The sequence below is a fragment of the Convolutriloba macropyga genome, chromosome 15 (assembly GCF_964194025.1).
Source record: "Convolutriloba macropyga chromosome 15, txConMacr16.3, whole genome shotgun sequence".
NCBI classification, from domain to species: Eukaryota; Metazoa; Xenacoelomorpha; order Acoela; family Convolutidae; genus Convolutriloba; species Convolutriloba macropyga.
The window spans coordinates 3,537,931-3,682,109 of record NC_134482.1 but is presented as its reverse complement, the minus strand read 5'-3'; the positions used below and the strand labels follow the sequence as shown (position 1 = coordinate 3,682,109).

At 35.1% G+C, this 144,179-nt stretch overlaps 3 protein-coding genes across 3 annotated transcripts; all 3 read right to left on the bottom strand.

Annotated features, from left to right (window-relative positions):
• Positions 1-2,673: 2,673 nt before the first annotated feature.
• Positions 2,674-30,450, bottom strand: LOC142353923 (sortilin-like). The gene is made up of 10 exons (XM_075406155.1): positions 29,447-30,450; positions 25,477-25,649; positions 21,602-21,811; positions 20,556-20,764; positions 14,672-14,837; positions 12,420-12,699; positions 9,670-9,982; positions 9,040-9,298; positions 4,353-4,553; positions 2,674-3,284 (listed from the first exon to the last, which is right to left on the bottom strand). Exons 1-10 carry the CDS (start codon positions 29,748-29,750, stop codon positions 2,778-2,780), a joined length of 2,622 nt encoding a protein of 873 aa, XP_075262270.1. The 5' UTR covers positions 29,751-30,450; the 3' UTR covers positions 2,674-2,777.
• Positions 30,451-63,879: 33,429 nt separating this feature from the next.
• LOC142354296 (uncharacterized) lies at positions 63,880-110,950 on the bottom strand. Its single transcript, XM_075406559.1, has 8 exons — positions 110,826-110,950; positions 96,561-96,873; positions 95,427-95,603; positions 88,549-88,770; positions 87,521-87,612; positions 65,411-65,577; positions 64,531-64,589; positions 63,880-64,089 (listed from the first exon to the last, which is right to left on the bottom strand). The coding sequence occupies exons 2-8, from the start codon at positions 96,824-96,826 to the stop codon at positions 63,987-63,989; spliced, it is 1,086 nt and encodes a 361-aa protein (XP_075262674.1). The 5' UTR covers positions 96,827-96,873; positions 110,826-110,950; the 3' UTR covers positions 63,880-63,986.
• A 6,933-nt stretch (positions 110,951-117,883) lies between these two features.
• Positions 117,884-120,676, bottom strand: LOC142354554 (uncharacterized). Its single transcript, XM_075406877.1, has one exon. The coding sequence runs from the start codon at positions 120,674-120,676 to the stop codon at positions 117,884-117,886; it is 2,793 nt and encodes a 930-aa protein (XP_075262992.1).
• Positions 120,677-144,179: the final 23,503 nt, after the last annotated feature.

Sequence of the window (144,179 nt, the reverse complement as noted above, 5' to 3'; positions counted from 1 at the left end):
CAATTGCATTGATATAAAATTAATGGATTAAAACTTAAATTTGTTGAAGAACAACCAGAAATAGACGGAGCGACTGATTGGAGCATGGTCATTCTAGTCAGTTTCAGTATCGATAAGTTTCACGTGCTCAAGTTCTCATATCAAAGGCCAGATTATTAATGCTTGAGTTTTACGACTGCGGTACTGTTATTAGGAACTTGGAAGTAAACTGAGACACGTTGTTATTTTTTATCTGAAAAGCTTTATGGAAGAAATATTGTGACAACAAAGTTTGACAAAAACTTAAGAAATTGAACAATTGAGATGAGCAACCCTTCCTTCCTCAATGATATCTGTCAAAAGTAAATTAGGGCAATTCTATATCTGTCCAAGAGTGTTTTATGCGTCAAGGTTTTAGCGCCCATTTTCAAACTATAGGGAGGCTTCAAAGTTATGCTTAAAATGGACTGTTAGGCAGGCATACGTGAAAACCAATGAATACACAGAAAGGATATTATTAGCTTACTGTTCTTTACCAAGTAATCATCTTATAATTATCTGTTACCTGGTTAATTTTAACAAAATCGTGAGAGGATTGATTACTATAATTGCCACAGATCTTTGGACAAGGTCATCGGAACATTCTTGAGCAAGAACAAATGATAAGATGTTTATAGTAGCGAACTAAACGCGTAGAAATATATCGTAAGAAAACTACGTTGTTTGAGTATCACCTTACAATATTTTTGGGGGCGTTGCTACTCGCCGTAAAAGCATTCCTCGTTATTCAAAAGCAAATTTTGAAGGTTGCTCGTAATCCGAAGCTAAGAATATTTTTTTAAATTTAGAGATGGCAGCCTTCAGAATAAGGTGTATTTAAAATACTTTTTTTCAGTTTTTCTTTTTAATAATAATTCAACTTTTTACTAATTTTCAAATTTACATCAGTTCGGGGCAAGTGTATAAAAAGAACTTAGATGTTAACCAAGTATTAGCCGACGTCTATTCGATGCATGCAGTTTGATTCTCAATTTAACTAAGATTATGCAAAAACAACTGTAAATTTTTCCGCTGAAATTTTCGAGTCCCAAATTTAAAAAGTGACAAAATCACTGTTTTAAATCAGTATAAAAATTTAATTGGTAATAAACTTGGTTAGCATAACGGTGATTATCAATACAACAGATCAACAGTTTATGAACCTCATTTCATCAGCGCTTTTCTCCACATGTAAAATGTTTGTTTTTATTCTCACCACTTCGGTCAGGTAAGAATAAAAAACAGTTAAATGCATATTAAAAAGGATCCCGTTTGCTGCAAGCGTTTAGATGGCTTATAAAAGAAACAATCTGGACTCTTCTTATTCTGAACTCGTAAATAAATCTGGTTGAAACGAGCGAGCCAAAATCATTGATGCAGACCCCTTGATCACAACTGTCGACAATGATTGCAACAAAAATGGATCGAGCAATCTCCCCTGCGATCGAGCGAGCACCCAAAATGCAAAATAGTCAAACAGGGAGTCCTTGGCAACAACATTGCCGCTGATCCCCTATTAGCGGTGATTGACAAGGGTTGCAAGAGTTTGCAGAAAGCTACAGGCAACCTCTGCGCAACGGTTGTCACTTAACACAGCCAAACGCTTGAGTGTTTTTTCGAAAGTTGCCGATTTTCCGCTAAGGACTTTGATTGCAAGGGAAACAATTATTAGAATTACTTGCCGACTTGGTCTGTACTGATTCATTATGGATCGGTTTCATCAGCAGATGTCTTTGGTCAGAACTTCTATGTGTAATAAACAACCAATGTACCGCCAACAACAATTATCTCAAATTTTTGGGGTTAAGAGGATTCGAACCAACTATCTCCAGAAAATCGGTTTAGTTTTTTAACCTTTACAGCACAACACTAGCAATTTGGCTATTCTGTTGGACTTATATACCAGTTGATCGTTAGCTATTTGCCAAATTTACACCGAGCAAGCTGCGTTCATTCAGGCCTGCGGCTGAAACGGTCTGGACAGCTTTCACACATAGTTAGAGATCATTGTGTAAAAGAGCTTTATATCATTGTCATTAAATACAGTCGTAATTATCTTCTTCATACTCTTCATTGTTGTCGGCATCAGTCATACTTTTTATCACAGAAAATTGAAATGCGATACTTAATCTCACATAATAGGATTTTCTTAGATCGTTTTGTCGAATTAAATAATTCTGATCTAATTGTGATACGGCCAAGATAACCACCACTAAAAACCAAACAACACTAGATTCTAATTGGAGCCTTTTCGGTCTGTGATATTGCCATCTGAGGTTATTTTGGTCTCAGACCTCGACATGTCGATATCTTTTTTCTACCTGAAGATTAAATTCACCTAGTTAATCAATATCAATAATGGTTTGATTTAAGTCCATTATTTGATCATTCATTTTAACATCATTTCTCAATTGACCTATTCAAGAATATTTTGATAGCCCAATACCTCAATTTCTCCAATAGCTCATATAATAACTGAACTACCCCGTCATTGGGTGAGTTTTTAACAATTGGGTAGGTGTTGTTAAAGGTTTGTCAAAGACTTTTTCTCTGTTTTTATGCTACAAATATAAAGGTTTTTGCTTTTACCTATTCGTGCACCTTTCTGTATATACTCGGAAACTTTGGAATAAATCTGCTAGTTAGTCAGTCAAAAGAATTAATCAAAAATAAACTCGAGGTTTGCGTATCATTTCATCTAAATACAAACGCGTACAAATAACAGGTGTAATAGACTAGTTAGTACAACAGATATGAACTTAAACTATTTCGTTTTGGAACTTTGAGAAGCTGAAATTGGAACGCAATGAATCGAAGGAGGGGATCTGGAAAGCGGGCAATCGATACTTTTTCACCTTGACCAGGTAAATCACAGCCAGAGCACAACACAAAATAAACACGATTAGGAAAAGAATGCCAAAAACTGTACCAAATCTGGAGCCCCCATCGTTGTCTGGACGACCGTACCTCATTTCCTGCCTCGAAGTTTTGTAATCTTCAGTTGTGCACAAAACTTGGAACGAGTGGACCTCTTTGGAGCTGAAATAAATTTGTTTTCCCCCGTGGCAACTGTCCCCAGCGACCTTTCGGTAACCGGTCGTGTTAAAGAACTTATCATGTTGTTCGTACAGTTTGTGGTAACAGACTGATGTGAGATTCATTCTCTCAGATTTGAAAGGGTTGCAAACTAGGCCATCTTGGACACTTTCGTCACGCTCAAACCCGAAGTCGCATTCGAAGTCTGCCACGTCACAAACGCAAGAGTCCTATAACATCCAACACTTTTAAAGTTAACCTAAGATACAGAGTCTAACCAAATTAACCCTCATCAAGGACTGCAGAAATTTTACCAATTTTTTCTATTAAACTATTTACAAAAAATAAAAGTTGAGTTATTTTTCTAAAAAGTTATTTTTACTTTTGGTTTAACACTAAAATCGTACAGGTAATTCATATTACTTGTTTCAGGTGTTGAAAAATTTAGGCCACTAAAAAATTTCACAAACAAGTTTACGCAATCAGTACTTAGACGGGACAACGAGTCTCTGCGACATGAGCCTCGAGGTAAAATTACTTAATAATTTGTAAATCAGAGTTTTGAAAACATATACCCGCCAATAGTTCTAATTTACGCCCGAATGATCTTGAAAATCAGTGGCACGGGATGATCCCAAAAATTATTCGCATTAAACATATAAAACATCATATAAAACATATTTAAAAGATGTAATGTATACGGTTTCTTGGATGTCTTAAGACCATGAAAAAATGCATGCGAACTCAAACGAGATCTTGTATATAAAAAACTAACGCTTATAACTGACAAAATTACATTTGGCGACGATAATTTTTAAATTAAAGATAAGAGTTTTTTCTATGGTTTCTTAGGAGCCATATCCAAGACCATAATATTCATGGCTAATAGAAGACCGTTACATTTCGCTTGACGTTTGGATGTTTTTTTTGGATTAAACATCCAAAATCAGCAATTGTACCATTAATACCTCCTTACATACCATATTGTATATCATATATAGTTTCTTGCATATCAAACCTCTATAAGCTTTATTTTGCTACCATATCTAAGACCATGCAAGGTTTGTTCGCGTTCTTCTTCGGTAAGTTCACTCCATACACAGTCATTTTTGCAAATTTTTGCCATGGAAAGGCCTACAATCTTGACCAAGTTGAAATCATTTCCAAACAACAAGCAGTTAGTCCAAGACAGCAAATTTAAGCAAAAAAGTCTCACGCTCTTCGACAGAAGTTGCTTTGCTTTGTAAATAAAGAATGGAAGATTAACATTAACCAATATTTTAAAAAATTTCGCTTACATGTTTGGGTTCTGTCTCTGTGTCATGTAATCTGCATGTCTCTGCGCCCTCTTTCGGTCGTTTGAATGTATAGCTCTTGCCTAGCACACACTCTCTGTCTGTCTCAATGTGAGTGCTGTCATCTGTACACGTGGACACCTTCTCGGCCAGCTGTCTCATGTTGATGATGTAACTCTTCACTCGCAGTTTCCGAACGGGGATCTGAAAAAACCGTAACCAGATTTAAAAAACCTTTCTCGTTATTCATTTACAAACCCTGGGGTTGTTTTGCATAGTTCCTATGTAAAAGGACTTAACTATATATATTTTTTCAATTTAATTTTCAATTATCCTTCAGAACAAACCCGTTTGCGATCCTATTTCCGGCAATAACCAGTTAATTAATTACTTTTTATCACACGCAACACGATCAAGAGACCTAAATTTGTTTTCGCCAGTTACTAATATCTGTTCTAATTTTTTCAGTTTTCCTTGTTTTTTTTATTACAAGCCAGCGCCCCACCCAATAGACTTTAATTACCATTTTGCCGATATTTGAGTATTTGAGACCAGTGCATCTTAAAGTATAATGCTAATTAAAATGTTTGGTTATTGTTTAATTTGCTATTATCCAATAGTATATTCCATTGAGTGCAATCGCAATCGTTCTTTTGTCGCTAAACTCCAAACCGGGAGGTCCTTTTTGCATGATAAAGATACGTTCTGGGGAAAAGGAGACCAAACCAAAAAAAAATCTTCATTTCCTGTAATAAACATAAAGTATGATGCAAGTGGTAAGAGGCAATGTGCAGTTAGGAATTTATTTTAATCTAAAATTTAAAACGCATCTTAAATTATTTGTTTCAAGAACTTGACCTTAAACTAGTGAAAGCGAGCTTTAAATTTTATGCACACGTTTCTAGGTACCACGTGATAGGTAGCCAATTCGTGATTTCTATTAAATTGGTGGTGTGTTCGTCAAAACCTAGATATTGAAATCTCCGAGAAAGTATTTTGTGGTTTTTAAAATCAAAAACCTTTTGAAAGATGTTTTTTGCTAAAGTCAACGTCATATTTGCATTGTAGATGATTTTAAGATAGCATCAATTGTCGAAATCTATGACGAAATTCGATGATAGACAGTAACTGCTCCCTTTCTAAGAAATCTGATAACTGCAAGCTAATGTACAGGGAAAAAAATTGCAGCAATTTTAGGAAGAATGATTATTGTTATTTGCAAGCCAATACAAGCATCTAGAGTTGAAAATCTGTAATTTAGAGGATTTGAAAATTCCGTAGAATTTGATGGTTTTGTTATCTCGTTGGTTTCTCTTAAACTTGGTTTCTCGTTTGAAAGTTCTTTATTGCAAAGATTTTGAATGGAGTTCTATCTAGTTTCTCCATGATTCAATTCAAGAAAACCGGAGAAAATTTGTTTTTCTTTCTGATAAAGCAGATCATTTTAGTTTCATTATTGCAAACTCTTGAAATTTGATCTGTCTTTCTTTCGTTGAGTAGCCAAAATTTTGGTATGTCTTTTCTAACAAAGCAATTTTCAATTTCAGCGTCTTGCAACCAGGCTCTTTCAATTTTTTTGAAATTCTAATAACATCATATCATTTGTCACTTTGCAGTAAATAATATCTCCAGTCTGAATTGTTCAAAAAATTGGGAGCCTTCGACTGACAAGTTCTTAATTGAAAACTTTTTTGTTGGGCCACTTTATCTGCTAGGGGGCTTTAACAAATTTCGCGCCAAGTTGGAGATCTTGAATGGAGTTCTATCTAGTTTCTTCATTATTGAATTCAAGAAAACCGGAAAAAAATTGTTTTTCTTTCTGAAAAAGCAGATCATTTTAGTTTCATTATTGCAAACTCTTGAAATTTGACCTGTCTTTCTTTCCTTGAACTAATAACATCATATCTTTTGTTACTTTGCCGTAAAAATATCTCCATTCTGAAATGTTCAGGAAATCGGGAACCTTCGACTGACAAGTTTTTCACTGAAAATTTGTTTTTTTTGTTGGGACACTTTGTCTGCTAGGGGGATTGAACGACTTTCGCGCCAAATTGGAGATCTTGAAAAAAGTTCTATCTAGTCTCTTCATTATTTAATTCAAGAAAACCGGAGAAAAATTGTTTTTCTGATAAAGCAGATCGTTTTAATTTCATTACTGCAAACTTTTGAAAATTGATCTGTCTTTTTTTCCTTGAGTAGCCAAAATGTTTGTTTGTCTTTTCAAACATAGCAGTTTTCAATTTCAGCGTCTTGTACTCAAGCGCTTTCAAAACCTTTGAAATTCTAATAGCATCATATTTTTTGTCAGTTTGCCGTAAAAATATCTCCAGTCTGAATTGTTCAGAAAATTGGGAACTTTCGACTGACACGTTTTTCATTGAAAATTTGTTTCTTTGTTGGGCCACTTTATCTGCTAGGTGGCTGAAACGACTTTCGCGCCAAATTGGAGATCGCACCAAAAAACCAAAAAACATCTACAATATATTCAAGTGGTTTCAAAAAGTCAGCGTTAGTAGATTGTTTAGCAAAATCTCTGATGCGTTAGCAATTCCATGATCGTGTTTAGAATTCAAATGTCGTCACAACTATTTTCCAAATTTTTCCGCAAGAGTTTTCTTGAGGATGACAGTCAACTCAAAAAACAAACGTGACACAAAAAATACCTTATTGCTTTCTCGGTTATTTTCACAACAAATTTTGAATTCAACAAAGAACTTTTGATACAGGTCGAACTATCGCTATAAAATAATGCTAGCAGTGCATTTTAAATTATTTTAATTGCTAAGTCAATTGAATTTTAGTTTGATCTTTTCATTGTTGATTGCCAGAAACACCAAAAAACAACACCAAGAAGAAATTTTCTATTTACAGGCCAGGAAATGATTTCGTCAAGGCATCTGTTTTTGTAGGGCCCAATTTTTGACCTCTTTTGTTCTGCGTTTTGGTTATTAGATATGCATATGAATTTGGAAAAGTAATTGCGCTGATTTTGGGACCACAAATAAAACTAACAAAGAAGAGGCATTGAAACTTTCAGCAGACAGAACCGAAAAATATACTTTAACCAAAACGAAAGCTTGTGCTTCACTATATGTGATGTTTCTGAATTGTGTTAGGGTAATTCAATTCCCTTTGTCTTAGCAGTTAAATGTTTCGAGTCTCTGCTGACTCTGTCCATCTCTCTCACATCGAAATAGATCAACTGTTCGTATAAGAAAGACCCTTTTGTTGCTTGCGATCCAGTAATGATGACACTTATGCTATGCGATCTGGTTCATAAAAACTATTACAATTTTTATCCGATTCTGTTTTAAAAAGTGAGTTGTAGGGACTAAGAGTATGCTGTTTAACAATGTGATCAAGTTCTTCAGCAAAAGTCAGCCCAGAAATCGAGAACAGTTTTGTATTAACAATCGTACAAACTCTAACTAGGCTATATTTAGAAAGAAGTAAGAATTTATCCAGACAACTACTTTGTTGTACTATATAGTTATCTCGAAATATCATACTAAAAAATGTTAAAAAGTTCATGTTCTTGCGCAAACTCTATTTCATTTGTACTAATAAATGGTAAGAGTTCCTAAAAATATTTAATTCAGTTGAATATTTTTGTTTCCAGACACCTACTAATTTTAATCTGATCCTAGTAATGTAATTTGGCTCCAAGTATTGTAAAGATATGCGGTCATTAACAGTCATGTATTCAACTGAAGAATAGAAAACAACTTAGTTTACAATACCAGGTTCAGGTGAACGCTGAACGTTTTGCAGCTAAAATTTCAAAAACTGTAAAGTAAATGTAACATCTTTCTGTGTAAATAGTTTCTATCGTACTTTAAATTAATTTCTCCGACGAACTGCATTCCCCTGATTTGAGAAATTGTACTTTATTCAAATGGCGACAAACTTTTTTAAGCAATTTTTTTCTTAGGTCGTTGTTTTGTGTTTTTGCCATGAAGATGTTGTTTCCTAGCAAAGCATGGAGAAAGCGGGGTCTTCGTGGTTGCCAAGCTCCTGTGATAAAAACGGTGCTCCATCAATTACATGCAATTTTCCCACTCCCATTTCTGTGATCATACTTAATCTTATTAATTAATTTGAGGTCATTCTGATTGTTGCAATTTTAAGAGGAACCGTACAAGCTAACGCGATATCGTACTAATTTGGTAAAAACAAACTGTTAACTTCTGAGTTGTTGTAATTTTGTTACTTCGCTTAATTTCACTAGCTCTTGCTAGAGTTAGCGCGAAGCAGACCTGAAGCAATGAAATCTTACTAAATAATTATAAGAACTTTCAAGTGAAATATCTGATTGCATAAACTCTGTATTAAATCTGTAAGAACTTGTATGTTTTCTTTCTAAGGATACAGAATCTTGCAAGATCACTTTGTGCGAGACTGTGCGATATTAGAACATAGCTATTCTCAAATGTCTGTGGCAGAAGCATCACGTCGCCTTCAATTTTGAGCAAATTTGAACTAGTTTTTATTGCTGTTACTGTTGTCCGCGAAAGCCTATAAAGCCCTATCTTAAAACATGGGAGAGTGGACAATGCTTACTTAAGCAGGCAAATTTGCTTGCTCAAAATGCAGGATTCGCGCCGTAATGCTCTATTTTTCCCTGTGGTTCCATGATTTTAGGTACTTATTGGCATATAGCATTTTTAGATGTAAGTGAAACTACACTCACAACTGCTTTCCAGCTATTCTGTCCTATGGTGACGTAGTCATTCAACCCTACAAACTCCAGAAGTTCCACTGAGTTGTGTTTGGAATTGAGAGCATTCGTGGCCAACACCAATCTCTCACTCTGTTGAGGTCCAGTGTTCTCTGAGAAGAGAGAGTAGTTGTACCAACAGTGACCTCTGTCGAATGAGAGAGAGAATGACGTCATGCGACCTCCCCCGTAGTCCACGAGAACATCTCCAGAGTTTAGGAAGGCAAAGTGTCTGAGAAAAATTAAAGGTGATTAATAATAAGTGCCTAACAACTATTAAAAAAATCGGTATGACTCGCACTATTATAAAATGTACGATGAAGGTTTATGTAGTTTGCAGACAATAGTGCATATCTTACTTCAAGGTGTCCATTATTAACCGAAAATATCAATATTTAGATCTTTTCCGTTTGCGCCCCCCAGGACCTTATGCGCCCCCCCCCCCCCCTCTGGTTACAGAGCACGTGTCATTACACAGTAAATCATTATATGAAAATATGGCACGAGCTTCTGGGGGTGCAAATAATATGTGCCCACTAAGCTGGGGGGGGGGGGAGGGAGGGGGGCACCAACGGAAAAATTTTTCTGTCAATTAAAACTAACTGTGAGTTTCTGACTGGAATCGGAAAGAAACTCTTCCCACCATCCAGGGTTGCAAATGGAAAAGCCCGGTGCTGTTTCATCTGTTCAATGTAGGACAGTGCGAAACCAGGAACAAAGTCACTGGACAGCATAGTTCCCACGTGGTAAAAGGAATCACGACTGTTGTCGCCCGAGCTGTCTTCGTAATCGTGCACAGTCGTCTCTGACCAGTAGTCGAAAGTGGCAGGGTCGTTGGAGTTGGAACCTGGCCTGACTCTTGACAAGCATGTACTACAAGTGTCGTTACTGACGTTTGCAAGCTTCCAAGTGCCACCTGGAAAAATACTTCCGAGTGAAATGAAAATTGGATTTCTTTGACAAGTCAATGTGGATTGAGTAAGAGGTTCTGTATAATGAACCAATGTAATTGACGATTAATCATGGAAGAAATTCAGTAAAAATAGTAAATGCAACCATCCAACGAATCATTCCAAAAAGATGAGTTTTGCCAGAGTCCGTGCGCCGCAAAAACTTTCCTCAAGGATAGCCTTTAGAAGAAATGGGCTGTAAATTAGCACTCTATTATGAATAATTCTGAAATCAGATATTACCAGTGAAAGATTACTGATTCGATAAATTACAAGGAGGCTCAGAGATGGGATGCTACTCTTCAAGCAAAACAAACACTAAACTACTGTCAGTCTAATCCATCAATCATTAGACTGCTTATCTCTAAATGCATATCAATGCCCATTTTAAACATTTTGAGCAAGAGTGGGCCAGGGAAGGGGTTGCTGGAGCGGAGTGGAGTGGAATGGGGGTCTCAAGGGGGCAGTTTAGGGATGATCAATGAATTTACTTACTCTTACCTCTAAGCAGTTGCGGTGAAATCTACACCTAAGGACCAGCAGAGCTCTAAAAGGTGTGATTTAATGCCCTCAGGGTTTTACCTGTTTATCCCGTTATTGGGGACGAAAAGCCATAATAGTTGGACGAAAACTCAAAGATGCTAAAAATGCCATCAAAAAATGACCGCATGACTAATATAATTGCTATGAATTTTGTTTGGGAAGAATTAACAACGATGAACTTGGAAGACAGAGACGGTCTTTTTAAAAACATAACTGCATAAAAACAACTTCGAAATTGGGTACAAATTAATCTCTAATATTTCAAAAGAAAATGAAAATTACTTATTCGAACTGTCAGCGAGAAAACGTAGAATTGCACCTACTTATTCGTCAGAAGCGAGTAAGTAAACGCGTAAAAAACATCGTATAATTTTTAATATATATAATATAAATTTGCACAAAGTTATAAAATATTTTTTTAAAAACAAGATTTTTTAAAATCTTGAAATTATACCCAAAGTTAGACAGTCGCTTAGAAAATTTTGGATTCAGTTTTTATAGGGAAACAAAATTTGAAACAAAGCTGACAAAAATTTAAAAATTATCTTCACTGAATAAAAACGGTTAACGCCCAAGTCAAAATAGCTGAAAGCTCCAAACGGCTAAAAAAAGGAAAAGATAATTTTACACAGCAGTGAAAGTTCAAACAAACGCCCTCTCATTCTAACGAGTTAAGTCAGTTTACTCATGCAGCTATTGAGGATATCTCGAGGTAAATATATCAAAAGTTTTTCGGGAATTCAACTTACGCCTCACTTTTAAATGACACATCTCTAATCATTTTCAAAGTGTGTTAAAACTACTGAAAACAAGCTTGCATATATATCCGCATTTTCTTCGAGTTGGGAAAATTAATTTTCGAAAGCCAAGTTTAAGTAACCACATCATATGTACAAATATACATTTCACACAAACCCAGGTCGAGGGTCACCGCCATTCAACGCATAAAATATGCAAGACAAGCGGAAAACTTTGCAAGATAAGCGGTGGATGCTGTTAAATTACATGAATTAGGCGATGAATGCGGTGAAAAAAATTGTCGCCTAGTAGCGGTGAAATTACATAATTTCACCACTGAATTTAGCGGTGAAATTACATAAATTCACCGCTTGAAAAAGTGTGCAAATTATATGAGATGGGAGGTGAACGCGGTGAAATTACATCGTTCGTCTCTCGCACGTCTTTCGCGTTCTCTCACTCTGTCACCTTTTTTTAGTTTACTTATATGTTTTATCTGATGTTATAAGTTTTTGTTGATTTCAGAAACTTCGAATGAGTTTTTTTTTAAAGTCTTAGCTGTTTAAAGGTTCACTTTATTCTTAATATTGGTAGGCAAATTCTATGAATGTTGCTCACATTAGCAAAAAAGGCTATTGGTGAACGCGGTGAAAAAATTTAATTCGCCGCATTTCACTGCAATTCTTTCAAAAATTCACCGCGAAATTCATCGCATTTCTTACAAAAACTCGCCGCATTTGTTTTCCAACGTTTTTTGAGTTTGCTTAAAATTCACAAGAAATATCACAGAAGTACGTGACAGATGGCGAAGTGGAAGAAGATGAAGTAGGTAGACAAGAAGTAGGTGAGATGTTCGAACCGTTGTCAGGCAGTTTGTTTTTTGTAAGAATTCTATTGAATGCGGTGAAAAAAAATACTTCAGCGCATTTCACCGCAAAATTATGTACAATATTTGCGGTGAAAAAAAAACAACTTTTTTAACGCTTATCTTACATATTTTTCCAAATTTTCCTCGACCCGGGAATGTTTTCTAATTAGAGCATTGTTAAATGATAGACTCTCAGAATTTCGTGCCGGAACAGCGGATGCATTTTGAAGAGATCTTTATAACTGGAAACTCACCATTGTTGAGACTGACGTACATGGCGGGGTTATCGGCACCCGGGTCCATTTTGTTCACTACAAATGCACTCGGCAAATTGCCCAATCTTTCCACCCCCACCCTGCCCCCAATCCCCCTCTCCTGGTAGAGACACTTCATACTGAGAGAGTAAGACACGTGTTGGGAATCAGAGACATACAGGTCATAGCAGACTTCCTGTTCGTTCAGGAGAGTGAGAAAAGAGAGGGATTCTGACATGAGATAGACGTATGGTTTATGATGTTGTTGAAAGGACGCTACCTGCAACACAGCTGTGGATGAAAGACCAACAGTCAACATTTGAAAATTTCCAGAGATTACGAGCTGGGTTCATACTGAGGATCTATTCTGTTTCGGTGTTCGAAAGTTATTTCTCGTTTAACTTTTACGCCTTCTCAAGCGCCTGTGTTGTTTTCACATACCATATGCAACCATATGGGCTAGGTACGCAAAAGTGCATTTCTTAAAAAAAGGAAAAACTACTCATTGGCTTCTGACATGGATTTCGATGGGATTTCGGGATAATAATGCTTCCAAAAATTGATAATTATCTATTGCTTTGTTTTATCAACGTCTAAATCAAAATCAGAATTGATTTTATAATCCTGATCCGCTATGCGTAAATCTTCTGTGCGCATGGAAGTAGATATCATTGTTCGGAGTAGGGGGTTGAAAGACCTGAATGATGTTTGAAAAATGATTGTTGTCAATGATGGCAAATGGTCTAATCATCACAGACCATACATGCATATGATGGTATGGGACAACACTTCGAGCGCAATTTAGTCTCCCGGGTTGACCAAACTTACCAACCATAAAAAAAGTTCCATAATGGTCCCATAAAGTTCCATAAAAAATTTCTTTCCATGAACTTGCTATGGTTTGTAAGTTTCCATAATGGTCCATTTTATGGTTTGTAAGTTTCAATAAAAATAATGATGGTCGTGTTATGGTTGGCAATATATAATTATGGAACTCTATGGTTGTCAAGTTACCATTATGGAACTTCCTATGGTTTGTAAGTTTACCGTTATGGAACTTCCTATGGTTTGTAAGTTTACCATCATGGAACTTCCTATGGTTTGTAAGTTTACCATTATGGAACTTTCTATGGTTTGTAAGTTTACCATTATGGAAATTTCTATGGTTTGTAAGTTTACCATTATGGAACTTTCTATGGTTTGTAAGTTTACCATTATGGAACTTCCTATGGTTTGTACGTTTACCATTATGGAACTTTCTATGGTTTCTAAGTTTACCATTACGAAAATTTCTATGGTTTGTAAGTTTACCATTATGGAAATTTCTATGGTTTGTAAGTTTACCATTATAGAACATTCTATGGTTGATAAGTTACCATCATGGGACATTCTATGGTTGATAAGTTACCATCATTGGACATTCTATGGTTGATAAGTTACCATCATGGGACATTCTATGGTTGATAAGTTACCATCATGGGACATTCTATGGTTGATAAGTTACCATTACCTAAACACCTAGAGTTGACGTGTGGCTTTGATCTAAAGCTTAGTTCTAAAATGAATAACCGTGCACCGTAAATCTAACCATTTGTCTTCTCAATAGGGGAACAAAAATAACTAAGACGCAAAATTTTTTATGGCGTTTTATGGTAAGTACGGTACCATAAAAGTGGATTTCTTGTTTTTTGACGTTTAGTGAATCTGAGACTGGTCTTTCGATTTTATTTGGAAGATAACCTCAAAAAAATGTGAATTTTATAATACAGAATTTTTAATGGAAAATTTGAAACCATAAAATGGTCCATAAAAATTTTTTTTTCTGGCGTTTTATGGTAAGTACGGTACCATAAAAATAAAGTTCAGAATTTTGAAATTTTATGCACAGAAACGTTGTTTGGAACTGCATGTAGCTCTTTGGACTGTTTCTCAGCCAAACTCAAAAATTTTTATGATCGTTGTATGCTTAGTAAGTTTCCATAAAATCCATATATGGCGTTTTATGATTAGTAAGTTTCTTTTATGGTGGTCAACCCAGGTGCACAATGGTCCGGAACTCGTCTGAGCAGAGGTCATTTCGGTCTGGAACTCATCTGATCAGAGGCGGCTTCGAGCGCACTTCGAGCGCAGACTAGTCTGATCAGAGGTCACACTTGTCTGGGACGGTCTGATCAGAGGCAGTTTCGAGCGCGACCTCAACCTGTGTAGGCTTGGGGGGGGGGTCTCAAATTTCCAAAGATAACTAACTCTACCTGTGCCCTGTGCCATATGGTTCCGAGATCAGTGCTTGTGTATAGAGACCTGTTATCCTGTCTGTCCATGTCATGGTAGATACTGGCCACTATCACATTCCCTCTCACCACAAAGTTCTTTATGTCATGCAACAACATCTCACACGCGTGCTTCACTACGTCACACCTAGCCAACACACATCCAAATGGGACGCATTACAACATTTTAACAGATTCATTTGTCTTGACACAGGAGAGGAGATGGGAGTGTTTCGTTTATAGGAAACGCAAAAAGATGAAGGGAAAGTTCGGTTATGATTTTGTAAAGAATTTTATGCATTGAGTTGAACTTCTATATTCTGTTAATCGTTCCTGATCATTCAGTTAATTTCATGAATTAAGCTCTCCAAAGGCCTCCGGTCGACCACAAATGTCAGTTAACAGAAAATATTAAAAAACCAGAAGAGGTCACCAGTATATTTTTGCTGCAAACAGAAAAAAAAATCAAATCAAGAAAATTGTTTGGAAAAGAGGGAAATGAAACTTTTCCTCTAGTAATTTGCGCAAATTGATGCTAAAGATTCTAACCCCTCTTCCTCTTTCTAACAAATCATCATTTTAGTTGTTAACATGACATAAAGCAAAATAAATACATCTTCAAATGACATTCAACTCTTTAAAAACACAAAAAAAAGAAAGACAACACCTTGAAGAACTAACGAAAATGTTTTCTTTTTCATCCCCATCATTTCAGAAATTAATTTGGCTGGTGCTATTCAAAAGGTCTTTTTCTCATCAGCAGTCTAAATTCTATAAAAGTCTTTTATGTGTTTTTATTTCAAAAAATAAGAACAGGTAGAGTGGAAATTTTTTTCTAAATTGCCGCCAAATAGAAGCTAACAAAAAGTCTATGAGTTATTCCAGTGTTTTATATGTCCTTGATTAGACGAATTAATTACATTCGGACAATTTGTAACAACGAGATAAGAGAGAAGAGTCAGTTGAGAACAAAAAAATCTTCGCAGTTGAAACACTGGTAAAGTCAGTTTTTTAACTCAAAAATTGTTTTTTTTTTAAAAAAAAAAAATCTTTTTTCAACAACTAAAAAAATTTTCATTGGTTTGTCAATATCAAAACTTCCTTTGTTTTCTGGATTTAAATTTTTGAAATTTGGTAGTCTCCGAATACAAGACAAATAATTGAAAAAACATAGCAGGACAAGTCCTGAAATACAATCCAAAGAATTGAATGGAAAAACTGAGAACTATTGTATCTGACCAGCCGATCAATCGAACAATCCCAGCCCAAAAGACCATCTCAAAAGTTGAGAAAAAAATATAATTGCTATAACTCTGACGCTTTTACCATGAAGGGAAATTATAATAGGATTCAATATACTCAATAAATCTCGCACCAGCCTTGAAAGAGATTCATTATCCACTAAAGGCAGATAAACTCAAGAAATATGGCAAACACTTCAAAAAACTTTTAAAAAATCTCAAAGTGCAAAAATTAAAGAAAGTTTCTCAATTTCTCAAAAAATAAAATCATTCATTCGTCTCTGAAATTCTTCAATGTAACTCATCCACAAGACTTGCAAAAGTTTTGTTGGCCAGTAAAGATCGTTAAACTCAGAAAATGACAAACGAAAAAAAAATTGAAAATAATTGCAAATTTTTACAAAATTATGAAAAAAAAATACAATATTAATATCTTCAGAAGCATTCCTATTGTCTCCAGAGACTATATAGTATCACCATTTCAAGCTTTATATAGTTTCATTGGCTCACAATCTCGATACATTCGGAACATGATAATATTCAGAAAATTTGAAAAAAATTTAAATTTGATCAACAAATTGCTAAAACTATAGTTATCAAAATATTGATAAGCAATCCATTACCTCTAGCTACTATGCAGTAACTTTTTATCAAACCCAAGAGGCCGTTCCTGAGCCCTTGGCGCCGAAAAACTCGATGTTGAAATATTTTCAAAAAAACTTTTAAAAAAATTCAATTTTCATTTGAAAAAAAACTGCTAAAATGGTTTAAATTAAAAATTGAAAATTCTTTTATTGCCACTAGAAACTGTAACCCCTAATCAAATCTTGGGGAGGTTCCGTGGCCCTTGAGGCTGGTCAAGCCTAAAAGTGACAAATTTTTAAAAAAAATAGCAAATTTTATCAAAAAATTGCTTAAACTAGTGACATTAAAATTTCGGAAACAATCACATGGACAAGAAAAATTTTTCAGTAACCAATTATCCTGTCCTTTAGGAGGTTTCATGGCACCTGGGGCTGGAAAAACTTAAAAATGACAGTAAATATTAAAAAATGCAAGAAATAAAATGTTTAAAAAAATGCAAGTTTTTATTAAAAAATTGCTAAAATTCGTGATGTTAAAAGACTGAAAACCAACCTAATAACTCTAGAAATTATGCAGTAACCTATTATCAAACCCTAGAGGAGGTTCCTTGACACCTACGTCTGGAAAAACTCAAAAATTGACAAAAATTTTCATTAAACTTGAAAAAAAATGTAAAAATTAGTATACATTTGCGTGTGTTTGTTCTTAGTACCAAAACACATAGCCCTTAAAATGGCCAAAGAAATTAAGTCTTGCAAAATACAGTTATCAACTTTTACAAACCTCAATCTTAGACTGTTTTAACAAAAAATTCGAAAAATGACGAAAGAACGCGAAAAATTGCAACATTTTGGGCTCGAAAACTCATAAAATTGACATTTAACCTTGAATTAGGGCATTCCCAGTAGCTTCACCACATCACGCTTTTAAAGGACTACAAAACGCTGCTAAGGGTCTCTAATGAAACTTGATGCCCGTTGAGCTTTACCTGTTTATCCCGTTTTCAAAGCTCAAAGTCATGAAAAAAGGTGTGAAAACATCTTACAAAAATTAAAAAACATAGCAGGACAAGTACTGAAATACAATCCAAAGAATTGAATGAAATACGGAGAACTAATGAGTACCTGACCAGCAGATCAATTGAACAATCCCAGCAAAAACACAATCTCAAAGTTGAGAAATTAAAATAATCAAACAAATTAAATAAGAAAATAATCATGTATAAAACTCTTGAAGCTTTTACCATAAAGGCCAAATACGATACAATTCAATATACTCATTTACGCACAAAAAATGAAAGAGACTCCACTAAAGGTAATTAAACTCAAGAAATTTGACGAACGCTTCAAAAAAACTGACAAGTACAAAATTTAAAGAAAGTTTCTAAATTTTGCGGCAATAATATGTTCAAAATCATTTTGTGGTCTGTGGTGTTCTGCCATATAACCCACCTGCAAGACCTAAAAAATTTTGTCGGCCAGTAAAGATAGTTACACTCAGAAATGGCAAAAATTTTTGAATTAAGAAACAATTAAAAATTTTAACAAAATAATGCTACAATTCGTGATATTAACATCTTCAGAACTGTTTCATTTTCTCCAGAAGCTATAAAGTATTTTTAATTCAAACCTTAAATAGTTTCACTGGATCATAAAAGTCAATAAACTTGGAACATAACAATTTTCGGAAATATTGAAAATAAACAATTAATTTTTATCAAAATATTACAAAAACTCATGTTATAAAAAAATTGATAACCAATCCATTACCTCTAAGAAAATGTGCATTTACTTATTCATTGCCACTGAAAACTATGCAGTAACCTATTATTAAACCGTAGAGGAAATTCCGTGGCCTTTGATGATTGAGAAACCTAAAAAATGACAAAAAATTTCAAAAAGCTTGCAAGTTTTATCAAAAAATTGCAAAAACTTGTGATGTTAAAATATTCAAAAACCATTCCATTCCATTAACACTAGAAACCATGCAGTAACCTATTATCAAACCCTGAAGCAGGTTTTTTGAAACCTAGGGCTGAAAAAGCCCAAAAAATGACAAAAAATTTTTAAAAAACTTATTAAAACTTTTTAAATTGTAAAAATTAGTATAAAATTGCGTTTTTATATTTGGAGTACCAAAACATATAGATCTTAATACGGTCTTAGAAAATAATTATGCCTTGGAAAAGACCTTTATGAACGTTTACAAACCTCAATTTTAGACTGGTCCTACAAAAAATTCGAAAAATGGCGAAAAAATGCAAAAAATTGGAACATTTTGGGCTCGAAAACTCCTAAAAATGACCTTTTAACCTTAAATTACGGCCTTCCCAGTAGCTTCGCCACTCTAAGCAATTGAAAGACTATTAAACTTTTCTAAGGGCCTCTAATGAAAGTTGATGCCCGCTTAGCTTTACCTGTTTATCCCGTTCTGAGAGCTCAAAGTCATGAAAAGTGTGAAAACATCTTACAAAAATAAAAAAAAAAGACAGAGCACCAATACAATCCAATTCTTGGATTGTAAAAAAGACAGAGCACCAATACAATCCAATTCTTGGATTGTAAAAAAGAATTGAAACACAGTTCTTGTCAAAAGGATAAAACAAAACATAATGCACAACTCTGAGAAGCTGTTTTATTTTGTAAAAAAAAATTGAAAAGGCATTTGGATCAATACATGTTGAAATTATTTCACCTTTTTCAATTTTTATATTAGAAAGTTGAGAGAGAACAACCTAATGCAAATTATGCATAAGATAAGAATGACATAGATTAACAATAAGCTCTAGCTGTTCAACGTATTCTTGGCTAAAGAAATGAAGGCTTGAGGAACAAGAAAAAAATGTGAGAATGGGTTGTAAGAGATGCCCAAGTTCGAGAGCTTAAGTCCAGTTGGTGTAAATGGGTAGCAAACTATGCTTGCAATTAAAAGATGCTGGTTCGAGTCCAGTATTGTTCCATTTTTACAGCAGTTGCACCTGCATTGAGGCCCTAACATTTCACGTTACAGAAAGCTGCAATCAATGTTGCCGCAAAAAGTTCCTTCAAATTTAGCTTTGCAAAGCTGGAAGTCAAAGAAAGGTTTCTTCTCTAAACATAGATATTTTAACAAACTTGAGGCGTATGTTTGAGACGCATAAGCGGTCTTGTTGAAAGAGTGCAGTTTACTAAATTTTCTAGATTTTGCAGTTTACTAAAATACTAGATTCAGTATTAGGCCATAGTGGAACTTTTTAGGCTGTTTACTTGTCCTACCCATTTTGCAGAAAGTTTGATTTCAGTTGCATTTTCTCCTTTTATTATACTTGGTACGTGCTTGGTACTTACTTGTTACCAGAGAAATTGCTATCATTTTTTATTGCAACGTGGTAAATACTTTTCAATGGCACAAAATTCAGTGGCAATCCCGTACCTAACTCCAAGTGCGTTTCAGTACTGGGCCAGTATAAATGCGATTCCGCATCAATACTGAATCATAGACTGATTCATATCTTTTTTCACTTGTCAGACGTACGGTCATCCTGATTTTGTAATGGTCAGAATAGTGCGCTATATCAATATTTTAACTCATTTCACTAACTCAGCCAGCCCGTAATAAAAAAGGAGGAGGGAAGAACCACACAGATCATACTGGAAAATCTCAATGTCGATCGATTTTCTTACTCGACTAGAGAACATTTTCCGACAGTTCTTGCATAATCTTATTAATTCTTGTTTTCAAATCCCTAAAACTTGACAAATCTTGCTAAGATTTTGAATATTCTTTCTGGTTTACTTTATCAAGATCTTATTTCTTGAATTTCTTATTTGAAAACATCTTGAATGTCCGTACATATCTTGACGTTTTCTTAACTTACGAACATCTTATCAATATTTGTCAAGTTTTAATTAGCTTCTTGTCAGGGTGTTTCATGTTTAATTTCACTTACCCGGTGATGTAGAAAACTTACGAAACATATAAGAACGATTTTGTTTATAAAACTATCCAATTTTTCATTCATTATATTTATAAGTCTTTGGGTTCAAGGAATATTTATTTACCTATGGAGTGATATTCCCCATGATGCATATGTGGATGCGAGTATGGTGGTGTCGTTGATCCAGATGGCCTTGTGTGGCTTCTCCTGGTATGCAGGGAAGTATTCCCTGCTGAATATCTCCCTCCAAGTGTCTCCCCCGTTTATACTCACATACATGTTGAGAGACAAGAGACGCTGCATAGACGAGGGACTCGGCTGGATCAGGTCAGACTAACAGAAACAAAAGAAGAACATAATAAATAGAAACATAACTCTTAATAAACTATTTCTCTGCAATCACAAGACAGCTTTAACGAGATTCGCCCACACAACAGAACACTATACTCTTCTAATATTTTTTATAATAAGTTTCTAATTTTTTAATTGATATGTAAAGACTTTAGAAGTCTAGTTTCCTTATAAAGTCCAGCATCGTCTTTTCATTAGCCGATTTCTAGACTTGAAAATATAAAAGTACAAAGAAAAAATAAAAAATTTTGGATTAAAATTGTAAAATTTTTACCATGCATGATAAAAACGCTATACGTTTGTCATAAAAGTTAAGGTTGCACATTAGCAGATGAATAGAAAAGATTCTCTCGCGTATTCAACTCAATTAGTTGAAATAATGAAGGGCAACCTTAGCATTTTTGTCACTATTTTTTTAAATCGTGCACGACATGATTTTTCTCCTACAACAAAATGTAAATCAAAACGGCGACACAATTGAATTATACGAAATTTTGTTCGTGAATTTTTGTTTGCGGAAATTGAATAAACTTCCTAGAGCTCTAAGAAAGGAAATATCAAAGAAAAAATTCAAGAACAAGTTAAAAGAAGAGATGCAAAAAAATACACGAACGGATTCCAGAGGACAAAAATTGAAGGCTTTAAAAGTTTATTTTATTAAAATAATTCACGAAAGCCCAAAACGGAAAGTTATTATTTAGTTAATCAGAGGACAGATGTGGTTTTTTTTATTTAAATCATGTAACTCGTGGTTATTCTAATTTACATGCTTGAGATTTTAAAAAATATATTGGGTGGGAATGAATTTGATGAATGTACCCGTCTGTATGTACTGGAGTAGACCTTCACTTTCTCCCATATGTACATGGGGAGTCTCCTTCTGGTGAATGTCTTTCCTGCATCTTGTGTGAATGAGATGTAGAGACTCTTGTCAAGCGGATCTTCAACCAGGAATAGAAGACTCTTCTGATCTGCCTCGTCTGACAGTCGGATTGTCTTCGCAATGTAGTGGCTGTAATCTTCCAGAACCTGGTTGAGAAAGAAAACGCCCTCATTTTAACATAATTTCAAATCAGCATGATTATTTATATGATCCTAAACTTTGAAGAGTTTTGTTGGAATCTTACAATATTCTTGGTTGAACTTGTTACAATTTTCTGAATTTTTAAGGGAAGTAGTTGGTATGAAACAACTTAAACTGTTTCGGGATAGACTGGGTTCATAATGGCAGACTTGGAATCGGCAATAAACAATTGCTCGGTGAAATTTGCTCTATTTTCGTTCAGTATTGCTTACAAAATTAGGTAAAACTCAAGATAACATTTTTCTAAAACCCTATAATAACACCTCGCTTTTTGAATTTTGACTATTTATTTAAAGTAAAGTAAATTTTGGCTCTTAGAAAACTTTTTCTGGGGACAAAAAATGTCAAAAAATTACAGAAATAACGAACTACTACACTTGGGTTAAATTCTAGCAGAAAGGGCAGCTTTTTATCAATCTGTGGCGCTGGGAAAGAGGCGTTAATTTTTTTCAAAGTGCAAAACTTACCCGTGTTGACCACATAAAAGAAAAAATATGGACATTTACTAAGCATACTCATGCTCAAAAAATTACTTTAACTTAAAGTGGGCTGCAAATTTTTACAGGGCTGTTAATGGGCACAAAAAATCAACGGGCGGCTTTCTCTTTTTTTCACATAAGAGAAAGAAAGTGAAAATCTAGCGAACAAAAGAACTTAAATAAAAAACAAAATTTAAATATTAGTTCACGCCGTACCAATTGCAAAAACAACTCAATCTATTTTTTTCCTTAAGCTATCCTTCAAATAGTGATACATAATAGAGAGTTCGAGAAAAACTCATAGAGGTGAAGTTCTATGTAGGCATATATAACGATTAAGAAAAATCAAAACTAAATTGGTTTTTGAAGTTCTAGTTTTAGTTCAAACAACTCAATTTCCATTGTAACAACTTGAAATGCAAAGTAAAAACAATCAAATTCAACTCAATTGTGTGGAAAAAGACACTCACTAATGCAAAATCACGCAAGAGAGAGGACAATTGCAACAAACAATGAATTCAAATTGATCTAAATTTTCTCTGACGTTCTCTACTACAAAGATTAGGCCGTGTAAATTGAGAATTATATGAATGATATACAATTATTGACAATTATTGTTGAAAAAAATGTCTTGATGTCCAACTAAATAGCGACAGAAAATTCAAATTTGAAAACTTTAGTGAAAAGATATAGCCACCTCAATTTGTTTTATTATCATAATTGATTGATGTCTGACGGCAAATATTTACGTTTGGAGACATCTTTGACTACAGAATAGGTTAAAATGTTTAGAGATTTCCTTGGTCAAAAGAAGCGCAACCATAGAAATTTGGTAAATTGAAACTGGAATGGAAATTCAATTGAAATGGAAATTTAAAAAATTGAAACTTTTCTTGATTTTTTTTTCCTTTCTGGAAATCTAAACAAATTAGAGGCACCCTTTCAGTTTCTTTATAGTTTTAAAATGTCACTGTTTGGCTTTACAAGCATCAGCCAACAACTTGACAGATGTTTTAATAAAATCGACCATTTAATTACTTGCCCCAAAACGTCTGTCGAGAACTAAACAATGAAATAGTGTTCGAAACTAAAAAATTAGTTAATGGTTATTAACATATGTGATTAAAATGTAACTTTTTTAACTAGACGTAATATAAAAAAAGAGAAAAGACACCCTCTCATTTTTTACGTGAATGGAGTTGAAAAAATAAAACAACTTAATTTTTGCAAAATATGTATTCTAATATTTAGGCTCGAAAATTTTTTTCTCAATGCCAGAGCTCGCTCAGAACTGAGAGAACTTCTAGCAAAATACATAGCCCAAAACCTTTTAAAAGCGGAACTTTTTCAGCAATTTTGTTCAATTCCTGCATTCCTTTTAGGAGTGAAATTTGAAAACGTCCACTACACTTAAAAAACAACCAAAAGATCTCAGCTTCTTTTAAGCAGATCGTCAATTGTGTTAATCGATAGATTGCAATTTTCGACACAAGCGCATTACCACAATTGTTACTATTCTTGTTATTTTTGATCCCCTTCAATCGGCTTTTCGCAACACAGCTGAAGCAAAGACGTTGGAGAGTCCTAATCATAAGATATAAAAACAAGAAAAAAATACGGGAGAAAGCTGTTGATGGATATGTTAATCTTGTTGATTTATGTTGAGGTCATAGAATTGCTAACTGAGTTGTCAACTCAGCATAAAAATAAAAGATTTTTACTAGCAATAAAACTTTTAGTTTGAGAAATGAGATTGGCCGATCAAATGACAGTTCAATTTAAAAAGCAGCGGTTTTCCCTTGATGAAAACAGAAGGAGCATGAAAAGAAGAAAAGTTTTACAGATTATAGGCAAATTTACACCAAAAAAGTTGTTTAAACTAGAATTAATCTGATTAAAGCTGAGCAAAAATGGGAAAAAAGCGATAACTACAAGTAATTGCGCTATTTAAAGCAAAAGGCTTTTTCGTATCATTTTTTTATCAACAAAACTGTGATAAACTCTCTTGTTGATCATTAGAGGAAGAATAAAATGAAAAATTGGTAAGGACAGGACCTTTAAAATAAAATCTTTACAAATTCTCTAATCAGTTTAAGAAGCGCAATCTTTCACATCGTTTGCGACAAAACAATGCTACGACAACTGGTCTGATTGTCAAGTCTGATCGTCATGTCTTAAATAGCACTGATTTAGTGAAATTGCAAGTCTTGGATCAAATATTGTGCACAGATTTATTCTTGGTTTTCTTTCCTTTGCCAAAAAAAAGAAGAAGGCAACCACCTCCAGAGGCCTGCCGAAAAAACTCTCCAACGTGAAAAAAGAATCACAAGACATCACGTGCCCTTCTATAAAGTTCACTTGAACGAGAATGAAAAATTCTGATATCGCACAGTCATGTTTAATTTTTTTGCCATTTGAAAAAAGAAATTGGTTTCGGGGTAAATATATGTGACATTTAAAGTTGGTATATGCTCAATTCAGAAAAAGCTTGGTCAGACTAGCAAATCCTTCTTAAAAATGCTTACTAATTTTTGCTATATTCGAAATGCATTAATTATAAATATTTTTTTTTAAAACTCCACTTTGCGTAGCTGTGCAATAATGAAGACTTAACTTAGACTTGACAAGTCTTGAGCAATTCTTGACATGTCTTCGCAAGTTTTAAGGCTTGAAACAAGCCGTGGTCAGTACTGATGTTTCAATTCAAAACGTGTATTTCACTAGAGAAGTACAGACCAAGACTTGAAACTCGTTCCGGGAAGTGAAACAGACAAACAAACCGTTGTTGTGCCAGAAGTTAAATGTGCCACAAAATCATGATTAGTTCTCTTTGCTTCTTTGGTTATTTGCAAACTAGTGATCACATTTAAGCACGAAATTTCTCAAAGGTTTCATAATTTTTGTTACAGTCAAAAAGATAACATATTAAGGGAAAACATATTTTGAGAACATATAATTATTGAGGATATAAGTTTATCATTACGTCTAACAACTGTAGCAGTTCAATATCCGCTTATTGCTAAGATTTTGCTACGATTGAGAATTATGAGGGCTTCAATAAACTTTAATCAGATTTTTCGTCTTCAATAAATATAAAGTGGAAACATTTTCTCACAGGTTAACTTGCTAACCAGATCAGTGGCTGATGCATTAAACTGCTGGCTATCCATTTCTCTCCACAGAATCCGGTTGGCCCTGGCTGTCTCACTAGACCCAGGTGCTCTGAAGTGGAAATGTCTGGACCCCACTATCACAATAATCATTGAGGGACTCGGCCCAAGGTAGTAATAGCTCATTCCCGCTGCTAAAACAACAGGGCTTCACATTCAGAGTAAAGCACCCTATCAGAAAGGTTGACGTCACAGATTGAAGTGACCTCTGATCAAACGCCATAGCCACATTATTGTCCACACTTGCTTGCCTTTTGACGACAGTCCAGATACTGTGAGTTCAAGGATAGTCTGATTGAGAGTTAAAACCAGTCTAAGTCCTCAATGTATGTTTGCTATTGTTGTGATAAAAAGTTACATGTCACATCAAGAGTTTTGGAATACTTGGTTCCACCAGGAGTAAAAAGTGGCATTTACTTATATTCCACTTAGTAATATTAATTTTTAATAGTTTCTGACTTAAAAATCAGTAGAAGAGTAGAATAGAATATCTTTTTTCAAATTCAAGACCGAAATTTACCCAAAAAAAGATAGAAAATAGAGACAATAGATCAATTGGAGAAAATAGAGAGGTTTACTGAAACAAAATATCTGTCTATTCAATACATTCAAAATTTGTTGTTGAAAACCACGAGGTGCTAGACCGCGCGCCATGAGAGTCTCGGATGTTTATACAGAACTTTCACTTCAACAAAGTAAAGTAAAATTCTTCTAAAGATCTAATCATCATACCCAATCACGAGATTTATGTTTTACCTGACTAACGTGGTGAGAATAGTTTGGAAAAATGAAATGCACTGATGAAAATTGATTCATTAAACTGTTGATCTGCTAAACATAGTCATGTTAACCAAGTTAATTGTCAATTCAATTGATCAGATTTTTCTTTAAAAATGTTCAAAATAGTAACACAATGTTTCCCTGAATTCCCTATTTCTTTTGTTATTTTTGATTATTGGGATTCAACGAAAATCAAGGGACTACTAATACGCCCCTAGTCGATAATAGATGGTTATCTATTAGGAATCTGACATAATGTGGCAGATTCTTACAACACGATGATTCTTCTGGTCGAAACTTCAGCCAGATTCATCCTAGATGACCAAATGTCTGCCAAATTCCTACAAAATAACAATTTCCGCTCAGATTTCCACAATAAAACAATTTTGCATACTAGTGATCACATTTAAGTACGAAATGTTGTAAAAATTATTTCTCAAAGGTTTCATAATTTTTGTTACAGTCAAAAAGATAACATATTAAGGGAAAACATATTTTGAGAACATATAATTATTGAGGATACAAGTTTATTCATTAAGTCTAACAACTGTAGCAGTTCAATATGCGCTTATTGCTAAGAGTTTGCTACGATTGAGCATTATGAGGGCTTCAATAAACTTCCTAAAAAAAGATTTATTGTTTGGCAAAATTTTCGAAGCGGGTTCTTCTATGGGAGATGTGTTGTGCAATATTTTTGTGCCGATTATTAAGTTTACTACATTGTAACGCTAATTAGGCCTGTAAAATATTCTCGCGATAATCAAATGAACTATCTCTTCAAATTTATAAAAAAAATGGATGCAAAAAAAAAGAAACAAAAAACAGTGAACATTAAACTATTCGAAGTGCTTTTTGAGCCATAATAAGTTCGCGTCTCGGTTGGTTTCAAAAAAAGCAATTTTAGTAATAAGTAGGTGTGCGATCTACCCTATGCGCAATATAAACAAATACAATACTTTGAAAAAATAAATTGTTAACCGTCATATCAAGGAACTTTGTTTATGCACTGCTTAATAGTTCTCATATACTTTTGGGCTTTTTATTCAATCAAAAAGGCAACTGTACAGCAAATAGTTTGCTGAAAAAAAGATAATATCAACTAATTTAAATGCATATCAACCAGAACAAACTGGTTTATTTTGACCAAAATCTTTTAAGATTACCACTTTTCTGCCAACAATTACACGATGGTCAATCTTCGGGCAGATTCTATATAATAAACCATTTCCTGCTAAGATCTCGCTTGATTATCAATTTTGCCAGATTTTTGAATGTAATCATTTATCTAACAGAATCTGACATATTTGTGCAAGACAACCATTTGGTCTTGACTAGGGTCTCTTCCGGAAAAAAAACGTCCTCTGAATTTTTTTCTAGTCGAATTTGTTGTCTCTCCCAAAATTTTTGTATTTTTTATCAAAAACTGCTTCGAGTCCTATTTTTTTTCTTTTTTTACCCAGAAATTTGAAGATAACTTGGCGCCCAATTTTCTTTTTTTTGTCAAAACCATTTCAGTCACAGAGTTAAAACAGAAAAATCATTTTAAATTATGTAGGTCGTTTTTTTTTATTTTGGGTTATCTGATTTGTCGATTCTGCTCTCATATCTTACACAAGTAAAAAAGAGCTTCTTTTTTCCATAATTAAAATTAAGGACAAGTTTTGTATCTCATTCAATTTTCGTTCCCGTGTAGAGATGGTGAGTAAATATCAATACAAATCAGCGTTTTTGTATCATTAGTTTTTGAAAATTCGTTCTCCGTCGTTTAAAATAAAGATTCTGATTTATATCTACCCTAGTCGAGAACAGATGGTTATCTTTAAAAATCTTGCAAGAATCTTGTTCATTGAGGTTACCTTTTATTTACTATCGAGCAAGACAAAAGCTAATCTTTTGAGAATACAAGATCTTGCAAGACTGAAGGCTAGTTTCCAAAATTTTTGCAAGTTCAATGTTGTTCCGATTGCTTCAATTTTAGCACCTATTCGCTCATTTTTGGTCGAAACTTTTCAGTACTGTTATCTACAACTCAGTATACCATTTTATGCCTTTTCCTAAACATCCGGTTGCCCAATTTGTATCGTTTTTACTATATTATTCAGGAAAAAAACCTGAAATGATTTGTTTTACTAGTTTTTTTTAAACCAAAAAATTTAGGATCTGGATTAATTTTTGGTGTTTTTGATCATTTTTTTGTTTTAATTCTTGTTTGTTTTATAGTACTATTTGGTACAGTTTTTCAGTGTCCAGTTTTCAGTCAAAAATATTTTTCCACTCAAAAAGTAAATAAGCCCATTATAGATATCATATGCTAATAGTGTTCAAACGCCTTCGATTCTGTACCATAGTTTGCATATTGTGAAGAAAAATTTTAATCTGCAAAATCTTGCAAGAGAAACTTTTTCTCGACTAAGGTGCTCATGAGGGTTCTAATAGCACATAATAGGGGGCAATATATATGCTTTCAGCAATCCCGATGCTCAGCTTTTCATTTAAAACATGGGTTACCTTACAGCATCCATAATAAAAAATACAGTATCCATTAGTAATCATGCTCCTTGCAAGGGATGCGAGATTATTGACACAAATGAAACACGATCCAATATTTGAACCTTTATCCCACCAGCTAAGAGTATCCCAATTGAAAAACCGATTGTGTGGGTTTTATTATTCCACCTGAAAACCCGATTGTGTGGGTTTTGATTCACATAATAAATCATCATCAGAGTGACGAGGGGTCATTAATCAGAGTGTTGCTCTGATTCCATGCTTGGGTTATGACATTAAACTGATAACTAATGTCATGTCCTCAGTTAATTCGACTAAGATACCAAGCTATATGTTAAATGAATTTGTTCATCTTGTAAAGAAAAATAAAAATTTGGAGACCTATTTAGTGACGAAACCATTAAAACCCTTTCGACTTCTTTTTTAAGGTTTCTTAATCGCTCAAATTGTGTTTTATCTATATTTACACTGCAGTTCATTTAGAATTTTAGACTTTGAAAAGTGTATTCGGTCTATTTAAAGAGATATCGGTGGGTTCAAATTTCTGTCACGAATATTGCCCAATATGAGCGGAGTTTTTTGTACAGAGAGATGCAAATTTGCTCATCAAATTTTGTTCCAACCGATTAAAAAATAGAATTACTTTTAATATCGACGTCAGGTGCTGTATCCCTGTAATTGTAGGAGAAGCCATAATCATAGTCAGAAGTGTTCAGACCACTCTCAGTAGCTGCCTGTGGGTAATTGAATGGCTTCAGATCCGTAACTGTCGGAGTGGTCATGAAATCCTCTATCAACTGCTGATGAGCCCGTTTGATTCCATCATTGAACTGACAGTAGGTGTGAACAGGTAATATGACGTCATAACAAGTGATGATTAACAATATCAGAACTGATTGGATTTTATAGATTGGTGGTAAAATAATTTTAGTTGAACGGATAGCCATAGTAGTAATTCAAATACTTTGCTCACGTTTTTTACTTTGAATACTTGAAAGATTTTGAATCGTTTTGTTTTCTTTGTTCAAAAGTGGGCAAAATGATATTACCCGATCACATGCAGTTGACCATGACTAACTCGATAAAGGTCACTGAATGAATAAAACTGGGAAAAAATGAACTCCAAGAAAGTAAAATAATGTGGAATAATAAATTTGTCGATGCAAATGTTATAATCACGTTGCGAATAGTGCTGGAGAAGAGAGAGTGTTTTTAGTAAGGTTGGGCTGCCCTTCGGTAAAAGTTGAACCCTATAACCCTTAGGAACTGTGGAAACCCTTTACGAGAACAATTGGTTAACTAACACAAGCTGACCACTATATATCGAGAGGTAACAGCATAAAACGGGGAGTTGCAATAATCGCCTTTTATGTTATTGAAAAGAATTACTAGTTATTACCAGTGGTTAATTGCTAGATATCTTGAGGACGTTCGTGTGATTTTAGTTGGATCAACTGACGTAGGCTTTCAATATTGTTTCTCAGCTTTTCTTATCATTTGTAAAGAAGTTCTTTAATTATAATCAAATTTACTCAAACAATCACAAATTTGTATCAACACGTACGCAAAAGTACAAATGTAGAAAATCTTTGTATGTTGTGTTTGATTTGATTGTCTTTCTTTGTCTCTCTCTTTCTCAAATCCCCAATATTTGAAAAGTTGCTTCTATCTCTTCTTCAACAATATGGCCACAAACAGAGAAATTAGCCTAAGCAACTATTTGCTTTCTGTCACCACCAACTTCTTAAGTGACTTCTGCTGCTTATAAGTGTCTGCATTTTGTCTCATCACGTCCATTAAATACAGTCGAAACTTTGTCCATTTCAAAGCATCAAATTATTCGCGTTGGAACTCAGGGAAATTGGTAAATTGGGAAATTGTTGACTGAAAATTCTCAATGGCTCTCTGTTTGTTTGTATGATAGTGTTGAGTCACTGTGTGGGTGGCGGGGGGGGGGGGGGGGGGGGGTGGTGACTCTTCAAAAGTATGCGCAAAAATCGATCTTTTATTACACTCTTCTAAGAGAATAATATTAGACTCAACTCAAAGCAATGGCACCTGCTAAGTTAAAAAAAGTTAAATAGTTTTGTAGCAAAGACAGTTAAAGGAACATCCAATTTGAATTCAAGTCAGTGATAAAAAAAAATTATCAAAAGTAAAAACAAATTTGAATTGCGCATTCCTTTTTAATTTTATTTTGACTTAACTAAATAATGGGGTGCTTTATTTGACGAAAAGGTTATTAGTTCCTAAAACAGGGGCGCTTATTTTTGTAACTTTTGCATTGTTGCGGTTTATGAATATAATTGGTTGTCTTTCGGATTAACTTAATAAATTGAAATTTGCAATATTAGAATAATGTCTCGGGTTGTTATAAAAATTATTAACTAATGCTCTGCTGGAAATGATTAAGAATTGGTAATAAGATAATATTGCTTTTGTTCGTTCAATTCTAATCGTGTGTAATGGTGCGTTTGTTCAAATAGCTTGAAACCCTAGTTTCTGATCTGATAGATAATAAACAGCTTGAGTAAATAATTTCCAGCAAAGTGGCTAGACACGGCTGTGCAAAACACAAAATTTGATTCCGACCATTTGTGAACCCAATTTTGTTCAAAAGATACTACTACAGTAAGTTATGAATGTTCACTTTGTAGCAATGAATTTCATGTTCATATTCAAGGGGCATATAGTCATAGGGCGTGGGCTATTTTAACAAAAGATTAAGGATTTCCTAATCACTAATAAAATGCGTGTACGTGCGACTGAAATTACTTAATATATACAATGATTTAGTATGCTTGAAATATTTCCTATTATTATAATACATAGTTAGTTGCCTATGCTCCAACTCGTCAACCAGAATACCAGTACTTATATGCGTTAAAATTGACAGCAAATTAATAATTAATAAATTTACCCCAAATTTCAAAAAATGCAACCTTTAATTATTTTTAATTAAAAAAACAATGACAAAAAGGTATGATAACACATTGAACAATGTTCTGTTTATGGGCATTAGTACACTAAATAAACTCTTACAAATTTTCCACAACTTATCTCCGTTAAAGTAAAGTTTATCGAATCGGGTATGTAGAACTATTCACTAATAATAGAATTATCAACAAGTCACTTATGCACAGTGAGTTTGCAGGTCCAGAAAACGGCCAAACTGGACCTCAAAACTAGGACTATGAAAATGTACAAATTAGAACGGGAAACTTTGAGGGTTTCTTACAGTGCTTATGAATTACAGATATTTTTTAACAAAAAATTCAACAAGGAGGCTTCAAAATGTGAACACAATTTTTTTGACCCTGCTCATCCACTTTGTCATTCAAATGTCTACAAAATCGGGAAGAGAAAGACAAAATCGGGAACATTCAAATATTCACTTAATGATCGAGAAACAATTGGAGTATAAACATCGTTATAAACTCAAACCACTGAATTATTTAAGTAAAGCTAGGTATGAGGTCCGATGAGACCTGCCATTGATTAAGATACGGGACAAGGCAAACATCAAAATAAAACCACAAAAACACTTATTACGGGGTAAAATATGTCACTACTTAAGAAAAAACACTGAGTAGCAAAGTCAAAATATCATCTGACAAATCCCAACTTAACAAACAAAATGCACTTCACTACAAAACAGATGGAAACTAGCCAACAACTCGACTAAAAGAAGAATAAAGAGAAGGCAAAGTTCAATAATATCCCGTGAAATATTTGCAACCAATTCACTTCAAAATTCATAGCAGCCATCAGTTTTTGACCAAAAAATGCTAGGTAGAATGACAGATATCTCTTTAGTTGGGCAATGGGACCTGATATTAGTTATAACATGGAACCTGTCATCAGTAATGCTAAGTCATAATATAACAACAAACAAAAACAACATTCAAAAATGCGCAGAGAGTTTAGGAAAACTAATAGTGCTGAAAACACAAACGCCGTTAGCTGTAATTGAAAAAAAATCACCTATGTTTGATTGGGTATGGCCATTTTTTTACTGGTGCAATGAGAAAAAAACAAATACAAAACATAAAGATCGACAAAAAAGCCCATTAGCTAAAACCAACAAAACTTCTTATGAGAACTCATAATGTCGAATTCGTAAAAGCGTTGGTTAAAACAGATAATTTGTAGAAATCAACGTTTTCTTCAAAAAGGTAGATGAAACCTGTAATAAAAGAAGCTAGTTTTGAATTTGGCGAACAGAAGAATAAAAAGGTTCAAAAATATAATGACGTTTTTCAAAACCGTAAGTTTCAAAGACGATAAAACTTTTATCTGTCAGCTGAAGTTATTAGATAAGTTTATTAAGGTCTTCATAGGAGTGCAGTGAGACCTTTCATTAATCAGAATGTTACATTACTTTAAAAAAACAAATATAAAACAACAATGGAAACTCATTCAAAAGGTCTCGGAGCCATTAAAACAAAATCATCCTTTTTATGTGTGGGCTTCAATCGAATGCGATTGAACATGCATATCTGCCGCAGCTTTCATAAAAAAAATGGATTGTCAGATATTCAGCCAAAAGACTTTCAAAAAGCCTCCAATCTTCAATGTAAAACGATTGACAATTTGGATGTACAATTTTAACGAAAGTGAAAAATTTGACCAGAAATTACTGTGAAAGTAATCAAGATCATCGGAAATCAGCTGAATGTTAACAACCGTTTAAATATCAGGGAGTTCTTCAAAAAAAATTCATGAATGCTATGTTCTGACAATAGACGAAAGGACCACAACTACAGACAAGTTTTAAAAAACAATGAAATCGATTCAAAGACTCGGAGAATCAAATTGGTAAAACTATATGAAACATCAAACAACAGATTTTTTTATTCAATTCAACGAGGATGGTATCTGTTATTAATGTTACCAAGCTACCAATCGAACATTATTAAAGTTAAAATAATGAAGAATTTCAAAAATAACTGTTTTTTGAACGGCGGTATTCAAAACCATAAAAGGCAATTATTGTTAACTTGAAGTACTAGATAGTTTCTTTAATGCTACTTCAGTTAGCTCAAGCCATGAGACTATATGGATAACAACAAAAGCTGGCGAAACTCAATGTTTCTGTAAAAGTTTAATGTAACCTTGTTTGAGCCAAGAAACCACTGGTTGTTCGCTTAAAGCATAATAACGGTTGTCTGGGCCTCTATTGAAAGTCTCATTGGTAGTCATTTGGGTCTCATTTTCGACCACCAAAATGCAAACGAACCTGTCTGTAAATGACACAAAAACGGAAATGCAAACAGATTTTATAAAAACCTGCTTCCCATAAAATCAGAATTCTCGTAGATTTTAAAAAGTACAGAGAGATCAAAACAGGACATGCCATCACAGCGCTTCTATTGAGAAAACGTATTTGTGCGTTATACTTTGTTCAATTGTTCTAAAATATAATAAAGTAATTCATAAAATAATCAACTGACTAAATACTGAACTAAATTAGCCAGCGAAGTTTTAAATGTAATACACCTTCATTGACTCCGAAAGTAATGCTTTTTTCATCTGAAATCATGGTGATTGTGTCAGCAGTTATAAGATATTTGTTTGAGATAAACTTGGCTAAATAGGCATAATTGTTGCTCTTTTTTGAGAACGTGACAGAATTTCAAATATTTAGCCCAAAACAATAGCCCGGAAAATTGGATCAAACAGTTTGAAGAAGCATGCACTATCTTTTATTGCAAAACTAATAGCACTCTTGTTTCTCAATTTTAAGATATTTTAGTAAAATGAAGAAAAATTAGAGCATTTTGTTTGTCAGAAGCAAGACGGAAGTCAGTCAAATCTGTCGGAGAAAAACGAAATTCAATTTTTTTTTATTTCGATACTTTTTTGGCGTGAAAAGATTTTTGCTGATACCACTCACAACTCAGTACAATGAATATATCCATCAGCTGAAAATGATTTAACCAAAAACACAAAAACCAGCTGAGAAGATAGTTCGTTCCCCATTAAGGTGCGTCGGAACAATTACGTGGGTAAAAAAATTATCCGTGTCATTCATAATTATATCAGTTAATATGAGATAAATGTTTGTTTTTATTTGCGGAGTCAAAATGTTACAGAGTAAAGAAGCGAATTCTAGCCAATTCGAATCGCTTTTTTCTAATCTTTAAAATAAGAATTAAATACGTTCAACATACGTAAAAATTTCCGAAAAATTTCATTTAACCTAATTTTAATTAAATAATACCATGATATGTATTAAATAAAGTGGATTTCGGCTTAATATTTTTAGGTTCTCTCGACATTTGTTGACTGATTTTGAATCAATTTCTATGTCAATAACATCGAACAAAAATTTGTAAAAGAGCATAAAAAATCAAAAAAAACCTTGCCGTCTAAGTTTCACGTGTTGTCTTGATCGTAATATTGCTTACATATTGTTGATATCACGTTGCTTGCTATAATGAATTAAAATACTGAACTACAGTTTCGAGAAAAACTAAGTTATATGAAGCCTCTCCCGGTTTACGAACTGTGTTGGCCTAACTGTTGTAATTAACTTAATAAAAAGATTGTAACGATTATGAAAAGAGACTTCAAAAACTACCAAATAGAAGCAATAGCCAGACTTCATTTCAACAAAAGGACAGTTCATAGCTCAAACAATTACATCTCGTGACGACAATATGCACGCGGTTGAGTTGCAGTATGAGAGCAAGAGCAATCTGGCTTCGATGCCTCTCAAGTCTCGCAAAACCACCACGAGACACTTTTGCGATGTGCGAAGCTAATGACAAGGGCACAAAGTGTGAGGAGAAATCTGCGCATGTCTGGTAGATGACTACGTCAGATACCTCAAGAAACTCAGTCTGTGGCCCCAAAGAAATCAATGATACTGGCAAGAAACATGTAACAGATGATAGTAAATTTAATTGGAGTGCTTATATTCCGCTACCTTCATCTGGTGACAGCAGGCATGCTGAGGCTCACAGGTCAAAAAAGAGAAGAAAAACTGTAAGACGGAACCTTCAACTTTTCATTTTTCCTACTGCGACTTATCTTTTTGATTTAGACGCTAGAAACCCAACCTCCGAAGAAAGTTTAAAATTACGAAGGATATTTCAATAGTTTTTCCGGAAATACTGGAAAAAAACGTTTAATGTAGCATATTTTGAGACAAGAAAAAACATGATATTGGAATTTTTTGGCGAAATTGTTTAAAACACAAAAAATTGATCACACGAATTTGTATATCAAAACGAATTTGGAAAAGAACGTTATACTGAATTGTTCAATTTTGAAATTTTTGGTCAATTTGGAAAAGCACTGGATATTAATTAGCCGTATTAGTTTATTAGATTGACATTCTGTATTCAAGAATTTTTTAGGAAATTTTACCAGAAATATTAAAAAAAATGGAACAAAAGTATAAGTTTTCGACGATCTTGTCAAGATATCAATTTTCTAACTAGAAGTTTTGTCAATTGAGTGAAACTCAATACATACAAAAAGTTGTGTGAAACATCACAACCTCCGACATACAGTAAAAGTTATCACATTCCCATAATTTTTCTCGTTGCTCGTTTTTGTATCGTTTTATCCGCGCCTCTTTTGTCCTTTAACTCTTCAAGTTTCCGTGTTCCGTTTTTCTCAACAACGTGGCTCTCGCAAAACTTCGCTTTTCGTTTGTCGTTTTCTTCGTCTACAATTCCGTAGTTTTTCTATGTAGTATGTCATATCTGATGACGTATGTTTTTGTTTTTCTTTCAGTATGTTGATGATGCTAGTGTGCTGGTTTGTTGTTTACAAAATCTACAAATACAATATTTAATTTTATATAATTTTCGCTGTTTGTTCTGGAGTTACGGCTAGTAAATTATTTGACCTTTCCATCATGTTAGTATATTACTGGATTGCCGTAAAATACTCTGTCATTGGTAGATTAAGGCCCATAAAGAATTCAACTAGCTTCTCTTGCAGTATCTTCTCTCCTTCTTCCTAGAGTGTTACTATAGTTTGTTCTGGAGTTACGGCTAATTTCTTGAGTTGAGTCTGATGCTGCTGTCGGCTAACATAGTTCTTCTCGGCCTCTGCGCTCGTTTTCCGCCCGTTCTTTCCCAGCCATTCCATTTCTGTTCCTTTGCGCGTTTTGCGCACTGCTTGCTCAACTTCTCGTTTTGTTTTTTTTTCTTTTCGTTTGCGTTGCGCGTTCTTGCTCGACTCCCCGTCCGTCAAGTTTCCGTTGCGTCTCGCGTCATTCGCTCGATTTCCCGTGTTTCCTTCTTTTCCCGTCTTGTTGAAACGCATAGCGTTCAGCGCTCCTGGTCTGATGTCGGGCATATTTTGTGTGCTCAACGGTTTTTCTGCTGCTCTATGGCGCTTTGTTTTACAGACTGCAAAGTGTGCTGTTTTTGAGTGTCTTTTGCTTTGGTTTGTTTTGCGTGAAAATGGCTAGTTTGGACTCTGCTTACATTATATAACTGTGTGCAATTGTAGTTCTGCTGGTTTATCGAATTAAAAACATCGTGATGTCGGATTGCCTTGATCATAAAGTCCAAAAGCTGTACGCCGTCAGATCAAGGCGTGCATCTGAGTTGCATATTATAGATGAAGATATCTCTCATTGTAAAATAGTCAATGTAGGTACAAAAATGAGAATTTGATTGCATGTGCTGGAAAACTGAGGCTCCAAGCGCACTTTTTCCCTGTTAGAGTAATAATTGGAGGCAATGACAACTAAGAACGACAAGATCCTCACTTCAGATTGAAATTACATCATTTCTGCTGATGATAATATGAGTGACCTTAGAGAACCGAGGGCTTCCTTTCCGTCTAGAGTTTCCTGACTAAAGGCGTCGACAAAAACTTTGAGTCACCGTAAACATAATTACGTTTTTGCCAAAATGAAGCGCGAGGAAATTGAAAAAAAGAATGAAGCAGCCATTCGCCTCGTTAAACAGAAGAAGCGAGTGGAATTAGATAGAGTGGAGGAAAACAACAGGAAACGGTTTGGAGACGCAACTCTGCACGAGTTTGAATTGCTTGACGCCGCTTGTAAATGTAGCCACTGTGAAATAACAGCAAGTGCTAGGAGGTTGATGAGAAGTTACAAATTTGTCAAGGACTGGATCAACACCTCACTTGCTTTAGGTTTTATCAATGAGAAAACTACTAAACCGGAGGTAACGACTGAGCCCCCACAAAACCCTGGCCACAACAACGGCCAAAAAGTGGAAGACCAGAAAACTGAAATTTCAAAACATTCTATTCAAAACAATATTCGGTTGAATATATTTTAAGCAAAGATACATTGCAGCAATTGGTCCTTTACTATACTCCACCTGAAGCTAACTCACAGGCGTTGTACCAGGCGCAGCCAGTGATGCAAATGAATCAAACAAGCCAACATGCCATGGCACTTCCAAGCACAACTAACCAAGGAAACGCAGATTGTCACCCTCCTTCTGCACCCGCCCTGTTTAATTCCACTTAAACTAATTTGAGGTAAATAATACCATGAGCTGTATTAATTAAAGTGGTTATTGGCTTAATATTTTTACATTTTCTAGATATTTGTTGAATGATTATGAAAAAATCAGTAAAAGAGCATAAAAACCTTGCCCTCTAAGTTTCACTTGTTCTCTTGATCGTATTATTGCTAACATGTTGTTGATATCACGTTGCTTGCTATAATGAATTCAAACATCAAACAAAAATTTCCAAAAAATACTAAGTTATGTTTATCCTCTCCCAGTTTGCGAACTGTGTTAGCCTAACTGTTGTAACTGACTTATTAAGCTTTTTAAAAAGATAGTAATGATTATGAAAAGAGAATTCGAAAACTACTATTAGAAGCACTAGCTAGACTCCATTCGAACGAAAGTTTAGTTCATCGCATAAACAATTATATCTTGTGACGGCAATACGAGGTTGAGTTGCAGTATGAGAGCAAGAGCAATCTGGCTTCGATGCCTCTCTAGTCTCGCAAAACCACCACGAGACACGTTTGCGATGTGTGAAGCTTATGACAAGTGCACAAAGTGTGCGGAGAAATCTGCGCATGTCTGTTAGATGACTACGTCAGATACCTCAAGAAACTCAGTCTGTGGCCCCAAAGAAATCAATGGTACTGGCAAGAAACAGGCAACAGACGATAGTAAATTTAATTGGAGTGTTTATAATCCGCTACCTTCATCTGGTGACAGCAGGCATGCTGATGATCAGAGGTCAAAAAGAGAAGAAAAACCGCAAAACAGAACCTTCAAGTTTTCATTTTTCCTACGGCGACTTAGTTGTTTGATTTGGACGTAAAAACCCAACCCCGATGAAAGATTAAATTTACGAAGGATATTCCATAGTTTTTTCGGTAAAACTAAAAAAAAAAGTTTAATGGAGCTTTTTTTTGAGACACGAAAAAAAAACTGTGAAAATTTTGGTTGAACATGCCGAAGACCAAAAATTGATCAGTTTAAATTGACCGGTTTGTATATTAAAATACCTCTTTTATTGAAAAAATTTAGGAAAAAACGTTTTAATAAATTTTTCAACTTTGAAAATTTTTGGTCAATTTTAATGCAAAACAAATTATTTAGAAAATCGGTACTGGATACTAATTAGCCGTATTTCCAAACAAAAAACCGTCCATTTTCCTGGATTGTCGCTCCATATTCAAGAATTTGCAGGAAAATTGATCAAAAATAGAAAAAAATTGATCAAAGTATAAATGTTTGTCAATTTTGTCAAAAAATTATTTTTCCAACTAAAAGTTTTGTCAATTGAGTAAAACTCAATACATACAAAAAGTTGTGAAAAAAAATCACCACCTCTTACATAAAGAAAAATGTTATCGATTTCCCATAATTTTTCTCGTTGCTCGTTTATGTATCGTTTCGTCCGCCCCTTTTTTCTCTTTTAACTCTTCAAGTTTCTGTGTTTCGTTTTTTCGTCAATCTCTCAAAATTTAGTTTATCGTTTTTCGTTTTCTTCGTCTATTTTTCCGGATTGCAATGTAGTATGTCATATATGCTGTAGTATGTTTTTGGTTTTGTTTCAGTTTGTTGATTATGCTAGTGTACTGGGTTGTTCTTTCGGGCCTGTAGCTCTTTAGGGTGTGAATTAGCTATTTTGCAAGTTACTGCTGGATTGTCTCTTGTTTTTTTCAACTTTACTAATTTACTAGCTCCCCTGTTGTTGCATGTTGTTTTTTTTGCTGTAGGATTGCTTATAACTGTGTGATTATCTGTTCGTTTGGCCTTGTTGCCATTTAATTTTTGAGTTAAGTTTATTCTGCAGTTACGACATGATTTTTCCTGAAACTTTTCAGCTGTCATAGCATAAAAACTCACAGTTGTAGTTTATGTAACGTTTGCTGTAGTTTGTTTAATATTGTGAAACGGTGAGTATTTGGCATCTTTCGGTTTTTGCTGAGATATGAATTAAATTTGTTATGGAGTTACGGCTAGTGAACATCTTGATCTTTTCATCATGTTAGTATGCTAATACATTGCCGTAAATTAATCTGTTATTGGTATATTGAGGCCCTAATGAATTGAGCTGGCCTATCTTGTAGTATCTTCTCTAACTCTTCCTAGGGTGTGAATTCAGTTTTTTCTGGAGTTGGTTTGTTTAGTTGAGTTCGTTGCTACGGTCTGCTAACATAGTTCTTCTCGGCCTGTGCGCTCGTTTTCCGCCCGTTCTTTCCCGGCCATTCCGTTTCTGTTCCTTTGCGCGTTTTGCGCACTGCTTGCTCAACTTCTCGTTTTTTTTTCCTTTTCGGTTGCGTTGCGCGTTCTTGCTCGACTTCCCGTCCGTCAAGTTTCCGTTGCGTCTCGCGTCATTTTTTTGATTTCCCGTTTTTCCTTCTTTTCCCGTCTTGTTGAAATGCATAGCGTTCAGAGCTCCTGTTCTGATGTCGGGCACATTTTGTGTGCTCGACAATTTTTCTGCTGTTCTAGGGCGCTTTGTTTTACAAACTGCAAAGTGTGCTGTTTTTGGGTGTATTTTGCTTTGGTTTGTTTTGCGTGAACATGGCTAGTTTGGAGTCTGCTTACATTATATAACTGTGTGCAATTGTAGTTCTGCTGGTTTATCGAATTAAAAACATCGTGATGTCGGATTGCCTTGATCATAAAGTCCAAAAGCTGTACGCCGTCAGATCAACGCGTGCATCTGAGTTGCATATTATAGATGAAGATATCTCTCATTGTAAAATAGTCATTGTAGGTACAAAAATGAGAATTTGATTGCATGTGCTGGAAAACTGAGGTTCCAAGCGCACTTTTTCCCTGTTAGAGTCTTAATTGGAGGCAATGAAATCTAAGAACGACAAGATCCTCACTTCAGATTGAAATGACATCATTTCTGCTGATGACAATGTGAGCCACCTTCAAGAACCGAGGGCTTCCATTCGTTCTAGTGTTTCCTGACTAAAGGCGTTGTCCAAAACTTTGAGTAAACGTAAACATGATTACGTTTTTCCCAAAATGAAGCGAGAGGAAATAGAAAAACAGAATGAAGCAGCCATTCGCCTCGTTAAACAGAAAAAGCTTGTGGAATTATATAGAGTGGAGGAAAACAACAGGAAACGGTTTGCAGACGCAACTCTGCACGAGTTTGAATTGCTTGACGCCGCTTCTAAATGTAGCCACTGTGAAATAACAGCAAATGCTAGGAGGTTAGTTTATTAAGGCCCATAATGAATTGAAGGAGCTTGTCTTGCAGTATCCTCTCTACTTCTTCCTAGATTGTTATTTAAGTTTTTTCTGGAGTTACGGCTAGTAAACATCTTGATCTTTTCATCATGTTAGTATACTACTACATTGCCAAAAATTACTCTGTTATTTGTATATTGAGGCCCGTAATGAATTGAGCTGGCCTATCTTGTAGTATCTTCTCTGCTTCTTCCTAAGTTGTGAATTCAGTTTGTTCTGGAGTTATCTTGTTTAGTCGGATTCTTTGCTGAGGTCTGCTGACATAGTTCTTCTCAGCCTGTGCGCTCGTTTTCCGCGCGTTCTTTCCCAGCCATTCCATTTCTGTTCCCTTGCGCTTTTTACGCACTGCTTGCTCAACTTCTCGTTTTTTCCGTTTCGCTTGCGTTGCGCGGTCTTGCTTGACTTCCCGTCCATCAAGTTTCCGTTGCGTCTTGCGACATTCTCTCGATTTTTCGTTTTTCCTTCTTTTCCCGTCTTGTTGAAACGCATAGCGTTCAGCGCTCCGGTTCTGATGTCGGGCACATTTTGTGTGCTCGACGATTTTTCTGCTGCTCTAGGGCGCTTTGTTTTACAGACTGCAAAGTGTGCTGTTTTTGGGTGTCTTTTGCTTTGGATTCTCTCTATGTAAAAATAGTCAATGTAGGTACAAAAATGAGAATTTGATTGCATGTGCTGGAAAACTGAGGCTCCAGGCGCACGTTTTCCCTGTTAGAGTCTTAATTGGAGGCAATGAAAACTAAGAGCGACAAGATCCTCACTTCAGATTGAAATTACATCATCTCTGCTGATGACAATGTGAGCCACCTTCAAGAACCGAGGGCTTCCATTTGTTCTAGAGTTTCCTGACTAAAGGCGTCGTCAAAAACTTTGAGTCAACGTAAACATGATTACGTTTTTCCCAAAATGAAGCGAGAGGAAAAAGAGAAACAGAATGAAGCAGCCATTCGCCTCGTTAAACAGAAAAAGTGAGTGGAATTAGATAGAGTGGAGGAAAACAACAGGAAACGGTTTGCAGACGCAACTCTGCACGAGTTCGCATTGATCGACGCCGTTTCTAGATGTAGCCACTGTGAAATAACAGCAAATGCAAGGAGGTTGGTATATTAAGGCCCATAAAGAATTGAACTAGCTTGTCTTACAGTATCTTCTCTCCTTCTTCCTAGAGTGTTATTTTAGTTTATTCTGGAGTTACGGCTAAAAAACCTCTTGATATTTTCATCATGTTAGTACACTACTACATTGCCGTAAATAACTCTGTTATTGGTATATTGAGGCCCGTAATGAATTGAGCTGGCCTATCTTGTAGTATCGTCTCTCATTTTTCCTACGTTGTGAATTCAGTTTGTTCTGGATTGAGTTTGTTTAGTTGGATTCGTTGCTGAGGTCTGCTGACATAGTTCTTCTCAGCATGTGCGCTCGTTTTCCTCGCGTTCTTTCCCAGCCATTACATTTCTGTTCCCTTGCGCTTTTTGCGCACTGCTCGCTCAACTTCTCGTTTTTTCCGTTTCGCTTGCGTTGCGCGGTCTTGCTCGACTTCCCGTCCGTCAAGTTTCCGTTGCGTCTTGCGACATTCTCTCGACTTTTCGTTTTTCCTTCTTTTCCCGTCTTGTTGAAACGCATAGCGTTCAGCGCTCCGGTTCTGATGTCGGGCACATTTTGTGTGCTCGACGATTTTTCTGCTGCTCTAGGGCGCTTTGTTTTACAGACTGCAAAGTGTGCTGTTTTTGAGTGTCTTTTGCTTTGGATTCTCTCTTTGTAAAAATAGTCAATGTAGGTACAAAAATGAGAATTTGATTGCATGTGCTGGAAAACTGAGGCTCCAGGCGCACTTTTTACCTGTTAGAGTCTTAATTGGAGGCAATGAAAACTAAGAGCGACAAGATCCTCACTTCAGATTGAAATTACATCATCTCTGCTGATGACAATGTGAGCCACCTTCAAGAACCGAGGGCTTCCATTCGTTCTAGAGTTTCCTGACTAAAGGCGTCGTCAAAAACTTTGAGTCAACGTAAACATGATTACGTTTTTCCCAAATTGAAGCGAGAGGAAAAAGAGAAACAGAATGAAGCAGCCATTCGCCTCGTTAAACAGAAAAAGTGAGTGGAATTAGATAGAGTGGAGGAAAACAACAGGAAACGGATTGCAGACGCAACTCTGCACGAGTTCGCATTGATCGACGCCGTTTCTAGATGTAGCCACTGTGAAATAACAGCAAATGCAAGGAGGTTGGTATATTAAGGCCCATAAAGAATTGAACTATCTTGTCTTACAGTATCTTCTCTCCTTCTTCCTAGAGTGTTATTTTAGTTTATTCTGGAGTTACGGCTAAAAAACCTCTTGATATTTTTATCATGTTAGTACACTACTACATTGCCGTAAATAACTCTGTTATTGGTATATTGAGGCCCGTAATGAATTGAGCTGGCCTATCTTGTAGTATCGTCTCTCATTTTTCCTACGTTGTGAATTCAGTTTGTTCTGGATTTAGTTTGTTTAGTTGGATTCGTTGCTGAGGTCTGCTGACATAGTTCTTCTCGGCCTGTGCGCTCGTTTTCCGCCCGTTCTTTCCCGGCCAATCAATTTCTGTTCCTTTGCAGGTTTTGTGCACTGCTTGCTCAAATTCTCGTTTTTTCATTTTCGGTTGCGTTGCGCGTTCCTGCTCGACTTCCCGTCCGTCAAGTTTCCGTTGCGTCTTGCGTCATTCTCTCGATTTCCCGTTTTTCCTTCTTTTCCCGTCTTGTTAAAACGCATAGCGTTCAGCGCTCCTGTTCTGATGTCGGGCACATTTTGTGTGCTCAACGATTTTTCTGCTGCTCTTGGGCGCTTTGTTTTACAGACTGCAAAGTGTGCTGTTCTTGGTTTTCTTTTGCTTTGGTTTGTTTTGCGTGAACTTGCTTTGTTTGGAGTGTGCGTATATTATATAACTGTGCAACTGTAGTTTTGCTGGTTTATCAAATTAAAAACATCATTGATGTCCAATTGCCTTGATCTTAAAGTCCAAAAGCTGTACGCCGTCAGCTCAAAGCGTGAAGCTCAGTTGCATGCTATACTTGAAGATATCTTTCATGGCAAAAATAGTCAAAGTAGGCGACAATTGGAGGCAAGGACAACTAAGAACGACAAGATCCTCACTTCAGGTTAAAATTACATCAATTCTGCTGATGATAATGAGAACAATTTTCAAGAACGGAGGGCTTCCATTCGTTCTAAAGTTTCCTGATTTAAGGCGTCGTCAAAATTTTCGAGTCAACGTAAACATTAATTTGTTTTTGCCAAAATGAAGTGCGAGGAAGTTGAAAAACAGAATGAAGCAGCCATTTGCCTCGTTAAACAGAAAAATTGAGTGGAATTGGATGAAGTGGAGGAAAACAACAGGAAACGGTTTGCAGAAGCGACTCTACAAGGATTTGAATTGTTTGACGCTGTTTCGCAAAGTAGCCACTCTGAAACAACGGCAAGTGCTAGGAGGTTGATGAGAAGTGAAAAAGTAGTCCATAACTGGATCAACGCCTCACTTGCTCTAAGTTTTATCAACGAGAAAAACAGTGAACCAGAGATAACGAATTACCCCCAAGAATGCCCTGGCCACATTGATGGTTAAACAGTGAAAGATCAGAACAATGAAATTTCAAAAAATTCCATTCAAAACAATTTCCAATGCACCTACATTTTCAGTAAAAAGACGTTGCAGCAACTAGTCCTTTACTATACCCCACCTGAGGTTAACACACAAGCGTTGTACCAGGCGCACCCAGGGATGCAAATAAACCAAACAGTCGAACATGGCATGGCGCTTTCAAGCATAGCTAACCAACGAGCCGCAGATAGTCACCCACTTTCTGTACACGCCCCAGGGGCTTCTTCACCACCCATTTAACAGCCTGATATACCACAGCAGTTTGCCCGCAAGTAATATATGCCCCGACAACAAACTAAAATTTTTTCCGAGCCCCAAACGCCACTCTTCCTCAATTGCCGACAATAAATAATCCAGCCCCCGCAATAAGTGTTCTCTTTCCCCCCCAGTGCCCCAGCATGTCCGAACTCCCAACAGCATAATATAGAACCGCTATAACTAATGCTCTTCATCTCCCAAACACAGTATTGACTCCTAACCTCACTGCTCCGATTCCACACGCCCCTTTTATCAATCAACCTCCAATCAACAACACTTTTCTATACCCTGCTAACCCAGCACACAAAGTGGTACGTTCTGTGGCTGATGTCTCAAATATATCCAATATTTCTTTTGGCCAAAAATTTGTTCCAAATGTGAGTCATTGTCGTTTTTCACAGTACAGACCGCCGATGGCCAACCAAGGCACTACTACAGTATATAGTTTGCCTCCAAACGTAAAAGCACATAGTGCATAATCAATCTTTATTATTCTACTACAAGTATATCAGGATTGACCCCTTTTGGTTGATATGCAATCCTTTTCCGGTATAAAACGAGAAAACCCGATCACTGCTGCTAGTAATGTCGCACTTCGTCTAGCCACTCTGGTTTCTCAGCCAAAATAACCTAATGTTGGACCCACTCTGTTGTGTTGGCGTGTTCCCAGGTTTCTGCATTTGCCCCTCCGATACCAAATAACGGGTCATTGATTAGGGAAGCGGCTGATGCGAAAACAAGCAAAAAAATAATCATTTGGCCGAATAGAAACAAATTTCTCAGTACAATGGCTATCCATAAAATGGCAGGACTAGTATGGTCAATTTAAAAGCGGGATTGACTCGCAAACGCTGACGTTAATTTGTAACATCATTAACTAATCTGCAGCAGTAAGCAGCCTCGTTAGGGTCTTCAAGTTAGTACCAAATGAAGCTGACTGGAAGAGCGTCTCCCTGCTTAACCAAGTGGTACAGAAAATACCATCGAACATGACAGAATCGTGGTAGCGTTTTACGATTAAAGGGCACCAAAGTGAGCCTGCCCTTTTTGATTTTAACGATTGGTTTATAGAAAATGCGGAGGCCCGCGATCTAATGAAACAAAGCAAAACCAATGCAAAACTTTACGATAACGGCTTTTCAGTAACTAAAACCAAAAGAGCGTCAAATATGTTTGCATCAATTTCACAACAAAGGGAATCAAAGAAGCAAATGCTTTTTTATTCCGCAAACACTTACTTCTAATGCAATCTTTGTATAAGTAGCCATCGGCTATGGGTTTGTAAGGTTTCCAAGGACAGGACTCCTACCCAGAAGGCTGAAATGGTGGCGGACTTTTAACTTTACTTTTTGTGGTTACGGGACAAGCACACACTCACCCAGTGCTCTCAACCAAGAAAGTGCTGGCAAAAGCGTGCAATAGTTTGCATAACATTAAACAACAGCCGCCTAATAAGACCAAAACGATGTCATATGTGACTGACGTTAAGGGGATCCTTCAGTTGCCAGAATTGCCGTTGGTCAATTCGTCCGGTATGGACACCAGGGATTTAATTTTGCTTGACGCCGCGGATAGGCTCGATTTGTGTGGTAAAACACTAATGCTACTTGACAAGGATAGTAATGCTGAAGAAGTATTTGATACTAGGGTTGCATAGGTTACTGTTGAACCAAATGAATATCAGGATTTCGAACCCTTTACCCTCAACCCTTTCGTGGAAGAGTCTGAAAATCAGCTCTGATATAATTAATGTTCAGGCCCTGCAGGAGACCTACCCACACTTTGCCGTCCTTTATACCTTGAAATTTTCCTATAAAGACCTTGAGACGATACTCGGACAAGAAGTTTACCGTGAGTACTTCCACCTGTTAGAATACTTATTTGCCGATGAGACGCGTTCACCCGTCGCCGTCCGTTTAACCATAGGTTAGGTCTTAAGCGGTCCGTTAGCATCAAGTTCGGGTATAACCTCAACGTGCTTTAATGTGAATATCGAACATAACAATGAAATATCAAGTCCAGTAAAGCGATGGTACGACATTGAATCTTTCGGGTCAAACCAGAAAGTTGACCCACGATCTGCAGCAGACGCAAGAGCTCACAAAATTCTTAAGATACCAACGTTCACGATAGCCTGGGATACGAGGTTGGAATGCTGTGAGCGGCAGATAACACCAAGTTCCCAAACAATTACCTGTCCTCCCTTGTGCAACCCTTGTCTCTTTAAAAACTATTTGCCAAGGAAGACCTGAGGGAAAAATATACTAGTACCATCAGGGAGGATCTAAATAAAGGGGATGTAATTGAGGTTCCGGACGCTCACAAGGTTAAAAATTTGTCCGATAAAGAGTGCTACCTGTCCCATCATCCGATTGTAAACTCGGACAAACTTGCTAAGGTGCGTAAGGTGCTCAATGGAGCAGCAAAATTTCATGGTGCCTCGTTGAATAATTCCTTGATCAGTGGCCCTGATCTGCTCCAAAACCTCATCTACGAACTTATTCACTTCCGACAGCAGCCATCTGCTGTATTTACGGAAATCGAGGGAATGTTTCTACAGGTTGTCGTATTAACATCATATCAACCAAGAGTTCGTTTTATGTGGCAGGAGGACCCAACAACTAACGTTTTAGTGTATCACTATACGCGTTTTTTTTAGGCTAATGACTCACCCAGCTGCGCCAACGATGCATTACAACGCACTGCGAGAATTCTATACCGAAGCTGCAAAAATCGTACGTGAAAACCTTTGCACGGACAATTACCTTGACTCAGTGAAGTCTCCACAGAAAGCTTTCAGGTGATCGAAGAAATTGATACATTTTTTCCATCTCGGTGGGTTCGAGCTTTCGAAGTTTGTAAGCAGTGTGCCAAATCTGACTGATCGATTTGCTGTTTCTCCTCATTCTACTGAACCCAAGGTTGTAATTTCATGTCAGGAGGATTTATCGCACGTGCTTGGTCTAAAGTGGGACCAAACAAACGACACTTTGGTTGTGATTAGAAGTACAAGCTGCGCTAGCAACAATTCATTTGCGCAACGCTCAGTCGTTTGTTTTGTCTCTAATTTTTTGACCTCATTGGTCTTGTCGCACCATGTAGTGTCGGTGTTCGACTGCTCCTACAAGACATCTGGTGTGTCACAAAAAAACAATGGGTTGACGAGCACCCACAGGACATGGCTCAGAGACTCTTTGTTTAGAGTGCCGAATTACAAAAGCATGAAAATATCAGTAACCCTCGAAGTAACTTTATGGACCCTTCGGAATTACATGTAGTTCTTCGGAATTATGGACCCTTCGGAATTTCAATATAGAATTGCATGTGTTCGTTGAAAGCTCCCAGCATATTTTCAGTGCTGTTGCTTTTTTGTGAGCCCAAGTGACAACTCCTACTGGCGAGTAAGGAAAGCTGCGTTCATTTTGGGAAAAGCGCACCTGGCGTCAATAAAAGTATTGACTGTCCCAAAACACACGAACTACAGGCAGCTGTATTTGCCACTCGATTGAAAAGTGAAATTACTCAAGCACTTCCTGTAACTGTTAACCAAGTAATCATTTGAACAGAGAGCGCGACCTTTCTTCAATGGTTTAACTCCAATGAGAAGCAACTAATCTTTGTTGCACACCGCGTTTGCGAAATTTTGGAGAACAATTTTTGACCAATGTCCCAAAAAAGAAAAATCTAGTTGACGCCGTTACGCGTGGAAAGTCCACTGAAGTTTTGCAACTAAGCAGTTGGGTCAAAGGACCACATTTCATAATTAATTGACGTTTCCCCTTCGTATCGAACAAAGACGTCATTAATAATATTACACTTTGCGTCAACCAAGCAGTCACTATAGAAAACACTGTATCTCTGGATACATTGGTAGAAAACAAACACCACCTGTTCCTTCAATTATCCCTTTGATAAGTTTAGTTCATGTCAAAAGTACTTGCGTATTGCCGGATACGTTCTCCGACATTTGCTGAAATGTCGGATCGGCTACCGTAGCCTCGATGGTAGCATTACTGACCCTACCGAGCTTCACAAAGCCACCCTCTGTTTCCATTACTTGGTGCAAGGAGAGTCTTTTTATACCGAAAAACCGAAATGAAGGATTTTCTAGATAGTAAATTTGTTAAACGGATGTGAATTGCTCCACATTCAGCGTTCATTAGTTCAAATGGACTAATACGTTCATTGGGCCGCATCAAGCGGCTAATGGAAGTTGGGTTTATTGAAAAGTCCAGATCATCTTAGATGCACGTCAACCAATTGTATAGCTGTTCCATGAACATATCTATGTATAGTTTTACCATCAAGGCGTTGAGTACCTAAGATCAATTGTGCAGAATCATTATACAAAACTGAAACTATGATCGTCTTTGCGTTTTATCAGAGCACACTGCCAAGATGTGACTAATCAACCAATCATGTCTTACTCCCCTAAGGAGAGAATTGATTACCAGTCTCCTCCTTTCGCGAACACCGGCGTTGACTACTTTGGGAAGTTCTATGTTACTGTTCGCCGCACTACTGTGAGAAAGTGTGATTCCCCTTGACCTGTCTTTTTACTCGCCCTTTCAATGCCGAGATAGTTACATCCATGTACACGAGCTCTCGTGTTATTGGAGTTTTAGTGTCACGTAGAGTTACACTTGCCACGACGTGGTCGGACTAATGGCACTAACTTTATTGGAGCTGAGTAAAAACTCCGAGAAAGCATCGAATAGTGGAATATAGTCATCATTGCAGCTCAGCTCGCTCACAACGCTATAAGATAGAGATTCAATCCACCTAGCGCACCACATCAAGTAGGTATCTGGAGAGGATGATACGCAGCTTCAAGCGCGTATTGTATGCTGTTCTTGGCACAGGTTGCCTAAAGGATGACGTGCTGCATACTATCTTTTGTCTCATGGAGCTTACTCTCAATTCGCGTCCTTTAACACCCGTAAGCAAGGATCCGTGCGACTTGAACACTATAGCGTCTAACCACTTTTTTTTGGAGAATACTCTACCGGTATCTCGTCTCTTGTCGGCAATAATTTATTTTACCTTTTTTAAAGTACGCTAATCCGATCTTGTCGCGATGGATCAGAGAGTACGTACCGACGCTGAACGGGCACTCTAAGTGGAGAAGCCTGGCAGGCAACGCTTTAAGACCAGTGACTGGAATTGGATAGTTGAGGAGACCAAGCCTAGGTGTTGCTACCCTACCGCCCGCAGGTAACACTTTTACCAGTTCAACCAAAATCTTCTTCTGGGCCTTAGGATGTTACAGAGGAAATGAACGAATTTTAGTCAATCAGAATCAATTATTTCTATTCTTTAAAATAAGAATTAAATACGTTCTAATATACATAGAAAATTCCAAAAAAAGCCCATTCAATTTAATTTAAAGTAAATAATACCGTGATATCTATTAAATAAGGTGGTTTTTGGCTTAATATTTTTAGGTTTTCTGGACGATTTTTGACTGATTATGATCTGATTTTGACGTTAATAACATCAGACAAAAAATCTGTAAAAGAGCATAAAAAACTTTGCCGTCTAAGTTTTACTTGTTGTCTTCATCGTACTAATGCTGACATGTTGTTGATATCACGTAGCTTGCTATAATGGAGCTTATAAGAACGAATTCAAACATCGAATTACAGTTACTGCGAGTTACTGAGTTATGCCAAATCTTTTCAAATTGGAACAAAAACCATCAAAAACCGCTCTCCAATTGACTCAAATAAAAAAATAATCACTGGAGACCATTTGTCACAAAGAGAAAAACTAAAATCTTTATACAAATTCCAACTGATAAAACTCTCTGAAATCCATGTGCGCTCCATTTCTGTTGGAAAGCTTTTATTTTTTACTAATTTGTCCACAAAACTAAGATAGTTTTCGAAATTTAAAGCAATTGTTCTCGTTTCTTTTGCAGATTGAGTCAATTTTCCATTTCAGATTAAAATTAGTGATCGGTTAATTTTTCTCTAAAGTTGTGTGGGGCCAACAACCTTGTCAGATTGAAAAGGACATTTGCTGTTTGAGCCCATCAATTCAACGAGAACTTATCTCGTATCTTAAAATCTTTTTACAAGCAAACAATTCCCATATTTCGCAACCAGACACAACCAAATCGCAACCGAGGTTAGCTTCCCGGGTCAACGATCATACAATTTTCTTTGATTTCGTACTAGGTCATATATGATTCTTAGTAATCATACTAGGTCATATATGATCTGTATGAATTCTTGGTAGTCATACAAGGACCATATATGATTTCCTAGAAATCATACAAGAATCATACAAAAAAATTCAAACACTAAAAACTGTATATTTTTGATTTTCCATTGAAGTTAAAAAATTTCTTGGATTTCATACAAGGTCATATATGACACATAATACATTGACTGGTGCCACAAATTCTCGTATAATGTAGCCAGATGACTTATTAAATTATTATATCGCATGTGCAATCCACATTTGATTCTTTGTATGCGCTAAAAGAATAACTTTGTGTTTTAAACGTATTCAGAAAACGAATTGGACGTTATATGCAGTTTTTTTTCTTAATTAATTTTTTTAAATGAGCTTTTATGTGTATAAACTGGCCTCAGAGTATGTCAAAAATTTTGTAATTGGACTTGCTCTTTTATTTTGCGCCCAACTTGCAATTGATATTGTACATTAGGGAGGGTCTTTTGGCGGATCACAATGTGATGCCGGGGTATCATATAGGTGATGCCCTACCGAATAAAAAGAGAAAAAACATAAATGGTTAAAGATTTTCAAAAAATAGATTTATGATTCTTGGTATTCGTACTAGGATCATATATGATTTCTTGGTAATCATACAAGAATCATATATGATTTCTTTGGTTTCATACAAGGATCGTACTAAGAAATCAAGTATGGACAGTATGAAATCATATATGATCCTTGTATGAAATCAAAGAAACTTCAACCCGGGTTAGCGTACCTTTAGTATTAATCTGCAATTTGATTAGTCTTATTTTGTGAAACTGGAGAACCCTCCTTGGTTTCTGAACTCCACATGAAGCGTAATCAAACATATGCTTTTTACACACATGAGTATGACTAATATGTCCGAGAAAAATCATTGACTTTTCTTAAAAATATCAAATACAACTAAACTTGATCAGGTTTATATGGAAGAAAAAAGTCTAGAAAAAATTGAAAAAAATAGCAAAAAATTATTATACGTAAGATAATTGGAAATCATGTCTTCAAAATCCAATTTCTGCTGCAAAAATCAGTTAATGAACCCGTAAACAAAATTTCAAACAGTTTACCATCCATAAATATTAATAAAATAAGCAAAATTAATAATCAACAAAAAATGAATAAAAAAATTGCAAACGTAACCACAATATTTTTTAGTTCAAGTCGACCCTACTAAAACGAATAGCTCAAAAAACAAACGTAAAGAAAGACGATGCTTGTATCAAACAAGAATGGTCTGTGATAAAAATCAAATGAAGAACCAGTTAGAAATTAAAGAAACCACAAAAAATTTTGAAGAATTCCACAATTTTGGGTTTAATTTGAGTTTATGCCTTCATAGCAAATGCATTACACTACGAAATAAAAAACAACTAAATTCAGCTGACTGGCTCTACTGTAATTTAATGGCACCTGTCTTTTAACTGTATATCCCAAGGTATTGAAAAAATGGGTGAAACTTTTTTTGCGGAAAAACAGATAGCCCTAAGACATCAAGAAGACCAACATGTTGACAAATATTAAAATTTAAAAATTCAGAACAAACTAAAGCGGAACAACAGAACTGAGATTATTTTGAACGTTTCCTACATAATAGATAACATGATAAATCTAGAAAATGGTCGAGAAAGAAACAGCTAAGAATTATAAGCTGTTAAAATATCTATACCATCTTTAAAATAGGCGAAGTTAACTCAATGAACCAGACAGAGACACACACAAACACAAACTCAAACACACACACACACACACAAACACACACACACACACAGAGAGAGAGAGAGAGAGAGAAAGAGGAGAGAAACTGTGCCGCTGTCTCTGTTTGTAAAATGATTTATTTCACAACTTTAGACCTGCTGTGGCTTAACACACAAAAGTTGACATAACATAACCATAAAAACCCAAACGCTGACAAAAAAGTTATTAATAGTTGGCTCAGCAATCATTTAAACGCTTTTACCTAATAATATGAGCCAATGAAATTTTGACGAAGAGCAATGATGCTTGGTTTTTTTTCAATTGATTTTTTCACTTGCGGCACTGACTTATAAAAGTCTAGATTGGTTAAAAATTATGTCGAATTAACTCCTGCTGGAGTGGAAATGAATCAAAAGTACTCTTACAACCCATAATTCTTGAATTAAAAAATTATGGCTGCAAAAATAGCTGAATGAGAAGATGACGGCTGCCATTGAAAAACCATATAAATGAAAAGTTACAAAAATTGGTCAAAATTAGTAAAGTGCGAGAAGAATTTAGGTGCTGTAGTTAGACAATTAGAAATTGTTCTATAGCTGAATTCCTCGTTCAATTGGGTGTGTAATTAATGGCACAATTTTTGTTTTGTCAAAAGTTCATGAAAGATGTTTATTTTCTCAGAAAAGCTGAAAAGGACGGCTTGGCCTATATAGTTTTTGAAATGGTGTTTACACATAACGCTCAGACCCTTATCCTCAAGAAATGTTGTCAATTGTATTCAATTGTAAGCAGTGATGATTTTTTTTTGCTGTTATAGTTGTTTAGTAATCTGAAAATTTTTGAATTTTCAAACGATGACAGATATATTTTATATCATTGATGCTAATTTCTCCGTTAATTGTCACTGGAAAAGAAAACAATTGGACTGAGGGAAAACTTTGTTTCAAAGCATTTATTACAAAAAAAGCTACAATTAATCTGTTGAAATCTCTAAAATAATAAACCTCTGATATGTTTTCACGAAACCAGACGGTAATATGAAAAATAGATAAATCTATCAAAAAAAAATTTTTAAATTATATTAAGCAAATAAAAGATTAATTTAGGTCGACACTAGAAGATAAAAGGATAAAATAGTTCAGTAGAAAGCATTTGGGGCTTTTTATTATCGAATTGTTTGTACTCAACATACAGGACATCAAAATATAATTGAAATTTCTATTAAGTCGAATAACATTGAACACAGTAAATCTGTATATTGTATTTTGAAAACGTATAAAACTTGATTTTCCAATTTTGTAAGTTCAAAGGACTTGGCACGAATTAATGTCAATGATAAAACAATAGCAAATGCCTACAAAAATTAAAATTCACTTTTTGCGGTAACATCGAATTTTAATCAGTCTTCAGCTGAGCTGACTATTGACTGATTATAAGTAATAGCATCCATAATTTCAATGTAAGTTTTTTCCGCCTTACAATTGCCCTCTGCAAATTAAAAAATCTCACGACTGTCAACCTGTAGCTTAGCACAAAAAGGTTGACACAACACATCTAAAAATACCCACACGTTGACGAAAAGTTTATGAAAGGTGGCTCAGCTAGAATTTAAGCGCCTGCCATTTATTATATGACCCATTGAAGTTTTGACAAAGAGCAGTGATGAAGAGCAATTATAGACTCCAGAAACATGAACATCAAAAAAATTATCTTATAGAAAAAAGAGGACAAAAATTGATTCACAGGTTCCTAATATTCTTAGAGAAAAGTTTTATTTTCTTTGAGAATTTTGTTTTCTTTGAGAAATGCTTGCGTTTTGCTGCAAGGAGAAAGCCAAAAAAAGTTTTGCAGCAAGGGAAAAACCAAAAAGTGTTATGCAGTAGGGAAAAAACCAAGCAGCACACTGCTTGATTTTTTACAATTGTTTTTTTTTCACTTGCGGTACTGACTTATAAAGTCTAGATTGGCTAAAAATTATGTCGAATTAACTCCTGCTGGAGTGACAATGAATCAAAAATACTCTTACGAACCATATTTCCTGAATTAACAAAATATGGCTGCAAAAATAGCTGAAAGAGAAGATAAGATGACAGCTGCCTTTGAAAATTCATAATTTGACATGAAAAGTTGCAAAGTTGGTCAAAATAGTGAGTAATAAGTAGAGTTTAGGTGTTGAACTTAAATATTTAGAAATTGTTTTTCTAATTGAATTCTACGTTCAATTGGCTGATTAATGGCATTAATTTTGTTTTTTTTTCAAAAGCCCATGCAAGATGTTTAATTTCTCAGAAAAGCCGCAAAAGACATCTTCGCCTGTATATTTTTTGAATTGGTGTTTACAAAAAACGCCCGTACCCCTATCTTTAAATTTTTTGGCTAACTGTAATCAATCACAAGCAGTTATAAGTTTTTCAAGGTGTTATTATAGTTTTGTTATTTGAAATTTGATCTGGATAAATAGTCATTACAAACAATTAAGTGTTCTCTATTTTCCCACTGCTTTTTTCAACATAAAAATTGTGACCACATTGTTGAGAACCATTGGAAGACAAAATTCCTTGTACTTGAATTATCTTTAAAGTAAAAAAAATCAGCAGAACAATTTGACAAATTTTGTTTTTTTTATGAATGACATTGGCTACAACTTGGAAACGATAAAGATAAATAACTTTGAGTTAGTGGTTTAATGAGATCATTTAATTTTTAGGAGGTCACCCGACAGCACAAACTCAATTTCAAACGAAATGCTGAAAAAACCACAAAATTTTCTCACAAAAATATTAGCAGGAAAGAAATGATTTCAAATCAGCACTAAAACAAAAAAAGGATATTTTTTCGTTTGTATCCATGTGGGTCCAAGTATCAAGGAAAATTTGCTACAGTTCACAAACAGGACATCAAATGATTATTGTAAAAAATGTTAAATCCGCTTGTATTCAAGACAAAAAAATTACAATTTTTCAAGCAAAAACTCAAAACATGTCCTTTTTTCCTTCGAGGAAGCTCAAAAGACCTGTAACAGATGCATGTTGATCAAAAATATGTCGAATGGACTGCTGTTTGAAGGAAATGATCAAGACCACGCTTACAACCCATTTTTCTTGAACGAACAAAATATGGCTGCAACAAAACCTGGATGAAAAGATGACGGCTGCCATTGAAAATTCACAATTTGACATAGAGAAATGCAAAAGATCATTATTAGTAAACTGCAAAAAAAAGCTAAGGTGTTGTATATAAACAATAAAAATTGTTTTTTGAGTTGAATTCTATGTTCAATTGGCTGATTAAAAGTACAAATTTTATTATTCAGAAAGGCCATGAAAGATGTTCAATTTCTCAGAAGGGCTGAAAAAAGCATCATGGTATATATATCTTTTAAACTTCTGTCCTCAAAATTTAGGCCGACTGTATTCAATTGTAAGCAGTGTCGTTTTTATGGTGTAATTATTGGTTTAATATTTGATATTGATGATATCTCAAACGGTGACAGATATGGTTTTTATCACTAATGCTAATTCTTCCTTCAGTTGTCACTAGAGTAGAAAACGTTTGGATTGACGGAAAAACTGATTCGAAAAATTGTCAACAGAAAAACTACAATTGATCACTTGAAATCTTCAAAACAAATAAGTCTTTGAACTCTTTTACCGTAATCAGATGTTAATATCAAAATTAAATAATTTTCAAAAAAGGTCAATATAAGCCAGCACTAGAAAATAAAAAGATAGTTTTTTTTAAACAGAAGTTATCTGTGGCTTTTCGTTGAAGATTTTTTACTCCACATACAGGACTTCAAAGGATGTTTGAAATGTCTATTTAGTCGATTAACATTGAAGACAGAGAATCTGTAATTTGTATGGTGAAAACGTATAGTTGCCTTTTCTCTCTTTGGAAGTTCAATAGACTCGGCACAAATGAATGTCAATCATAAAGCAAAAAAAACATCTACAAAATTTTGAAATTCATTTTTTTCAGGAAAATTAAAAAAACGTTTACCTTCAGTTGTTAAGTTTTCAGTTGAGATGCCTATTGAGTGATTAAAGTAATGACATATATAAAATCAGTGTATGTTTTTTCAGCTTTGCAATTGCTCTCAAAAATTTTGAAAGTCAAATTAAAGTAGTTAAAATTTTCTCCCTATATATAAAAAAACGTTTGATCAAACCCAATTTTCGGATTTTACTCCTTAGTCGGTCGTGAATGAGTATAAAACTTTGGAATAAAATTGTTTTTGTTTCATCTGGTTCTTCTAGTCTGTCCAAAATCAGTAGATCAATTGGTTTCTCACTGATATCAAAGAATATAACAAGTCTGAACAGGTCTTAAGAGAAACATAGCATAACAAGTACTGAAACAAACCCATAAAAAATAAAATAATTCTACAGAAAATCAACGATGAAGATCCATTTGAACAACTATTAAACTAATTCAGCAAAATTTCAACAAAACTCTAACTTTAGAACATTGGCATTGGAAATGGAAACAAATTTAGCCATCACTTGTGTTTACGGTATTTTTTGCTTATTTTTAAGTTTTGGTTTAACTAACCTTTACAAAAAAGCTAAAACGCAGAATTGACCCATTTTTAATGAAAAAGACTGTTGGCTGTTATGTTGGCTGGAGTCTTTCAATAACCCATACAATCCATATTTTTTTGGATTGAAAAAATATATTAGCTGAGAAGATGACGGCAGCTATTGCAAAATTATCTTTTGACGTAAAAAGTTGTAAATATTAGACAAAATTGGTAAACTGAAAAATTTATTTGTTGTTGCTAAGCAATTGGATTTTTTTTGGAATTGATTTAAATTTCAAATGACTCATTACTGGTAAAAATTTAAGCTTTCCGAAGATCAACGAAAGTGTTCAATATTTTTGAAGAGAAAAGACGGCCTAGCATATGATTATACATATATTTTGTAAATGCTGCAATAAGAAAGAGGCTCAGTCGGTAGCGCGTGTTTGCGCATAAAACTCAGACCCTTTTCTTCAAATTTTTTGGCTACTAGAAAACTATTGTCAGCAGTGACAGGTTTTCAAAGTGTTTTTTTAGTTTTGTTATATTCAAATTGTTTTGAATAAAACGTCACAACAAACAATTGCCTGTTCTCTAAGTTCACAAAATCCACAAAATCAACAAAATTCAAAAAAAAAAAACACAAAATCCACAAAATTCAAAAACCACAAAACCTTACCAAAATCCAAAACCTCACAGATAACCTAACAAAACACTCAACGGAAAGCACAGAAAATTGATTATATCTGATTGATTTTGCAGAAAACCAACAAAAAAACATCCATTTGAACAACTTGTGAACTAATTCAGCAAAAGATTAAAAAACTCTAACTTCAGAAGATTTGCATTAAAAAGAGTTCGCTTTGACAAATATTTACAAAAACAGTCTAAAAAGCAGAACTGACCCATTTTTAATGAAAAATACTTTTGGCTGATATGTTGGCTGGAGTAACCAATGTAACCCATATCTCTTGGATTGACAAAATATGGATGTTTTAACATCTAGCTGAGAAGATGACGTCAGCTATTGAAAAATCGTCTTTTTACTTAAACAGTTGCAAAAATTGGACAAAATTGGTAAACTGCAGAAGAGTTTAGGTGCTGATATTAGTTAATTGGAAATGTTTTTGCAATTGGTTGATACGTTCAAATGAATTTTTACTGGTACAAATTTAAGATTTTTTGAATGCGACAAAAAGTCTAAGTTCTTTGAACAAAAAGGAACAAAAAGGGCCTGGCATATATATACATATGTATATATATATATATATATATATATATATATATATATATATATATATATACATATATATATATATATATATATATATATATATATATATATACATATTGAAAATGTGGAAAAAGACTAAAGTTCAGTTGGTAACAGGTGTTTGCGCATAAGGCTCAGACCCTTTTCATCAAAATGTTTGGCTATCTTAATCAATCATAAGCAGTGATAGATTTTTCGAGGTGTTATTATAGTTTTGTTCTTTAAAATTTGATCTGGATAAAAAGTCATCACAAACAATTGCGTGTTCTCTAAATTCCCGTTGCCTTTCTCAAACCAAAAATTCTAGCCACATTGCTGAGAACCATTGGAAGACAAAGTTTGAAAGGAGTTGGAGACCGCTCTTGCCTAAATGCAAAAATGATTCAAAACTACTATTGTCAACGTTAAAAAAATTGTAGCCGTATAATAAAATCTGTTCACTTTTGAAAATCAAATTTAAAGATCAAACAACATTTTAACTTTTTTCCACCAAGCAATAAAGTGACAAAAAGAACAAGAAAGTCAAAAAAAATTATATATAAAGTTATAAAAATCAGTAGATTAGTTTGATAATTCTTTGCATTGATCAACGACATTGGCTGCAACATGGAACCGATAAAATTGAATAACTCTGAGTAAGTGGGCTAATGAGACTGTTTTATTCTCTATGAGTTCACAAGACAGCACAAACTCAGTTTCAAAAGAAATGCTACAAAAAACCATCAATTTTTCTCAACAAAATATTAGCAGAGTGGAGATGATTTCAAATCAACACTAAAACAAATAAAAAGATTTTTTCATTTTTATCTATGTGGGGCCAAGTATTAAGAAAAATTTGCTAGAGTTCACAAACAGGACATCAAATAATTATTGAAAAATCTATTTAATCAGCTAGTATTGAAGACAAAAAACTACAATATTCAAGTGAAAACGTAAATCAAGTTTTCCTTTCCGGAAGCTCAATAGAGCTGTCGCAAAAGTGACATCAAAAGGAAACAGTAAATGCCGAAAAGAGTTGAAAATTCGACATCTGCGAAGCTTTTGAGAAAAAATACGTTCAAATTTTAAAAATCTGTCAGCTGTCTGTTGATTGATTTCAATAATAACATCTATGCATTGAAAGAAACTTTTTATCACCTTTAGGATTGCCCGAAACAGCGAATATGAAACTCAAATTACAGCACGTAAAAAGTTCTCTCTCAAAACGAAAAAACTTATGTTCAAACACAATTTTCCAGTTTCTCTCTGAAATGCGACGTGAACGAATATGATGTGTCAAATAAAATGTCTGTGTTTCTTCTTGTTTTTAAAGGGTGTCTAAGATCACTACATCAATTTGGTTTCTTATTGATATCAAAGAGAGAAAAAATTCTCAATAGGTCTTAAGAGAAACGCAGCATGTCAAATCTTGAAAGCAATCCATCAAAAACCTAAAAATCCAAGACCTCAATGGCATCCCAATAGACCATTAAACGAAAAGCACACAAAAGTGGTTTATTTGTAGAATTTTTAGCCAGATCGGAGTTGTTAGTTGAATTGATAAATAATGAGGCTTTTTTGATATACACTATGAGAGTTATTTTTGAGAAAAATTTTTACCCATCTTATAGTTCATGTAACCGTTTTCGCCACAAGACAATCAAAATTGCTGTGTTAGAATTTTCTCTGCCAGAAGACAATAGTTGTGTTCGAAATTTCAATTAAAGCTTATTTAAAGCTTATCTAAGCTTATTTTCGATTTCTGATCACATCTTGACTCACACACCAGGAGAAAGATTTGGCCCAAAATGAATGATTTAGATTGAGATGTTCAAAAACTCAAAGTCTTATTTTAACTATAGCGGGTACAAAAACTCAAAGTCTTATTTTAACTATAGCACAAATAACTGAAAATTTAACTAATGGATTTATGGAAAGTCTCGTCAGCGGCCAAGGTGATTATGTCAACTTTTTAAAAGGTACGGGAACTCTCAGAGACCCTTTTTCTTAAACAGACTCTGCCCTTTTTTTCTGAACAGAAACATCGGCCAAACCATTTTGTGTTATGAGCGGGGATTTCCGGAGAATTTAATTTACTAAAATCGAAAATAAGGAAAATTTTAAAACTAAGGATCTTTCTTTTTAAATTATTGATTAAGTGCATGGAAAAATAGACTGTTTAATTATAGTAGTTGAATTTCTTTTCAACAATATTAAGCTTTCAGAGATTGTTTTTACAGACAGTTTTTCAATTTAAACAAAGATAGCCTCAAAAACATGAAATGTATTGACAAATTATGGGCTAAAATTCGTCAATAATGGTTGGAACCACACAGTGAGTTCTATTACCATTTTCATCTTAAAGTTAGAGTATACAGAAAATTTTCCCGATTGTTTGTCCGAAAGTTTTTGCCCGATTTTTTTCTTTTGTCACTGAGTGGCAGTCATACCGGTTGAAGCAAGACCGAATCTCATCATATTTTGAAATAATTATGAAAAAGAAATTTGTTTTTTTGCCTTTGTTGATATGTCAGTTTTTTATACCTATTTTTTTTCTTTTTTTTCCCTGTTGGTTTTCATGATTCGATAAAATCATAAAATCTACACAAAGAATTGCAATCAATTTATCAATTAAAATATCTTAGTTGGGCAATTGAGTCTTGGTAACCAAGAAAATAATCAGTCAAAGTCATTGGGCAGCATATCACTTCTTTGGAGATTTCCCGTTCTTCATCAATTGGTATCTATCGTATTTTGCAGAGTTTTGTAAAACAAATCAAATTGGTTTACACAAGTCTTTCCGCTCACATAACCACACAATCGGTTATAGTAACCTCTCATTTAGTGACAAAAGAAACCCGTACTCCCCTCCAGTTGGGTGAGAAGGATGCATTTAATGGGGAAAACTCTGCACTAATTAGGTACCAATATCTGTTGTCATTAGTTAGGCGAATCGGGTAAGTATCATATTTGCGTTCCGACGCATTAATTTGATTGAAATGGATTGAGTCAATCGGTTGATCGCAACGCTAGAACCTTTAATCTATTAGCTGGCTTGACGTGGTCCAGCTGATGTACAGGTTATATCCAGCGAATGAATAATTACTCCAAGTCGGCTTCTTTGGCTTGCAAACCTGATGCACTAACTGTTAAGGCGGCTGATCAGAGGGTCTTAAGATCTTGAAATGGTGCTTTTCTTATAACAAAGTGTCTTGCTTTCTATCTTTCCTCAATTATTCATTGCAACCGTTCAACTAGTTGAAATTTTGGTCAAACTATGTCAGCAGTATTATAAGAACAATTTACATCAGGTTATTCGTTCTCTCACAACCTTTTATACCATGATGGATAGCGTTTGTTCTGTTGTCACTCAGGAACTGGGTTCAGGAACTGGTAAAAACATGTATAATGTTTTGCTCACCTGGTATTAACACCATAAAAGAGTCTGTGTATTCATACTCAGTCATAAATTATTCTTAGTAATCATGCAAGGTCATAAATGAGTTTTAGTATTCATAAAAAATGATAAACGATTAGTAGTATTCTTACTGAGTCATAAATGATTTTTAATATAGTAATCATGGTCAGTCATAAACTTTTTCTATTTTATTTCAGTGCGCTGGCTCGCCTGGATAGGGTATTAGCGAGACATCAATTTAACTCTGTCAGTGAGTCTCGAGCTTTTACGAATGGGCCTTGAAGTTTTTTGCTTTTCGTTCAAAGGTCATATATGCTTCTTTGTTATCAAACAAATGTATTTTTCTATGGTTCTTTTGAACAGTACAAAAACCCACGAATGGTTCTTAATTGTCATACAACGACCATAATTGTCTCCTAAAAATCATAGAAAGATCATATATGATTCTTAGTATTATAAGATCATAATAAGACATTTTGTTTGTCTTATATCTGGAATTATTATAAACGATTTTTGTTTGATTACCAGGTATGTCCATCCCGTTTCGAAGAATGAAATAATTTGACCTTTGTTATGCAATTCAAAATAAAAAAATCAGCTCCATAAGTGTTGTGCCAGTGTTTGGAGTATCTTGCCCAACTTGAATGCTATGTTTCAGAGATTTTTGCCTATTAAAAAACATAATCGAGCAATTAGATCTAGAGTGTTGACTTTGTTTTCGCTCCCTGTTCCTGAAATGAACATTTTCACTATACAAATTCCACTCGTTCTCATGTCAGTTTTTCGTCGGAAAATAGGAAATAATTTGTTTGGACTTAATATGAGTTTTCTGAGCTTTATTTGATTGATATTTTGGCAATTTATTCTGCTATGTTTTTAGGTTTTACATTAATATGTTTTTAGGTTGAGAAACGTGATGAAAATACAATTTATTTTCCGATTGAATGAAATATTAGTGTTTCAATTTTTAATCCTTCTGAATTTACTTTTTGTGAACAAAGTGCATTTCATCACGCAAAGATGAAACTACTATTCAGAAGCTGATTACTAGTCATTTCTAATATAAACACAAAAATAATCCTTGAGGCCTCAGGCGAGACCTGATGGCTATGTTGCAAGATATCCATTCCATTTGGACTGGGGAGTGAACTCTAAAGCAGGACTACTTCTGTATTAGAGACAGAAAACAAAGAGGTTAAAACACGTATTTTTAATGTGGGGTTCACTTCATAGCAATTATTCTTAGGTTAGCCTCAACGAATCAGTCTTGTCAATACCATCAAATCGGCCCTTGTACGAATACAATAACATGAAACTGTTTTCATAGATCCCACCCTCGACTAACAATTTATTATATTTCGATTCGTTTTTGGCTCATGGAAACGTCACCAAAATTTATCCTATATTGCCAGTGTCTTTAATGATATGAATCAGTCATGATTTGGTCCACAATCGTCAATCATTGTCTGGGTCAGCCCCTGTCATCCTTTTCAATCCTCTTGGTTTGGATTTCTTACATTGGAGGTGGTGATTGTGGTGGTTGCAGTTTTGAATGAAGTGCTGTTCTTCCCACCCCCATTCTGCCCCTCCCCACTCATAACACAGGTTTAGGCCTAGACTTATGAAAGGACCATGCTCAATTGCAATGCTGGACTTAATTTGACCCCAATTTTTTTATTCTGGACACAAACATTTTACATGCACTTTAAGTGTCTGCTATTGCATATAGCGTAGCCAACGGGCATGAACCTTCATAACTTTCAATTTTTCAGAAATTTATAATCAGGGAAATATGCTAACGTAAATATAAAAAACTTCAAATTTTGTTATCAAGTGCTCGAGAGTGTATGTTATTTTGTTATATTGCTCCAGTGTGTATGTTTATGAATATAGGCTACTGCTCGACCTTAACTGGCTATGAATATACTTTAATGTGACTTTCATTAGGTGCTGAACCGTGCAATTATAGTCAACACTGCCCCCCCCCCCCCCCCCAGAATTAATAAGTATTTTCATAAGTCGAGGGGTCTAAACCTGGGAATACAACAGAAGATGTTGTTGCGAAGCATCTCTCCACAGGCATCGCGGAACATCTACACATCGAAACAATTAATTCAAAGTGAAGGACAATCATCTAGCCGAATCAGCTAACAGAATGAGCAAAAATAAAATCGCTCTCTCATGGTCACTTTTCAATGCAAATAGAACCCAAATTATCCGCATTCTTAACTTTTTTTGACAAAAAAGTCCAACTAAGATCTGTCCGTAGTTGCGACAACCCCCCCCCCCCCGATATGGGGGTTTCAGCCACGGAGAGGCCGCGTTGAGCGCAATCCGACCGCACATAGTAGACAATTGAGCGACGATGATATTCATTTCTAGTAAATTAACCTTGTAGATTGTTTTGGCCAGTAAAATTCAAGCATTCGGCAAAACTTCTCATTTTTTTCATTCTGCCAAAACGCCTTTTCCTCTAGAATTCCAGGATAAATCTGCTAAGTAATGACAAAAACGTGATTAATCAAACTTTTCGTTTCGTTCTTCTGTTTCACTTAAAAGTCATGCGGAAGGTGACATGATACAATTTTTTATTTAATTCAACTTTTAAAGCAATTTGGATCACAATTTTCACCCGGGTCGAGTAAAAATCAGAAAAATATGTAAGATGAGCAGTGAAAAGCTGTTTTTTCACCGCAAATTTCGTACATAGTTTTGCGGTGAAATGCGGTGAATGCGGTGAAATTATGTAATTTCACCGCTAGAGTAAGCGGTGAACTTACAAAGATTCACCACAATTCACCGCTATAGTATGTAATTTTATCGATTAATATAGATGCATCAACGTATCGGAACATTTTGATCAAAAAATGATAATTGTCTAAAACGTGAGTCTGCTGTGTCCTAGATGAGTTACCTTACTGCCCATAAGATACAGTGCGAAGTTGAAGGAGACATTGGCAGTGGCTGGGAGTTCTGCCAGTTGCATGAGTGCCACATACAACTCTGCCACCCACTTGGGTCCACCTTCAATCTGTGGCTGCAGATACAGGATACTCACGTATAGGAACCCCATTGTGATACCTAATCACAATTTACAAAATATAACAACGGATTTATTTAATTAATTCTATTTGTCACGATTGCCATGCAAAAATAGTTCTTTTTGTAGTCAAGACTTGAAAGTTATGTCAAACAAGCGATACGTGCATAACATACTGTACTTTGCATTGCCTTTAATATACCCTAGTCAAGATCAGATGGTTATCTTGCAAGATCTTCCAAGATTCTTGCAAAAAATGGTTATCTTGCACGATCTTGCAAGAAAATGGTAATCTTGCAAGATCTTGCCAGAAGAATGGTTATCTTGCAAGATTCTTGCAAGTTCGTTCCGGTCGAGATCTGCTATCATTGGCTGTTTTAGACGCATTATCTTTCATTTAGCGCAAATTATTACCAAACTATAATGGAATCAGTTTTCAGAGATCATTTGAAACAAAATTTATACCAGATATCTGTATTTTATTACAGCCGTTGGTATTAATACTGGTTACTCTCCTTTATTTACATTAATTCGTGCTTCAAATTTCTTGTTTTGCTACTATGGAAAACAATTTTCTTTCTTTTTCTAAGTTGATTCAATATTTAGTTTGAGCAGAAGAAAACAAAGTTGATGCTATTTTGGTTGTAATTATGTATCACAATGTAAAGAAAATTGATGGGAAGCAAAGTTCGCGTCTCATTTTGATCTTGTTCGATCATGTTTCATTTATTTGCATATTTGCAAGATGAATGGTTATCTTGCAAGATTCTTGCAAGACAAAGGGTTATCTTGCAAGATCTTGCAAGATTTTGGTAGAAAATCTTGCAAGATAACCATTCGTTGTCGACTGGGGTATACTTTCAATTAATCTTCGAAATGTTTAGTGTTCAATCTTTAAATCATTTCTCGTGATTAAAACTCTCTCCGATTTTAATCATTTTCAAAGCTAAGAGAACCAAAGTTTTTTTGTTATGCCATAAAGTAGGTGATTAGAAAAACGGAACAGAAAATCTTCCGACTTTTCATGCCTTTTGCAATGGATTGTCGAATATATATTGTCGATCAAAAACTTTTTTTTGGACCAAGTAAATTAAAATTATAACCATACGGTTAAATATACTTGAAACAAAAAAAAACTTCAAATCATTCAAACAAAATAAAGTAATAAACATCAACCAATTTCTTAAAGAAACACATTATAAAATTTTCTTCCGATTGTTTTCTTCCTAAAAATAAAAATAATTTTTAAAAGCTCCTAAGTTACTATTAAACTGGCTCATAATTTGTGAGACATGAAATAAATAAAGGCCGATACAGGTTGAAACTTCAGACCAAAAAAAACTCTGAACAGAATATCGTGTGTTTGAAATTGATCATGCACTTGAAGTGCATTCGAAGTCCATCCCTATCCAAAAAGAACTCTGATTGAACTCAAACGCACTTATTGTGCAAAGATTTGTGCAATCATAGCTTAGAACCAATTCATATAATTTTCCAGACTTTCGTGCGCTCCAAAGTGCCTCTGATCAGACTTCTTAGCGTGTTCAGACTCCACCAGGACATTTTCCTTACTTTTATGAGTTCGGAACATTTTTGATGACACTTGTGTGTGCTCAATATTTTTTACGAGCAGACCTAAACTTTATATCATCTGATAGGGGACAAGATTTAAACATTGAGGACGAAATGACTTCATCTACAGGAAATATCATTAGAAATGATTTGACGAACCGGTCGGTATGTTAATTTATTGATAAAAAGAACACCTGGACTCGCTGCTTCTCATCCCAACCAACAGATTACAAATTGGCCTCTGAGTAGAAACTGTATTGTTCTCGTAAATGAGCCATCATCTTTTAATCAAACAATTACCAAAAGATAGCTTAAATGTGTCTGATCGGACTCTGGAGTGCTTGACGTAGGCTGAGATCTTTGTCTGTCTGGAACCACCTCAGATATCTGACTCTCATGTGTTTGAAATAGTTTAAGGCAGGATGGGATATTAGACGAAAACTCGATTAGGCGAATGAAAATTTTGCAGCCATTGGGCGAAATCCTGAACTAAAGTTTTGTGGAAATCAGGCGAACAGCATCTCGGAATTTGGCGGAAGTGCAATTCAGTTCTGAAGATTCTTATTTGAATAGAAAGCAGAAGTGAATACTTCTGTTTCCTGTGCAGAATGGATACAACACAGTCCATTCCCTGTGCAGAATCACTGCAACACAGTCCATGTACAATCAAATCGGGTCCAATAAGGGGACGTTTAATCGGGTCATGATAGGAGAGACCCCAAAAATCTCACCAAGAACCCCCCCCCCCAACCGTCAGCAGGCAGAGTGTGTGTGTTATAGCAAATTTCCTGTGCAGGACCTTTCCATATGCGTATTCCCTATAGCACGTGCACCTGAGGGCGTAAATGTTGTATGCCGCCTAAGTTTGGGGGAGGGGATTTGCAAACAGAAAAAATCCGACTTCTGCCTCTAATACCTTATGTTTGCATTGCTTGAGCTTGCATTTGTTGTGTTGTTGTATTTTGTATGTATTGTACGCGTACGTCTATTTATTTACAAGTACTCATCAGAAACCAAGTCCTAACTCAAAACCGCTATCAGCGTGAGGTTGGCACAAACGGAAGAGATCCAAGAAAAGACCCGCGAATAAATCATTCTGAAAAGGAAAAAACCAGTGTCCACATCAGTCTGTGATGGAAGAGACCATTGTATATATAAGTTATACTGCTGGTCCGTACATTAGATACTTAAACGACGGGGCTAATCGCGGGACCACATGTATAACTTGAGAGTTCAACCCCTAGTTCTACTCTTGGTATATAGTTAAGTATTAAAGAAAGTTAAATGCAAATATGAATTAATAAGTTATGTTAAACAGCATCAAATATGAACCGAGCATTAAGGGATAGAATAATTAAAGTTATAAGATTGAAATAGCACAGATTGAACTATTCTAAGTTGACTTGTAACTTAGATAGAGTTTGAGAGATGTTAAATTATAACTTAGAGAAGTTAAGCTGAACTTACCTGATTTCCAAATTTGTGCTAAGTTAATATTTTATGACTTAGAGAGTTCTTAGTTAAGAACAAGTCACAAAATATTCTAAGTTAGAAAAATATCTCAAGTAAGCTGAGATTGAGCAAGGGAGCAATACGGGAGTATGATTTTAAATCAGAAGTTATCAGGGACCAAATTGTGCTGGTAGTTGAGCGTGCAAGCTCCTTTTATACTTGCGGACACGTGGTTCTCTAGTATCCTATTGGATAGAGATAACGAGTGTCGACAGAGTTACCAAGGTTAACTTGGTGTTATCTGTGTGGCGTGATAATATCACGTCATAGTATTCTCAGTTTTAGTTAGTGATCTTAAAATAGTAGCTTATTCAAAACTACTTAGTAATTTGTTCACACGTTAAAATGGACTTTGTCCAAATCAAGTTTGTGCTTCACGCACCATAACGTAAATTCTCAAAATAGCACTAAGATTATCAAATAGTGTTACTGAGTGTAGCACACTTCAGTACATCCCATCCCGGTCCATAGGTATTAAATCAAAACATCAAATTTTACATAATCGAATAAATTACTTAGCTTAATTTTATAATAATTAAGCATTTAAAGTTTGTGAGGTAGATTACTTAGTTAAAGTTCTAAAGTTCATCGTAGCTTCTTGTTTCTGAGTTCTCTCTTGAAGAAGGGTTGACGATGTCCTAAGATATAGGGCTGTACAAAATAATAGATCCAATTTTTTTGGCTGGCCGTTATAATAGACCTTTTGGAGTTTTTCTATAAAATTGTGCTGCTAGTACATCTGACGTTGAATAATAGAATAATATAACTTGAAGAATATACTGGTTAAGTTAATGGTCTATAATGACAAGCGAGGTAAATGAATAGGGAAATTAAAATTACTGCGCACAACACCATAAAGGCTAGAGTTGCCGCAATGACTCCCCAAATAAAGAATTCCGTTTCGTAATTCATCTTTATTTGAGTATTGTTGAAGAATAAATCAATTGAAGTAAGCTTTGTAGCTATAGTTTAAGGAATTAATATTTAGACTTAGTTGATCATTATGAATTAGCTTTAAGAAATAATTAATCTTGCTTTTTGTCATCAGTTCAAAATAAATAACAATTTCTTTTTGTTCAAAGTCTTCAAGAAATAAAATAACTTCGCATTGAAATTCAGAATAATATAATTCGGAGATTCTGAAAACTTTATCGTTAAAAATAATCTGTTTAGAAAAGTTAACCCATGCGGATTCAACATGATCAGAGAGTTGACAATAGTCTTTAAACCATTCGATATCAACACCTCCTTCAAAATATGTGTTCATTTTGAATAATGCCGTAATTCAATTTTAATGTCAATGGGGAGAATGGAAGACCCATTAATCTTTGAAAGGAATTGACAGGAAGATCCAAATAGTACTTAAACTATAAATGGCGGATGGCGATGAATGCAAACCTGTTAACGAAAGGTTGTAACTTTTCTATATCCTTGATCACCAAAATATTGAAGACTAACATTTTAATTGAAATAAGTGAGCGGTCGAAAGTTTAGATTATTGATGTTAAGAATTTCTTCTGTATGAATAAGCTTTAGAATTTCAAATAAATCGTACTCAGGAACTTGATGAAAATAAACTACAATTTCATTATAATTGTTATCTTGTAAGAATAAGATAATCTCTTGTAACTCAAATGTCCAATGAACTGACAATGGTGTATAGAATTTATTTCCAACTAAGAATGTTTTCGAAGTTTTAATAAATTGTGATTGAATAAATTCAGCGAGATCACAATATGTTTTGAAATATTTAACGTCTACTGAAAGGTTGTAAGACATTAAATAAATTATGGGATTCGATGGAACAATTGAATGATGATAATAAGCTATCGGTAAGGATAAAGAATAGATTTTATTAGAGAAGCGAGAATAAATCAAATCTGCAATCTAAAGATAAGAAAGGACTCCTTGTTCACCAAAAATTGCGCTAAGTGTAATCATTGAAGATTGTTTCGATGAAGATTGAAGAAATGCGGATTACTTTACTTGATGTAAGTAATGCAATAAAGGAGAGTAAGGTAATCAAAATGGCTAATAATTAGGCGTTTGAACTAACGGATAATTTTCCTCACCGCGGGAGAAAGAAGAAGTAATGAAGGAAGTACTGAACATCAACAACCACAAATTTATCTATTCCATTCCGTGAGTGCTCAACGTGATGAGCGGAGGATGTGGAGTTGATGCTTCAGATTTGCGATCTCCAGTTGTAGCTCAGTAATCCGTTGTTCGAGCTGTTGAGAGCGTTGTCTTTCTGTCAGAAAGTTTTGCTGTACCTGATAAGTGAAGGTATCAAGCTGAGGATTGAGGTTTGCTGTAATATTATCAAACGGGACTTGTATTGTTTGTCCTTGAAGGTTGTGATTAGTTAGTAGTTACGAATTTTTGTTCGACAAATAACCAATGAGATTGAATCTATTGATGTTGGGTTGCAACTGGTGGATTAAATTTGTATCGTAGTTCGGGTGTCCACTAAAACCGGGGGTTTTAGCTTGTATTTCAGCTTGATGTTGTTTTTGTAGGCGGTCTTGCAGGGGGGTAGTTGTGTAATGATGAAAATTAAGAAAGTTTGGTCGTGACGATTGAGTAGTTGTAGTGTTTGCTAAGACGTTGGATACCGTACTGTTTGTCTTGGGTATATTTACTTCTAGCGGTGTCGCTGGGTTGAATGTCTCTCTAATGAATTGTTTACGTGGTTGTTTCTTTGCAATTGTATCTGCAGTTTTAGTTCTCTTTTTGGAGGATGTAACTGTTGTTGATGAATTTGAACTATTTGCTTGAGTTTGTACTGCTGAAATCTTGATAGCTGAGAGAAAAGTTGTAGATGGGGTAACGTGAGTTGAGGGTTGTACTAGTCTGTCGAGTTGTTTAATTCCAGATTGAGGTTTAGAAGTTGATTGTGTATTGTATTCGGGCCAACCACTTGAAGGTTCCTTCTGAAAGACTGGTATCAGTTCGTTAGGGATTGAAGAAAGTTCCTGAAATATCAAGTATTCTCTACTCTTATTCTATTCTAAGAGTATATTTTTTTTGAAGTTATTTTGCAAGTATTATCTTTTTCTTATTTTTTTGTATTCTCTTTTAAAGTAAATCAGTAGTAATTTTGAAGTCAGTCTGTATTATCATCATATAGTTTGATGACATTAAAGTAATAGAGGAATTAATCCTATACTGGAGACGTAGGAACGTTGTGATCGTTTCTATTTTCGTCTTTATTATTCTCATCATGTAGGTTTGGATAACCACTTTTATTCTCATGTCTTATAGCTTGTAAGCCTGTATTCTCTGTATAAGGTGGAGTTTGAATAACTCTGGTTGTATCTTCAGATTTTGGAACACGCATCGTTCTTTCTCTATTTTTATCAGTATTATCATTCTCTGAGTTAGTTGCTAGATAGATAGAAGTCAGAATTGGCGCTGACATTAAATCAAATGTGGCAGCAAAGAGTGCTTTACCAAAATGAATAGATGCATTTGTAATTTTGTTAATTTGCATTGCTCGAATTAAGCATAAGACTATGTCGATGAGTAGCTTAATGAATAAGAAAGCGGCAAAGAATATTCCGCATCGCTCAATTATATATTGTATTTTACCAAAGGTTTCAACAAATTGATTATTAAAGAAGTCCGGTGAAATGAATGAATCTAGATAAATAGTTCTAGAGTTATAATAATTCGTGCCTGAAATATTTGAAAAGGATTCTCTGCTATCTATTAATGACTTAGTAAAGTGTTTGAGAACTCCTTTCATATTGGAGTTGAAAGTTATTGAATTCCAGAAAGACATCATTTCTTTATATGTGTAGATAGAAGCATAAATACTTGCAGTAATTACATTCGCAATTTGTTGAATAACTATATGTGGTTTAAAGAGTGCAGGTCCTCTTACTTTTGTGATTTGTGGGGTTAGTTCAACCCATGAATTATCATCGTCAACATCTAGTTGAAATAAGTTTGAATGTTTATCAGAGCACAATTGTTCTTCGGCTTCAGTGAAAGTTTGTCTAGAAATCGGATCAACGAAATGAATTTCATCTTCATAAAGAATTGGTATTCGATTATAGCACTTATTAAGAATCTGTAAGGGTGAATGAAATTCAGGACAATTATATAGCCAGGCAACATTGCCATTTGTTTTGAGAAACATAGATCTGTTTCTTGTTAAGGTATATCCAGCTAAACGTGGATTTTCATGAGAAATCATTGAAGTGTTAAGAATAGTTGAGCGCTCTAATTCACAGTCATTTCTTAATAGCTCTAGAGTAGAGGTTTGAAGTTGCCGAAGATTATTAAAGTGCAAATAGTCAATTTTTGTTCCAAGATGTGCTTCGAAATCAATATTCTCATAAACTTGAGAATATGTTGTATCAACTGTCTTGTTGTCACTGGAATAGAACTTATTTTTCATAATTATAGCACCAGTATCGGGTTTAAATTTGTGAATGGGTTCTCCAGTGTTCATATCAAATCCGTCACGAAGACTAATGTATAGAGAATCATATGGCGTAGGATATACTATTCGTGGATGACTACATAAAGACTGTGGTTTATTATAAACTTGGAACATAAAGCTTTGTAAGTCGAAATCTGACTGAGCTGAAGTAAATTTAGGATCCTTTACTATATAGTATTTGTCATTAGCTTTAATCATTTGAGCGTCAAAAGTGCGAATTATAGTGAAAAGACAATAATTGGGTTCATCCCAAGTGTATGCAAATGGATCAGTAGATGTAGAATCGCAGCCTCCGGCTGATAAAGGACAAGGTAGAGGTATATTTTGCCAGTTATTAACTGTGCCATCTCTAAGGTTTACATTCAGGCTAACATTCTGCATATATGTTTCATAAGTGTAGTGTGTAATCCAACCTCGGGAGTTACATTCATTGTTTCCAGTTCCAACATCGCCTGAGTTAAAGTTTGAGAATAAAGATTTGTCAAATTCGAATTCTACTGATTTAGAAGAAGAGGAAAGTTTTATCTTTTTTCTTTCCTTTGCAAGTTTGCATTTCTGAGCATCAAGCTTAACTGAAGTAGTAATAGTATTATGTCTGGCATCTATGCCGCTAGAGTCAAAAGAATCGCAAAACCAACGTAATTGCTGTTGGGTTGCTTTACACATAGCTGCTTCTAGTTTTACTTTATAATTTCTTTGGTAGAGAGTGACTCGTGCTTGATTAGTGCTAATTTTATCAGGGCGAATTTCGCAAGGTGCTACTTTGTTGAGAGAATACATCTGGTTTGAAATCATTTTTGAGCAATCAAAGTGGTTAACATGAAGGTTAGGAGCTGTGTTTTCATAGATACTCATCTTTTCAATTGGTCTGGCGTCAGTGAAAGACGTTAAGAGTAATAATGCAAGAAATATAATAAAGATCAAATATTTTGTATAGCAAGCAGTTATAACGCAGAGAAGTGCAAAAGGTATTATAGCAATAAGTTTAAGAAACTGAACAGAACGAATTTGGTTTCCTATGTAGGTAATAAAATATTCTACTTTTGAAAGAAGCGCTTTCTTATCAGTAAGTTTATCTTTAAAGAACTGGTCTTCAATCAGTGATAGTGGCATATGGACGTTACGTTTTGACCAAATTAATAGCTTTTCAGGAGGGTCTAGAAATTTAAGGTACGGAATTTCTTCAGGTAGACAATTATCTCTACTTACGACACATTCTATGAAGTGTGGATGAGAATCGTTATATTCAACTAGGAGTTTTAATTCTGCAATATGCTGAGCAATTTCAGATTCAATATCAGTTGTTACAGGTAGGAACAGAGTTAAGCAAAGTAATATAAAAATAAGCATTTTGTAACTTACGTTTATTACTTCGTCTATTGCTGGTGATTTCTTGATTTCGCCGTCTTCCATTTAATAAACGAAGACAGTATAAGGTGAGTCTAACAGATTCAAGTTAATATTATCCGTGAATGCAATCTGATATTTTAGCTCGTAAATGTGAGCGGGATTATAGGGTACCCAAATTATGACAAATTTTGCGTTATTTTCTGATGTTACAAAGAATGCAACTGTTCTCTGTTGATTAGAAACAAAACACTTGTCAAGTGTTACAGTTTTATTTCCGAATTTCAATATTTTCTGTAGGAGGAATATTCTAATATACGATAGCGGGCCGAAAGCAAGGGCAGTAAGAACTTGTGTTTCAAGGGAAGGTGGTAACATAGATTAAGGGTCTACAGTAAAGGGAGCTTCGATGATATCAAGGTCTATTTCGTCTCTGTTGTTCAATTGGAAATGAAAGCGTTCAATATGTTCTGGTTTGTTAGGTGTCCAACTAACAATTATTTCTAAGTTTACAAACTGGTCTTTGACGAAGAAAATAACAATGTTTTCTTTATATGAAATATATGATCGATCAATTTTTGCGGACTTGTTATTATATTTCAGAATTTTATGTGGGATGTTATAAGGACTGTAAGAAGTTGAGAAAGTTATTCTTGAAACTATAACCCAATAATCGTTTAGCGGAATATTCGTTGATCAGTTGGTGGTTCTAAAACCAAACAAGGGACATTTAATATGTCTAAGTCAACTAGGCTTGAAGATTGAATTTGAATTAATAAACTGTTAAGTTGTTGAGGGTTATACTTTCCCCAGAAGACAGCAATAGAGTCTTCGTTAGAGTTAGTAGCAAAGAATACTACAGTTCTTACTTCGTTAGAAATTTGACAACTAGTTAAGGTGTTAAGTTCACTGTTGAATTTCAACTTTTGATTTGCCTTAATAGAAACTTTCACAAGTGTATCAGGGTTGATAGAAAGAGAAATAAGAAAACCGTTTTGGTCGAATGAGACTTCGGTCATAAATTAGGATTGATCAGCTTTTAGGGGGTTCTAATTGTGTTACGCGGTGTTTTAACTGGTGATGAATGTGTTCAATATGAGTAGTGTTTGTTAGAATTTAGACACTTTCTAAATTGTCAGTCTTGTACTATGTTCGATCTGAAGGGTTATGTACTCCTTCTATAGTAGCTGACTGAGAATTGAACTAAGAATTAATATTGAACTGAGATACCTGATATATGTGTTGTGGAGATATGTTGTGACAGATATTTGGTGTTCACAAATTGAAATGCTTGAAAACTTTTCTAAGTTTTCTAAGTTATTATTTGAAAGGGGCAAAAATGTGAAGATAGAAATTGGGACAGAGTGAGAAAGAGAGAGAGAGAGAGAGAGAGAGAGAGAGAGAGAGATTTAGTTAAAGCTCAATTTGAGAGAAAGAAGTAATTGATTTCAGAAGGTGACTGAGAAAAGTGATTTTGAATTTTAGTAAGGCTCTTAAATAGTGGTTCTCAGGGTTAAGTTACCATAATTTGTGTACTCAAACCTGATTGGCCAATGGCTAGCCTTGACTAGTGGCATGTAGCAACGTGATAAATTGGTCATATGACAAGAACATTACGATAATTTTGCAAAATTGAATGCTCAGGATTTGCTGTTTTTATATGTTCTATACGATTAAAATATGCGTCTTAAAAAGGAACTTCTGGACCGAATTTTAGAAATCGCAGATGTAGGGCTATAGTATAGATGTCAATAGTTGAGTTATGCTAAAAAGTAACACTTGTACTTCAACAGAAATTTTCGGAGACTTCTTAGAATTTAATACTGAAATTTGCTGTTTTATGTCCTTTGTGAATGAGCATTATGTAAAAAAAATGTACTTATAAATCGAAATTCAAAAATCCCCTGTGTCAGGCTAAGGTACTAGATGTTAAGAACAACTGAATGTAGTTCTTAGGGTTCTAGTGTCTGTAAACATTTTCGGAGACTTTTTTTCGTGTGAGAAGTTGAATTATCAAACTTTAGTGCTGAACATTAACTATAAAGTGCAATATTTTCACTTATAAGCTCAATATAGAAATTTCGCTCGCAACGTTTTGTTTGCTGAGTTTTTGTGCATGTATGGACTAATTCTGGTTATCGTATCAGGACTCCTTCATAAAAGGTAGATCAAAGTGTAACATAATTTTGAAATTTTTCGTATAATTTCTATGATTTTGCACATTTTATCAATTCACGTTAGTGTAGGATCGAAATGCATGTTCGGGTGACTGGTGATAGAAGTGGGCTTTAGCCATAATACTAAATCGATTTCTATTCGTTCTAGTAGCGGGTATTTGTTTGCTCTTAGTTGAATAACTCTTGTGTGTAGAGGTTGCAATTTTGCGGTTAGTTATTTGTTCATAAGTGCTCTAATGTTTATTTTAAACATTCCTTGGGTCCTTGAGCTATTAAAGTTAGCTATATTTGTTGACTATGTGGGTTGCTTAAATGTGCGTTTCCTGACAAATATGCGATTCAGTGTGGTAAAATAGTTTGCAAGGGGCAAATTTCTATAATTAAGCAATTTAAATTGCTCATGGGGGGATTTGAATTGCTCAAGGTAAATGCTCATGGGGGGACTTGTTTCTACTTAGCTTAGCTTTTGGTAACATGTGTTTTAAGCGTTAGTTTGCAATAAGAGGTATGCATAAATGTTGAAAATGTACGAATGTTGAACATGTATAGGAGTTATGTGTGTGTACAGGTTGCAATGGTGATTAATTGCGTACTTTATGTGAGATTTGTGTTGAGTGGGCTATTTGCTTTTTGCCTTAAACGTTCATACTATACAGTTGATCTCTCTTGACTATTAATTTCCAAAACTTTATTTCTTTCTTCGCCTGTTAACTTCAATTTTTGTTCTTTTAGACTTTCTTTTTTTTTCTTTTAGTTTATTTTTAAACTTTGCATTTTCTTTTTATATTTCTAATTTTCATATTTTCCTTTTCTTTGTACCTTAAGCCACTCTCTTCTTATAATGAATTGGTACACGATTAATTATTTACGAGAGACTGAGGAAGTGCGAGATGAGCTAGATGCTGCTGAGTGGAGACTAATTGTCAACGGCTTCAGTCGGGAGTCAGTGACTGGTGCCTTAGAGATGAAGAGAAGGCAGCAGTATCTAGATTTCATATACCGAGATACTTCCGGATTAGGAGCCCAAGAGTTTTTATACTTTTTCTCTTCTGGCTATAAGGCGGATTGTCTTGTGCTAACTGATGATGAGGTACAAGGAATTCTGGGGGCTCGGGGAAGTCATTCTCCCTGGGAACTAAGAAGAACCCAGTGTGTTTCTGACGAGACAAGTAACATCATCGAGTTCTTCTTGGGGAAGGATGTAAGTGAGATTTGTTTCTGTGTTTTAACTACTTTTACAGGCTTCCATCGGGGCAATTGCAGAACTAAATATATGTGTTCAGAAGGGTTTTAGAACAAGAAGTTGAACATAAGGAATAAAAAAAAATGCGTATGATCCAATAAAGAAAGCACTTTTGCTATTTTAGTTCTATCAAAGACTGTATAAGAGGCCGCGTGGTGATCTGGATCAGTATTGGGAGGAACAAAACGAGTTGGAGAATCAACTCTTCGCGCTGGGTCTTGCATGGTGGTCCCCCAGCACTGGACCGAAATTGCAAGAAGGCTATCTAAGTCTACTGAGTTGGAATTTCAAGGAGTGTGTGTGTTTTAAAACGCAGACCCTCATGGCAAAGGCGGTAAGGAGTCTAATCGCGGCCCATATGCCAGAGCAAGAGTAGTGCGTGCTTAGACTTGTGAGAGTTATAATTTTTTTGTAACTTTTTGTTTTGTATATACTATTTTTATTTGTATTTTGTGCGTGAAACGGTACGCTTTTCTTCTAATATTATTCATATAAAGGAGATTTTATGTCTTATTTCTTTTTGAGTTTATGTAGCAAGTCAGAAGGAATAGGTTCACCAAAGAATGTAGGTGCTTTTCTATTACGCTGAGGTCTGCTCAATACTTCATTTGCGTCAGGTAAATTAGATATATTAGGTGATGCTGTAGATGTAGGATTATAAGGTGATGATGTGGGGCTGTTATGCGTTGCTTGGGGGAATAATTTGCGTGTAGCTTTAAATTTACTAGTATTATCAGGTGGTGTAGAAAAATTTTCTTGCTGTGGGCTATTAGGTGAATACATATTTTGCATAGGGTAGGGGGTTGAAATGCGTGGGGGTAGAAAATTAGAAGAGCTTGTGCCTTGAATATGCGTAGTATTATCTGCTCGTGTTTGTAGCGATTCTAAGCCTGAATCTTTTGTTGGAGTAGCCTCAACATTATAAGGTGGCTGTAGTGTAGTATTAGGATTTATAGTAGGTTGTGTTTCTACTAAGGGCCACTGCGAAATAGCAATATGTTGTGCGCCTCTATAAGCATTAGATTTGGATATATTATGCTTATTATATTGAGTATAATAATCATCCGTATCGTCTGAGACTACATAGTTCTCAACTAACTCTTGTATTTTGTCTTCTTTCGGGTAATAAGGTACTATATGATTTCTATGCACGGTTTTCTTCTCATTCGTTTTATCATGTTGTATCTCATATGTAGTATTAGTTAGCATTCGTTGCACAGTGTAAGGGCCTGAGCGTAGCTCTTGTAGCTTTTTAGACTTTAATAGTCCTTTCGAGTGATTTTCTAGTAGTACTTTTCTACCTTCAGGTATAGGCTTTCCGAGTTTAAATCTATTTCTGTACTTGTGCGCTTTATTCGTAGTTTGTCTACATTTAGTGTAGGTATTCGAGTATATTGTTTCAAATGTATTCTCTCGCTTTAACATTTCGTTAGATAATCTGTTTTGTAACAATTTCTCTATCTTTTTGTTATTACAAGTTTCTTCACTATGTGAGTGTGGTGGTAGATTACTACAATACTCTGACGTGCATTTCTTTTGATTATCTCGTAGTAGTCCTAACTTTAGTGATAAGGGTATTTGCGGTTTCGTTCCGAATAGTATTTCATAAGGGGTATATCCCGTACTGTAGTTTACTGCAGTATTGTGTGAAAATGCAAATTTACTAGTGTACTCGGACCAATTAGATCCACTTTTACAAATAAAATGTCTTAGGTAATTTGTCAAATGTTTATTTTGTACTTCTACTTTGCCGTTAGTCCACGGTGAATATGCAGTTCGGGGGCATAGTGTAATTCCCATTTCATTTGTGTAGTGAACGAAATCATTACTAATAAAAGCATTGCCGTTATCATGTACTATTTGTTGCGGTATACCAAATGTAGTTATAAATTTCTCTAGTTGATTTACTGTTTCGAGAGCTTCAGCATTCTTGCTAGGGTATACTTGTATAAATCTAGAGAAAGCGTCTACTATTACAAGACAAAATCTATTTCCTTTACTAAGTGGTCGTAGTGGACCTTTATGATCAATATGAAGTGTATGTAGGGGTATAGCTTCTAATTGTCCCCATGGTTCTAAGGGTGCTTCGTTCAAGTCTTTGCGTGCTGACTTATTAGTTTGACAACTTAAGCAATCTAACATTAACATTTCAATCCATTTAAACATACCGGGCCAATAGAAATATCGCTTAACTCTATTGTAAGTTGTGCTTTCTGCTCTATGACCACTAAGTTCATGCGTATGTGCGACTTCGAATATCTTTATAAATAGTGAAAGTGGTGCACATATCCTAACGTCAAAAGAGCCGTCTTCACAAGGTTCGGAATAACAGAGTAAATCATATTCATTCTCTAGAAACAACAAGTTGAAATTATTCCTATAAGTTTGTAGTGCTTTAGATTGTTTAATAATGTAGTCCTTTTCTGGAGCTTTGCCTAATTTTAACCAGTCTCTAACTTTATTTATCACGGAGTCGTTTACTTGTTCTTCAAGAATATTATCAGTGTCAAGATTAGCGTTTTTTGCGAAATCTGTAACTTTAGCTATTAAATCTAATGTATCTGTGTGGACATCCTTTTCTGAGATGTTTTGAAAAGCCTCTGGTTCAATAAGTTTCTTAAATTTTGTCCGTCTGATATAGTCGGCTTTAGCAGATTCTAATTGTTCAATAAGTGAGTTTTCAATATTACCTTCTACTAAGTCTAACCAATCTTGGTCATCGTAACCTTCTCGGTCATCACTTATTTCAGCTATTTCTTCTATCTCGGAATAGTAGTGATTATCATACTCGCCAGTTAGTTCTGAAGTTAATTTCTTTATTTGATTTATTTGTGTGCCGTAGCGAAAACAATCAGAGAAACTGTGTATAGCATTACAGTGTTCATTTATGTAGTCTGGTGCATCATCTACGCTAAAGTCACCTTCATCATTTATATTAATAAGTTTCCTTCTTTCGCCTTTGACTTGAGTAATAATTGGATAACAGTCGTTAGCTGATGCGTCCTTATCGTCTTGATGCAATACAGAGTAGTTAACTTCTTTTCCGTTAATATGAAACTTTATATCTTTAGGTATTACTTTGTGTTCTAGTTGATAAAGTTTAGCATCTGCTAAAGAAACGTTTCGGCTAAGAATGTCAGGGAACGCTAAGTTTTTGCCTTCAGTGTATATAATTTGCAAGTTTTGGAACTTAGTTATTACAACTTGATACTTAAAGAAACGATGTGACATTTGTCCTCGTCGTGACCAAAGAAATAGAATTGGTCTGTGATCACAGTATAGGTAAATTGGAAAAGGGGATCCAATCACATAAAATTCATATGTTTGTAATGCAGATATTATTCCGCATAGTTCTCTATGTTGAGGGGACATCTTTTGTTCAGCTTTATCAAATACTCTCGAGTTTGCTGAAATCATACGTTTTCTATCAGGAAAATCTTGTATAAGAACACAACCTGTTCCTAAATTAGATGAATCAGCATGTATATGAAAGGGATAGTCGTTAGAAGGAAATGCGTTAGAAATATCGTGACAGAATCTTTGTTTAAGGTCTGTGAATACCTTTTCGTGTTCTGGTAGCCACTTGAATAGTGTCGTATCTTTAGTTAAGTCATATAGAGGTTTTGCATCTATGTGAAAGTTCAAAATATAGGTGTGATAGAAACCCATCATTCCTAACACTCTTAAAACTTCTGTTTTCGATTCTGGCGTTTTTAGGTTTCTAATATCATCTATGCGCGAAGCAATAGGCGATAGTCCGTTCTTAGATATGACATGTCCTAAAAATCTTACTTTTCGTAAGAAAAACATTGTTTTATCGGGGGCTGCTTTAAGGTTTGCCTTTCGAAGCAAAGAGTGATACTCTTTTACTATTGTGAACATTTCTTGTTTATCCTTAGCTTGTAATAAAGTATCGTCTATGTATGTTATGGCTTGTTTACGTTTTATAAGGGGTCCAAATGCATAACGCATTAGTTTGCTAAAGAAACTGGGTAATGGTTTAAGACCATAAAATCCTACTTGATAGGTGTACTGTCTGCCTCCTACAATAAAACTTGTAACCTTCTGTGTATCTTCAGTTAGTGGTACTTGATTATAAGCCGATGACAAATCACTACTTGTAAATATAGTTCCGGTTATTCTTGTCATTAGAACGTTTAGTGGTTCGAGTGGCCAACTAGAATTACTTGTATCAGTTATAGAGTTTAGGTATCTAGCATCAATGACTAGTTTTACTTAATCCTTCTTAGGTAATATGATAACGGGATTGACAAACCAACTATTCATATCATCGTTCTCATTGAGCTCTCTGATTATTCCTGCTTGAATTAATTCGTCCATTAGTTTTTCTAATTTATCTCTGAGATGAATGGGTATTTTGCTTGGTCGTTGCTTTTTAAAGGTTGCGTCTTTCTTTAGGGGTAAATGGAATTTATGTTTAGTTTTGCCAATATCATACTTATGATGTGAATAGACATCATTATCCTGAAGTATTATTTCTATCAACTCAAACAATTCATCATCAGTCAAATCACTTTGCGTGAAATCAAAGTTATCTAAGAACCTTTCTAGATACTCTATGTCTTGAACTGTATTTCTATTTTGCTTAATTTCAAAATCACTAACTGCTTTATTTATGATTCGGTTGCTTTGTAGTTTATCTCTAAACTTAGGAAACTGTTCGTTGACTTTAGGTCTACATAACTCTTTTGCTTCGGTAGAGAAGTCTGTGGCTAGTTCTCTCTCATCTTCTTTGCATTTTTCTATTAACTCACTCTCAATAATTTCGAGCACCTCTTCCTGTTCTAGTGTATTGGTTTCTACTTTTTGTAGTTTATCAATATCATCTTTGCTTGTATACACATAGATAGTTATTCCTGAATTCTTAAATGTTTGTTCAATTAGAGAAGATATCTCTCTCCAATCCATTCCGTCTAAACCACAAGCTATTTTTGGCATCGCTATACAGCGTAAATTTAGTCCTAGTGCATGATCTCTCATAGCAAGTAGCGTTGTTTTGATTGTATCAATTGTTGGCTTCTCAGAGTGATTAGCCTTAGTGATGAGATTATATACTAAGTTATTATCTGCTCTGAAAGTTATTATGTCACCTATATCACAGTTTCTACTTTTACAGTAGTCCTTTAATAAGGGTATTCTTTTGGAGATTGTGTTAGCAAAACCTTTTCTCATTTCTGCATCTGAGGATATCGTGTGCGCTATAGGCATATTAGAGTCAAATATAGATTGGGTACGAAAATCTATATATCTAATGCAAGAATTAGTTTGGATTTGCTGTCCTTCTTGTAAATTGTTTACTACTGTGTTCAGTATGAAGCAACTGTTATAGTCCTCACTTTCGTTTAGTATTGTACTTGTAAATTCGGCACAGTTTTTGATATTGTATCTTTGTATAGGTTTGTCGGTTATATCACACATAGCATAACCTATTATTCCTCTATTTATCTGTATTGGGTGATTCTTTTGATTCTCCATAAATATGGGTAGAAATTCTTCAGGTTGTGGACAAAGTGTGTTCACAAAGACTAGGTCAGTTTTTGCAACGTTAATATGGGGCATGAAATATGTTCCTGGTGGAAATAAGGCTTGACTGGGGTGCTTTTGCTTGTGCAATTGTGTACTTTTCTGTTGTAGAAAGATTGGTTGAGCTATGTTTAAAGCAGTCATCTCAGTTATGTATGGGTAATCTTTCTCATTGTTGAGTGAGCCGTAGCAAATTAGGTTTCTCTCAGTTTTTAATTCTACTGCGGGGATATCGAAGTGAAGTGCTTTTAAAAACAAATGACAAAAATCAATACCTATTATGTTCTGTCTCTGTTCTTTAGTAACGAATACTTTATGGGGGACTGTATATTTAACGTCAGTTTCGAAGCTAGATTGAATAGTTGTGTAGCCAAGCATTCTGATTGATGAACCGGTATATGTCTTTGAATCACAATTTGTATTTTGTAAGTGCAAATTTTGTCCAAGGTTTACTAGTGCAAGGTATGTAGGATGATTGATAATGGTGCAGGTTGATCCTGGGTCAATCATGAATTCTACTTCTAAACCACTATTATTTTTAATGTCTCCGGTGGCAAAGTGATATAAGTTGAGATAAATTCTTGACTTAGTACTACTTTCTTTAGTAGCGTTCGGAGACTTCAAAAGTTTAAAGGAAAGAAGTCTGTTATAGCATTTACGTAGTCATCGTCGCCTTCAACGAAACTTATTTGATTTGGTTGTTGCTGAATATTGTTGGGTTTTGATTGTCTTTGTTGTAGATTGTTATTTCTACTTGGTGTATAGAAGCTAGCACTTTGTTGTGGCTGTTGTTGTTGTTGTGGTGATGGTGATTGTTGTTCAAGATTTGGTTCATTATTTCTATAGGTGTTTTGCTGAGGGAAGGTTTGTTCGTATGGTTGAGTGAAACTATTGCCATAACTGTTTAAAGATGTATTTTGTGGTTGATAGTTAGGCTTGTTGAACCTAGGATTATAGTTTGAGTAGCCACCTCTTGGTTGATAGCCTTGGTTTCTAGGACCATTGAATCTTGTATTGCCTCGGTTATTCTTTCTATAATCATTAGAGAATGTTATATTTGGCCTTCTTGGTTCAACTAGTTCCTTTCTCAATTTGTTAACACTATCATCTATCTGTTTCTTTGTGCATCTAGAGATGTAATGACCATTGCTTCTGCAATAATCACAGAATCTAGTACTGTTAGGTCTACCTTTTATATTAGGGTCTCTTGGCCTAGAAGTATCTATAGCATTCACTTCGTTGCTTTTGAAAAGACTGGTTAAATCGTTAATTTTGCTCACGAGTGTTTTAAGTTTATCTATTCCTGTAGCTCCACTAGATTCTGTTGTTACAGAAAATGTTAAGTCTTTCACGACTAAGTGATCAACAAACTCTGTCCAAGTTATTGAAGGATTCTCAATGAGTTTCTCGTGCGCTTTGCGTTTTAAACCTTGTGGTCTTAGTCCTCTTATAGCAAAATCTATGTATTTCTGACTTCGCTGTCTTTGTTGGATTTCTTTCTCCTTTCTTATATTGTCATCACCTTCAATACTTGTTGGTATCTTTTCTGGCCAACCTTTATCAACTCCACTCTTTATTCCATGTAGATAGTTCTTTATTAATTCTTCTTCTTGCCTAAATGTGTTCTCAACCTCAAGTCTAAATCTAAATTGGTCTCTACCGTCTGTGAATCTTTTTATAAATTCATCTTTTAAAGTATTCCAATCTGTAGCATCTGTGACTTCACTTTCAAACCATTCTAGTGCTGTATCAGTTAAAAGTGAGCCGAATAAGGATTGTTGCCTTTTATCATAGCTAGTTTGTGCAGCGGGTGCCGTAGGCCTAGTTCCTAGTGAAAAGAGTATTTTGTTTTCTACAGAGTTCCAAAAAGAAGTGGCATCCTGATTAGGATCATTGCCTGAAAAAGATACAAGTGAAAGATTTGGATGTGTTATGGGAGTCTCAGGTGGGGGAGTAACGGCAGGTGGAGGAGTACTACCACCAGGACTGGCCATTGTTTAAAGGACTGAAGTTATTGTATTAGAATTATTAAGAACAGAGGAATAGTTTAAATCAAAACCAAAAAAGGATTTTAGTGAGAAGCCCTTTGACTAGTTAACTTACACAAGTTAATTTAATGGCTTTTCTACAATAAGTGAATAAGTTAAATTTAAGCAGGCTTCTCTGATAGTTTAAATGAACAAGTTAAATTGAGAATGCCTTTTCTATATTAAATGAACAAGTTAAATTGAAATTGCCTCTCTGTTATTAAATGAACAAGTTAAATTGAAGTTGCCTCTCTGTTATTAAATGAACAAGTTAAATTGAAGTTGCCTCTCTATGGCCACCATTTATACTGCTGGTCCGTACATTAGATACTTAAACGACGGGGTTAATCGCGGGACCACATGTATAACTTGAGAGTTCAACCCCTAGTTCTACTCTTGGTATATAGTTAAGTATTAAAGAAAGTTAAATGCAAATATGAATTAATAAGTTATGTTAAACAGCATCAAATATGAACCGAGCATTAAGGGATAGAATAATTAAAGTTATAAGATTGAAATAGCACAGATTGAACTATTCTAAGTTGACTTGTAACTTAGATAGAGTTTGAGAGATGTTAAATTATAACTTAGAGAAGTTAAGCTGAACTTACCTGATTTCCAAATTTGTGCTAAGTTAATATTTTATGACTTAGAGAGTTCTTAGTTAAGAACAAGTCACAAAATATTCTAAGTTAGAAAAATATCTCAAGTAAGCTGAGATTGAGCAAGGGAGCAATACGGGAGTATGATTTTAAATCAGAAGTTATCAGGGACCAAATTGTGCTGGTAGTTGAGCGTGCAAGCTCCTTTTATACTTGCGGACACGTGGTTCTCTAGTATCCTATTGGATAGAGATAACGAGTGTCGACAGAGTTACCAAGGTTAACTTGGTGTTATCTGTGTGGCGTGATAATATCACGTCATAGTATTCTCAGTTTTAGTTAGTGATCTTAAAATAGTAGCTTATTCAAAACTACTTAGTAATTTGTTCACACGTTAAAATGGACTTTGTCCAAATCAAGTTTGTGCTTCACGCACTATAACGTAAATTCTCAAAATAGCACTAAGATTATCAAATAGTGTTACTGAGTGTAGCACACTTCAGTACACAGTCTGTGGAGGAAGAGACTGGTTTACATATCAATCTGTGAAGGAAAAAAACAGTGTACACATTAGCCTGCGAAATAAAATACCTGTGTATTAATCATCTTGTAAAAGAAACTTAAAGTGTATACCTTATACTGCCTAGGAAAAGAACAGACGCCTGTGTTAAAATACATTATAGGCAGCATATACAATTCCATGATCAGAAAATTTGTAAATGTAAAAAAATGATGAAATTAGAAGGATTCCGCCGTGAATTGAACTGCGGGCTGTCTTGGGGAATTAAAACAGTTAAACTAGACACGTCAAAATCCATTCGATGTAATAAATTTTTCAAGTGTCAGTCGTCTTTTAGGAGTAGTTAAAATTAGATGCAAAATGAATCATTGTTTCAATGTCTTGCATCTCTATTACTGTGCTGTGTCATTGCCGCCAATGATTTTGGTTTAAAAAAAATTAAAAGGGAAAAATTGTTTAAAATACGTCTCATTAGCTTTAACGTCAATAATTTGGGACGAGTGGTTGCAAAAACGCACGATATTGAGCAAGTTGGGTTATACTACGTCTCAAAAAAGGTCAAATTTTGAAAACCAAGTTCATTTTTTTCATTTTTGATGAGCTTTTTTTCCTACGACGTTTATTGTCATAATCACTTAATTTCAATATATTAGCCAGCAGATTCTGCGACACCACCTTTATGTGTTTCAAGTAGTATTCGCCCAATTTCCACAAATCTTTAGTTTGGACTTATGCGCGCTCGATGCAGCCTCCCATTAGACATTCATGCGCTCGAAGTAACGTCTGATCAGACTAAAATTAGACAACTGTCCAGTAGACTTCCGTGCGTTGAAATGGAAATCCGTGCTTATTTTTGAGCACATACTTCATCCGTGTGCGCTCAAAGAGAGTTTAGTCAGAGGTAGGTTTGGTCTGAGACATCAGCCCAAGAACCCTGGTATAGCTATGAACCCAATCAATTGGAGAAGTGATAGGGAGAAGAGTACTTGCCTGTGAAAAATAGGAATGCGAATGAGCACAGAAGGAGGACTCTGGTCATGGCTGCCTCCCTCCCGCTCTTCTTCATCTTGTCCGCATTACGTCTACAAGAACCATGTTTTCACTTTCATATTGTTTTGAGTAAAAACTACTTCAGTCATTTGTTTTGATACTTTTGATCACATTGACTTGTAAACATATTTTCACCCTAGTCAATCGGGTCTTCAATTTATGAGATCATAATTAACATATTGCTAACACCTAATTGTGTCGCTCATTTGCAGGTATCCTAATTTCTAAAATAAGTGGACTGTATATTGAGATGGACTGATGTTGATCACTCTGTAAGCTATGATTTAAGTATTGCTCCAACAATTTTTGGATCTTTTCTGTCTGTGACCCCCCCCCCCCCCAGCTTAGTGGGCGCAAATTTTTTACACTCCCTAGACGCACGTGTCGCATAATATGTTATGGCACTTTCTCTGTGTCTGGGGGTACGTAATGGGGCAACAAACGAAAAGGATCCGTTTTTTTTCAGAAAAAAATTCATAGTTAACATTTGACGCTACGCACAGACTTGCACGAGCCGTCTTCTTGTTATTGGCCGGACTTTATTACTGCCCAGGTGAGGTTTTTCATTTCATTTAATGGTATTAATTTTAAACGCATTGATTCTTACCTAAAACCAGCATTTGTCAACACATTCAACGGACAATTATGTCACATTTTTCGCTGAAAAAGTGTTTTTTAATGGACGTCATTGCAAGCATTACATAATTTCAGCGCTTTTCAGCGCAATTGGTGCAAAATTTGAGCACATATCTTACAGGTTTTATACATTTCCATCACTTTCAGGGATTATATTAAATCGCATCCACATTTCTCTTACACACACACCCTCCACAATGAAACTCCATTTATACAACGTTCACAACCCAACTCAGTCTATAACCCGGTCTCGTCTCTCTTCCGCGTCTCACGTTCACCCCATTTATTAATCCAATGCTATTTGCCCCCCCCCCCACCAATGAGTGTCTAACCTCATTTGGATGAGTATGGTGACATTGAAGAGGAATATGAGAGTGGTGGGCAATCCACAGAACACGAATGAGGCGGAATAGTGGAAGTAGATGAGTCCACCGAGAGCGGATATGTAGGATGCCTGCGTGCACACTCCATCCACCAGGTCGTAGTAGTAGAGATTACCAGCCACACTCAAGTAAGAGACCACCATCACAACCAGCGATGTTATCACTGGGTACCTATAGTGCACTCAATTCAACATCCCGTTTTTTGAAAAAAAAACCATAAAACCGACGAAACCCAGAAGCATCTTTTTTGGTAGTTTTTTGTCGGTTTCGTCGTCTTTTTTTGGAAGAATGGTCGCTTATTGAATTTTGTCGCTTCCGTCGGTAATTTATGTCAAAGTGTCGGTTATTGTCGTTTTTGTCATGTTGGTCCCAGGATGAGGTGCGTAACCCGATGCAGGTACAGGCCGAATTGACTTGGGTCGCCGACAGGGGGGTTCCAAACCGACCATACCCAAAATAAGGTATTGACCAGACCAAAAAGGCTTTGGTCGCTATTGGCGCCAGTCTGAACAGACATAACCAAGATTTCTGACCAGACGGAACAGGTTTAAGTTCAGTATTTGCATTCTGACTAACTTTAATCCTGGTGATACACTCGTATGAGAAAATACTCGAAAAACGTCATACCGACTTTTATTTGTCGACTAGGGATGTATCGAATCTCTTCGATTATTCCCTAGTCGTCGACAAATCTTCGGTCTATAAACATAAGAAATCATTTTTTCTAGCCAAAAGGACAAAATTGCATACAAATTGTTTAGACTTTTGCTCGACTTTTAACATAAAAAAGATTCGGAATTGTCATTTTTAAATGTAAGGCCAATTCAGTATCATCGGTTTTTAAACGTAAAAGAGATTCGGTATAGTCGTTATCTAAACGTTAAACAGATTCGTTATTTTTGAGAGAAACACGATAAATTTTTAGCTTCTTCTGGGTTTTAACCACAGATTAGTCCAGCAGGCCGAAAAAAAAACGAGCGGTATGTTCGATTTCAAACGTAACCAGCCGTCAAAACTTTGCTTGTAAACTACAAGAAAGATTTTTAACACTCAGTGACTGTAAATTATTCAACAGAAATCTCATCAATATTCAACAAGTTTGTTACAATATTTGAATTCAAAAATAACCAAGAAATTTATATTCGTTCAATTAATTTTGAGAACGAGCTAGAGAATAATCTTCAACATAATTGCGCAATCTTTTGTAATTTTTCTCTCAGAAATACGTCTATAAATCCTGCAAACGGAACGCTATCACAGCATGTGACTTCATTATATACAGAAAAATTAAAGTTCCCTGTGCAAAAACCGACGGTTTCTTACTTCTAAAACCGTACTTGCCGACAATCTCTTGCGCTTAAATATGAAATAAACCGGCGATAACAAACGTTTAAAAACCAAACATACCCTCGATCTCTTACGTCTAAATAACAAACCTACCGCCGATCTCGTAAAAAACCGCAAAATTTTAATTACAGAGCATTCTCAATTAAAATGGAAGTAGGACTAGCCCCCTTTTGAGTTTACAAAGATTGTGTTTGTGCTTTTTGGGTGTGTATTTCCGGCAAATTTAATCAAAATGGACTAAAGAAGCTTATTTCGTGCTAGTTTTGTTGAAAAAGACTGAATTTTGAAATATTTAGCCAAAATTTTTGCCTAAAAATTTAAATCAAAATGTTCTACAATAATTTTGTGTCTTTAAACATAAAATCAACAACACTATTCTTAAAAACTTTAACAAATTTTAGAAAAATTGCCGAAAACTTAAGCGAAAATTCCGGAAAATGTGAATAAAAACAACGCAATTTGGTCTAATATTCACAAAAACTAAAACATTGCTAACTCGCTCTAGAAAACAAAATTCAAGAATTTCTTTTTAATTCCATATTCTTTGCTGTACGGGCTTGTCAATGATATCACTCACAACTCTCGACAATGAATATATCGATTGGCAAAGTTGACTGATTAAAAAACCCATTTGAATATATAGTCCCCCCCCCCACTAGTGGGGTCGGAACAATTAAAATTAATTCTTTCTTATCCATGTTTCGCAACTATCTTGCGGTTAATTTTTGATAAATCTTAGTTGGTTAAGTTTTACTTTGGTTTATTTATCCGACCTCTTTCCGACCATTTCTCCGACCATTTCTCCGACATTTTCCATAATTGTGGCCCAAAAATTCATTTGACTTGAAATTCGAGTTGATTTGCATGCTAAAAAAGCTTTTGCTTAAATTTTTCCGAAGTTTCATTAAATTTCTTTTAAAGGAGAATGATTTAATTTTTCAGAACGATTGATTGTAAAAGATCATAATGAATTTATAGTGAAATGAGTGAAAATGTCTTTTTATGCACGTTTACCAGTTTTTTTCTCTGGTAACGAGTTGAAACAATTTTTGGGTTCAAAACAGCAAATTTTAGAAATTTCAATTAATTCAAAAAAATCTAGATAATGGTTTATTATCATGTGAATCACCAGATAAGTGCGCATCACTTTATTTAAGCTTAAAAAGCTTTAGATGTTGTCAATTTTATTGAACTAATTAATAATTGATTGATAAAGAACACAATTATTTTCATCATACTTAATAGTATAAACTTAGAAATCTTATCAAAGCTGATGACCTAAAAGGGAATCACAAAATTTGCTCGAACATCCTTTTCTATTCAAATGAAAACCTTTTTAGCTTACTTAAAATGAAACCCTCCACTGAGGCAAGGGAAAAATTTTAGACAATTAATTCATTATCCGCTTAATTTCACCGTTTTGTTGTTTCCCATCACGTGATAAGGTGCATTATACGATATGCATTTACGTCATCTAAATCAGTAATACATTTCCACTTAAAGATTTCAAAAACCCTTGAGGATAATGAAATGAAACACTTATTTATTGCTGCGATATATTCGATTAAAATTAATGGTAACCGAGGTGTAATGTGTAAAGTGTAACGAGGTCCACTAAAGTGGGTTCAACAATTGAGAAATTATCAGAAGACATAAAAAAGATGCGAATAAACAACTGGAAGCGAATTAAAGTAAATTGGGAGCCCCTCCCCCCCCCCCCCCGTCCACACACACACACACACACACACACTTACACACACACGCATTTCTTAAATATATAGCCTTGCTTGCCGATAACCGAAACTTTCAACCAGCTGGTTTATCAATTGCCTACAATCGGTTATCTCAAGGAATCTCATTGACTTTAATGAGAGGTTCAGCCACAGTGCTGATCGCCAGAGATCCCCTGTTATGATACTCATTCGTGCGACTCCACCCTCAGCCCCATGGTTAATTTACAGTCTTGGCTCACCCAATTTTAGTTGCCCAGTTATTTCTGTGCGCGAACTTGTTTGTCACCCAATGAGTGGGGACAATGCTCATTTCTTCCGTTCAACCCAATTGTGTTGGTTGATGATGACAAAATTTCGAAGACCCGATTGTGAGGGTTACTGGGAACAAACAAATGGCAAATGCTCAATTTCGTGGGCACCATGGTGATTTGTGGGCACAAGGCTGATCGTAAGAAAACTTTCTGAGAATTGACTGAACTTAGAAATGATTTCATCCATGAGTTCCTCAACCCAGCATACCTTAAATTTATGATTTTAAAATGGGTTTTTTTTATTATTAGAATATACAAAGCACAATGAAAGCAAATACTCTCATTAGTTTGTGCACGCAGACTATAGTTACTATAATATTCATCCAAGACTGGTCTATGCAATACCTATTCACAAATTGTGCCCTCCAAGGCCACCACGTTAAGACGTTTCAAATTAATGTTAATGACTGCCAACAATGTTCATTCGGTTGACAGGCAAGATTACCTGTGTTAACATCAACAGAAGCAGAAAATTATCAAAATTCAATCCAGGCTGCAGTTGGCACTTGTTTAAAATCAAGGACAATTCTGTTATTAATTATAAACATGGGTTAGCGAATGTCGCGTGACGCAATTTAAAGCACAAAATTTAAAGCTAATTTGGTGCTAGCTTTTAACGTTGGTGGTAATAAGCAATTTTGCTGCTCCGTTTTTGTTTAAATTTAGCTTAAACATTTTAATTTTTTTTGTATGTTTCAAGTTATTTGACGTGCTTCGTATTAGTTTTATATAGAGAGCTACAGCCAGTGAACTATATATTATTGGAGTTCATATTGGTAAAAACCTGTATTAACTCATAATACAACCCAATTATATTGTTATAACCAGTGACAGGTGATGTTCGTACATTTTTCGTCTGATTTGTTTTCTGAACAGTACTCTGATTAATTGATGGTTCTGAAAATTGCATCTAAATTGACGCGGTGGTTGTTATTCTGATGATAACTGCTATTCATTAAGATAAGAACACCTTAATCATTCAGCTATCTTCTAAAGACAGACGTAAAGTCACAAGAGAAGCAATTTAACGTTTTGTTAAGAGAGACTAAAAAGTGCTTTTGCAGTTCCTAACCAAAGGCGCCGAAGTACTTCTAACTCGCTGTCACTTCAAGTAAACTTATTTAAGATGTTCAAAAAGTTGAATCTAACCGTCCGAACAAAAAGTTCAGTTCTTCAAGAAAAAAAGTAAGAAAGATGCAGACAAACTAGCTGATGGTCATCTTTCCTCGAAAGCTGTATAGTTCCAGTAACTAACATTCTACGACGTCGTACAACAAAAGCCGATTATTAGTAAAAAAAAATAATTCATGCTCACTTTTCTTTTTATGATGTTTTCACGTACTTGTCTGCCGGAGATCAGAGCTGTATCAGAGTAAATCCAGAGCAAAACTGATAATGTTTTTGGTATAAAAAACTCAAGACGAAAACCATTCCTTTCCAAGTATTATTGAATTCAATTTGTTTATAAGCTCTAATAACTCTTCGATGTTATATAAATATGAGTTACGTTAAGTTGAGAACACCAATCTTTTTATAAGAGGCACAAGATGCAAATGGCAATCTTTCACTTGGATTATATTGCTTTAAATCTTGAACATAAACAGCTAAATGCACCACAAGCTGCCTCAGGCATCTGCCGCGCATTGAGAGGGAATTTTGGGCAAAAATCACAGTGACTTGCACATAGAAAGAGGAAATCAATGCAAGTTGGAGACATTGGGCGATAGTCTCGCAGAACGGTTGCCTAATTATTAGAGTTGAAACAATATGTCACAAGATTAACTCAGTCCCGGAGTTTTTTGCATTAATTAATTCTTTTTCACTCACACATTAAGAGGAGATTTGAATAAACTGGATCAAAATTGACGCCCAATAAAAGGAAATCTTTTGATCATTTTATTGAATAGCAAGGGGCAGCTGAACACATTAGGAGACTATTAGTTTGTTTAGTTTGTTTGAGAAATTTGTCAGCAATTATCAACGTATTTCAATTAGATTTTATTTCTAAAAGAACCTGCAACAGAAGGGTTATGTCAGAGGCGCACAAATCCTTGAGTCAAAAAGGAATTTCTTTGAAACAATGTCATTTTTGCTAGTATACTCTTTTGTTCTCGAAGTATGCACCTTTACATACATGATAAGTTTTTGTTTTAAAAATTGCACTTGTACTCGGATGTTCCAAGAAATATGCACCAGTTTATTGGGAGGAACAAACTGAAAAAAAATTGTATAAATCAACCGCTCTCTTTAATTGAATTAAATGAACGCTCATTTCTAAAAGACCATGAGAATGCGTTGCAAAATAGACTACTCAAAGATTACAATACCAAAATTTAAATGACAAAACTCTTCTATGGCAGCTAAATTCTAGAAAATATTCATGAACTTTGCGTGTTTTTTGGTTCGTTTTTTCTCGTCTTCAATTTCGAAAGCAAAACTTGGCTGTTCCCAATTAGCAATATATTAAAATTTTAGAAATGAAGCAAACAAAAACAGAAAATTAACTCTATTTTTTAATAATATTTTGGGCGAAATTGCTGCGTTTAAAGTAATTTACAATTTTGATTACTTGATTCTTTTTACACTTTTGACGCACAACAATCAAATTTTAGATTATTCTCTGACTAATGATGATTGAGATTGTTTTAGATTATTGATTATTAATACTGCATCATTTCAAAAAACTGAGAAAAATCAGACAAAAAACAAAACAAAACGCAGGGATGAGAAATCAGGCAACTATAAAAAAAAACTATAAATCAAGCGAAATTGTGTCCTTTTCAATATTTTAAGGTCTCTTCATGCTGATTTCTTGGACCATATTTAACTAACTTATAAATTTTGGATGCAATCTCATCATGGGTACTTTTGTGCAAGGCAAATACCAACCAAAGAAAACTTACAACCCAAAAACGAGGACTAAGCCATATCACTAGAGTGCACCAGAGCGAGCCAAATCTGATAATGTATGACTTTAAAGGAAGCCATGTACGTACCATTCAGTTTGAACGAGGCAAAGTCTGATCAGAGGCTTTTATTATCTGGAAGGGTCACAACGTAAAAGAATTTGGTCTGCATTGGTTTGATCATGAGCAGTCATGACGAAGACTTGGACCTTCCAAATCAAGTTCTTTGCAAAAGTGTTTTTTAATCCGGGACTGAAAAAGTTGAGCAAAAATTAGTAGTAGAGATCTAAGCGTGAAAACTCTCTTTAATGATAATATAATTTGTTATCGATTTTCTTGAACTTTATCAGTATTACAACTTTGGTAAAATCTGTGAGTGCCCCCCCCCCCCAACCAGCTTTGTAAGCATATGACTTTTAAAACCCGTGCTATTTTTTGTAGTAGTGTGCTTAATTTTTAAGGGTCATTATAATGTAAATGCTGGGGGGTGTGGGGGCAGAATAGATGCTAAATGTTGAATGATAACTGACTTGAGGTTAGTCTTGAGTTGTCTGTATTTGATAGGGAAGCTGACAGCCATGAGTCTGTCGAAAGTGAAGGTGGCCAGAATGAACTGGGTTGAGACAGTAGTGGCATAGTTGATCCACATCAACACTTTGCACCACCCTCTCCCCAGTTGATATGGGTTCAACCACCACTGGCTAATGCTGAAAAAAAGACAAAACAAAACTATTCCAAATCCTTCTTATCCATTTCTACACTATAATAATCATAAAAAGGAATTCAAACCAAACATGGTTTCCACCACCTTGGTTTCGCCCCACTTAGGGGAGGTTAGGTTCAAATGGATCCGATCCAGAAGAATAGCAGTAGTATCTGAATTTAGATGTTGCTTCTGCCTCAAAGAATTTTGTCATTTCTCTTTAGTAGTGGCGATCTAATCATATAGGGCACTCATGTTAGGAAAAATTGGCATCGAAAGAGAATCATAGACAGCTAAGAGACCTATTTTTACCTAATAGAACGAACAGCCACAATTTCAAGATTATTAAAGTAATAACAATACTGATTTTGCGATTAACTTATTTAATATTTGAAAACATGTGGATATTTAACCTGAGGGTAATAATCAGAATAGTTTACATCTTTATTTATTAAAAAAACAAGAGTAGAATAATGAAACAATTTAATTGAAAGTGGTATTAAAAACGCTATCGTTTGCTACAAATAGACTAACGGTCTATATGTGAGGATCAACTAGATACACAATATTGATCAATTGCGATCATCCAAAATGGAATTAGATTGAAGCTTGAATTAGAAGCCGTCTCCGCCTCTCTATCGGTCTTTAAGAGGGGGAGAGTAATTTCGCTCGGATTAGTGGGTGAAATAAATCCATTTTGTTGTCTTAATACATGGATGTGGTCATTTCTCCTCTGAGCCCAGTTACTACCATACAAAGGAAATTATAATTGAAGCCGTATTTGGTTAACGCAATTTGGAGGTTATTAAAAGCCATATTGGTAAGTGAAATAAATCTGTGACGTTTTCAATACCAGTTGATACCTAGATGAGCAGGTTTGGCATGCGAGTTATTCTTCTAAAACGACAAATGCATTAAGTTATTGAAGGTCAACTACAATTGGATCTGTTTGTGAACTAACCCGGTGTTCATGACAGCATCCACAAAACCAGACAGAATATCCCCGGAGAACATTATGAGCATGAAGACAGTTGAGGAGGTAGTCACCCCCATGTGAATCAGAGTCCCAATTCCCATCGAGTTCAGAACCAGACCAACGAAGAACATCCCAGGCACCACAACTGCATTCGTCACATACATGAAGTCCCCCCAGAACTCACCCAGACCCTCGTCATCATAGTCCGCAACACCCATGGAAGTATCGCTGCTTGTGCTCGAATTCATCATGTCTTATGACGGTTGATCTTGTTTTGTTTTATTTGAAATTATTCAATCTAAAACAATGGTTCTCTCGAGTTTTCGTAGCAATTCCAGAGGTCACACCTACTAAATCTCTATAAATTCGCATTTCGTTATAAATCTATCTAATGCTCCGACAACGTTTCATTTTTCGTTATTTCCCTGTTAGTTTCTTTTTTAATAGCCGCGAAGCGACAGCGGCTATTATTGGGGACATCGTGGTTTTTACAATCCAAAAAATGTGGATTGTATTGGTGCCCTGTGTTTTTAAGATGTTTTCACGCAATTTTCAATGGCCTTTATCTTTCAAAACTGGATAAACTGGTAAAGCCCAGAGGGCATTAAGTTTCATTCGAGGCTTAAAGTCCTTCAAGAAGTTTAGAGTGGTGTAGCTGCGGGAATGGCCCTAATTGAAGGTTAAAAGTTCATTTTTAGAAGTTTTTGGGCTCAAAATGTTGCAATTTTTCATGATGTTGTCATTTTTTTCTAGCCTCAAGGGCCAGGGAATCTCTTTTAAGGTTTAATAATAGGGCACTGCATAGTTTCTAGCCACAAAGTGCAACTGTTTTCAACATTTTAATGCCTCGAAGTTTAGCAATTTTCTATTAAAATCTGCAATTCTTTCAAGTTTTTGTAAAGTTTTTGTCAATATCTGACTTTTGTCAAACCTCAAGGGCTAGAAAACCTATTCCACAGTCTGATTTAAAAAAGTTACTGCAAGGTTTTTAGCGCCAATGAAATGGTTTCCAACAATTTAACGTTTCGACTTTTAGAAAGTTCTTGATGAAACTTGAATTTTATTTAGATTTTTTATTCAGTTTTTTTGCCTCAGTAGCAACGTAACCTTCTCCAAGGTTTGATATTATGTTATTACCAAGTTGATTGCGGCTAGGGAATTGTTTTCAACACTTTAAAAAAACGAGTTACATTTTTTGAAATTTGAAATTTTTTCAAAAAATTATTGTCTATCGGAGTGTATGAGTAAAAATTATTGTCTATCGGCGTCTAATTATTGTCTATCGGAGTTTATGAGTTAATCCATCTTCAAGGGCCAATGAATTTTTTTCTGTTATAATACTTGTCTTGCAGATATATTACTGGACCAATTTCAAAGACAAAAATCGGCTCTGAATCAATATTTGAAATAGTTATATTTAGAGGGTTCAAATGTTGCCTTCGGGTTAAAAGCGTCTAGAGTTTTAGCAATGAGTGTAATTTCGTTTAGTTATTTGATTGTTTTAGCGTCTCAACTTTTTGAGATTATTTTGTTTGTTTTTTCGCCGGCATTGCTCAATTGATCTGCTAGTCAGTTAGAGCACTTCTAAGTTTTTCATTTAAGACATATTGTATTTCAAGACTTGTCCTTTCAAGTATTTTATTTCGGCGTCTCCGTCGATGATTCTTGCGACCATTGACTTTTCAATTTCGGTTACTTTTCCTGCTTTGCAGTTACAGTTTGCCAGCGTGCTTTTAGATTACTTGGGTGATTTACCTTACAAAAAAAATGACTTTGGAACACTTTTTTTAAACTTTTTTGTTTCATGAACCTTTAATAGTTAAAGGTCAGTAGTGTGCATCTAAGTATTGCTAAAAGTATATGCCCTAATTGTTGAATATTAGGGTCTTGAATTTTTGATTTTAAATATTAAATTTTAAAACGGGCTTTTCCTTATAGACCGCATGTATCTCATAAAAATGATCGTTCAAATCGAACCCAAAAAGTCTATTTGTCTATTAAAGAACCAGTGTCCAAAATGTCTATCTTATTTTTTGTTGTTTGAATACCATAGAAGGCCACAAGCGTCTATTGTTTTCCTGAAATTGCAGCCAATTGACGCTCAATTGAGCCAAAAATCTTATATACTAAAAACATCCTCCAATCCAAATAATCCAAGATAGATGAATTTTCTATATCAAGCGGTTGTTTTTCGGCAATCTGGCAGCTATGTTGTTTTTTGTTGCCTAGTATAGTAATAGTAAGGAATGATCTGCTAGTCTGTTTATTTTTGAACTCAATAACAATATATTTTATTTCGGGAGTTTTAAAAAAGTTCGAATCAAACATTAAAAATATTTTCAATTATTTTTCGTCGATTTAACCTTCTTGACGAAGTCTTCGCACTTAGCAAATAAGTGAAGAGCAAAACAAGAAGATATTCTCATGAAAGTTGCAACCAAGACATCAGTGGATAAAGCTCTTTTAATGGTTTTTTCGATCTTTGATTAGTTTTTGAAGAGTGTAGATCTGCACTGTAATGCACATGAGAACCCTGATCTAATAAAAAATCATTTCACAAAACTTTTCACAAAATTTTTCGTTTCCTCTATTTCAATTACGTAACTCCATCGTAACTCAATTTTTATATGCTTAGAACTCTAACTTATATGGATTGCTGTTGCTGAGGGGCCACAAATGATTCATATATGACGTCATATAAATCATAATGTACTTTATTGTACGATAATGGTACGATTTCAATTATGGTACCTGTAAGATTACGATGAAATCATAAAAAATGCTTTTATGAACCAAGTAACCATAGTTATTTTCCTTATTAATTTCAGAATTTCTGTTGGTGTATCTCAATGCTTTGCTCAAAAATACTTCAAAGATATTATCAGAAATTTTCTATCCTCTCTCCTAAGAGCCAGTACTTGAATTGCCAAGTCACCTTGGACCCTACATTTAATTCTGTGTTGGATAGTGTACCCCAGACGAGAAAGATCTGTTAAAAACGATTTTGACCACAAACAAGTTTTGGTTCAGCCCTTTTTTGATGATGCGAAGTACAAAGATCATCGGATGTCAATCCCCACTGTATAACTTAGTTTGGAACAGCTAACTCCCCGTACCGATCTCAAAGTGCGATTCAGTACTGGGCACGTATAAATGCAAGTCTTTCTATTAAAACAATTAGTAATCAATGATTACAATTTTTATTATTATTATTATTATTATTATTATTATTATTATTATTATTATTATTATTATTATTATTATTATTATTATTATTATTATTATTATTATTATTATTATTATTATTATTATTATTATTATTATTATTATTATTATTATTATTATTATTATTATTATTATTATTATTATTATTATTATTATTATTATTATTATTATTATTATTATTATTATTATTATTATTATTATTATTATTATTATTATTATTATTATTATTATTATTATTATTATTATTATTATTATTATTATTATTATTATTATTATTATTATTATTATTATTATTATTATTATTATTATTATTATTATTATTATTATTATTATTATTATTATTATTATTATTATTATTATTATTATTATTATTAGTATTATTATTATTATTATTATTATTATTATTATTATTATTATTACTTTTAGTATTATTAGTATTATTATTATTATTATTATTATTATTATATATTATTATTATTATTATTATTATTATTATTATCATTATTATTATTATTATTATTATTATTATTATTATTATTATTATTATTATTATTATTATTATTATTATTATTAATATTATTATTATTATTTTCATTATTATTATTACTATTATTAGTATTAAATTGAATTGGTACCCGCGATACGGATATCACTTTGTTAATTAATTACAAAAACAAGACAAATTTACAAGATACTGATAGTATTTAAAGTTCACAGCCTTTAAATTTCAAAAGAGAGCTCAACTGTTTCCGAAATAACACTGCTGTACATTGAGAGAAATCCAGTCAGAAATTGAGAGGTCCTTTTGCTGGTTGAGAATATCTGCATTTTTCACAAATTTCAAAACAAAATACTCTTCCAATTTGACTGATTTCGTCAATTGGAATTTGATCTCAAAAATTGTTTAGCTGCAGAACGGTTACTGTGTGGTCCCTTGAAAACTTTCCAATAACCATCAAACTTAAAGGCATTATCACATTTGTAAAATTTGTTCAGCATAAAAAGATCATTTCGAACCAAAAGAAAAGTGATTGGCAACAAATTGTGCTAAATTTGAGGCTCAGATTGTAGTCACTATCCGTTATAAATTTTTTATTCAAAGCCCACATGAGCGCTAATATTTGAATGTTTTCTAGTTTTCTGCAATTGTAGTCATATCAGACTTGAATCGCACTTTGCAAGTTGATTTCCCAGTCAATACTCACAGTCAATACTCACATTTATAGCTGCCAGCGCTACACCAAAAAGAAAAAAAGCACCACGGGGGATCAATTTGTCCCGTTTTTTAGTCCTTTCATCCCAAAAATAGCCGAAATCACCAAATATTTATAATCAAATTTACCAAAACTCGAACCTATCTAGCAAAGGGAAAATTGTCAAAGTGTGCAGCAGCCAGCTGTCCCGAGGCTCTATTATCCGACATCAAGTGCCAATTGATCTTATTTTATTTCAAACTCCACAAATCAGCCAGAAGATGAATCTAATCAAAATTCCCGGCTGTCTCCTATTTCTGACCTTTTTTGTCTATTTTTGACGTAGCGTTTTTCGGCTAATTTTGACGTTTCTTTGATTATTTGAGAGGTGTTTTTTCGGCTAAAAATTTGAATTGATACCAGTCTGTGGATTAAAAAATCACAATTGGCGCAAGACTTGCCATTATAATATCAGAACTATTGCAAGTCTGGCAACTAAATAAAATCAGAATTGGCGCAAGTATGGCAAGTAAAAAATCAGAATTAGTGCAAATCAGGCAAATGTGAAATCAGTATGAACGCAAGTCTGGCAATTTAAAAAAAACGATTGAACCAATACTGGCGAGGCATTTCATTTAGACGTGCACAGTACTGATTCGCACTTGGGGTTCGGCACGGGTTGAGTGTTAACTGATCATGCACGGACAGTATTAAAAAAGTTCAAGTGGCGCAACATAAACTCGGCATACTTCGGCATAGCTTCGGGCTAGTTTCTGAAGCCGTTGGAAATGTTTATTTACTTCCATTAATTTGAATAAGAGGGTACAATTCAAGGTCAGACAAAGCAAACAAAAATACTCAATGTGAACCAATTAGGTTAACGCATTTAGTTTTCCCGCTTAATCATTTTTTTAACAGTAAAAGAAGACAAGATAATTAGAATTATATCTGTTCAAAGACTGTTTTAGAATAATTCTGATTAAAAAAGTAGCTCGATCCTGCTTCAAAGGTCTATTCCTGAAGAGACACGCGTCAACAATTTTCCTTTGAATCAGAGGACATTTGCCATGGCATCAAACATTTTGAATTGAATTGTTGAAGAATTGAGGTTTAGGTTTCCTATCCTGCCACTTTGTTATCTCGAAACTCAAAGGCTGAGCGGAATACAACGAAAGCTTCTCCAATGCTTTGATTGAAACAAAAATGAAACAAATTATAGTTAGAGGGATCAAACGGTCAAAAAAGATTAAAATGACCGGGATGAACGTTCTTGGCGATCATACGGAGATTAAAATATATGGTTCCATGTCTGACATACCAAAACTCTTATTAAGACCTTGCAATGAGTAATAAGAGTAATATGTGATCTTCAATTCAAATGGTAAAGTTGAGTAAAGAACACATGGAGATCACTTGGCAGCTGCAATGATTGTCAGAATATACACTCTAGTAAGTAAGTTGTGACCATAAGATGGAGCTTGAAATGATAGCTCAATGTGGGAGAGCACAGTAAGACTCTCGCAGTGTGAACCGGTTGGATCAGTGAAGAACACAAGATAGAAATCAGTTAGATTAATTAAACTGCTAATCTGTTGTGTTGATGACTATAATCATGAAAACCAAGTTAATTGTCAATTCAATTTTTCTGCTTTCGAAAAAAAATTAAATATTGTGGGGCCGCAACCCACAAAGGCTCCAAACATTACTCTCAAAACAATAGTGTTGACATATAATTAAAATAACCAGATAATAGCAGCTCTAATATTGACCAAAATTTTAAAAATATTAGAATGGAAACTAAACGCATGTGTAGTGACCCTTTAAACATGCTCATGAAATTTGTAATGCGGAAGCGTTCGAAAATTACATTTTAAAGGCTGCAAACAAAAAACACTTGAAAGTGACAGCTAAACAAGCTGATTTATGGCTCATTATTTATGAGACAGTATCTGTAACCAATTGTCATAAAGATTTATGGTTTAAACATTAGAACCGAGATTGTGTCAGAGAATAAATATGATGTTCAACGCTATCGTTGGGACCAAACACTGCGTTTGGGAAAAACAAACAGAGCAAGGACTCTGGGACCAAGTTATCTTGGTGAACGCAAATATAGATAAAACCGGGGTCTAAACGGTTAAATTCGAGTATCACGATTCATAATAACTTTTAACGCAATTTTTGAAGCTGCCTTCCCTACTTTACACTTTTATAAAAGTTAACTTGTATTAATTCTTCTTTGAGCTGAAATTTGCTTTTAATTTCTGAATTCAATTAGTTCACCCAATTCGAATTTTTCACAAGAATTCGGAGGACACTTTAGAATCCAAGTTAATCCGAAGGGAGTCTATACATGTGACAAGTTGCCAGCTGTTAAAAACAAAAAAATGGGTTATTATTGTATTGAAGTCAAGGAATCGTCAATAATTTTTTGGCATTTTCAAACTTGCAAGTTGTCTTTTCACCGTTGTTAAATGACTCCGCCGAGGTCACCTCGGAAATCTGGTCGCAAACCACTAAGCGGTTTTCGAGTAATTTTAGAAGTACTCAATGACTTCAAGCAGAATCACTTAATCTAGACATGCTAGTCGGCCAGTAATAACAATTTTAGAGTAGTTCACTTAGCTGATACAAACGAATACTAAAGTAATAACTGTATAATATTATCGTTTAAAACGAAAAGACTCGAGTAATCAAAAATTATCACGAAACGTCCTGAATTACAACTCAAAGAACTTTATGTTATAACTAAAAACTATCTCTTTAACTTGAATTATCTTGGGAAAAACTAGTTGACTAGAAAAGCAAGCAAGAAACTCAAAAAATTGTTATTTGTTTTGTTCAAAAACAGTTTCTTCACTCTGCTGTTTAATCTGCATAAAACTTTACACGCCCCTCATTCAGTACTCGTTTTTTACTCCCTGATGATGAATATTCACTAGGATAAATACTCCATTCAGAAGCCCCCTTGACATCAAAATTCAAAAAATAGAGAGATCTTTCGAAAAGACAGCAGCTTAAAATAATTCAAAAAACTTTATTCAAATTTCTACTCCAAAATGCTAGCCTCAAGAATAGATGATAAATCCTCTGACAAAGACCAGACAACTTAGTTTTTTTTTATATTCGCTGAACACAAAGCAAGTACCCTGAAAAAAATTCATCTAAATAAATTTTAAATGAAGTATGCCCCCATAAATATAACGCATATCGGAAAACACCAAGTAGCTTATTCGACTGTCAAATATTTGAACTACTTTGTTGCATTGTACGCAGCTTTGCAGAATCCTAGAGAAATAGAGGCACAAAAAATCCGTTGTAAACTTTATTTCAAATTTGGTGAACAATCATTCTACTAACGAAAAATTTTAACCAATGCTTTTATCAGTAGTACCTGATAGTAACTTTTAACCTGAAATAAAACGACTGCATTTCTTGTGAATTTTTTGTTCCTCTTTTCATTTTTCTCTAAACATCCCACTCTATTTATCATTTATGAATATAAAACACTCATTGCCGCTTTCAGAGTGACGTGTTTTTTTTTCTATTTTGATACTTACCTTTTCTTCAGAACAATCGTTTTTAGTTATATATATATACATATATATATATATATATATATATATAAATATATATATATATATATATATATATATATCAGAACAATCGCTTTTAGTTATATATATATATATATATTTATATATATATATATATATATATATATATATATGTATATGTATATATATATATATATATATATATATATATATATATATATATATATATATGAATTTATTGAAGTAAGATTTTTATGCAATTTTCCTGAATGATCAGATCATACTTTTTAAGACGGCGTATTTGTGTTTTCAATAATTAGTTGTACAAACTTTTGCTTAGTTTGATTCGTAGACAATCATTTTTGTTTTAAATTTTTATTTTCGCTAGCCGTTAAAAATTCAATGAAATTTTTCAGTCCTTTGAATAAATGAAATGCAAAAATATTTCTTAGTTTCATTAATTTTTGATTCTCAAAAGTTTTATAGTCTTTCCGCATGATTCTTAAAAGCGATGTAAAATTTTTTGTTCCGGGTTAACACTCTAACTTTTTCAACCTCTCTGTTTAAAAAATAATTTATAATAGTTGTACAAAATTTGTGCAAGATTGTTGCTGGATTTATTACCTTCTTGCAAAATATTGCACGGTTAACATTTGTTTTTGACTCGGGTTCTTTTTTATCGCTCCAAATTTGGTTCAAACATAAAAATTTAACCATCGAGGAGTTTAAGCGTTTCCTAGCGTCCACTTAATTATACCCTGCCGCTATAAGTTAAAAAAAACAGGGGTTGACAAATCGCATCTTGCTCAAAATAAATGCCTTGACATAATTAAGGCTAACTAAGTCTGCAATTTTAAAGTAAACTTGATGGAAAAGTTACCCCCAAATTGAAAAGCTTTTTGATCTAGAGTTGTTTCAATAAAAAAGCTTTTGGGCAAGCCTAGGAATGCACGGGAATTAATAAGGCTGCTTGAAGCGTTAATTTGATCAATTATGGGAAGCCTTGACTTTTAACTAAAAAGGGATCAAAAAATTTTAAGAGTTAGGGTTACTTAGCGGAACTATTGGCGATTGACTGTCATTAAAATAAAAGTGTTTTTAGAGCTTCTGATTTGTTGTGAGTTAACCTCTGATCATATGTGTGAGTTTCTTGCTTCTTGTAGCATCCTTGATTTCAAGTGAAATCCTTAACCCAATGAAGTGAATACGGAAAAAAGGTTTATAAATGGTAGACTGTAAAGTAACGTATGCTTTCTACCACGACCCGGCTCAGCTAGTTATTGAAAAATTTTTTAATGGAAGAGCTTCCAGAATTCAATCTTGACTCTATTTCCTAATTATATACTTGTGAATTGTCTGTTTTTGTCATGATTTTAAAACTACTTCTAATTTAAAAAGATAGGTTTGTCAAATTCATTTTTGTCTGATTTGAGTCTGATGCCCACGTGCGCAACTCAAACTGGTCTGATCAGAGCCCAATTTAGTCCGGACGGTCTGGTACCCCTGTGTGACTCGAATCAGTCTGATGAGAGCTGGCTTGAGTTGCACTCCTCATCCTGTGCCACCGCTCGCCAGAATTTGACAATCTCTAATTGATAATTGTATATAGTAAGTCATTAATAAATAATTGTATAAACTTAGCTCTCATTGAGCTCTGCAAACCATTATCATTGCAATTCCATTGGATTGTCAAACAAAGTTGGAAACATAAATTTTGCTTGAAAAACTCCCAGGTTTACACGAAAAACACAACGTGCCTTTCTCAGTAAATGAGATCAAAATTATTAGGAGTGTTTACAAATCAACATTTTAAGTTGCGCGAAATTAAACAATTTACGAAAATAAACAATTAATTGAAAAAAAATTTTAAAAATTAGATCACGGAAAGCATAACGCTGCCGTAATACGGTCAACACCTCTTGTCAGATGATGAATGCAACTTCTTTGAAATTTTTAAAGTTATTGAGAGGACCTTTTAATTGAGAGGAAACGAATTAGGAAAAAATTTTAAGAACCCATTTTTAAGAACCCATTTCAGAGAAGTGTCTGACCACAAAAAAAGGTTCGTGATTGCTGATAATTGTATCTTTTGCAAAAATCACATAATTCAAACTGATTTAAAAAAGGTGGCAATCAAGAGATTCGTCATTTCATGCGGCAAAAACATTAAAACTATCGTTTCGTTTTTCGCAGAGATTGATTTGATTTTTTATTGTTACAATAAAATGCAACAATTGTTTTTTTAATGAACCCTGATTAAAGTCAGTTCAGAACGCCAAACCAAAGATTTTTATCATCGGAGTTTTGATTACTCTTAGTTATTAGATTCTGTATTTCTTGATTCTGTACTTCTTCAAATAAAATTTCCAATTTTCAGGGCTTAGTGTTAAAGGTTGAGACTTCAGTGTAAATCTGGCAGCAGAAAATGAATCTCTTCTGCGAAAAGTCAAATTTGCCCTTCAAGATGTTTTTATTATGCAAGGTAAAGAAGCGTTTAATTTATGATCAATTTAATTTTATAGGAAACGAGTGAGAGGGAAATTACTGAAAAAATATAATGATGAAACCTATAAACAGTTTATTGTTTGTCGTGCTTGAAATGCAGACATAACCCAGAACACCTTTGCTTCATACGGACCACGTGCTATTTTTCTACAAAATTTAACTTTGAAAGTAAACGCTAAATAATTGAAGACATGTAAGAAACCAACCAAAATGGACATGGGAAACAATTGTGAAAAAAATGGTTAATTTTTTCTTTTTTTTGAGTTTGAAAACACAAAGTTGGAGACAAAACTTTTAAAGGAATTCTTAAGACATTTCAAAAGGAGGCTGCTGGCAGAGACTGGGATTTCCGCAAGTCTGATTCCGCAAGTCTGCTCCCAGCAGGTTCACGAAAGCAAATAGAAAGTACCGTGGAGGAGTTAAAATTTTCCTTGCTTTAAAAAAGCTGTATAAAAGTTCCTTGCCAAAATTTTTGTTATTTTGTAAATCATCTTTTAGTCAATTTGTGCAGATATTTAGTTTTGTTGTTTTGTTCTTTATATCAAAACGTCATGCGAACATTGCAAACCAAGAAAAAGAAAATAACAAGTTTTGCAACATTCAATTTGTTTATTTTGCAACAAGTAAATTAAAGTTATAACCATATGGTTGATCATACTTGAAACAAAAAATTAGTTGAAATTATTCAAACGAAATGAAATAATAAACAACAATCAATTTCTTACAGAATCACATTATATAATTTTCTTCCGATTGTTTTCTCCCTAAAAACAAAAACAACTTTTAAAAACTCCAACTTTACTACTCAAAACAATTTCTTCATGTTGTGAGTGCAAAAAATCAGTCAACGTTTCCATAAAAACGTTTTCAATGTTTGCCAACCGAAGCCACTGTGGAAACTTATTCTTTTTCTGTACGCAATGACGAACAATCAATTTCATTCCAAAGTTGGTTTTCACAATCTGTGTTATTTTGAATTGTTTTGTTCGAGTTTTTTGATGACGATTCAGATAAGAGTAAGATTTTTCAGAATTTTTGGGCCTGGCTAAATCATGAACAAATTTGATTAGCGACATTTTCGCTATTCTTAGCTCAGCTGGTAGGGTCATTGTCTGCTTTAGCAGATCTCTCGCTTCGTCACATTTTTTGCGTAGAAAACAATCCTTTGTACCCCAGTTAATCAGTCGGTTAAAACATTTTAGGTTTTTTGCAGATATATTTTGAAAAACGGTTGCCGAAAACGATAAGTGTGAAAGCACAAGTGATTTTGGAAGAAGAATGCTCGCGTTCTGGGGATTTTGGATTTTGATGTCTTTTTACGAATATTGATTTATAGCATGAGCCATCTTTTTTAGATTTTTCTCAGCTGCTCATCGAAACTCAGATTCCTGGTAAATTGAATACCAAGACATCTGCAACATTTCTGTGTTGTGAGAGCTTCATTTTTCTAAAAATTGGGCCCAAGTTTAGAAGTGTTTCCCAAGAAAAAGAACAATTCGGTTTTGTTTTTATTCAAAATTAAATTAGTTTTTTCATCTCTACAAAATCATCTGTTTTTTGGAAAATTGCTTTGATTTTTCCGTGCAAGCTACTTTTCTGTCCACAACAGACAAAACTTGTGTCACCTGTGAATTGAATTACTTTTTTTGTTGTGTTTTTATTAGATGAGAAATCGTTGACATATAAAATAAAATTACTCTTAAAAATGTCCTAAAACAGTATCTTGTGGCACATTGTGATTCCCAGTTTCAAAATTAGAGAACATGACAGTAAATTTTTTCTGTTGTCTACGGTTGGCAAAAAACGAAAACAGCCATTTTTTTGCTTCCTGGAAAAAAACATACATTTCATTTTTTTAATAAAAAGTATATTGTGAAAACGAAATAAGCGCTTCTTTCAAGGTCTAGAAAAATAGAAACACGTTCCTTGCTTTGATCTAATTTAGACAAAACTGTTTCAACTAGTTCTAAAAATGCATCAGTTGCTGACTTTTTCTGAAATCCTACTTGCTATTTATTTATAATTGTAAGATTGTCAATGAAATCCGTCATTTGAGTCAGAAGGAGCCGCTCAAAGATTTCTGCTAAACTTGGAATTACAGAAAATGGTCGATAGTTTGTGCTGTCTGATTTATCACCTATTTCTGAAAATTGGTGTTGCCTAGGCTAATTTGATTTAAGTTGAGAAAATTTGCTACTTAAGGCATTCATTTAAGGCGAACTGTCGATGTACGCCTATAGCTGATATGCAAGACTTTTTGAGGAAAATTGAAATTTCATCAGGTCCTGCTGCTTTTTTATTGTCCAGCAAGTCAATGAAGGAATAAAAATTTCTTTTCTAGTCACAGTTCTGATGGTGAATTCAGGTATATTAAGTTTGTCAAGGTAATTACAAGCAATATCTTGACCTTTGAAAACACCTATATTGGCCATTGATCTATTTAAACAATTGACGATATTTTTTGTTCCCTTCAATTTTCACCACTATCTGATCTGATTTCATCAACCTTGACACTTTTTTAATCGGACTGATCTTCTGTTTAATGAATTTCCCTTGCTCTTTACTTGTTGGTAGTTTTGTGAAAAAACTGATGCAGAAATTGTTGTGCGCCTCCCCTAATACCCCATAAACCTAGATTCTTAAACGCTTAAAATCTTTGTACGTCTCGCAGTTTGTATTGAATTTAACAACATCAAATTTTTTCTAAAGAAGCTCCAGCTTACTTTTTAGTACACTCTTTTTGAACAAAAATCCCACTTTTACATTATCTTATTGAAAATCTTCAATCCTGGCAATCGATTAGGTTTGGAAAACTTCACGTTGAAATTGAAACAGAAAAATTAATACCTCAGGAAACCGAAATTCGAACACTTTGAAACCAAGAAAAGGTTTAATTATTGAATTATTGCTTAACATTTTTCATTTATTTTTTCCCGGTTTTACATTTTCTGCTAGTTGATAATTGATAAAGTATTTGTCACGTATGTTTTTTTTGGGTACAACTTGGTCTGTAAATCGAAGATGGTTTTGTTCATTGTTTACAGGTGTGATTCTACCTACTTTGTTTAGCCTTTGGATTTTCAGAAATGTGAAATAGCCAGAAAATTGTCTAATTAACTCAAAAGTTTAAGACTCATTCAAGTTTTGCCTGCGTAAATTTCAAGTTGTGGTTAAATTTTAATGCTGAAAAGCAGCAATTATTTTTCTTGGGAAAACATCCGTGAGATAATCAATCTAGAATTGTTAATATGATGTCTGATCAGATTATTATTTAAGGATAGCGATCCATTATCCAATCGAGATTGTTATTGGTCGTATTTTCCACTTAGGCTGACAAAAACTACAATTGCATGCATTTGAAAAGAAACGTAAAGTAACCCTAAAAAATGCTAGCATGATTATGTAATCATGAAATTCTGCACAATTTAATTTTTTTGTTGACAGAATATGACAATTATATAGTTTTACTTGAAACACACACGATCAAGTTTTAAAAAGCCAGATGTTTGCAGTTTCTGAGTCTTGAATGTCAGACGTTCCTATGTACAGTGTCAAATTTTAAAACTGCGAGACTTTTGAAACTTGCAAAGGGCATGTTTGAAGCATGGTTACGTAGCTATGCTAAAGCGACTTCGAAATTCTGACTACTCGTTTCCCAACTATTACAAGATTTCAGAATGATTTTATCAGAGTCCTGTAACCTATACTTCAATCCTAAGCTCAAAAAAATCAAGAAGTTATACAATTTTGAAAGAGAAAAAGCAACTTACGCTTGTTTTGATCGTGATCGGCGACAAGTCCTGCAATATGTTTAGCAAATCTCGAGTTGTGTGACAAATTCCGAAGAAATAATAAGATTTGTGGCTGCGTTTGTTTTTATGTACCGATCAATTATGTCCACCAATAATAAAGCAGCATTACTGTTTCCACCCTCCTTTCAGGGCTGGGTTTCCATCAAACGCAATTTGCCTTATTTTAACCACTCATAATGAAGCTTAAAATATCTTCCCTGAATTTCAATAGTAAATGGTTTATTTTAACGTACTTCCATTAAAAACCCCCAACCTTTCTTAATTGTACAGAAGAGACTTAAAAGCTGCTTAATATGACGGAAAAGGTTTTGTAATTGAAATAAGACTTGAATGTTAAAGTTGAAACACAATACAAAAGTTCTTCAAAACGAACGAGGTTGAATGAAGCTGTGAAAAATATTTTTCAAAGATAAATACCGAATCAATTTTCAATATTTTGATATTCCATATTTCAATTCAAAAACCGGGAACAATATGAAAGTGCCGGTACACTAACTAATGAATCGAAAATAACTGGAGGTCCACTGGAGGAAACTGGTCTCTCCTTTGGTTTAAAAGTTGAACCCGGGTCCAAGTGTGAATGAAACTCACTAAAAATGTAAGATTTGATGCGGAGTTCAATGCGGTAAATCTTTGTAAGAACTGTTTGTGAGTGAAAGCGATTAATGCGGTGAGATGAAATTTTTGAGGCCGCAGATTGCAGTTCTTCGAAACATTCACCGCAATTGTTACGAAAAATCACGACAAAGAAAAAAACGTAGTCGGCAGACTCCAGAATTGACTCGAAGCAAAACTTCTGTAAAGCTGCGGGCAACTCCTTGTATAGAAAATTTAGCTTATTAAACTAATCATTTGGAAAAAAATACTGTTTAAAAAATTTTAAAAAAAATGACGAAATTTCATGAATTTTCTATTAAACAATCTGATAAACTCTCTCAAAATGCTAATTTGAAAAGTTATTCTCAACTTTTACTGGAACATCAATTATTTTGAATTAATGAGTAAGCTGGTGATGGACAGAACAATCAGAATGAATTATTTTTTACAAAAATTGCGGAAGAGAAATCACGAAAAATTTTTATTTATGATAGCATCACCAGGCCAACCAATTAATCGATTGTTCACTCTTAATTATCCGAATACCAGTACGCAACTTCCAAATTAAGCACAAGAATCAGAAAAACTTCTCAAAAAATGCACAGAAGTCAGGAGAATAAGTGAAAAATTATCAATAAAAAACACATAACAGGCTGGAAAAAGCTTTATTTTTTGAGCAACTTTATTTGAAATAATCAATTAATAACTGAAACTAACCGAAACAAACGATAAAAAGCAACCAAAAGTAATAATTGCTTGCCAAAAGGCAGAGTGGACCTTGAAAAATTAAAAGGAGAGGAAAAAACAGCTGAATAAATGCTTAAAAAGAACCTAATCTATACTCAAATGGTGAACAATACTCCCAAACGTACAATTACAGTTCCAATTCAATATAGCGTGAGAAAAATAATATACTCAACTGGGTTTTTCATCGTACAGGATTAGGAGTGGTATCATTAGAACATTTTCAAAAAAAATCAAACTGAAGATTTTTCTAATTTTGCTTTTTCAGTGGCTTTACGGATGTTTAAATATTTGTGACCGTTAGCCTAACTTGTGTTCCTTTGTTGCACTTTTTAAAAAATTTTCCTTAAATTTTGACCAATTGTTGCTAACTTGTTCAGTTTGACCGGTCAATTTTTTCATCCTTAATACGATAAAATCTTGTTTCATTTAAGGTTTTGATTAATAAGAGGTCCTTCAAGCTCCGATAAGTTCCAATGCAAAATTTGTGTAGTATTAGTGAAGCTCATGGTTTTTATGGTCAAATTGTATTCAAAAACTTTTAATGAAAAATTCAAGTTTGCCAGCAATTGATGTTTTTTTTGTAGTCTTATGACGCAGTCTTATTCATCAAAGGTCTGATTTGGTATTTAGGGAGCCATCAAAGAAACTATCTAATGCTTTGAATTGATACATAAGGCTTTTTTGGTAAAACGAATCGATAAGTCTCCAAAACAATTTATATTTTTTGATACTATGATTCTTTTTCAAAGTAACTGTTTCGGTAACATCTGGTCATTTTTTTATTAGGAAGATAGTCAGCAAGAGCAAGATAAGTGTTGGTCCAGTTTTAGAATTTTTTTCAAATTATTCGGTTTGCAATGAGGCGCAGTTTATATTGTCTCAAATACTTTTTGCTTTTGCTTTTTATGTTATTTGCATCCCAGAATGATTTCAAAATGAAACCTAAGTTATTGATAGGTCAAATTTAAGTGCAAGGGGAAAGTATATGTTTTTTTTAGCTTCAACACAGTTTTCTTGAAAATGTTCGTCAAATATTGAATTCTGTCTGTTTTCAGTGCTAATGTGTATATTTATTATGACTTAATGTCGCTAATGACATGTATAATTGGCTTCCTAATCTCTTATAAATTAATCTGTTTACCAGATTTCAGTTGAAAGCTGTAATATTTCAGTTGTAATATCTTACGGTTTAAAAAAAAGGTTTTCTAAAATTTTTTTTTCTGATCTGCCACTTTTGATTTTGATTCTACAACCATTTAGCGTAATTTTATCAAAGAAAGAGATTGCATTCTTTTACAAGTGGATTATAAGGTGGTCTTAATTGATGTTTTACTATTTAATGAATGCTTTTTTGGGTTGAGACTACAATTTTCGTCATTTCGCTTTTACTTTTTGCCTTTTCGAAATTTAGCGGTTTTTTTGGCTGTTTTGTCCGATCATCACATTAATGGCAACATAATGACACTTCAAGAAATTTAAGTATCGGCTTTTTGAATTGGTTTTTGTAATGAATTTTTAAATTTTTTTTGTCTGTTTTTGTTCTTTTTGCTGTCGTGTGAGACTCTGAATGGCCAATGTCATTCCTCAGTAATCTTGTTTGAAGACATAAGTGCAGCCATTTTATGGTGTCCTTTAATAGCGAATTGCTTTCATGATTTTAAATTTAATTGCTTCCAAAATGTGCAAAATTATTTTCTATTTTTGCTCTTTTTTTCTACTTGTCTTCTTGTCAGGTCCTATAGCATTTTTGGTGCAAAGCAAATTATTTGGTTAAATTAAATTTTCATCTGATGCTTTTTTCATTTTATCAATAAGTTTCTTTTAAAAATGGATAGATATTGAGTTTTCGCCGTAGGTAATGCGTGTTGCTTTTATTTGATTTTTTGTTTGTCTTGGCTGTTACGCTCCTTAATTGCAGTTATCATGTTATCATCGGCCCTCTGATGAAGTTTTGCTTCATTTGGATAAGTCTTAGAGTTAGAGCGTTTTATTATTTAGATAAATCAATTATTTTCGATCAATAATTGATTTTTGGTAATAATTGAAGTTTTCCATCTCTTCCTCATTTGGTGGACAATTAAGTCAACAATGTGGTTGAGCGGGGTCAGTATATTATGCGCATATGCTCATTACCGAGCCGTTCTGCTTGTTATTGTATGTTCAAAACAACCATGTGATTAAAATGAAATTTAAACCAAAAACAGAAATAGTTTAAACCGAAATAATTTTGTTCCCAGCTTGTCAACAAATTTTCCAGACCTACACTTCACAAAGCACTTCGTCTAAGCGAAAACAACTCTAAATTTTGCTCTTTTCTTTCAACCTTTGCTCAACATGTTGACCCAAACATTTGTTTTCACATGTCTCATTGAGCGTTATATTCTGCATCAGGAAAATTAACCGATGAAAAAAGTGCCAGGAGATTTACTAAAATGACTCGAAGTGTTTTCTCTGGAGAAAATAGTTATCAGATAAATTTTCAAAAACTACAAAAACCCAAGACATCAAAAAGCCATCTGAATACCAGTAAAATGAAGCAAATAACACAAGTAAAAAGAGCCAAACACTAAATAAAAATCTGAATTTAAAAATTTTGATTAATTCCTGATATATCGAAATGCACACATAGAAAACTAATAAACCTTCTCACAACCAGTCAAAAAACGTTAAAGGCTGAAGCTAGAACAGATCAAATATAACAAGGTTACAAACTTCAATAACTTTCAAAGAACTTTCTACGTTTTTCAAACTGTTACTTTCCTCCAAAAGTTATTTGTTAATACTAACCACACTATTGTAAATTAGTACTCTAAATTATTCTACAAGCAATAGACTTCAATTCGATTCTTAATAATGCAGTTAAAGAACGGAATGGGCCAAGATTTCTAACATCGCCTCTGAAAAAGTTCAAAAACCTCCATTTTTTCTTAAACTAAATTAATTTACCTAAAAAAACTTTGAAACACTATTACCACAATTTTTATAGTTTCAATAAGGCATATTGAAACGTTTGAAGCAGCAAACATTAGCTAAAACCAGAGAAAAACTGTTTGAACAAACGGCAGGTGCACAAACTTTTCTCTTGTTTGGCATAAATTTCGCTGGCTTGCACACCTACTTTTCCTGCTCTTCCGAAATATGGTATGAGTTAGACCACGTTCTCTTTCTGTTCACGCCTTCTGTTTCCGGCTTAAATGTTTTCTCTACTACAAACAGAAAACCATTAGGTCCCTTCGAGTCTTAGAAAAACAGAATATTACCATAAATCCTCTTCGAGTAGTAAAACTGCTTGAAACATACTAAAAAAATTAAGATGATTGTTGAGAAAAAAATTCCACAACTAAATTTCTTACCGCATTCAACGCATTCGCAGCTAAAAATACGTAAAATTTTTTCAGGAAATTTTTTTCTGAGCTCAATTCTTAACTTTTATTTCCGTCGAGACCTCAAACCTCGCATTTACTTCTTTTGGTTTCCTCAAAGCTCGCCGATGAATGAAAATTTAATTGGTGACAATTCGCATAGATCGCATAACCATCGGGAATTATAATTTGGAGGTCACATAATCAGAACCAACGAAATCAGTAATTCACCTCAGAGGACATTACACTTAACCGGGTTTTTAGAATTTCTTGGAAATCGCCTAATATAATTTACGGCTAGCTGCGTCGGAGAAAATTCTCATCGGAGACATTTTAATTAAAAATAATTTCACATTTGTCTGACCAATTATTTTTCCCACTTAAGGCGGAGATTTCTTCGACTCCTTGAAGGCGTGGAACTTGAGGTGGTTATAGATTAAAATAAAATAGAACTCTAGAGAAATAGTCTATCTAATCTGTGACAGAAGAGCTCTTGCTGGTGAATTCGACTTAAACTCGAAAGAATAAGAGAGATGTGATATTTCTAATCAGAATAATCTAGAATTGTTCTTGAAAAATGGGCGTTGGGGTACATCTACGAAAATTCGCTCAGATAGTTTGCTCTTCAATTTTTTTGCCTAGAAAACCAAGCATAATTACTTAAATCTGAAAAGAAAACATATTTTTTCTTTCAAAGCTTTTGAGAATTTGATTCAAAATCCTGTAAATGCAAAACAAAAAAAAAGCCCAAAATTATTACCTGTCCAGGACAAATCATGATCAATTACAAAATGAGCAGACTTGATCGATGATTGAAATTTGAAGACAGGGGAAAATGAGCGATAGTTCAATTAAAATTTAGAAAAGGGTGCAAAACTACACTGCATTGAAATTCGTAGATTTTTCGTCATCATAAGCTGACCACAAATTCTTCAGGAGGACAGTTCGCGTTCTATGTTTGCTTAAAAACTCAGCAACAGACACTTTTTAATAATTTCAATATTTAATTGTTCCGACCCCACCTTTTAGTCCAATTAAAAGGACCTTGTCTGGTTAACTGATTGATTAGTTTTGAAAAGAGGAGGTCCTCGTTTATAAATCACACGTGAAAAGAAACTAGTTCAGGTCTCTGCAAAATACAAAACGACACGAAAGAAATTCGCCATCTTTCCAGTTGGGGTTTTTAATCTGAAATAATTTTATTGCTTGCAACATGCAATACGTTCGTAAGCAAAAATTTGTCACAAAAAGTGAAACCTTCAATTTTTCGGTAACTTTAAGCAAGTGCTGTTGTTTTTCATGATCAAAAGTTTAATAACTCAGACAAAGCTTCCCCTAATGATAGGTGAATTTAAAACTTGCAAGATTCTTTGCTTGCTCCGTTTTTTTTCTACCCCATCCCTACCACCTACAGTGTCCGCTCTCGTTGCGATAACTTTCAAAAAGGATCAATAATCAAAGTCTTCATAAAAAAAACTAATAAGAATTCAAGACTTAATTTCTTGAGATCAGCAATGTATCGGTACAAAGTCGATATAGCAAGCAAAATCCTGTTTCGGTACAGGAAATCCAAATTTTTTGTATTTCACAATGTATAAGATTCAACGTATAAGAATCAACACCTATAAGACTGATAAGACTGATAAGACTCAACGTAAGAGAAAAACGTACGTAAGATTTACATCAGACAACTAGCAAGGTTGTTGGCCAAACGTAATTGATGCTCTTTTCAAGGTCGGAATAGGTCAAAAATGCTATTAATTTGACCTCTGGATTATATCTATATCAAAAAAAAGAGATTTGGTCCCACCGGGATTCGAACCGCAACCTCTAGATTAAGGGCCCTAGGTCCTAACCATTAGGCTATTTCCCAGTTGGAACAATCTGTGCGAACGCACAATTAATATGCTCTTTCATTTACGCTTACACGCAATTGCGTCAGCAACATCTTCAGGCCCCAAAACTGATGATTCGAAAACTGGTATCAAATTAACAATAGGGCGAATCAATGAGCCGGATTTCGTTTGAATTTGAGCGGACCGTGCGATGCCGTCGTTACCATAACGTAGACTCAAAATGCGGGCCAGTGGATAATAGCCTCTTGGGCTGTCGCTATCGATAATCCAAACTAGGTCACCGGTTTTCAAGATTTCATCGGAAGGAGTCTTCCATTTACAACGACGATTCAATGGGGGGAGATATTCTTTTAACCATCTTTTCCAAATGGCATTAGCGTACGCTTGCGCTCTGGCGTATCGCTTTCGGTGATTGAAGTCATCGACAGGGGTGAGTGAAGGAAGGCAAGTACTGCTATTCCCCCAAAAGAAAATGGTTTGGCGTTAATGCATCTAAATCATTGGCATCGGAACTTACGGAAGTCAATGGGCGGTTGTTTAGTGACTGTTCCACCAGACAGAAAGTAGTGAGGAGTATTTCGTCCGTAAGCCGACGATTGCCAAGGATTGAGTAAAGTGTTCGCTTGAAACTCCGAACTAGCCTTTCCCAAACACCTCCGTGGTGCGGTGCAGCAGGCGGATTAAACTTCCACTTGACTCCCTTTTGTGCCAGCTCCGAAGCAATTTTCTGTTTGTCCAAGTTCAGAAAACATAGCAACAGTTCTTTCTCTGTACCAACAAAGTTAGTGCCGTTGTCGGAACAAATGACCAACGGCATTCCACGACGAGCAATGAAGCGTTCAATACCCATAACACACGAATTTGTATCCATCGAATGTGCAATCTCAACATGAACGGCTCTGGTCGTGAGACAGGTGAGCAGGAAACCCCACCTTTTCTCAGAGGAGCGACGGATCGTGACGTGAAACGGACCAAAGTAGTCTAGACCGACATTCGTAAAGGGCGGACACTGGAAGGCAAGACGAAGGTCAGCCATCAAAGGTTGAACAGGCTTAGTGCTTCGTTTTCTGCAAAGGACACAATTAAAACGAATCGAACGGAATATAGAACGAAGCTTCAGAACAGCATACTGCTTTTGGACAAGTGCGCGAAGATAATCGTTACCTTCATGATGATTTTTGAGGTGCATATGGCGTAAGAAAACGTACACCAGTGGATGTCGACCGTCGAGGATTATGGGGTGCTTCAAATTGAACTCCAGGTCAGCGAAGCGCTTAATTCGGCCACTAGAACGGAGCAGGCCACCAGGCCCGACAAACGGCGAATAAGCAGCAATAGGGCTTCTTTTACTGATTTTCTTTGAACTGCGGAGTTGCATAAGCTCAATGGGGAAAGACTCTGCTTGTGTCAGAAGCTGCAATTTCTTCTCTGCTGCGGTAATTTCCTCGGGTTCTACTATTTTTCCATCTACAGATCGGTAGGTGGCGTGTCGTGGAAGAATATGTAGGACATACGCAACGATTCGAAGAAGTTTTGGATACGAACTGTATTTGCGCAGATGAATGCTGAAATCAGGATTTAAAGAGTTGGACTGTAGGGCTGAGCAGTTGTCCAAAGGGTTGGGATTAGCTGCTTGACGCTTCAAATTGATGTTTGACACCACTTCGGTGCCCGGGCGAAATGGAAAGTCAGATGTACGAAGAAAATCAGGACCACGTAACCAAGCGCTGTTCTGCAACGCCTCCGAGGACAATCCCCTCGTGCCGGCATCGGCCGGGTTGTTCTGCGTTGCCACGTGATGCCATTGATCGACCGTTGTTCCCTCTAGAATCTCGGAGACACGATTCGCGACAAATATGGGCTGTTTCTCTAGGGAATTCAACCACTGAAGGACTGTGGTACTAACTGTCCACATGAACGTGCGTTGAATCTGAATGGTGAGCGCCTCGCAAATTTCTAATCTGAGGCGGGATGCCAGCAAAGCCGCTTGGAGTTCGAGTTTAGGAACGGTGAGCACTTTCATCGGAGCTACTCGTGCCTTTCCAATGACGAAGGCTAGTTCTGTTCTTTTTCCGTTGTCTGAGGAATTCACGAGAGCACGCAAAAACGCAACTGCGCTGAACACCTCCTGTGAACTGTCACCAAAGACATGTAATTCCAAGTGCTCGAACGAACCGGAGAAGTAGCTCCTAGGTATTTTCATTAGCCCAAGTTTTGGTAATTCTGCGCTCCAGGACTCGAAGCGCTCAATCATTTCCTTTGGGAGTACATCATCCCAGCTCTGACCGTGAAGTCGCCAGACATCTTTGAGGAGGAGCCGCGCTTTCACAGTAAAAGGGGAAACAAGACCAATTGGGTCAAATATTTTTGATACAAGACTCAATACCAGCCTTTGTGTAACAGCTTTCGAGGCATCACATATTGTTCCGCGGCTTACAACTAGTGTGTCATTTATATGATCCCACTTCAAACCTAGAACGTGGGATGATGACTCCTCTTTTGATTCGCCTATTTCTTTTGGAGCCTGTGCAACTGATTTGTCCTCCAGCTCTTCGAGGAAGCCAGGGACATTGCTGATGAACTTAGTCAGCTTGAAACCTCCCCTGTTCAGTAATTCGATCAAATCGCGCGATATTTTTTGTACTATGATGGGTGACTCCATTGAGTCAAGGTAATCATCCATATAAAATTTCTGGCTAACGGCTTGCGCCGCCTCGGGAAAATCTGAATTATTGTCTCTCGCGGTACGCAGTAACGCATAATTTGCGCAAGTTGGTGAATCTTTTGCGCCGAATATGTGTCTTGTGTACTGGTATACCTCAATGTTCCTTGAGGGATCTTCCCGCCAAAGGAAACGCAAAACCGACTGTTCCGCTGGCAAAACACCTACTTGTAAGAACATACCGTCAATATCAGCGGAAACAGCGAATTGATGCTGACGAAAGCGCATCAGAGTGTAAATTAGTCTCTGCAACAGATCTGGACCGGTGCTTAATACACTGTTCAAAGATATACCCCGAAACTTTGAAGCACCGTTCAACACCCTACGAACTTTTTCTGGCTTGTTAGGGTTTACAACCGGGTGATGAGGTAGGTACCATTCTCTTCCGGCGCAGTGCTTGTCGTCTCGGCTTTCCACTTTGATAACATATCCTTTATCGAGATCGTCTTGAATTGTCTGTGCATAACGCTTGTACAAAACGGGATCTTTACCTAATCTCTTTTCCAATGATTTGAACTGCACCATTGCTGAAAAAAATTGTTGGGGAATTTTACTTCGTCTGAAGACCAAAGCATGCCTACATGATATCGGCCCTCATTGTGTACGGTGGATTGTTCGAGGATCGCAGTTGCTCGATGGTCAGATGCTGAACGGGGATCGACCTGCTTGACAGCCCCATATGACTCCATGTCGTACCAGGATTTTATTTGGGTTGCTAACTCCGAATCTTGTTTAGCTACTGCCTTGAAACAAGTAGAAACCAGACCAAATGAAGATGGCAACGGACCGCTTAATACCCATCCCAACGGTAAGCGAACGGCAACGGGTGAGGATTTTGATTCGGTTTCAAAATACTCGATCGGGCGGATGGCGTGGTAAGCGTCTTGGCCTAGTATTATCTCGACGTTTGCGTAGTCATACGTCTTGTTCGGTAACACGCTTAAGTGAGGATACTTTTCTTGAATGGCAGTATTATCAATAATGTCGGAACCTACTCGTAAATTTGTTTTTACATAAGGGAGTAGATCAAACGGAGAGCAAGTGTCTTCACCTATTGGTTGGACAGTAACCTGTACAGATTCCGTTGTTATAGTTTCTTGAGTATTTATGCCATTCACGGTCAGCTTTAATGGGGTACCCTTCAATTGAAGACGACTAGCGAGCTCACTGGATATCCAAGAGTGACTACAAGCTGTGTCACAGAGATTAAGTGCTCTAGTGCGTACATCTGAGGGACTTAAAAGATCGACTTCAAGAACCTGAAGAAGCCCTTTTACATCAGTCATTGAAGTGAGTCCCGAGGAACTAGCCGTTCCCAAAGACTTTGCATTTTCAACTGTATTTGATGACGTTTTTGTGGAGTTTACTTTAGTCAGCGTGGCAACGTTGCTTTTCTTCTCAGTGCTTACGGGAAAAACGCGTTCTGCCCCGTGAAGTAATGTGTTATGAGTGCTTCGACAGCCCTCAATAGTGCATTTTCGTTGACGTGGACATGTTCGGAATGAGTGCTTGCCGTTCAAGCACGAGAAACAAAGTTGGTTTTCTGCAGCAATCTTAGCACGCTGCGTAGGAGTCTTTTCCTTGAAAGATTGACATCGCCAAATGGGATGTTGACATTTGCAAAGGGCGCAGGGCAATTGATCATTTTTTGCACTCTGGGAAGCTTTACTGGAGATATGTTGTTTTGCATTTGCATTAGCAGTAAAGACTTTTGAGGAGACTTTTGTTTTTGTTACAGTTATGTTACCATTATCCTCGTGTTTTCCCTTGAAAGAGATTGCTTTCATGCGCTCATGAGCTTCTGCTTTCTCTTTCAGCCAATCGTTAAAATCTACCATGGTTGGCTCAACCACTCTTTCTTCACGGTGTGCATTGACCAAGATTCTTTTAAATTTGGTGGAAGCTTTTGAACTGCCTGGTTTAAGAGGGACGAGCTACGAAGATCTGTGTCATATGACAATGACCTGAATACGCCAACGAGACTTGAGACTACAGTAGCAAAGCTGATTATACTGTCTGAGTTGTGCATTTTTACCGGTGGATAGCTTGACAATTTATCAAGATGCGCAGTTACCACTGCCTGTGGCTGTCCGAACTTACGCTCAAGCGTTTTCAATGCATCTCTGTACATTGAACCACAATAAGAAAATTCCGCAATTGCAGCCTTTGCTTTCCCTGTTACCAATGTTTTCAGGTACGTTAGCTTAACGTCATCACTCAATGTCTGCGAATCAATCGCACTACTAAATTGGCCGTACCATTCGTGCCATTGAAGGGGGTCGCCGTTGTATTGAGAAAGTTTCCACTCGGGTAGAGGATCTCTCTTGCTGAAGCTAAGTAACTCGGCAAGATCTTTTACTGTTACTTGTTGAGATGTTGATGAGTGCGGCAAACAAGGATGTTGCATGGGTACTGGATTTCGAGAGTAAGGCAGCGAGGATGAAACGGGGGGATATCCCGGTAGGAATGGTGCTGTTTGCAGCGCCTGGTTATCTACTATTGCACTGGAAATTGGATTATGGTAGTACGTTGTACCACCTACGGTGCTTACTGAAACAGGTACGCTTGCCGTGACATTAACATTGGACCTCTGCGGAGCGATCGGGAAAACATTTGATTTGGTGTTTGATGGAACATTAGCGAGGGTCCATGTATTCAAGTTAGGCCTGTAGTGACTGTGTGGTATTGATAAAGCCTGGTTGTGGAGTGGGCTTGCCGAAGCTGCAGGCAAATTTGCTTCTAATTGCGCTGCCAAGTGGTTGAGTTGAGCGTCGGCCGGGAGAGCACTATCTTGATTATGTTGAGGGGTGTATGCTGCTGTCGAAAAATCATGAGCTGGAGATGAAGTTTGTAAATTTCCGGTGTTTTGCGGCTGGTTCGCGTATGCATTGCCGTTCAAAGACAAGCTAGGTTGATTTGTTTGAAAAAACAAACCACGGTAGTAAGCAGATTCTTGATCAGCAAGAGACTGCCAGAACTGCAGTGTATTGTTCGGCAGGCCTTCATTTTGATTGTTTACTTCGGAGATCGGATTATTGAGTTCAGGCTCTTCGCTGCCTTGATTGATTTGCTGGATAAAATCATCATTTCCAATCAGATCTGACGGTTGAGAAATCAATTGTGGTAAATGCTGTTGGTTTTGATCGTTCATTTCTGATCGATGGTTCTCAAAAGTATGATTCTCGACAGTATTACCCTGTTCTTGGACAACAGAGTTACTATTTTGTGCATCTGCTGCCGCGGAAGAAATAGCTTGATCGAAACAAGCGCTGGACTTTTTCTGTTTGCGCGTCAAAATGGCTGTTTTTTGACTACCAACTGACTCAACCCAATCTTTGACGCGATTTTCGCTCTTTGTTGAGTAGATACTGCCATGTTTTGAGGAGCTATTAGTGGCGGTCTCTAAAAGCAAAGATTCATCGTCCATTAAGTTGATTTCCTGCATTTTAGCTTCAACGAGACGTTTTCGATTTTCCTCGTGCATTTTCTCGAGGTCTATTTGACGTTTCTTAGAAAACAATTCTATTTCATGTCTTCTCTCAGCCATTTCACGTTCTCTCTCTGCCATCTCAATTTCATACTCTCTTTCAGCTATTCGAGCAGCCGCTTTGTTTTCTTCCTCCACTTCTTCTCGTCTAATTTTTGCTAATATAAAATCTTTCCTGCGAGCCGTTGAAGCCTTCGAAGAGGTACTAGCAGACAAGGATTTGTGGGATCTTTGAGAGCTCTTTTTTGAATTTTCGTTGCCCTGAATGGAGTCTATATAGTCTCGGGCATTTTCCATATACTCATCGTGTCTTTTATTCACAACTGCCAGCCATTCTTCTAATTCCGACTGCAGTTTCTCTGCTTGTTCAGTCTTAGCTGCAAAGCCTATCAGGTTATCATTTTTTGCTATACAAGTTTCGAGTAGGTCTTTGCATTTGGTAACCAAACTTTCTACTCTCACTCGCCTCGCTTTTTCGTGGATAGCGTCGTCAATGCTTTCGTAAAGTTTGCACAACTCTTTCTCAGTCTTGGCCCTTGCATCATACGCCTTAGAAACTTTGCTTGTAAAGGGATTTGACATAATGGGAGGAAGGATACAGCAACAGATTAACTTACAGATTTGGTGTACAAACAGAAAGGAAAGATGAAACAATATTTAACTTGGTCTGCGAAATTGGGATTTTAGGTTAACAGTTTAAGAGATAGAACAAATTGGGAGATAGAACAAATTAGATAGAACAAAGTGATGAATAATTGGACAATTCTCGTGACAGGGGAAATAGAAGGTGGGGCGTAACTCGAGGAACGGGAGATTGGGAGGGGAGAATGACCAAGTCTCAATTACTATAGTTTCTATAACCCCTGTAGTTTAAACTGGGGACACAGAACACATAATCTTTTGAGACTCAGAGAGCAAAACCCCAAAGCGTAATAGGAATATAATATCCGCGCGCAAGAGGAGGAGCGGAAACGGTCGCGCGGCGAGCGAGCGACGAAACGGGAAAAACGGTGGAGCGGCGGATGCGATAATTGAAAACCTTGACAAAGTGAGTGGTGCCAATCGAACGACATTAAAAAAATCAAGCAACGAAAGCAGGACACGACGGAGCGACTGAGTCCTACAACTAACAAGCTCTACAACCCCTGTAGTTAAACTGAGGTCACCGAGCCGGAAAGAAATAGGACTCAGTGGAGACTCGAAGTTAACGCCGCTTCAGCGGCGAGTTTCTTATTCTTTTTGGCTCTACGGCGTCGTTTATTGAGTTTGCTATGACGAGTTTTCTTAAGCAAACGCCGAAGTGATTCCTGATGCGTTAAAATTAATGTTAACGATTTAAGTTCTAAATGAACTTTCTGGTGCAATTGATAGTACTCTTTTACTAATTTTGGATCTTTCTGTTTCCGCTTTGACACTAGGTCAATCAGTACATGGATAGTCAAAACGTCTGTTTGCTTAAGAAAACCAAAGATATTTGGTGCTCCGTTTCGTGGGCAATAAACTATAGCTTTCAAACGAGTTTGGTAACTTTCTAGCACTTTAGAAAGTTCGGAAAACGCTAGTGCTCGAAAATTATTCGTTTGGTGAGAGGTCAGCGAATTGTTTATAGCGTCGTGCCAGATTATGACATCAGTTTTGTGCCGGAAGACGTTATCCAACTGATATTGTACCGTTTTTCTTTCGTTAACAGCAAAGGGATTCAAGCTTAATCCCGGAAGTGAAAATACAGTGCTTTTATACCGTTTTTGGGTGCCTTTTGGTAGACTATTGATGGCGTGGAACAGCGAACTAGCACCCAAAATGAATACCATAAGCTCGCATCAACGTGTATTTACCGTATCGGGACAAAAAACTACGAACCTTTATTGTTTTTTGATGTTTTTTTGAGAGTTTTTCTCAAAAATCGGTAAAATCGACAATTTTCAAAAATTCAAATTTTTTGTTGAATACCTGTATTATACTGTTACCCCAACTACACTGAACAATAATTTACCAGTTTATCAAAAATTTGACCAAATTTTTGATTTTTCAAATTTTCAACCTAAAAATAGCAAAAAAATTCGATAAATTGTCGAATTTTTTTGAAAGCTGGTTTTTCAAGTTCCTACACCTTCATTACGTTCGACCAATATCAATTTATCAGTTACGAGTGAGTTTAATTTTTTCGAATATAACCAGTTTTTTTTAAGTTTTTACGAGTTTTTTCGTCAATTTTCGGTCACATTCGCCTTTTCTGGTGAAATCCGTCTTTTTCTAACCCAAATTGTCTCGGTCTTACAGTTTTTGTGATGCTCGGTTGCAATGCCCGAAGACCACGTCAGGATGTTCCAGTCACCCGATTTGCATGTAAAAATGATGACTGAAACCACCTCTCTCACTTTTTGGGCTGGGAAGCCGACTCTTCACAAGTGTCCACAAGTCCAGTTGTTGTTGTGCTCCCTGATTTTTTCTCTTGGTGGACCAAAATGTTCGCTCTCGTTGCGATAACTTTCAAAAAGGATCAATAATCAAAGTCTTCATAAAAAAAAACTAATAAGAATTCAAGACTTAATTTCTTGAGATCAGCAATGTATCGGTACAAAGTCGATATAGCAAGCAAAATCCTGTTTCGGTACAGGAAATCCAAATTTTTTGTATTTCACAATGTATAAGATTCAACGTATAAGAATCAACACCTATAAGACTGATAAGACTGATAAGACTCAACGTAAGAGAAAAACGTACGTAAGATTTACATCAGACAACTAGCAAGGTTGTTGGCCAAACGTAATTGATGCTCTTTTCAAGGTCGGAATAGGTCAAAAATGCTATTAATTTGACCTCTGGATTACATCTATATCAAAAAAAAAAGAGATTTGGTCCCACCGGGATTCGAACCGCAACCTCTAGATTAAGGGCCCTAGGTCCTAACCATTAGGCTATTTCCCAGTTGGAACAATCTGTGCGAGTGCACAATTAATATGCTCTTTCATTTACGCTTACACGCAATTGCGTCAGCAACATATAGCAACGTTCCTCTTGTCCAGTCAGAACCCCCTGCCCTCTCGATGCGCCTTTCTTGTGCTTTTAGATGTTAATTTATAGGTTTTTGTGTTTCTTTCAGCAGCGGAATAACCCCAGCCTCTATTTGTGACCCCTTCGCGCAATGCTTAGCTATAAAAGCCTTTGTTTTTTTGAAGGCGAGGTCAAGTGCGCTCCTTATGGAGCTCAGTAACGCATCGACTTCGGTTGTCAAAGAAACTAAAACCCCCTCTCTGGTGGCCCCTTTATCGAGCATATGAATCAAAGAGCTCTCACGATTTTTTCAAGCATTTCCAATTATCTTCCAAGTAACTTGCATTATAAATAGAAAAGCTTCCAATAAAAAAGCTTCCCATAGAAAAGCTTCCAATAGAAAAGCTTCCAGTGAATTGAATAACTTGCAAGAATCTTGCAATCAACTAGGTACTCTAATACATTCAGTTGCAAGAATACTTCAATGATGCAAGCAAGTTTTTTCAATTCGTCAATCTTTAGATCCGTAAAAAAATTTACTGAGATGAAGGATACTGAAACTGTATTTCGGATGGTTCTTCTTCTTTTCACCCCGGTTCATTTTAACCCACGTATCCTAACACCATTTTATTTTACTTTACCATCACCTCACCCCGCAAATTAGCAGTCCGAATTACAGGTCTGTCTTCTCATAAGTAAACGGTTAATTTAACCTAAGGACAAAATGATTACAGTATCAATGTTGATATTATCAACTATAAAAAAAATAATGAAACCGGAGCAAAAATTTGGAAGGGCGAATTAATTGGGACGAAACGATAAAAGGTTACACGAATTGAGAAGCAGTAGCAGCATTTCGGAAGCGTTTGCGAATCCCACACAGTGTCATCTGTATCGTTGTGCCCAGAGAAAAAACAATGCAAAAATTATTTAAACTTATTTTCGAGATATCTGTTTGTGAGAATGAATTCATTTTGTGAGTTTTTCAATCCAAACATAGGAAAACTTTTGATCATTTTTTTCAAAGGCAAATTGCTAAACAACCAATTCTATTCTTCCAGGTATAATTGAGCCCCTAGTTTTTAAATCAGCGTTCCTACACCCCACTAAATTAAAGGAACGTTTATGAAGTAAAAATTGGTCTAACAAGATTAAAAAAAATAGGACAAGAAACTTTTTTTCATAATCAACATTAAGAATTAAAGACGTTCAACAACAAAAAAAGTAAAACAGGAAAATTAGTGAATGCGTACAGACATCTTTTTTTCTCTGAATTTGAAACCGCAACTCAGCATAAAAAAACAGAATCTCCTAAAGAAAATTGAGATCAAAATTGAGGAAAAAATATTTCCTGTTCTTCAAAAGCCACCGCTAAAGCAGACAAAGCAATTCATCAGTTGATGAGGGCTTCTAGATGCCCAGCCAATATCGTCCAGTAACCTTATTAATTTCGGAAAAAGTTGATTCACAGTTGGTGGCAAAATATCCTCTCAAAAAAGACGTTTTATTAACCGTTTGAATGAAAACAGAGAAAAGTATTCAAATTTTTTTCTGTAAAAAACAATCAATATGTTCAATTCAAAGGTTTTGCAGGAATGATATGTGTAATTACGAGTCTTTAAACATCAATTTTGTTCTTGTCAACAATTTTTTCACCGCTTTTGAATAAATTCTGCAGTGGCTCGTAGCTGTAAACAAATAAAATTGCATAGAAGATCCAACTCTGACGTTTTAGAGTTTAACAAAGTGTTTGATCATATTTTCTCGTTTTATACGACAAGAATAGATAAAAACAAATAGTACCGGTGGTCTTTAAAGTCATCTTCGAAACAATGGTAAAAAAGGACCAATGAAGCCGGGCGACGTCATCATTATTGTTCCAACCCTACTTAAAATGGATGTTGGAAATTTATGTCACCCTGCTTTTTTGTTGAACCGATGTTGGTCAATCGATATTGATTAAAGAAATATGCAAAAAAAATATCACAGGAAAAATCTTGGGAAACCTGAAAAATTGTTGACAAGGCATTTTCAGTTTTTTAATTGAGGTCATATTGAGGTTTAAAATTCTATAAAATTGCGTCCTTTTCTGACTTTTCACTTTTTAAAGAAGTAATTATAGTAAGTACGTACTTTTAGAACCTATCATCAAAATTTCTTTTTTCGTTTTCTTAAATAGGTCTCAAAACTAATTTAGGGTAGAGCTCATTGAAACTGAGAGTGACACAGATTTGGTAATTAAATTATAAATGGTTTAAACGTCTGAATAAAGAACAAAAAACTTCAAATAATCATTTCCCTAACTTTTTTTGTCCAACACTTTTGTTTCTTTGCTACGTGCTCAAGGTTAGCACTTGACCAATAGACTACTGCAGAATATTTTCTAGATTGTAATTACAAAATTACAAGCGAAATAACTTGAAAATTTTGTACAAAATTACCAAGTTATTTCTTCCAACCCAAAAATTTCTTTGTAAACTCAAATTTTCTTGCTACCCTGCTTTTTTCTTTTGAAGTCCAAATTATTCGATTGATGCGGAGAGATAGAAAACTGGTACTATTGAAAAGCTCTCGAAAAAACTAATCGATTGTTGAAATATTTTTTATAATCTTTCCCGTACAAAGTAAAAACTGAGGGTCAAAATTGTGTGCACTTTTCGCATCTTAAAGCTTTCCCCAATTCATATAGGCATTTTCAGTACGTTTTGTTTAATTGATATTTCATCAATTTCGATATAATTACAAAAATGGTAATTCTATCGAAGATATCACTTCAACTTTTGTCTATGACAAAAATGGTGATGCACCTCAGAGAAATTGTATGATTTCTCTAGGGAGAATAGAGGCCTAAGATTTTACATATCTTCCACAATTTCAATCTTATCTGTCTATGCTGATGCGCAACACTTCAATAACAAATACACATCCATCATCAAGAGACTACGTGAAGAATCTACGACCAGGTGAAAGTGTTGATGTGATGTAAATCAGTTGACTATCAGGCACCTGCAAAGAGAAGGTCTAGAGTGACAGGCAAATTTTGCGTAAAAATCCACACAAATTAGAAAGAAACTTGACATTTTTTGGAGCAAAACCTTTGTTTTCTCAGGTTGAAGCGTCATCGTAAACTTTGAAAGTGTTCTTGAGGCTCCGTGAGCTCATCATTGCTTCTCAAATTGAGAATAAAACCAGTGTGTCTCAAACAATTTTGATGACCCCACAGTTGCTTATTATAACAGAACGACAAAATATTTCAAGATTTCTTTGTTAATTAAATGGTTCTAATGATCAGACTTTTCTTTTCACCGCAGCTACTTTTACGAAGAAGTTGGTCCCATAGTTAAGCTTTTTCAATGACAACCAAACATTTTGCGCTCTGGCTGACCACCAGATCATTTCAGTGCTAAACATGCCTATTTCAGTTTTAACTTTTAAAACCAGTACTGAAACAGCTTATCTACATCAAAAAAAGTAGGTCAATATGTCCAGAAAAAACAACCAAACAAGTATTCAGACTATTCAGGGCAACTTTTTTGTAAAAACAGTACTGTGATAAATTCAAAAATGATGAAACTGCCTGAACCTGACAAAAAAGCTTGCAAAATACATGCATTTTGTTAAGATACATTACCAGTTAACAGCTTTTTACATACTGTATACTGCTGCTGATACCGGTATTGGAGGTGCTTTTGGGGAACGTTCGATGTGCGTTTGAGGTCCGTTTTGGATGCAAAGTATGTTCTCGACCTACTCTGATTCTCGGATTACTTAGAAAGTGTGTTCACGATTTTCTGGGTCACCTAGTAGGTGTTTTCATAATTTTCCCGGTCACTTATCAGGTTTATTCACAATCATCTGGGTCATTTAGCAGTTGCATCCACTATGAATGTTCAGAAGGCATTTAAGATGACAAGAGTTATACAAAAATGCTCATTAAGCTGATTATTGCAAGATATTATGGACAGGTCAAAAATAGGGTCAAATCAGATGTTAGAGTTTTACTCCGAATAAAAGACTAATCAGTGTAAATTTTGATATCAATAGAATTTGTACAAGTGTTAAAAAAATTTATATACAGTGCCTGGATTCACAATGTAAATTTTGAAATGCTCTGGGTGCTCACTCCTGATGGTTATTTTTGGTCCCGACGTTTTATTTCTTATTTTTTAGCAAAAAATTAACGCTTGAAATTTTGCTTGGAATTTTTTGAGTTCATTTTAGTATTTTTCTCTTCACCGAGCCTATTCAATTGTAATATTTAAAGCAGTTGAAAAGTTGTTCAAAAGAAAAACCAGAAAGCGTTCGAATCAATGTCGACAAAACTAAATCAAAATTAAACGGGAAACCCATTAAAGTCATTTTAAAAATTTTAAATGCCCATTTTTTATTTTTTTTTATTAAGTCTGGGTTACCAGATCCAGTGATTTTGATATTCTGTTTAAAATCTTCATAGTTTCATTGGAAAGAAAAGCCCAATTATTATGTCGGAAAATCAAATCAAAATGTTTCTTTTGTTCGGTTTTTCTATAGAAAAACAGTCGCTTTAATTTATTTTTTCGTTGCTCCTTCCAATTCGCATCGAGCCATAAAGTTCAATTGAAAGTTTTTTTGTTTGTTTTTGGTGAATGTGGCTTGTCTATTTTTTCGAAGACTTTTCCACTATATACAAATTATTGCTGAAAAGCAAACCTTTTCAAAGCCTTTATTTTAGATAACAACCTGGACTTGGGTCTCAGAGTTTTTCAGCGCTGAAGCAGCACATATGAAATGTAAAAACGTAATTCAGTTCTGAAACATTGCATCTGCAGAATATTTTAATGTTCTTTATGTGCATTTTTGTTCATTATGATGATACTGAGGTCATCGCCCAGGCTAAACTTATCCTGTAGAGTCTGAAAATTACTCATACCCAAAATTAAGTCTGAGCAGAATAATGTTATACTTTTGTAACCTATTACTGTAATTACTCTAGTAGTATAAACACTCATTTTACTTAAGCTATTTTGCAGGCAATTACCACAAACTCCATCTCTGCAATTGGTTAAGAAGTTGAACAAAAACGTGAGACAATTGCACTCCCAAGATGGTTTTTTTATGATGATACAGTACTCTTTGTTAAAACTCAATTTCGTTAGAAAATAGTTATGTAAATCTGTTGCAGGAAATTAAAAAAACTTTTGCGCATAATAAATCATTTGTAATGCTTCCACTGGTGAACCACCGAGAATTCCCTCCTGATGAACCCTCAATTTCTCCTGAAAAAACAGATACTTTTTTTCAGAAGAAGTTACAGGTTCATCAGCAGTAAAATCTCAGCCCTCACATAAAGATTTCCGTTTTTTCAGAAATAGCTTTTGCCTTCCATTAATATGCTGTCTTTCATTGTAACAACCAGTAGGGAGCGACAGCAAATACCATAAATATGAACAAGTTATTGACCAGCTAGTGATCAAGAGTCACAGAATGGCCACTGAAAAGCTTGAGAAATTGAAGAAATGAATTTATCAACGCTGTGAACCTTTTTTTTATGTCGATGGGTCTGACAAGAATGCGAAAAGGCTGCATTAACTGTACAGGGTTGGTTTCCCAGAGGTTTCCATCGGTGGATCATTGTTAATATTCATAAATCATTCAATTTTCATCATTTTCTGGAGAAATAAATTCTTTTTTTTCTATTGATGTACTTTCATCTCTGCCATGAAGGTCAGTTGACTGAGTTTCGTTATCCAGCAAGTAATGAGCTTTGCAAAGGTAATGAGTAACGGTAAGCAATGAAGTTTAAGAGTTTGACAAAAAAAGAAGTTTTTTTCCCGAATCAAATTGTTTGGAGCTTAGCTACCGCAGACGCTTCCAAAATGTACCCAGAACACCTTTTACACGCTGTGATTACACCAAATCATATCAATCTAAACATGCAGCAACTTTTACTACAAAAAAAAATAGTGAGCGAAGGACAACAGCTGCAAGCGGCTCGTGGCAAATTGAGTTCAGTAAGAAACAAGCTCGGAGCTAGTACAAAAATTTAAAGAAACACAGGTGGAGCTTCGTTTGGCGTTCACGCTTCAAATACCTGCCTTTCAGATTGTCATCAGGATATGAAATTTGGAAGAGCAAGTCCTAGAATGCAATTAATTCCGTAAAACAGCAAAGCATATTTCATTCAACAAGCAATTGGTTGTCCAGTGGAGTTTTTACTGCATGTTAATCTTACGCTAAATACTGTCAACCAAATTTTTTACATTTGACTTGTATGCAGCCAGTCAATAGTTTTTTTTAAAAAAAATAAAAGAAATTATATTAACTATAGCGTAGTTTAAACAAATTTAATCATGGTTTTGATCAACATCCATAAAAAATTCAATCAATTGTTCCAGGTCCGATGATATCAATTGGTAACGACAACTTTACTGCGCAACGCAAATTTTCCGTTTTTCTTCATTAAACACGTAGAGATTAAACTGAATTCTTCCATTTGTTTATTTTGCAGCTCCTGCTGATGGATGAGGACAAAAACTAGTAAAATATACTGAAGTCCCTACTCATTGGGTCACATTTAAACAAGGAAGGGCTCGAGAGATGATATCGCTACGCCCGTGACATGAAACGGCTTGATCTCCAAATGTGTCCAAATTAGCTGACTTACAAAATAGACATCTCCTATCCGAATCATTGAGTAGAATTCCTAAACGGTATTCCAGATTAGTTCGGAACTCGTTAGGTTTAATGTGTAAGCCAAGAGCAGGGATAGGTGCTGCCGTCAACCAAGCTCCTGATTGAGGTAGGGAAAGAAATAACAGTCTAGCTTTTTCTCTGGTGGAAGTTTGACCTTCAGGAAGGTCGCTTAAATTGTTCTTGCACTGAAGTCGTATTGTCAAATTGTTCTTGAATTTTCTGTTGCTTCAAATGAGGAATCCCCAAAGTGCTGATCTCCTCAACTAAATCTGTGAAACTACTTTCGTGAATTGAGTTGACTCCTCTAATTTGTTCCACTATGTTTGCTGACTGAGATAAGGCAACAACATAAGCAGCTTTGAATTGGATCAAAGAACGTCGAACTCCTGCTTCTGTTTTGCTAATTGGCAGGCTGGCTTGGTCCAATGAATTATTGCTAATTACAGAACTCAACACATTTTCAAAAGTTATTCGTTTGAGATGGTATTTTCAGTATTTAAGTATTTCGGTATTTTTACAGGAAAAAAATTATGAAATATTGGCCCTCGAACTGCTTGTAAATACCCACGTGATACCGATATAGGGAACCGTATTGAGCTGGAAATAACTTGTATTACGTGAAACCAATCTGTAGCCTCGAGGCAAATACAAGAACTTTACGGTTCAAGACCTATTTAATAAGAATGAAGAAAGGTGGTTCAGCTTTCTTCATGCGTTCGTGTTTCCTAGCGCATTTATTTTTCCTAATATGTTTGTCGTTCAATGCTGTTAACGATAAGAATGAAAACTTTAGCAACTCTGCTTTTTTTGTCTGTTTTTCCTCTGTTAAGTTAACAATAAGAACAGCTTCTCACAAAAATTGGATTTTATTGTTTTTTTTGTTAATTTTGTTTTTGTCGGAGACCATGGAACTGCTGGGTGAAACTGATGAAGCCTGGGAGACGAATTTTTTGATCAACCACTGAAAAAAAAGAGAAGAGGGAAGAAATTGGATTGATCTTACCAGTTTATTTCGTCCATTCACACCACCAATAAAACTTCTTCTACTCCTCGAATCCAATAGTAACACTCCATCTTAAAAGTCTTTTACTGATGTCCAGTTTCAAAACAAATCGTAAAAAGGGGGGTTATGTTCGGGTCCAAAAGATGCAGTCAAAAAGTCAGACATCAGGGATATCCTTTGGGATCTCGTCTGTTTTCAGTAGACCGCGTGGCCATTCAACAGCGCATTGTACGGCAGACTCTTAGGCCCTAAACAACATTATTAGTAGGATGGCACTGTTGCGAACACAGAAGGGTCTGTTCTACCTTGGCAAAACTTTATTTCAAGTGGAGCAAACTGTGGTGTGTAGATCATGGCTGTAAGTATGGTTTTTTGTGAGCTGTTTGTTTCATTGCAAATAGCAACAACATCCAAAGGAACCGTAAAGCAGGTCTGGAAGTACGAAAACCTGCTCTACGTTCACCTAATTGTACAGCCATCTGTTCAGAGGAACTTGTTGATCAAACCAGAGATTTTTATTGGATATTTTTTTATCTGGATAATGCACAGTTTTTATACCTCTGCGAACTTGTATCGTTAATCCCAAGATGGTTTGGTTGCTTTGTGACCATATTCTATAAAACCTAAAAGAACCTAATAAGTTTTTGGAACCACTTGATAGTCTCTTACGGAGAGCTTCGATTTCATACTACAAATCTTATTACCAGTTTTGCTAACCAATCGGCGCAACTGTGTTGACATTCGAGGAGCATTTAACCGTTCTGCAGCCGGACACAGTAATGGTTATTTTTCTCAGTTTTTGGATTACTATAGACGTCAACGGCGAAATCTAACTACTAAAGGAAGATTAAGATTTTGTTAAAAATATGAATCTTAAAAAAATTGCAAAAAGCACATAATATTCAACAAGGCGACTCGGTAGTGTGCAATTGCACACAAGGTTCCGACCCCACTCATCCACAATTTTGCTATGATTGTCTACAGGAACATAGAAAAACCCAAAAATTCAAGTATTTTTTTAAAATTGGTGTATGAACGAAAAGATAGCATCCAAAGCAAATAACTCAGTGGAAGAGTGAATAATGGTGCATTAGACTGATGAAATGTGCAAATATTAAGAAAGTGAGTCAAGACGGACAGCAAAATCAAACAACAACAACAAAAATTAATTAAATCAAAAACTTAATGTCCTTTTTAAAAAGCAAAACTTAATAACAAAGTCAAAATAGCGCCAGATAAAACTGATATTAAACAAAAAACTTTCAAATCACCGGAAAAGATATGGGACTACTCAATAAAAAGGGTTGGTAACAATTAGACAATAAAGAACAAAAACGGTAAAGTTGTAAATTTCGCTTATTTTATTAAAAACATTTAATTTCAAAGTAATGAAAACCATTAGAAATCAACTCAAATATCTCATAGGTGTACGATTACCATTTTATCTATAGAATTAAGAACTGCCGTTATTCAATTTTTTATGCGGTTACAAAAAGAACATAAATAGACAACAAACAAAAAATCAATTAAAAATTGGCAGAAAACGCAATCGAAACCGTAAATCCAAACTAAAAATATGTTCCATTGCACTTTATGTGATTACCAATAACGTATTTTGCATACTTTCACTAATGAAGCTAGATAACAAGTAGATAAAAACGAAAAAAAATGCAAAATCAAGTAACACGAAAAATTTCGAGAGACATAAACGCCAGTAACTACAGAATTGAATAATTAAATAAATTCGCTTATTCTTCCAAAGTCAGCCCTTGAGAATTGAAATTATCCCGAATATGTCTTACGTCTACATAAAGAACGTCAAACATGACAAAAAACAAAAATTCGTTTGATTTTTTTTCCGTGTCGAAGCCAGCAAAGTCAACGAATTCTTTAAACATATTAGATTGCGTGACAACAATCCCTCTTTAGACCTTCTTTTGACAAGAATAATGTTATATTTGGTTTGTAATTAACGATACTAGATAACAAACAAACAATAAAAGGAGCAAAACTGTGAAGTTACAAAGTGTCTCTTTTTAATTTTTAAAACAATTGTTTTAGAGTCATGAAAGCCATCAGCCATCTACTAATATCAGAATATGGGATTGTCCGTTCTTTCATGAAAAGCCAATTAAACCTTTGTACTGGAACTTTCATACGACTAAAAAGACAGAGTAAAAAGGACAGTTAAAGACAAAGTTTAAAAAATTCAAATTTATTCCTCGAGAAAGTAGTGTCCACGCCGTTAATATCATTATCTGTATCTTCAAGGATTTTAATATAATCATTTAGGCCTTATTTTGAAAGCCAATAAAGTGATATGCAAATTGTCAATAACGTGATAATGTGACAAAACTAGAAAACGTGAAAAATGGGCAATTACCAAAAAAAATTTCAAAAAAAATGTGAAATCTAGTAATATCAAAACCAAAAAAACTTAACTTAAGACGTAAAACAGCAATAAAAATTGAATTTTGTTTCAATATAAAGAAAAGACTTTCTTTTATTGCCTACCATAAGCTACAAGCTGACCACAATAAGAGAAAAATAGAGGCAAAGTTCAATAAGTCATTATTTATTTAAAAATCAAATAATTTTAAAAGCCAAAAAACCATAAGCTTTCAAGTAATCAACTAGATACAACAATGTGGAGCTGTTTAGGAATTCAATTTGACCTATCATTTAAGATCTTTGGTTTGAAATAATCACGTAGAAAAGATCGATTTCTTTTTATAAAAAAGACCGACTGATAACAATCCTAATTTTTTTTTTGGAGTTTTCCAGTCCAAGATTGGTCCAAAACTAGCCCGGCTAATGCTGTTTGTCTACTAGGAACACTTAATTATTCGAATGTTCCAGATATTGATATTTTGTTAGTTGAAAACTCAAAAACAGATTCTGCGTTTCTGATAATCAACGAATAAATTTAGCAAAAAACGGCGGAGTTTTATTTACAGAGCACACTCAACGGAATCTGAAGTAGAAAAAGGCCCATTTTCAGTCTAAAAATATTGTGTTTGTGGTGTTTAGGTGTGTACTTTCGGTAAATTTAATCAAACTGGACTAAATAAACTTATTTCGTGCTGTCTTTGATGAAAAAGTCTTAATTTTGAAATATTTAGCCAGAATTTTTGACAAAAAATTAATAAAAATAGACTACAATGAAATTTTTTGTCTTTACAAAAAAAAATCAATAACGCTTCCTAAAAAATTAACAAATTTTAGCAAAATTGGCGAAGTTTTAGTCAAAAATTCCGGAAAATGTGAATAAAATCTCACCGGAATTCACTCTATTATCTCAAAATTTAAACCTCGATAACACCCTGTAAGAAACGAAAATAAAAAAATCTTATTACTTCCATATTCTACGCTGGACAAGTTTTCTAATGATACCAGTCTCAACTCTCTTCGATGAATATATCGATCGGCCAAAATTGACTGAACAAAAAAACATTTGAGTATATAGTTCCTTCCGCCTCAAGAAGGGTCGGACCAAAAAGCATTTGGCGACGCTGTCTTAAATTTGCATCTTTTTTGAGAGAGAAGTCTCGCTATCTCGCAGTCACTTTGTCTAATTCAGTATCGTAACTAGCTGCAACCAAAACTCCTGGCCCTGGCTTACACCTTCTAGCTAATTAAATTTCGAATTTCTCTGAGTAATAAACGTCTTATCTTGGTGTATGAGGTTAAAAGGAAGAACGCATACTTCGTATTTGGAATTTCTGGCGTATTAGAGATAATATGACACCTTGTTTTAGCGGACTCTATTTATATATCTATACCATAATCCTATTCGCGGCAGAACAGCTTCAGTTCAATCTAGAGAGAATTTGTCACCGGCGTGTGTGTGAACAAAACAACCTATTACTTGACAAAAACTCGCTGCCAGGCGGCATCTACTTGTTTTTCTGAGTTCTAGTTCAGCCAGCAGCCCTTGACGTAACAGTCAATTCAGTGCAATCCAAGACAGACACTATCGAAAGAGTAAGAATAATTCACACTCCAATCAAGATTTTTTTCAATATCATAATCATAAAACGCAGGCAGAAAAATTCAATCACGATTAAAACACCAAGTCCATTGGAAAATAAGAAAACAAATTGCCAACTCGCTTTCGCCGATAAGATGGGCCTTGAGAAAATTTATTTTATATCAATTTTTATTTAATCAAGAAGGGAAATCGATCAGAAATTTTAGACTAATTGATGCGTTTGTCACTTTGCCCACAAAAGCCTGTGCTGTGGAACAATCAAGTCAAGCGCATGAAAACTTGACTCAAGTCCTTGAATAAGTTAAAAACGATTACCCGCAAACATGTAATAATCGAAAAATGTAACAAAAACCGTTACTGAATAAAATCCTTTGACTAGAGAACTTGTTCCCGTAAGTATAGAACAAATAATTGTCAAGCCTTCTTCGAACAGAACCTTCGTTTACTGCCCTTAATGTCGGACTTGAGTCTCCACACAGAACTGTCACAGGACGTGAGGCCCACAGACTTTGCGACGCACAAAACACAGAACAGAAGAGACCAAAAGACTAAAAACAAAAGCCTTAATGACAAAGACACGTTTGGAGCCAAAATTTAGGGTTACAGACGTTACTCAGAAGGACGATTTTTTGGGGTGTCAAACGTTACCCCTTTCTACAACGGTTTCAGACGTTACCGTCGTTAATTTCCCGAGATTTGAGACTTCACCTCAAGAAGTCTTCTTCCCGGTCCAAATCAGTCCAAAAATCTGTATTTTTCTACAGGTAAAAAAAACGAAAAAAGACAAAACCTAAAAATAGTCCTCTTTTCTCTATATTTCATTGCTGTTTTAGACAAAATTTCTTTGAATTATACTTGTCAAAATAATTTAACGCAATGACAACTTCTTAGTGCAAGAATTTGTTCCTATAAAGGAAACTTGTCGAAAAAAAAAACGTTTTTGAGGACAGATTTTCAAAAAACGTTCTTCAAATTCTTGGCCTGATAATTTTATGGGACCTATTTTTAACAGTTCAATCCCAGTTTTTACCTTCATGTTAGTGCGCCAGTAAGGTCGATAGTTGGCTAAATTCAATTAGCTATTCAGAAACGAAAACTGACGAAAAAAACGTTTTTGAAAACATAAATTCAAAAACCGTTCTTTAAATTTTTGGCCAGAAATTCCCATAGCACCTAGTTTTAATAGTTCAACCTCTCTTTTGAACTTGTTGTTAGTGAGCCAAAAAGGTCATTAATTGGATAAATTCCGTTAGCAATTCAGAAACGAAAAATGACAGAAAAAATTTTTTTTGAAAACAGAAATTCACTGCAATAACAGTCACTTCAGTGTAATCCAAGAGAGACACTATCGAAAGAGTAGGAATATTTCAGATTCCAATCAAAAGTTTTTTAATCTCATAGTCACAAACCGGATGCAGAAAATTTCAATGACGATTAAAAACACCAAGTAAACTGGAAAATACGAAAACTAATTGCCAACTAGCTTTCGCCGATAAGATGGGCCTTGAAAAAATTTAATTTAAATCAATTTTCATGTTATCACGAAAACAAATCGATCAAAAATTTTGGACTAATTGATGCGTTTGTCACTTTGCTCGCAAAATTCTGTGTTGTGGAACAATCAAGTCAAGCGCAAGAAAACTTGACTCAAGTCCTTGAACAAGTTAAAAACGGTTACCCGCAAATATGTAGTCATCGAAAACTGTAAGAAAAATCTTTGCTGAATGTAATCTTTTGACTAGAAACCTTGTTTCCATATAAATAGAACAGGTATTTGGTGAGCCTTGTTCGAACATAACATTCTTTTACGGCCCTTAACGTTGGACTTGAGTCTCCCCACAGTTCTACATTCTGTGCTGGGCAACAACTGTCACAGCCGTGAGGCCCACACACAAAGTCATCACCCAGCAATTGTCACAGGCCGTGAGTCCCCTTGACAGTGCAACGCGCAAAATACAGAACAGAAAAGACCAAAAGACTATAGACAAAGGCCCAAAAGCAGAGACATTTTTGGAGCCAAATTTTTGGGTTACAGACGTTACCCAGAAAAACAATTTTTTTGGGGTGTCAGACCTTACCCCGGGAGGATTTTTTTACTACGGTTACAGACGTCACCGTCGCTGATCGGCCGAGGATTCAGACGTCACATGAAGAAGTCCTGTTCCCCGGTGAGATCAATCCGAAGATCTGTAATTGTTCACAGGCCAATACAGAGCAAAAAAGACCAAACCTGAAATTTGTCCTCTTTCAACTAAATTTTATTGCTTTTTTATACAACATTTTTTTGACTTTTTCATGTGAAAATTAATTTATTGCAATGACAACTTTTTAGTGCAAGAAATCGTTCCTTCAAAAAGAAAATTGACAAAAAAATCGTTTTTGAGAACAGAAATTCAAAAAACGTTCTGCAAATTCTTGGCCTGATATTCTTATAGGACCTACTTTTATTAGTTCAACCCTATTTTTGAAGTTGTTGTTAATGAGTCAAAAAAGTCAATAATTGGATAAGTTCATTTAGCAATTCAGAAAAGGAAATTGACGAAAAAAATTTTGAAAACAGAAATTCAAAAAACGTTCTTCATATTCTTGGCCTGATATTCTTATATAATCTACATTTTTTAGTTCAAAATCACGTTTGAGCTATTTTTCACTGAACGAGTAAGGTCGTTACCTGGATAACATCTTTACATTTTTACCTGGATAACATTTGACTAAAGAACCGTTTTCATAAAATCAAAAAACAGGTTTTGTAAACTGCCGGCTTCAAACTATTATGGAAAAGAATTATCATAATCCAAAACCGTCTGATAGCAATTTTTCGTGAGGTTTACAACGGAAATTAGCTGAAAAACTTTGTTTAACAGAAATAAATGAAAAAAATCTTGACATCCCCACCAAAAAACAAAAAAGAGCAAAAATCATTTTTTGCCAAATTTTTTTTCACAGAAATCTTCGAACTCAGACATTGCCGTCTGCAAAGTCCCTTAGTCCTTTGGTTTCAGATTTCGCCATATTGAGATGAAGAAAATTGACGAAAGGGAAACGGTTTCAGAAGTTACTGATACTTGATTTTTTTTTCATCATCAAAGTGGATTCCTTTTCACAAAGAGATCTCAGACGTGATCTAAATCAAATCCTTGAGTAATCCTGGCTGAATTTAAAAAACCGGTCTCATGTCATGGTTTTAGAGGGCACTGAAGCACCAAAAGATCACTCAGACTGACAAAATTTGGAGAAAAGAAAAGTTTTCAGAAAAGAAGAATAATACAATTTCTACAAAGTCTTCAAGCGTCTTGTGGTGTATTTTATGCATCGCATTTAAAACAAATTCTTAGGTTTTAGCCAACAACAAAATTCTGGAAAATAAAACAAAAAGAAATTTTCTTCTTAGAAATTTACGGAAACTTCTGTCAGATTTTTTTCGCTGAGGTTGTACAGTTAGGGTTAGGGAGGTCAGAGAAATTTTCTTGTAGTTTTAGGTCTGGTGATAGATCATTAGCTTTTGTTTGAGAAGATTTAACTGGTTTTAAAATTGTACAAGAAAAACGAGTTTAATGTAACAATTATTTGAGTTCTCGTCTAATATTGGTTCAACTGCATAATTGAAGCAAGGCGCAGGTTTCCTGTCAACCACAGTAGGCATACACACTAGTAAAAGCAGCCAAATTTGTCTATTTAGGCAGAACTTGCGTTCATCCAAAAAAGCAAATATTTAGGTCTGTTGAAATAGATCGGTTAAAGCGCGCAAACGTTCGAAAAGCTTTTATGTTCTTTTAGTGCAGAAAGCTAGATTTCAGTTATTGATAAAAATTGGATCACTGATGTTTTGAACAAAAAAAACTAGGATCATTAACACTCAAACGTGAGACAACTTTTTGCATCAAAATTTGCGCCGCTCCGGTTCTTTAAGCCATTTTTTAACTTCAATACCGAGCTTCAACGTCTACAACAGCAACAAGCAGTCAACATAGCATAACAAGCAGCAAAACTTCTAAGCACATCAGTGCTGAATTGCAGTTTGCCATCAACATGTTTAGAGCGACAGAAATAGCAATGAAAAACCAGCTCGACCTTTTGGAGAAAACCATTAAGCAAAGAAAGAGTTTTCGATCCTTGTCTTTGCGGATTGATCGAAACAGAGCACAAGAAAAAGAACTCAGAGTTGTCGCAGAAATTGGTGAAGCAGCAGCCTCATCAAAATACAGCAACATCAACTCTGAGCAGACAAACCACATTGACCAACCGTCTTAACGAACTACAGTTGCAAGTTGATCATTTGGACGACGATGGTGAACCGAGCCAGTCCTCCAGCCGGATCAGAGATGATGTCAGCATGATCTCAAGCAGAAATAACCGATATCAATAATCAAATCCTGTCTCAAAAGACAACAATGAAGACAACCAGCTCCTACTTAACCTGGAACAGCAGAAAAGCAGCACAGCCCACCCAAATCAACCTCATGCAATCCCACTTCGACCAGGAAGACGAACACCCTTTCTTCAACAGTCAACTGCTCCTTATATAAACTCCGAACGCGTTCTTGGCGCTCACCAAATATCAACTGAAGTGCAAAACCGGGAAAGCCGTCAACAAGAACAGAATCTTGCAGGAACTGAAAACCACGTTTGCAATCCTTTCGCACAAGCCCATGATACTTTTGTCTTTAACAGTGCAACTGATGACACTCAATATGCGGCTATCAACCCTAGCAATCAGCCAAGCTTGCCACCCTGAAGCTTCCAAACAGCCCCGATCACTCTCGACAACTGTGAAGCAAACGTAAACCTTTTGCCGTCTATAACTAACCTGAAGATTCCAAGCAACAGTATTACTGCTCAATCAAAAGATTGTGCTCAAAATATCTCTAATGTTAGCATTACTGAGCATTTATTCTCAAAACTGCCGACTGAAAATAGATTCATATTTCAAACACCAAATCATGCTTGTCATGCTACCCAAATACCCCCTCAATTTCCAACAAATTCGAATTGTTGCCCGCAGCCAACAAGAAATCAATCAGGTGTTGTTGCGAAAAACATTCAGTTACAAAATCCTCAGTACACATATGCAACAGAAGCTGAGCAAGTAATTCAACACAAAAACTTTGTTCTTCCTCCTGAACAACAGAATCCTCAACTGTTTCCTCAGTTTAATAACAGTTTGTTTCCACACAACCACAATCAGTTTCCTAATAAAACTGCTTTGCAATTTCAATAACCTCCTCCTCAGAACTACTATCAGCCACTAACTAACAAACAACCTGTGCCTAAATTCTGCCCACAGCACAATGTTTTGCCTAACAAATCGCAAAATCATCAAAATCAAATTGCCTTTGATTGTTCAGCACCTTCAAGGCCCATCGGTGCAGAACTGTATTCTGGAGTGATAATCAGGTATTCCTTGATTGGATTGCGTCTTCCGAAAAAACAAACTGTCTATGTTGTAAACTGACTGAGAGAAATTGCAGCAACAGCGAAAACAAAACAATGGAGACATATTTCTACATTGAACAATCCAGCCGACAATGGCACTCGTGGCCTAGATCCACGTGAAATATCTCTCAAATGGTTGCAACCTCGAGAGTTTCTGTTATCATCAGAGCTGATCAACAACCAGCCAGTACCTTCAAAACCAGCTGTCGTAGCAACAACAGCACATGCAGCTTCAAATGTTCCAGAGCCAATCTTAGACCCAGCACGCTTTTCGTCTTGGACGGAAATCCAACTCACCATAGCCACCGTTTTTAACTTACTGTTCAGAGCAAAGAAACTTTTACAAAAGTACACGACCGATGACATTGATTAATCTCGGAAGCACTTGATCAGAATTTCTCAAGAGAACTCATTTCACTCAACAGTTTCCCGATAAAAAAGTTGCGCA

Bases quoted from the DNA above. Each gene is read 5' to 3' on its own strand.
- LOC142353923 (XM_075406155.1), bottom strand. From the start codon at position 29,750: ATGGCTATCCGTTCAACTAAAATTATTTTACCACCAATCTATAAAATC. The intron at 25,650-29,446 runs GTAATTCTATTT...CTGTTGTTTTAG, and splicing joins ACCTGACGTCGATATTAAAA to CAGCGGGAATGAGCTATTAC. The intron at 20,765-21,601 runs GTACATTCATCA...TGTTTCTGTTAG, and splicing joins ACTCCAGTACATACAGACGG to TCTGACCTGATCCAGCCGAG.
- LOC142354296 (XM_075406559.1), bottom strand. From the start codon at position 96,826: ATGATGAATTCGAGCACAAGCAGCGATACTTCCATGGGTGTTGCGGAC. The intron at 65,578-87,520 runs GCAAGTACTCTT...AATTGTGATTAG, and splicing joins CGCATTCCTATTTTTCACAG to GTATCACAATGGGGTTCCTA. The intron at 64,590-65,410 runs GTAACTCATCTA...TTCGATGTGTAG, and splicing joins TGTATCTTATGGGCAGTAAG to ATGTTCCGCGATGCCTGTGG.
- LOC142354554 (XM_075406877.1), bottom strand. From the start codon at position 120,676: ATGGTGCAGTTCAAATCATTGGAAAAGAGATTAGGTAAAGATCCCGTT.